This window comes from Myxine glutinosa, chromosome 1, assembly GCF_964187855.1.
Source record: "Myxine glutinosa chromosome 1, kmMyxGlut1.1, whole genome shotgun sequence".
NCBI classification, from domain to species: Eukaryota; Metazoa; Chordata; class Myxini; order Myxiniformes; family Myxinidae; genus Myxine; species Myxine glutinosa.
In genome coordinates, this window is record NC_136261.1 from 429,856,650 (window position 1) to 430,000,828 (window position 144,179).

Genomic DNA, 144,179 nt, shown 5'->3' on the forward strand with positions numbered 1-144,179 from the left:
GACCAGATAGGATTTTCCCGCATGGGAAAACAAATCGGCAGATACCTCCTCGAACACACGCCGTGGTAGTGTATCGCTCATTAATGGTTCCTTCTGAAGGCCATTTGCTCCTGGCACACAGGACATGAGGGGGTCACGTTGGCAATATCGTTGTTGATATTTGGCCAAAACACAGTCTGTGGAGCTCGGCGTTTTGTACGTTCCATGCCCTGATATGAGTCGTGTAGTCCATTCAATACCTCCGTACCTGCTGCACGAGGTATGATAATGCGTTAACCGTAGAGTATGATGTCATCGTCACTTCATGGCTGATCACGGATCCCAAAGTAAGCCTTGAGGCGATGGTCTCACTCGCTACGGTTTGCTGAAAAGCTGGTATTTACTGCCTGAGCTAGTAAGCAGTATTCCTTATGGCGTCGTGCTTCCGCACGGAGTTTATCGAGTATCGGATCACGTAGATGATCTTGATTTCCATCATCGACCGTCGCTGTTGCCGCCAAGATGACTTGGTGTACGTGACGTTGTTGCTGATTAGGTTCATCGCCGAAATCCCATGTGCTGGAGTTCGTTGAAGACACGGATTGTGAGTCATCATCGGATCGACTGACCGTGTTATGTTGTATCGGCTGTGTTTTCCTGTTCGACTTTTCGCATGGTCTGCCACAATTGCACCACGCCAAGTCGTTCAACAAATAAAATGCCAAACAAGGTGTTCAGACCCCATCGCATACGCATACAGTCTCACAAACAGTTTTACCTCCATGACGGATACCAACGTGAAGAGTGCCCATGCACTTCATTGAAGCACCATCAGCGTTCACCACTCGGAGGTCGTCACCATCATCCGAGTTATCTGGATGCATGCCAAGTTGCTGCAGGTGTCCAGGACCGATGATAGTTGCCTCAGCTCCTGTGTCCGGGAGCGCCTCCAGGGCACCAATATAATCACCCTCGAAGTAGTCGACATCGACACGAATTCGTGGTGAATGTTGCTTCCTCTGCAATGTGCTAAACATATCAGCGACCAAGACAATCCGCCGAACAGCTGGGGTTGCTTGTTGTCATTGTGCTGTCTCGCTCTCCATACAGACTTGTCTCCCCCTTCGATTTTCGACATACACGTGCAAAGTGGCCCATGGTGTCGCACTTCTGGCACTTCCTATCACGAGCCGGGCAGCTCTTTGAGTTCTTGTGGGCATCGCCCCCGCAATTTCCACAATTGGTGGTCTCGGGTCGGGACTGACTGCGACGATAAAATGGTCGAAGAGTGTTTTTAGCAATGACAGCCTGGTACTGACGTCCGGCCATCATATCATCAGCCCTCCTGCTGGCTTCCTCGCTACGGCACATGTCCAGAGTACGCTATAGTGTGAGATCTCTCTCAGCCATAAGCTAACGACGCACCTCTGAATCATGTTTGCCAGTGATGATCCGAATAACAAACTGTTGTTCAACAGTCATGGTTGAGAGATCACAATTGGCAGAATCTGCTTTAGTGCACAATAAAATGAGTCGAAGGTCTCTCCGTCCCCTTGGTGCCGCTCATGAAAATCAACCAGATCGTGGATGATGTGCCGCTGTTCTCGTCGATGTGCTTCGATGCTGGCGAGAACATCCCCGACAGCAAGTATGTCCGATGTGAAATCGATATCCATGGCATTCTTGAGGACTGATCTCATGCCCAATGTCAGACAGTTCCGGAGAGTTGCTAACTGACCACGAGCTTGCATGCGATCCAGACGTGTGATGAGGTCGTAATCATCCCATTGTTCTCTCCATGCCTTGAAATCCCACAAGGTCGAAGACTCGGATAACACCGGTGGTTGTTTAACTGAGAATTTCGGAGCAGATAAAGATGATGCCCCAGGGGTGTTTTGACGATCTGGAACACCATCGCCACCGACGTCACCAGAATCAGTGGGCGGGCGGCCTGCTGTGGCCTCACGTAGCAGTTTCATTTCCTGCATGTGTGCCTGCTGTTGATCGGCCGCGGCCTGTTGTTGGTCCAACATAGCATGTTGCTGCATCGCCATCATGTCCTTCATAATAACCACCAACGAGGTCACATCCTGAGAGTGCTCCGTACGTTTCTCTTTGGGAGGCATGTCTGTGTGTTAAACGTACGGTTATGAATTTGGGATAGGGGGAATATCTAGATTTAGGTAGATCTGCAAAGGTAGGTGTCCAGCTGCCATGATAGGGAACCTCACCTGCAATAAATTCTGTGTTTAGCCCGGTTTGCTGGATTAAGTGTAAGTGTGTACCTGTGGTCATATAAGGGTGACCGTGTGATAAATAGATAGTTGTCGGGACTAAGATAATTCCCCTGTGTGTCAGACCTGGTGATCATACCTGTGTCCCTGATGGCAACGCACTCTTGTAGACATTATATAGGCCCATTAGTGCACTACATGAATTAAATTCCTCCCTTACAATGACTGACCATAAGAACTGACCGGAGAAACAGGCAGAAAGCGGCCACATACAATTGCTTGTTTTCTTGTGACGTCATCGGAGCACGCTCGCAGGGCACCCTGGGACACCTCGGCCATTTTGATACCCTCTCGAACAACGTCATTAGCGGATTCACATTAAATATTTTTTGTTCACGACCAGTTATGCCAATTTGCGGCGTATTTCGTTGTTCAAACAGGCCAGGCGTTAGGCCAGGAGTTAAGTTTTACAAAACGCCCAAACTTCTACTGAATCAGGGTGAGGAAACAAGAAATTTAAGTGAAGAGAGGCGGCGTTTGTGGAAGGCTGCCATCAATCGCAGTGACATCCAAACAGAATCACAGTGGGATCGCACACCTGTCTGCTCCGAGCATTTTGTTAACAGTAAGTAAGAACATGTTTACATGGGGGGTAGGCGAGGAATGGGGGGTAGGCGAGGAATGGGGGGTAGGCGAGGAATAGGGGGTAGGCGAGGAATGGGGGGTAGGCGAGGAATGGGGGGCTTACATGATAAATATAGGTGATGACTTATGGCCATACGCACAAAGCACACATGGCGGCACTCACTTCGCACTGTGCGTCACATGTCTACAAAGTATGCACACATGCATGCACAGCTTAAAACTGCAGTGGATTTTGAACAAATGGAGGGCACTTAATCATTCAGGTCCATAACATTAACACAAGCAGCTTTAAAAAATACACGTTTGTTTAATATATTAATACCTTGGATCGAATCAAGTGGACGTCATTCAGTTCTTTGTGTAGGATTTGTCGCACCCATCCATCTTGGTACAACCTGTATGCCTCGAGGGATTTATACTTCTTCAACTCATCTTTGGTATAGGCCGATTTGCTGAACAACAGGTAGTTGATCACGTCGATGTGGGTCACCTGAGGCCACTTGCTCACATTCTTCTCAAATTGATCATTTGATAGACCATAAGGGTCACACCCAATACAGAAATCTTCTCTTTGTAACGAACAAGAACGTCCGGGGGGAGCGTCTCTTGGTAGCTAAGGTTGGCACTCGCACTGCTAGCCATACTCAAGCCTGGATCTACCGTATCCTTACGTACACTCCAAGTCTGTTCTACAGGTATTTGGTTGCAGGTTGACCCACTGCCCAGGTGTTCACCAGTTCACTGGTCCACGGCAAACTTAAACCGAATGTTCTGTGTTTGTTGGGCAACAATACGTAATATAAACTAGATGGCACCACACTCCACATGAACGTGACAAAACAAACAAAATTACTCTATAAAACAGACTTTTTGCGATCCGCATTCACCATAAACCAACGCAACAAATCAATATCAGCGCACACGGACAGATTAGCTTGGGTATCAAAATGGCCGCCGCGCAATGCGAGATGGGTAATTTGTGACGTCAGTGAAAACAAAGGATTACACCATGGCTTTAGAACATCGTACAAGGCAGGCTGGGGCCACGCCCACCGCGCGATGGATGGACACCGAGGGTTTGGTGGGCGGGTCGCACGACTGGTGAGAGATCGGAAGATTTGAGAAGACACCCGGATGACGTCAGAGCACAAGAGACTTGGAATGGCAGACATTTTGTGACTTTGGTCTGGACTTTGCTGGTGAACGTTGGTGTGCCAACATTGTCCCCTCTCGTTCTTGGACTGATCCTGCCCGGATCTCTCTCTTCCTTTGGCTCTCTTGCTCTGGACTGTCTGATTGAGTTCTCCCTCTGCCCTTCTCCTGTTGGCTGCCTTCTTGTTTGGACCTCCCTTCTGCCCTTGCTTTTTGTTCCCGTTTTGAAGTTTCGCTTTGAAAGACGTCGGAGCGCTGACGATTCTCTTCCCCGGCGTTCACAAACGAGCTGCAGCAGCCGGGAGAACATTACATGCTAGCTCGCTTGGTGTGAGAGGCTTGGTGAATGGGGTGCGGGGAGGCCGGCGTCAGATGATGGTGCTCAAGCCCGACAATTCCTGACGGACGCTACACTCGACAAATAAGCCTGCACAAACGCAAACCCGATGCAAATCGAAGATTTTCAAGTATATTGGTCGGTTGCGTTTGTGGTTCTGTCTGTCTGTCTGTTTGTCTGTCTGTTTGTCACCAGCCTAAAAGTCACAATTCAAAACCGATCGTCACGAAACTTCACCAAGTTTTAAAGGTCTTCCCAATTGAGAAGCCTATTGATTTTGAGGTCAAAAGTCAAAGGTCATCTGGAGATCAAATTTCTAAAATTGCCATTTTAAATCCGATTGACTTGAAAATTGAATAGCATTTCTATATTGAGTCACTAAATTGGGAAATGAAGAATTTTTGAGGTCAAAATGTCAAAGGTCAACTCAAGGTCAAATTTTAAAATTCATCAATTTTCATCTGAAAAGCCATCAATTTTCAACCAATTGACTTGAAAATTGAACGGCATCTGCATATCGAGTCAATAAATTGGGAAACATACTATATTTGAGGTCAAACGGTCAAAGGTCAACTGAAGGTCAAACTTCCAAAATCATAAATTTTCACCTGAAAAAACCATCAATTTTCATCTGATCGACTTGGAAATTGAACAGCATTTGCAAATTGTCACTAAATAGGAAAACCAACCAAAATCATTAATTTTCATCTGAAAACCAATCAATTTTCATCCGAATGACTTGAAAATAGAACAGCATTTGTGTATTGCCTCACTGAATTGGGAAACCAACTACTTTTGAGGTCAAGAGGTCAAAGGTCAACTCTAGGTCAAACTTCCAAAATCATTAATTTTCATCTGAAAACCAATCAATTTTCATCCGAATGACTTGAAAATAGAACAGCATTTGTGTATTGCCTCACTGAATTGGGAAACCAACTACTTTTGAGGTCAAGAGGTCAAAGGTCAACTCAAGGTCAAACTTCTAAAATCATCAATTTTCATCTGAAAAATCGTCACTTTTCATCCTGTTGACCCGAGTTTTGATCAAGATCGTAAATTTTAATCTTCATGAAATGGACAATTTTCTGTATTAATGGAAACTTTTTTTAAGGTGGGGGGGGGGGGGGAAGTGGGATTTTGCAAGTATCGTGCTCCGCATGACGTCTTCTTGTTTACTTATTTCCCTTGTCTTGTATGTGAAGTGAGGTGTGCGGGATCCCGATTTGGGATATTTATTTACCGGCGAGTTCTTTTCCTGTTCCGATATTTATTAAATAAGCCCTTGCATTATTTTCCCAACCAACTTTAATTCCGTTTCGTGTGAGTTTAATCATTTGCAGGGAGAAGACATCGTCGGGGCCGAAAAGGTAAGCCGCGGCAATTCCTCCGGCCCGTGTATCGAACCGCCATCAATTGAATTGCATAAACGCCTCCAAGTGAGCTCGAGTCCATCCGCGATCCCCTAGTGTTATCCGAGGGGCAATCGCGCGACAGTACTCACTGAGAAGTGAAACAGACACGATCGTGAAAAATTCCCCTTCCCGCGAACGATGACGATGGACGGAAATCGAAAGTCAATCCGCTGCCATCCACCGTTATCAGCTTGGATTGGAACCGATGATCACACCCAGAGCTGCGCAGAATGTTCCTTTTGCCAACTATGCCATGTTATAAGTTCAAGGAGGCAGAGATGAACATCTGAGTTTATTCAAACAACACAGTGACCGAACACGCAAGCCTTCGGCTGCAGGGCATCATCGAGCAACTGACTCCCCCTACCCGGAAACGGAAACAGGTTTACATAATACGTCATGTGTAATACCAAAGGGTTTTGCAGCATCCAACACATCCCACGGGTAAATATGTCCCCCTCTTCAACACCCCTCCCCCCCCCCCCCCAAACCTCAGCCCACCACCCCCATGCCTTCCTATTAACGAGTGTTAATCGTGAAGATGAGAGTGGGTTTGGATCGGATCACAGGTAGAATGTGGAACCATGGATGGAATTAACAGAGTGTCATCGGGTATCTCCAACCCCACTGTTGGAAACATGGCCAGGTGACCTTTTGGGTGTTTCTAGCTGTTTTTCTCCAATGAAGGGCTCACACCCGAAACGTCAGGTTCTCATTGTTTCCCACGGCGGTTTTAATCTCTTAACCTTCGTGGCAATCTCTTCTATCCATTCCAAACACAGCGATCCATGTGGAACCAATCACTTTAAAGAGTCTTGTGACGAGGAACAAGCGAGCGATAAAATGACCATTTAACAACTGGCGTGATGACGTCACCATAAGTTGATGTTGAGTTGGAACCTTATACTCCGATAATGATGTTTATGAAGTTCGTGTAACATTCACTATTTAAATAAACAAGAAGAAAAAGACATAAAATGTCAAAGCACCTGCCGTGGTTTCAGTACTTTTGCTGTATTTTTTCAAGGCTGTCAGTGTCAGTCGGCCATCTTTGGTCAGATGACAAAACGAATATTTTTCCATATGTAAAACTCATGTATTGTCTTTGTGCCAAGTTTGAACAAAATCGGTCCATGCATGCCCGATAAATGGACGGAGACACGTTTAAGTAACAAAATTGCTACCAGTCGGCCATCTTGGATCTGATCTCTTTAAAAAATGATTTGCATAATATGTAAGTCATCATTCATTATCTTTGTGCTAAGTTTGAACAAGATCAGTAAATGCATGTCCGAGAAATGTTTGAGGACGTGTTCATCATCGGGTTTTTAACAACTAAAATGGTCGCCAGTCAGCCATCTTTGATCGCATCGCGAAACAACATGGTGTGCACATGTATACTGTCATTTGTTGTTTTGTGCCAAGTATGAACAAAATCGGTCCATACATCTCCGAGATATGGTTATGGACGGACGGACAGAAAAAGAGACCCCAATCCAAAACCCCCTCCCTCCCCCCGCCCCCCCGTTTCGGACTAGGTCCAACGGGGATTGGGGGGCATGGAGGTAAAGGGGGTGGACTAATGATCACATGTAGTGAATCTGTCCCGGTGAAGCAAGACGGGACTCAAATTGAGAAAAGGGATCCTGTGGGATGAACAAATCATACTGACTTGGTGGGTGACACAGAGTTATCAATTTGAGAGCGGTCTGTACCTGGTTAGGTTAGGTGAGGTGAGGTCGGGGATCATCTATGGTGAATGGTCCAGTTGTATGACCAGGTGTTCTGACCCTTTGAGGTTCGCATTTGTCTGTTTGATTAACCTTGTGATTTCAGCCTTCAGGTCGACGGGCATGTTTGTCCATGGGACAGTCTTGTTGGGTTGTGTACAAGTTACATCTCACCTGTACACTTGGCATTTCACCTGCACACGTGGCATTTCACCTGTACACGTGGCATTTCACCTGTACGCATGGCATTTCACCTGTACACGTGGCATCTCACCTGTACACGTGGCATTTCACCGACACGCGTCGCATTTCACCTGCACGCGTCGCATTTCACCTGTACCAATAACCTGTAAAAAGGGAACAATTAATGGTAATTACTTTATTTTCATTCTGAGTGCTTCGTCACACTAATTGGATCATTATTAACAGGAATTGATGGAATGTTGAAGCAAAACTGTCAAAAATCTAATTGAAGAATTGCAAACCCGTCCTCGATTTATTACATACACGCAGGAGATGTTTGGATGGGTGTGGGACGTTGGTGTATTGTAATGTGGAAATGATAGTTAATAGGCTATGAGCCAGACCCTCAAATTTTCGACATTATGCTCAATCAGAGGGAGGATGGCTAACAGTTATTTTTGGCAAGGCCAGGGACCCTAGTGCTGAAAAAAATGTGATAGCAGTGTGAAACTCTTAGCCGTATCTGTGTTATCATCACATTTGTCAGATCACCCCAATAACGCTTTCGGTAATTTTTCCGCCTAAGATTTAGGGGGTAGGGTTCGTTTTGGGGCTTTCAAATAATATCTCCTATATGTATCAGTTAGTGTTGTATACCAGGTGAAAGGTAATTGAACTATCTTTCACATGATGTATAGAAAGTGCCTGTGTGATATATAGTAACCTCTTTATGATCATTAAAACATAATTATTTCCGCCAACCCTCAAAAATTTATCACAAAATCCCCAATGAAAACAAAATTAGGCAAAAATTCAGTTTGGCGGATATTAAATGAATTTTTGAATTTGAGAAACACACAGTATGATTAAAGTCAAATTTGGGCCTTAAATCTCATACACCTTGATAAAGATGAGAAAATCCAATATACAGTAGTTGCTGTAACCATGACCTAAAATCCATAAATGTATATCTTTCCGCTCTTATGATATATTGATTTACATTTTACGATTTTTGACCGACAGCATGTATATAGTTTGTATACCATTATTGGTCTAAAAATAGTATATATAATATTGGGATGTCAGCCATATATAGGCCAAAAAGTACTGAAATTGGTGTCAGAAATGTCTAATTCTAAAAATATGAAGGCATTATGACCAAACTGTATGTGGTGTTCTTGAATATACCACAGACGTATGATGCATGTGATGATTAACCTACTCCATGTATATGTATGTATCCTGATGTACCCTAACTTGGCGAGATAATTTACATCATATTCATGCAAACGTTTTTAGTCTTGTAGTGTTGTATGGTTCTCTTATATTACCAGCTATACATAAAGTAAACCAAAGGAAAACAATGTACTTTCTATTTAAGCAACATATATTTATAGACATCATACCATAAAGTACACGAGTTATCAATTCAGCGTACACCATATTTGTTACACATATGTACATGATCTTTCTCCATACAGTTCTACAATTCAGAAGTTATCCTCGTCATCGTCGTCGTCTTCTTCATCGTCTTCTGCCGAACTGTCATCACTCTCACCATACACTCTCTGGTTGTCACATGTGGTGAGTTTGCACATGTCTGTGCACTTCAAACCACTGGCCATGCAGACACACATGGGTAGTGTGCATCTTTTCGAACAGGTGCATGCCAGTAAATCCAGAACCGCCTGTGGTGCGGGCTGTCCTTGCATCCAGTCGACTGCCAGCTGCACGCGACCATCCTGGGTATCCCAGTGCCATCCTTTCCCGATTGGACTCGGTACTGCTGGATCCATCTTGAGACTCCTCTTCCAAATAGCGGCTTGATAGTTGGCTCGCTGTGCATGTTTGATTAAGCAGTCTTTGCACGGATGTAGCTGGTGACTGTCGATCTCTCCCCTCTTGGCACAGAACAGGTGATATCTCAAGTCATTCACCTTCACTGTCCCCGACTTCGGTGCGTACATGAGACAAGTGAAGTTCTCCAATTTATCCATCAGTTCCTCACTGACGTCCCAGTCCTCTCCCAGCTGTGTACATGCATCCTGCACATCTTTGTTGGTTCTGATGAGTTTTAGTGCAGTCAGTTTTCCTCGTCCAGCGAACGTGCTGACTGTGTCGCATCCGGTATAGGCATGCATTCCAATTAGGGCCTGACATACATTTGTGCCGACTGACTTTCCTATTTTCCCTATGTCTAGGATTTTAGCCCTTGCTTTGGTGCCACATTTCTGAAACAACTTGGCATGAATCTTGGTATGAAATGCCAAGCCAATGACAAGTACGTCGGTGTCATCTGAGCTAATAAGCACAGACTGGTATCCATGTGCGGCAGCATGGGCAGCATGCAAGAACAGACGACCATCTGCTTCCTCGTGTGTGCTTTCCAGGGCCACTACTTATTGGCTAGCATCAGATGTGATCTGATAACACTTGTCATCGCATGTTACAAAGAGAACCTTTCCCTGTAGGCGTCTGATGTACTCTGGTTTCTTCCACTCTTCGACCAGGAACATGATAAGACTTGACTTGTTCCCAACATAGCTGAGAAACTTGCGCCATTGCCTTACAATTTGAGATGCCGTGATGTTTTTCAGCTCAAGTCAAAGTTCTTCCCCCCTGGTTAACCGTTCGCTGTTTTTGATGGAAGTCTCCTTGTAGGTGTCAAAGACGACATCGATCCTCTGGCTACTGCATCCATCCTTCAGGGCCATGGATAGGACAATCATGGCCACTTCGGCAAATGTAGTTTGATCACCTGCCACCTTCTGTATAAGGAGCATCCCGTCAATAATTGTTGCCGAATTGTCGGGTATCCTTTCAGCCGGGGTCACAGTCCCATCCCATGCCAAGTTTGTGAATACATACGGCTGCATGCTGCTTGGTAGGACTGTTTGCTCATTTAAGTTTGCTGCAAGTTTTTGAAGACATAGTGCAGTGTCATTTTCCTCCAGTTGAGTGTAGGATATTGCATGTCCAAGATGGTTCAATGTGCGAATTAGTTCTACGTTCCCTGTGAGAGTCTTAACTGCATATGGGAGCAACATGTGTTTCGAAGGCTTTTGTTGTCCACAGCTCACTGCATAGATAATGTCCTGGCTGAAAGATTGCATCAGCATGATGACCCTGTTTGATGTAAGCTCGTTTTCCGGATCTCCAGTCAAGAGGCCAAGCATAAAGCGCTGGAGATAGACGGGAACGACGAAAGAGTCATTGTCGACGTCGGCTGGATGATAGGGCCATGGAGTTGGTTTGTTATCCTTCCTTATCATCGATCTGATGTGTGTCGATGTCTGATCAATGACTTCGGACATGTTTGATGATTTCCCTTTCCAAATGCTCAGTTGTTGTTTAAGTGTTTGTATTTCTTTGACAGCATCTTGTAGTGTTACATTATCAGGTACGACAATCAGTTTTCCACTGTTGTCTTGAAAGATGTGAACGCTATTTCCAAGATCAGTTTCCAGTTTCCGTGCGAGGTTTTTTCTTGTAGCAGTTCTTATCCCATGCAACCCTCTTGATGTCATTATCGATTGTAGGTGCTCTACCAGCGTTGTCATCCTAACAATTTCCTTATTCGGGATTATATGGTTCCGGATGTATACTAGCAACTCATTGTATGCTTCTTCTTCAGTGTAGTCAGATTCGTTTGTGGCGGCCGTGTTTCTGTCATGTGCATCTTTAGTGCTTGGTCTCGTGTAACTTCTGTAGCAAGAGAAATGGTATCGTGCTTCAGCTGCCACAATGTCTCTACTTGTGGCAGCCATGATTTTCGTGTCACATTTACGCGTAGAATACTCGGGGAATCTCCTTCTCTGGCAGCGACTGAGCAAGGTCGAGAATGGGTGCATGGTTCCGTATTTTGGCCGCATCCAGCAATGTAGTCCACAAATCGAATGTTTGAGGGCTTATGAGCGGATCTTCTGGTTTGACATCTAACGATAGCTTATGAATGATACAAACGTCCTTGGGAACTTTCTGAGTGATCGCAATCTCCATTGCAAGTATTTGTTCAATTGTCTATCTGCGGTACACTCTGTTTCACCACCACCAATATCACCACCACCGTCTCACCTGGAAAGACACATAATATCGAATGAGACCACCACCACCACCACTACTACAAATTAGCATCAGTTGCTATAGTTGCTTAAAAATGTATTCTGCACCAACAAATCTACAAAGAGAAATACATTAGATGTCGTGCACCGCTGTCATGGTTGCAAATCACCTAAAATATAATGAAAATATTGACATTGATGACAACATTCGTATTAGCATGTCTACACATATTGCATTGAATTTCATAGCACATCATGATCATATGTGTGAGGATATTGACTCTAATTATACTGTATGTGTGTCTCAAATCGAAACATACCTTTTACATACCTTTTGATTTTTGCCTATTTTTGTTCCTAAAATTGGGGATTTTGTGATGAAGTTTTGAGAGTTGGTGGAAATAATTATGTTTTAATAATCATTATAAAGAGGTTACTATAGATCACACAGGCACTTTCTATACATCATTTGAAAGGTAATTCAATAACCTTTTACTTGATATACCACACTAGCTGATATATACACGTGATATTATTTGAGAGCCAAAAAACTAACCCCACCCCCTAAATCTTAAGCGGGAAAAATGACCCTAAAAGCGATAAATGGGTGATCTGACAAATGTGATGATAACACAGATACGGCTAAGAGTTTCACACTGCTATCACATTTTTTTCAGCACTAGGGACCTTGGCCTTGCCAAAAATAACTGTTAGCCATCCTCCCTCTGATTGAGCATGGTCGACCCCTCGGCTCATAACCTATAATATTTCCTAAAAATATGTGGGAGGGAATAGGGAAGGTTAACGAAGGTGGGGAGGTTAGGAGGAGAATGTAGATTGGGAAGAGACAAGAGATGGTAGGAGAGGAATGGAAATCGACGGACGTCGCGGGATGGGCGTGGTCAATAAATGGAGTGGGCGTGGTCAATGAATGGAGTGGCTCTCTCGAATTTATTGGAATCTTTGTGATGATGTCTGCAGCTCTCACACCGCAGGCCGGTCGGTGGTCATTCGGTTTTCTCCCTCTATTCTCCAACATGGCTCCCTCTGCTCTCCTAATCCTCCGCTCCTCCACATCAACTCCAGGATGCACGCGTTCTTCCAGCAAGCCCCTCTGGTTAATCTCCCAAAATCCAGGCTGGCTGCACACCTCACCTTTTTTTCCTCACTTCTCCCATCTCTGGAAACTCCTTCCAGAGGCTGTTCTGTCTCTCTCACTCTCTTCCCCTCCAGGTGTTCAAGCTCGCAGTGCACCTCCATCTATTACCATCACAAATTCTCACCTATGATATTTATTACTCCCATTAACCTTTCCTGTGTTATTCAGATGGTAACATAATGATCTCCCATTGATGAACACAATCTTCCTGTAAATGGTGTAAACAAACCCACCCTGTGTGCGTGACAGTCCTGGTCACACCCAAACTGGAAATATCACAACGCACCACAGGTTCTGTGTTCATCTCTTCTTTATCCACCTCTTGTCTTTCTTCCACCTCAAAATTCACACCTGCACTTTCAGATTGATCAGCAAAGGGATCACAAGGGTACTTTGTAAATGTTATTGTATATTTTTTTTTTTATTGTAAAAGAGCAAATGTATATGGTTATGTCATTATGTATGTCCATATGTTTATATGCCAGGTTAACGTCTTCTTCTTCTTCAAATAAAATTAACACACTCTTAATTAACCCTCTTAATTACGTTGAGACTGCTGAGACCCCTCACACCTTTGACGACCCTTTAAATCCCCCAAGACCCTTCAGACCACCAAGACCACTGAAGACCCAAAATACCCTGGAGACCCAAAAACACCCCAAAGACCCAAAATACCCTTCATGGCCCCGAGGCTCAAAAATACCCTGAATACCCAAAAACCCAAAACACCCTGAAGACCCAAAACACCCCAAAGACCCAAAACACCCCGAAGACCCAAAACACCCCGGAGACCCAAAACACCCTGAAGACCCAAAATACCCCAAAGACCCAAAACACCCCCAGATACCCAAAATACTCCTAAAGGCCCAGGGGATATAAAAGACCCTGAAGACACAAATGGCGTTGAAGACCTAGAAGACCCCAAATACCCCAAAGAACGAATAGACCTCGAAGACCCACAAGACCCTGAAGACCCAAAAATACCCAAAGACCCTTAAAGACCCAGAGGAAGCAAAATACCCTTAAGACCCAAAATCCCCTGAAGACACCGAAGACCCCAAATACACCAAAGACCGAAAACACCCAGAAGACCCAAAATACCCCGAAGACCCAAAATACCCTGAAGACCCAAAAAGACCCCAAAGCCCCAAAAATACGACGAAGATCCAAAACACCCCAAAAACCCAAAATACCCAAAAGTTCTAAAAGACCCCGTAGACCCACGAGACCCAGAACACCCAAAACACCCCAAAGACCCAAATGCCCTTGAAGGCCCAGAGGATCCAAAATACCCTGAAGACCCAAATGGCCCTGAAGACCCAAAACACCATGAAGACACAAAAGACCCAAAAGACACCGAAATGGTCAAAGATGCCGATCCCTCTAAAACGACGTGTGCTGAGGTGTGTGGAACACGCCGAGTCACGCTAGTTTTAACAATAACAAAGTTGAAGTCCTGTGGTCTGAATGACTTTTCAGAGTGAGCTGAAAGTTAGATTTATAAAAGATCAAGAATGTTCACGTGATATTTTTGTAATGATAATAATTTATACATTATTGTTGCAATGTGAAGTGAAGAAGATATAAAAGTGTTGCGGACTTTCCAGAAATGAGATGGAACCTAAAAGATGGTGAGATTGTCATTAGATGTGAAAACAGTAACAACAAGGTCGAATTGGCACAACAAGTCGATGACGTCATTACATTCCTGTGTGATGTCATGAAAGTGACACACCTGTGTTATGCTTCCTTGGAGGATCTAATAATCGTTCAGTTTGAAAACAGCTTCATCAGGAGAGGTAATGTAAATATCATTCAGTTGCTGTGTTATGGAATAACAGATTATTATATGGTTTTATTACAAGGATTGATAAACCTCTTTGGAATCACAAAGGTAAATATGAAATTCATCTGATTGTTATATATGGTTCCCACTTGTTTTTGGTCCCGATGTGTTTGTGTACCTGTGTTTGATTTGTACCTTATTTTGCAATAAGTTTTACACTTACCTGTTTTATACCTGTTTTCCCAACTTCCTGACCTGCACATACATATGAGGGCGAGTCAAAAAATTTTCTTTTTACAACAAGTTTTAGAGCCACACCCGTGACTTCTATTCAAGGATTCAAGAGAATCATCCAGTTCTGGGAATAACGTGACATGTTTAGAAACTGCAGAAAATGATGAACATCCGTGTCGAGTTTCTTGGTGTTGGCTCGTTATTTATGGTTAAGGGGTTGGGGGTGAGGGGGGTAAATGTATTGACTACGTTCGACGTACAATGTCGAATATCCCATGATGGCCATTCCAACTTTTCCCACCATTGGGCCAACATTAGTTAGTGTGCTGCCTGGAGAGTATTTTTATTGTTAAAGAAACAAACTACAAGGAAGCACCTCAATTGTAACAAATACCATAAGTTTCTTATTTTCATCCATCTGTTCATGTTGTCCTCCCTTTGAACCAACGATGTGCGCGTAAGAGAGTAAAGTGAAACACCTGCTTTGTCTGGTTTTCCTTGTTCTTGTTTATTTCAATCACATATTTGATTCTGATTCATGCTGAATGCAAATTCATTCCTTTCTACTTCACAGGTCATGGAAATATTTTTTCTATGAAAGAAAATGTTCAGGAAAATGTTTTTTCAAAACAGAGTTTTTTTACAGCGTAATTTGCACAGATATGTAATACTGATCCAAGATTGACCTCACTTGGCCCCAAAAACATGTTTCACTCAATTATGAAATACTGATCCAAGATTGACCTCACTTGGCCCCAAAAACATATTTCACTCTATTATGAAATACAAAACCAAGATTGACCTCACTTGGCCCCAAAAACACATTTCACACAATTATGAAATACTGATCCAAGATTTACCCCACTTGGCCCCAAAAACATATTTCACTCAAATATGTAATACTGATCCAAGATTGACCCCACTTGGCCCCAAAAACATATTTCACTCAATTATGTAATACAGATCCAAGATTGACCCCACTTGGCTCCAAAAACATATTTCACTCAATTATGTGATACAGATCCAAGATTGACCCCACTTGGCTCCAAAAACATATTTCACTCAATTATGAAATACAGATCCAAGATTGAACCCACTTGGCCCCAAAAACATCTTTCACTCAATTATGTAATACAGATCCAAGATTGACCCCACTTGGCTCCAAAAACATATTTCACTCAATTATGAAATACAGATCCAAGATTGAACCCACTTGGCCCCAAAAACATCTTTCACTCAATTATGAAATACTGATCCAAGATTGACCTCACTTGGCCCCAAAAACATATTTCACTCTATTATGAAATACAAAACCAAGATTGACCTCACTTGGCCCCAAAAACACATTTCACACAATTATGAAATACTGATCCAAGATTTACCCCACTTGGCCCCAAAAACATATTTCACTCAAATATGTAATACTGATCCAAGATTGACCCCACTTGGCCCCAAAAACATATTTCACACAATTATGAAATACTGATCCAAGATTGACCCCACTTGGCCCCAAAAACATATTTCACTCAATTATGTAATACTGATCCAACATTGACCCCACTTGGCCCCAAAAACATATTTCACTCAATTATGTAATACTGATCCAAGATTGACCCCACTTGGCCCCAAAAACACATTTCACACAATTATGAAATACTGATCCAAGATTTACCCCACTTGGCCGCAAAAACATATTTCACTCAAATATGTAATACTGATCCAAGATTGACCCCACTTGGCCCCAAAAACACATTTCACACAATTATGAAATACTGATCCAAGATTGACCCCACTTGGCCCCAAAAACATATTTCACTCAATTATGTAATACTGATCCAAGATTGACCCCACTTGGCCCCAAAAACATATTTCACACAATTATGAAATACTGATCCAAGATTTACCCCACTTGCCCCAAAAACATATTTCACTCAATTATGTAATACTGATCCAACATTGACCCCACTTGGCCCCAAAAACATATTTCACTCAATTATGAAATGCATATCCAAGATTGACCCCACTTGGCCCCAAAAACATATTTCACTCAATTATGTAATACAGATCCAAGATTGACCCCAAGTAGCCCAAAAAACATATTTCACTCAATTATGTAATACAGATCCAAGATTGACCCCACTTAGCCCCAAAAACATATTTCACTCAATCATGTAATACAGATCCAAGATTGACCCCACTTGGTCCCAAAAACATATTTCACTCAATTATGTAATACAGATCCAAGATTGACCCCACTTTGCCCCAAAAACATATTTCACTGAATTATGTAATGCAGATCCAAAATTGACCCCACTTGGCCCCAAAAACATATTTCGCTCAATTATGTAATACAGATGCAAGATTGACCCCACTTAGCTCCAAAAACATATTTCACTCAATCACGTAATACAGATCCAAGATTGACCCCACTTGGCCCCAAAAACATATTTCACTCAATTATGTAATACAGATCCAAGATTGACCCCACTTGGCTCCAAAAACATATTTCACTCAATTATGAAATACAGATCCAAGATTGAACCCACTTGGCCCCAAAAACATCTTTCACTCAATTATGAAATACAGATCCAAGATTGACCCCACTTGGCTTCAAAAACATCTTTCACTCAATTATGAAATACAGATCCAAGATTGACCCCACTTGGTCCCAAAAACATATTTCACTCAATTATGAAATACAGATCCAAGATTGACCCCACTTGGTCCCAAAAACATATTTCACTCAATTATGAAATACAGAACCAAGATTGACCCCACTTGGTCCCAAAAACATATTTCACTCAATTATGAAATACAGATCCAAGATTGACCCCACGTGGCCCCAAAAACATATTTCACTCAATTATGAAATACAGATCCAAGATTGACCCCACTTGGCCCCAAAAACATATTTCACTCAATTATGAAATACAGATCCAAGATTGACCCCACTTGGTCCCAAAAACATATTTCACTCAATTATGAAATACAGATCCAAGATTGACCCCACTTGGTCCCAAAAACATATTTCACTCAATTATGAAATACAGATCCAAGATTGACCCCACTTGGTCCCAAAAACATATTTCACTCAATTATGAAATACAGATCCAAGATTGACCCCACTTGGCTTCAAAAACATCTTTCACTCAATTATGTAATGCAGATCCAAGATTGACCCCACTTGGTCCCAAAAACATATTTCACTCAATTATGAAATACAGATCCAAGATTGACCCCACTTGGTCCCAAAAACATATTTCACTCAATTATGAAATACAGATCCAAGATTGACCCCACTTGGTCCCAAAAACATATTTCACTCAATTATGAAATACTGATCCAAGATTGACCACACTTGGTCCCAAAAACATATTTCACTCAATTATGAAATACAGATCCAAGATTGACCCCACTTGGTCCCAAAAACATATTTCACTCAATTATGAAATACAGATCCAAGATTGACCCCACATGGTCCCAAAAACATATTTCACTCAATTATGAAATACAGATCCAAGATTGACCCCACTTGGCCCCAAAAACATATTTCACTCAATTATGAAATACAGATCCAAGATTGACCCCACATGGTCCCAAAAACATATTTCACTCAATTATGAAATACAGATCCAAGATTGACCCCACTTGGTCCCAAAAACATATTTCACTCAATTATGAAATACAGAACCAAGATTGACCCCACTAGGCCCCAACAACATCTTTCACTCAATTATGAAATACAGATCCAAGATTGACCCCACTTGGCCCCAAAAACATATTTCACTCAATTATGAAATACAGATCCAAGATTGACCCCACTTGGTCCCAAAAACATATTTCACTCAATTATGAAATACAGATCCAAGATTGACCCCACTTGGCTTCAAAATCATCTTTCACTCAATTATGAAATACAGATCCAAGATTGACCCCACTTGGTCCCAAAAACATATTTCACTCAATTATGAAATACAGATCCAAGATTGACCCCACTTGGTCCCAAAAACATATTTCACTCAATTATGAAATACAGATCCAAGATTGACCCCACTTGGTCCCAAAAACATATTTCACGCAATTATGAAATACAGATCCAAGATTGACCCCACTTGGCTTCAAAAACATCTTTCACTCAATCATGTAATACAGATCCAAGATTGACCCCACTTGGTCCCAAAAACATATTTCACTCAATTATGAAATACAGATCCAAGATTGACCCCACTTGGTCCCAAAAACATATTTCACTCAATTATGAAATACAGATCCAAGATTGACCCCACTTGGTCCCAAAAACATATTTCACTCAATTATGAAATACTGATCCAAGATTGACCACACTTGGTCCCAAAAACATATTTCACTCAATTATGAAATACAGATCCAAGATTGACCCCACTTGGTCCCAAAAACATATTTCACTCAATTATGAAATACAGATCCAAGATTGACCCCACATGGTCCCAAAAACATATTTCACTCAATTATGAAATACAGATCCAAGATTGACCCCACTTGGCCCCAAAAACATCTTTCACTCAATTATGAAATACAGATCCAAGATTGACCCCACTTGGTCCCAAAAACATCTTTTGCTCAATTATGAAATACAGATCCAAGATTGACCCCACTTGGCCCCAAAAACATCTTTCACTCAATTATGAAATACAGATCCAAGATTGACCCCTCTTGGCCCCAAAAACATCTTTCACTCAATTATGTAATGCAGATCCAAGATTGACCCCACTTGGCCCCAAAAACATCTTTCACTCAATTATGAAATACAGATCCAAGATTGACCCCACTTGGCCCCAAAAACATCTTTCACTCAATTATGAAATACAGATCCAAGATTGACCCCACTTGGCCCCAAAAACATATTTCACTCAATCATGTAATACAGATCCAAGATTGACCCCACTTGGCCCCAAAAACATCTTTCACTCAATTATGAAATACAGATCCAAGATTGACCCCACTTGGTCCCAAAAACATCTTTTGCTCAATTATGAAATACAAATCCAAGATTGACCCCACTTGGCCCCAAAAACATCTTTCACTCAATTATGAAATACAGATCCAAGATTGACCCCACTTGGCCCCAAAAACATCTTTCACTCAATTATGTAATGCAGATCCAAGATTGACCCCACTTGGCCCCAAAAACATCTTTCACTCAATTATGAAATACAGATCCAAGATTGACCCCACTTGGCCCCAAAAACATATTTCACTCAATCATGTAATACAGATCCAAGATTGACCCCACTTGGCCCCAAAAACATATTTCACTCAATTATGTAATACAGATCCAAGATTGACCCCACTTGGCTCCAAAAACATATTTCACTCAATTATGAAATACAGATCCAAGATTGAACCCACTTGGCCCCAAAAACATATTTCACTCAATTATGAAATACAGATCCAAGATTGAACCCACTTGGCCCCAAAAACATATTTCACTCAATTATGTAATACAGATCCAAGATTGACCCCACTTGGCTTCAAAAACATCTTTCACACAATTATGAAATACAGATCCAAGATTGAACCCACTTGGCCCCAAAATCATATTTCACTCAATTATGTAATACAGATCCAAGATTGACCCTACTTGGCCCCAAAAACATATTTCACTCAATCATGTAATACAGATCCAAGATTGACCCCACTTGGCCCCAAAAACATCTTTCACTCAATTATGAAATACAGATCCAAGATTGACCCCACTTGGCCCCAAAAACATCTTTCACTCAATTATGTAATACAGATCCAAGATTGACCCCACTTGGTCCCAAAAACATATTTCACTCAATTATGTAATACAGATCCAAGATTGACCCCACTTGGTCCCAAAAACATCTTTCACTCAATTATGAAATACAGATCCAAGATTGACCCCACTTGGTCCCAAAAACATATTTTGCCCAATTATGAAATACAGATCCAAGATTGACCCCACTTGGCCCCAAAAACATCTTTCACTCAATTATGAAATACAGATCCAAGATTGACCCCACTTGGCCCCAAAAACATCTTTCACTCAATTATGTAATGCAGATCCAAGATTGACCCCACTTGGCCCCAAAAACATCTTTCACTCAATTATGAAATACAGATCCAAGATTGACCCCACTTGGCCCCAAAAACATATTTCACTCAATCATGTAATACAGATCCAAGATTGACCCCACTTGGCCCCAAAAACATCTTTCACTCAATTATGAAATACAGATCCAAGATTGACCCCACTTGGCCCCAAAAACATCTTTCACTCAATTATGTAATACAGATCCAAGATTGACCCCACTTGGCCCCAAAAACATCTTTCACTCAATTATGAAATACAGATCCAAGATTGACCCCACTTAGCCCCAAAAACATATTTCACTCAATTATGTAATACAGATCCAAGATTGACCCCACTTAGCCCCAAAAACATATTTCACTCAATCATGTAATACAGATCCAAGATTGACCCCACTTGGCCCCAAAAACATCTTTCACTCAATTATGTAATACAGATCCAAGATTGACCCCACTTGGCTTCAAAAACATCTTTCACTCAATTATGAAATACAGATCCAAGATTGACCCCACTTGGTCCCAAAAACATATTTCACTCAATTATGTAATACAGATCCAAGATTGACCCCACTTGGCCCCAAAAACATCTTTCACTCAATTATGAAATACAGATCCAAGATTGACCCCACTTAGCCCCAAAAACATATTTCACTCAATTATGTAATACAGATCCAAGATTGACCCCACTTAGCCCCAAAAACATATTTCACTCAATCATGTAATACAGATCCAAGATTGACCCCACTTGGTCCCAAAAACATATTTCACTCAATTATGAAATACAGATCCAAGATTGACCCCACTTGGTCCCAAAAACATATTTTGCCCAATTATGAAATACAGATCCAAGATTGACCCCACTTGGCCCCAAAAACATCTTTCACTCAATTATGAAATACAGATCCAAGATTGACCCCACTTGGCCCCAAAAACATCTTTCACTCAATTATGTAATGCAGATCCAAGATTGACCCCACTTGGCCCCAAAAACATCTTTCACTCAATTATGAAATACAGATCCAAGATTGACCCCACTTGGCCCCAAAAACATATTTCACTCAATCATGTAATACAGATCCAAGATTGACCCCACTTGGCCCCAAAAACATCTTTCACTCAATTATGAAATACAGATCCAAGATTGACCCCACTTGGCCCCAAAAACATCTTTCACTCAATTATGTAATACAGATCCAAGATTGACCCCACTTGGTCCCAAAAACATATTTCACTCAATTATGTAATACAGATCCAAGATTGACCCCACTTGGTCCCAAAAACATATTTCACTCAATTATGAAATACAGATCCAAGATTGACCCCACTTGGTCCCAAAAACATATTTCACGCAATTATGAAATACAGATCCAAGATTGACCCCACTTGGCTTCAAAAACATCTTTCACTCAATCATGTAATACAGATCCAAGATTGACCCCACTTGGTCCCAAAAACATATTTCACTCAATTATGAAATACAGATCCAAGATTGACCCCACTTGGTCCCAAAAACATATTTCACTCAATTATGAAATACAGATCCAAGATTGACCCCACTTGGTCCCAAAAACATATTTCACTCAATTATGAAATACTGATCCAAGATTGACCACACTTGGTCCCAAAAACATATTTCACTCAATTATGAAATACAGATCCAAGATTGACCCCACTTGGTCCCAAAAACATATTTCACTCAATTATGAAATACAGATCCAAGATTGACCCCACATGGTCCCAAAAACATATTTCACTCAATTATGAAATACAGATCCAAGATTGACCCCACTTGGCCCCAAAAACATCTTTCACTCAATTATGAAATACAGATCCAAGATTGACCCCACTTGGTCCCAAAAACATCTTTTGCTCAATTATGAAATACAGATCCAAGATTGACCCCACTTGGCCCCAAAAACATCTTTCACTCAATTATGAAATACAGATCCAAGATTGACCCCTCTTGGCCCCAAAAACATCTTTCACTCAATTATGTAATGCAGATCCAAGATTGACCCCACTTGGCCCCAAAAACATCTTTCACTCAATTATGAAATACAGATCCAAGATTGACCCCACTTGGCCCCAAAAACATCTTTCACTCAATTATGAAATACAGATCCAAGATTGACCCCACTTGGCCCCAAAAACATATTTCACTCAATCATGTAATACAGATCCAAGATTGACCCCACTTGGCCCCAAAAACATCTTTCACTCAATTATGAAATACAGATCCAAGATTGACCCCACTTGGTCCCAAAAACATCTTTTGCTCAATTATGAAATACAAATCCAAGATTGACCCCACTTGGCCCCAAAAACATCTTTCACTCAATTATGAAATACAGATCCAAGATTGACCCCACTTGGCCCCAAAAACATCTTTCACTCAATTATGTAATGCAGATCCAAGATTGACCCCACTTGGCCCCAAAAACATCTTTCACTCAATTATGAAATACAGATCCAAGATTGACCCCACTTGGCCCCAAAAACATATTTCACTCAATCATGTAATACAGATCCAAGATTGACCCCACTTGGCCCCAAAAACATATTTCACTCAATTATGTAATACAGATCCAAGATTGACCCCACTTGGCTCCAAAAACATATTTCACTCAATTATGAAATACAGATCCAAGATTGAACCCACTTGGCCCCAAAAACATATTTCACTCAATTATGAAATACAGATCCAAGATTGAACCCACTTGGCCCCAAAAACATATTTCACTCAATTATGTAATACAGATCCAAGATTGACCCCACTTGGCTTCAAAAACATCTTTCACACAATTATGAAATACAGATCCAAGATTGAACCCACTTGGCCCCAAAATCATATTTCACTCAATTATGTAATACAGATCCAAGATTGACCCTACTTGGCCCCAAAAACATATTTCACTCAATCATGTAATACAGATCCAAGATTGACCCCACTTGGCCCCAAAAACATCTTTCACTCAATTATGAAATACAGATCCAAGATTGACCCCACTTGGCCCCAAAAACATCTTTCACTCAATTATGTAATACAGATCCAAGATTGACCCCACTTGGTCCCAAAAACATATTTCACTCAATTATGTAATACAGATCCAAGATTGACCCCACTTGGTCCCAAAAACATCTTTCACTCAATTATGAAATACAGATCCAAGATTGACCCCACTTGGTCCCAAAAACATATTTTGCCCAATTATGAAATACAGATCCAAGATTGACCCCACTTGGCCCCAAAAACATCTTTCACTCAATTATGAAATACAGATCCAAGATTGACCCCACTTGGCCCCAAAAACATCTTTCACTCAATTATGTAATGCAGATCCAAGATTGACCCCACTTGGCCCCAAAAACATCTTTCACTCAATTATGAAATACAGATCCAAGATTGACCCCACTTGGCCCCAAAAACATATTTCACTCAATCATGTAATACAGATCCAAGATTGACCCCACTTGGCCCCAAAAACATCTTTCACTCAATTATGAAATACAGATCCAAGATTGACCCCACTTGGCCCCAAAAACATCTTTCACTCAATTATGTAATACAGATCCAAGATTGACCCCACTTGGCCCCAAAAACATCTTTCACTCAATTATGAAATACAGATCCAAGATTGACCCCACTTAGCCCCAAAAACATATTTCACTCAATTATGTAATACAGATCCAAGATTGACCCCACTTAGCCCCAAAAACATATTTCACTCAATCATGTAATACAGATCCAAGATTGACCCCACTTGGCCCCAAAAACATCTTTCACTCAATTATGTAATACAGATCCAAGATTGACCCCACTTGGCTTCAAAAACATCTTTCACTCAATTATGAAATACAGATCCAAGATTGACCCCACTTGGTCCCAAAAACATATTTCACTCAATTATGTAATACAGATCCAAGATTGACCCCACTTGGCCCCAAAAACATCTTTCACTCAATTATGAAATACAGATCCAAGATTGACCCCACTTAGCCCCAAAAACATATTTCACTCAATTATGTAATACAGATCCAAGATTGACCCCACTTAGCCCCAAAAACATATTTCACTCAATCATGTAATACAGATCCAAGATTGACCCCACTTGGTCCCAAAAACATATTTCACTCAATTATGAAATACAGATCCAAGATTGACCCCACTTGGTCCCAAAAACATATTTTGCCCAATTATGAAATACAGATCCAAGATTGACCCCACTTGGCCCCAAAAACATCTTTCACTCAATTATGAAATACAGATCCAAGATTGACCCCACTTGGCCCCAAAAACATCTTTCACTCAATTATGTAATGCAGATCCAAGATTGACCCCACTTGGCCCCAAAAACATCTTTCACTCAATTATGAAATACAGATCCAAGATTGACCCCACTTGGCCCCAAAAACATATTTCACTCAATCATGTAATACAGATCCAAGATTGACCCCACTTGGCCCCAAAAACATCTTTCACTCAATTATGAAATACAGATCCAAGATTGACCCCACTTGGCCCCAAAAACATCTTTCACTCAATTATGTAATACAGATCCAAGATTGACCCCACTTGGTCCCAAAAACATATTTCACTCAATTATGTAATACAGATCCAAGATTGACCCCACTTGGCCCCAAAAACATCTTTCACTCAATTATGTAATACAGATCCAAGATTGACCCCACTTGGTCCCAAAAACATCTTTCACTCAATTATGAAATACAGATCCAAGATTGACCCCACTTGGTCCCAAAAACATATTTTGCCCAATTATGAAATACAGATCCAAGATTGACCCCACTTGGCCCCAAAAACATCTTTCACTCAATTATGAAATACAGATCCAAGATTGAACCCACTTGGCCCCAAAAACATCTTTCACTCAATTATGAAATACAGATCCAAGATTGACCCCACTTGGCTTCAAAAACATCTTTCACTCAATTATGAAATACAGATCCAAGATTGACCCCACTTGGTCCCAAAAACATATTTCACTCAATTATGAAATACAGATCCAAGATTGACCCCACTTGGTCCCAAAAACATATTTCACTCAATTATGAAATACAGAACCAAGATTGACCCCACTTGGTCCCAAAAACATATTTCACTCAATTATGAAATACAGATCCAAGATTGACCCCACGTGGCCCCAAAAACATATTTCACTCAATTATGAAATACAGATCCAAGATTGACCCCACTTGGCCCCAAAAACATATTTCACTCAATTATGAAATACAGATCCAAGATTGACCCCACTTGGTCCCAAAAACATATTTCACTCAATTATGAAATACAGATCCAAGATTGACCCCACTTGGCTTCAAAATCATCTTTCACTCAATTATGAAATACAGATCCAAGATTGACCCCACTTGGTCCCAAAAACATATTTCACTCAATTATGAAATACAGATCCAAGATTGACCCCACTTGGTCCCAAAAACATATTTCACTCAATTATGAAATACAGATCCAAGATTGACCCCACTTGGTCCCAAAAACATATTTCACTCAATTATGAAATACAGATCCAAGATTGACCCCACTTGGCTTCAAAAACATCTTTCACTCAATTATGTAATGCAGATCCAAGATTGACCCCACTTGGTCCCAAAAACATATTTCACTCAATTATGAAATACAGATCCAAGATTGACCCCACTTGGTCCCAAAAACATATTTCACTCAATTATGAAATACAGATCCAAGATTGACCACACTTGGTCCCAAAAACATATTTCACTCAATTATGAAATACAGATCCAAGATTGACCCCACTTGGTCCCAAAAACATATTTCACTCAATTATGAAATACAGATCCAAGATTGACCCCACATGGTCCCAAAAACATATTTCACTCAATTATGAAATACAGATCCAAGATTGACCCCACTTGGCCCCAAAAACATATTTCACTCAATTATGAAATACAGATCCAAGATTGACCCCACATGGTCCCAAAAACATATTTCACTCAATTATGAAATACAGATCCAAGATTGACCCCACTTGGTCCCAAAAACATATTTCACTCAATTATGAAATACAGAACCAAGATTGACCCCACTAGGCCCCAACAACATCTTTCACTCAATTATGAAATACAGATCCAAGATTGACCCCACTTGGCCCCAAAAACATATTTCACTCAATTATGAAATACAGATCCAAGATTGACCCCACTTGGTCCCAAAAACATATTTCACTCAATTATGAAATACAGATCCAAGATTGACCCCACTTGGCTTCAAAATCATCTTTCACTCAATTATGAAATACAGATCCAAGATTGACCCCACTTGGTCCCAAAAACATATTTCACTCAATTATGAAATACAGATCCAAGATTGACCCCACTTGGTCCCAAAAACATATTTCACTCAATTATGAAATACAGATCCAAGATTGACCCCACTTGGTCCCAAAAACATATTTCACGCAATTATGAAATACAGATCCAAGATTGACCCCACTTGGCTTCAAAAACATCTTTCACTCAATCATGTAATACAGATCCAAGATTGACCCCACTTGGTCCCAAAAACATATTTCACTCAATTATGAAATACAGATCCAAGATTGACCCCACTTGGTCCCAAAAACATATTTCACTCAATTATGAAATACAGATCCAAGATTGACCCCACTTGGTCCCAAAAACATATTTCACTCAATTATGAAATACTGATCCAAGATTGACCACACTTGGTCCCAAAAACATATTTCACTCAATTATGAAATACAGATCCAAGATTGACCCCACATGGTCCCAAAAACATATTTCACTCAATTATGAAATACAGATCCAAGATTGACCCCACTTGGCCCCAAAAACATCTTTCACTCAATTATGAAATACAGATCCAAGATTGACCCCACTTGGTCCCAAAAACATCTTTTGCTCAATTATGAAATACAGATCCAAGATTGACCCCACTTGGCCCCAAAAACATCTTTCACTCAATTATGAAATACAGATCCAAGATTGACCCCTCTTGGCCCCAAAAACATCTTTCACTCAATTATGTAATGCAGATCCAAGATTGACCCCACTTGGCCCCAAAAACATCTTTCACTCAATTATGAAATACAGATCCAAGATTGACCCCACTTGGCCCCAAAAACATCTTTCACTCAATTATGAAATACAGATCCAAGATTGACCCCACTTGGCCCCAAAAACATATTTCACTCAATCATGTAATACAGATCCAAGATTGACCCCACTTGGCCCCAAAAACATCTTTCACTCAATTATGAAATACAGATCCAAGATTGACCCCACTTGGTCCCAAAAACATCTTTTGCTCAATTATGAAATACAGATCCAAGATTGACCCCACTTGGCCCCAAAAACATCTTTCACTCAATTATGAAATACAGATCCAAGATTGACCCCACTTGGCCCCAAAAACATCTTTCACTCAATTATGTAATGCAGATCCAAGATTGACCCCACTTGGCCCCAAAAACATCTTTCACTCAATTATGAAATACAGATCCAAGATTGACCCCACTTGGCCCCAAAAACATATTTCACTCAATCATGTAATACAGATCCAAGATTGACCCCACTTGGCCCCAAAAACATATTTCACTCAATTATGTAATACAGATCCAAGATTGACCCCACTTGGCTCCAAAAACATCTTTCACTCAATTATGAAATACAGATCCAAGATTGAACCCACTTGGCCCCAAAAACATATTTCACTCAATTATGAAATACAGATCCAAGATTGAACCCACTTGGCCCCAAAAACATATTTCACTCAATTATGTAATACAGATCCAAGATTGACCCCACTTGGCTTCAAAAACATCTTTCACTCAATTATGAAATACAGATCCAAGATTGAACCCACTTGGCCCCAAAATCATATTTCACTCAATTATGTAATACAGATCCAAGATTGACCCTACTTGGCCCCAAAAACATATTTCACTCAATCATGTAATACAGATCCAAGATTGACCCCACTTGGCCCCAAAAACATCTTTCACTCAATTATGAAATACAGATCCAAGATTGACCCCACTTGGCCCCAAAAACATCTTTCACTCAATTATGTAATACAGATCCAAGATTGACCCCACTTGGTCCCAAAAACATATTTCACTCAATTATGTAATACAGATCCAAGATTGACCCCACTTGGTCCCAAAAACATCTTTCACTCAATTATGAAATACAGATCCAAGATTGACCCCACTTGGTCCCAAAAACATATTTTGCCCAATTATGAAATACAGATCCAAGATTGACCCCACTTGGCCCCAAAAACATCTTTCACTCAATTATGAAATACAGATCCAAGATTGACCCCACTTGGCCCCAAAAACATCTTTCACTCAATTATGTAATGCAGATCCAAGATTGACCCCACTTGGCCCCAAAAACATCTTTCACTCAATTATGAAATACAGATCCAAGATTGACCCCACTTGGCCCCAAAAACATATTTCACTCAATCATGTAATACAGATCCAAGATTGACCCCACTTGGCCCCAAAAACATCTTTCACTCAATTATGAAATACAGATCCAAGATTGACCCCACTTGGCCCCAAAAACATCTTTCACTCAATTATGTAATACAGATCCAAGATTGACCCCACTTGGCCCCAAAAACATCTTTCACTCAATTATGTAATACAGATCCAAGATTGACCCCACTTGGCCCCAAAAACATCTTTCACTCAATTATGAAATACAGATCCAAGATTGACCCCACTTAGCCCCAAAAACATATTTCACTCAATTATGTAATACAGATCCAAGATTGACCCCACTTAGCCCCAAAAACATATTTCACTCAATCATGTAATACAGATCCAAGATTGACCCCACTTGGCCCCAAAAACATCTTTCACTCAATTATGTAATACAGATCCAAGATTGACCCCACTTGGCTTCAAAAACATCTTTCACTCAATTATGAAATACAGATCCAAGATTGACCCCACTTGGTCCCAAAAACATATTTCACTCAATTATGTAATACAGATCCAAGATTGACCCCACTTGGCCCCAAAAACATCTTTCACTCAATTATGAAATACAGATCCAAGATTGACCCCACTTAGCCCCAAAAACATATTTCACTCAATTATGTAATACAGATCCAAGATTGACCCCACTTAGCCCCAAAAACATATTTCACTCAATCATGTAATACAGATCCAAGATTGACCCCACTTGGTCCCAAAAACATATTTCACTCAATTATGAAATACAGATCCAAGATTGACCCCACTTGGTCCCAAAAACATATTTTGCCCAATTATGAAATACAGATCCAAGATTGACCCCACTTGGCCCCAAAAACATCTTTCACTCAATTATGAAATACAGATCCAAGATTGACCCCACTTGGCCCCAAAAACATCTTTCACTCAATTATGTAATGCAGATCCAAGATTGACCCCACTTGGCCCCAAAAACATCTTTCACTCAATTATGAAATACAGATCCAAGATTGACCCCACTTGGCCCCAAAAACATATTTCACTCAATCATGTAATACAGATCCAAGATTGACCCCACTTGGCCCCAAAAACATCTTTCACTCAATTATGAAATACAGATCCAAGATTGACCCCACTTGGCCCCAAAAACATCTTTCACTCAATTATGTAATACAGATCCAAGATTGACCCCACTTGGTCCCAAAAACATATTTCACTCAATTATGTAATACAGATCCAAGATTGACCCCACTTGGTCCCAAAAACATCTTTCACTCAATTATGAAATACAGATCCAAGATTGACCCCACTTGGTCCCAAAAACATATTTTGCCCAATTATGAAATACAGATCCAAGATTGACCCCACTTGGCCCCAAAAACATCTTTCACTCAATTATGAAATACAGATCCAAGATTGATCCCACTTGGCCCCAAAAACATCTTTCACTCAATTATGTAATGCAGATCCAAGATTGACCCCACTTGGCCCCAAAAACATCTTTCACTCAATTATGAAATACAGATCCAAGATTGACCCCACTTGGCCCCAAAAACATATTTCACTCAATCATGTAATACAGATCCAAGATTGACCCCACTTGGCCCCAAAAACATCTTTCACTCAATTATGAAATACAGATCCAAGATTGACCCCACTTGGCCCCAAAAACATCTTTCACTCAATTATGTAATACAGATCCAAGATTGACCCCACTTGGCCCCAAAAACATCTTTCACTCAATTATGTAATACAGATCCAAGATTGACCCCACTTGGCCCCAAAAACATCTTTCACTCAATTATGAAATACAGATCCAAGATTGACCCCACTTAGCCCCAAAAACATATTTCACTCAATTATGTAATACAGATCCAAGATTGACCCCACTTAGCCCCAAAAACATATTTCACTCAATCATGTAATACAGATCCAAGATTGACCCCACTTGGCCCCAAAAACATCTTTCACTCAATTATGTAATACAGATCCAAGATTGACCCCACTTAGCCCCAAAAACATCTTTCACTCAATTATGAAATACAGATCCAAGATTGACCCCACTTGGCCCCAAAAACATCTTTCACTCAATCATGTAATACAGATCCAAGATTGACCCCTCTTGGCCCCAAAAACATATTTCACTCAATTATGTAATACAGATCCAAGATTGACCCCACTTGGCTCCAAAAACATATTTCACTCAATTATGAAATACAGATCCAAGATTGAACCCACTTGGCCCCAAAAACATCTTTCACTCAATTATGAAATACAGATCCAAGATTGACCCCACTTGGCCCCAAAAACATCTTTCACTCAATTATGAAATACAGATCCAAGATTGACCCCACTTGGCCCCAAAAACATCTTTCACTCAATCATGTAATACAGATCCAAGATTGACCCCTCTTGGCCCCAAAAACATATTTCACTCAATTATGAAATACAGAACCAAGATTGACCCCACTTGGTCCCAAAAACATATTTCACACAATTATGAAATACAGATCCAAGATTGACCCCACTTGGTCCCAAAAACATATTTCACTCAATTATGAAATACAGAACCAAGATTGACCCCACTTGGTCCCAAAAACATATTTCACTCAATTATGAAATACAGATCCAAGATTGACCTCACTTGGTCCCAAAAACATATTTCACTCAATTATGAAATACAGAACCAAGATTGACCCCACTAGGCCCCAACAACATCTTTCACTCAATTATGAAATACAGATCCAAGATTGACCCCACTTGGCCCCAAAAACATATTTCACTCAATTATGAAATACAGATCCAAGATTGACCCCACTTGGTCCCAAAAACATATTTCACTCAATTATGAAATACAGATCCAAGATTGACCCCACTTGGCTTCAAAAACATCTTTCACTCAATTATGTAATACTGATCCAAGATTGACCACACTTGGTCCCAAAAACATATTTCACTCAATTATGAAATACAGATCCAAGATTGACCCCACTTGGTCCCAAAAACATATTTCACTCAATTATGAAATACAGATCCAAGATTGACCCCACATGGTCCCAAAAACATATTTCACTCAATTATGAAATACAGATCCAAGATTGACCCCACTTGGCCCCAAAAACATCTTTCACTCAATTATGAAATACAGATCCAAGATTGACCCCACTTGGTCCCAAAAACATCTTTTGCTCAATTATGAAATACAGATCCAAGATTGACCCCACTTGGCCCCAAAAACATCTTTCACTCAATTATGAAATACAGATCCAAGATTGACCCCACTTGGCCCCAAAAACATCTTTCACTCAATTATGTAATGCAGATCCAAGATTGACCCCACTTGGCCCCAAAAACATCTTTCACTCAATTATGAAATACAGATCCAAGATTGACCCCACTTGGCCCCAAAAACATATTTCACTCAATCATGTAATACAGATCCAAGATTGACCCCACTTGGTCCCAAACACATATTTCACTCAATTATGAAATACAGATCCAAGATTGACCCCACTTGGTCCCAAAAACATATTTCACTCAATTATGAAATACAGATCCAAGATTGACCCCACTTGGCCCCAAAAACATCTTTCACTCAATTATGAAATACAGATCCAAGATTGACCCCACTTGGCCCCAAAAACATCTTTCACTCAATTATGTAATACAGATCCAAGATTGACCCCACTTGGCCCCAAAAACATCTTTCACTCAATTATGAAATACAGATCCAAGATTGACCCCACTTGGCCCCAAAAACATATTTCACTCAATTCTGTAATACAGATCCAAGATTGACCCCACTTGGCTTCAAAAACATCTTTCACTCAATTATGAAATACAGATCCAAGATTGACCCCACTTGGTCCCAAAAACATATTTCACTCAATTATGAAATACAGATCCAAGATTGACCCCACTTGGCTTCAAAAACATCTTTCACTCAATTATGAAATACAGATCCAAGATTGACCCCACTTGGTCCCAAACACATATTTCACTCAATTATGAAATACAGATCCAAGATTGACCCCACTTGGTCCCAAAAACATATTTCACTCAATTATGAAATACAGATCCAAGATTGACCCCACTTGGCCCCAAAAACATCTTTCACTCAATTATGAAATACAGATCCAAGATTGACCCCACTTGGTCCCAAAAACATCTTTTGCTCAATTATGAAATACAGATCCAAGATTGACCCCACTTGGTCCCAAAAACATATTTCACTCAATTATGAAATACAGATCCAAGATTGACCCCACTTGGCTTCAAAAACATCTTTCACTCAATTATGAAATACAGATCCAAGATTGACCCCACTTGGTCCCAAAAACATATTTTGCCCAATTATGAAATACAGATCCAAGATTGACCCCACTTGGCCCCAAAAACATCTTTCACTCAATTATGAAATACAGATCCAAGATTGACCCCACTTGGCCCCAAAAACATCTTTCACTCAATTATGTAATGCAGATCCAAGATTGACCCCACTTGGCCCCAAAAACATCTTTCACTCAATTATGAAATACAGATCCAAGATTGACCCCACTTGGCCCCAAAAACATATTTCACTCAATCATGTAATACAGATCCAAGATTGACCCCACTTGGCCCCAAAAACATCTTTCACTCAATTATGAAATACAGATCCAAGATTGACCCCACTTGGCCCCAAAAACATCTTTCACTCAATTATGTAATACAGATCCAAGATTGACCCCACTTGGTCCCAAAAACATATTTCACTCAATTATGTAATACAGATCCAAGATTGACCCCACTTGGTCCCAAAAACATATTTCACTCAATTATGTAATACAGATCCAAGATTGACCCCACTTGGTCCCAAAAACATCTTTCACTCAATTATGAAATACAGATCCAAGATTGACCCCACTTGGTCCCAAAAACATATTTTGCCCAATTATGAAATACAGATCCAAGATTGACCCCACTTGGCCCCAAAAACATCTTTCACTCAATTATGAAATACAGATCCAAGATTGACCCCACTTGGCCCCAAAAACATCTTTCACTCAATTATGTAATGCAGATCCAAGATTGACCCCACTTGGCCCCAAAAACATCTTTCACTCAATTATGAAATACAGATCCAAGATTGACCCCACTTGGCCCCAAAAACATCTTTCACTCAATTATGAAATACAGATCCAAGATTGACCCCACTTGGCCCCAAAAACATATTTCACTCAATCATGTAATACAGATCCAAGATTGACCCCACTTGGCCCCAAAAACATCTTTCACTCAATTATGAAATACAGATCCAAGATTGACCCCACTTGGCCCCAAAAACATCTTTCACTCAATTATGTAATACAGATCCAAGATTGACCCCACTTGGCCCCAAAAACATCTTTCACTCAATTATGAAATACAGATCCAAGATTGACCCCACTTAGCCCCAAAAACATATTTCACTCAATTATGTAATACAGATCCAAGATTGACCCCACTTAGCCCCAAAAACATATTTCACTCAATCATGTAATACAGATCCAAGATTGACCCCACTTGGCCCCAAAAACATCTTTCACTCAATTATGAAATACAGATCCAAGATTGACCCCACTTGGCCCCAAAAACATCTTTCACTCATTCATGTAATACAGATCCAAGATTGCCCCCATTTGCATGATAGGGGCTTGAAACTCAGGACCTTGCAATCTTAAGCCAGCCATCTTAACCGTTTTGCCAACATCTGGTTTTACTCTTCCATGAACCTCCATCTTATATAGAAAAACAATTCGCTAACCCAGAGCCATAGAATACTCGAGTTCGGGGAATTTAACAATAGCTGCCATGTTGTTACTCAAGTGTTGACGTGTGGTGTGGCGTTAATTACCTACCTTTAAGACATACCTTTTAATTAAGGAATTAATTTAAGAAAGGAACATACCTTTAAGACATTTTCACCTTTTAAATCCCGTACACCTTACAGACCATTACAGACCTTTTAATTTCGACCCTTTAACCCCTTAGACCCCTTCAGCCCTTTAGACCCTTCAGACCCTTCAAACCCTAAACCTCTGAGAGCTTTAACTTTTGTTCCTGAAGTCTATTTGGACAAATTAACCCCCCAAGACCCTTAAGACACTCAAGACCCCATTAGACCCTCTAGATCCTTTGGCCTTCAACTACTTTGGTTCTGCTGTTCGTGTTTCCCCCCTCTCTCTGCTGTTCGTGTTTCCCCCCTCTCTCTGCTGTTCCTTTTGTCCTGTCACTTTCTGATCCGTTCATTGCACTAGTACGAGCTCCCGATCTCCCACGAGCCTCGACGATGTATACAAAAAACTGCATTTCTCACTGAACCCTGATCTTCATTACTCCATTTGACAATAATCTTCATCGAAATTTATTTGCTGCCAGCATTTCAAGTGTTACCCACAATCCCTCTTTTGTGATTATCTCTTCCCATCAAAAGTAAGTGTTTCATGTTGAAAATCCAACATGGCAACCAACACATTCTATCCATATCAGTGATCCTCACACATTTTCAATCACATACTCCTTCCTTTTAACTGTTTAACTTACATCGACAAACACACACACACTTTAATACCCTGAATCTGAATGATAATTATTCCTCACATAATTGTTACCTCCACCACTGAATGTAGACAGAGCATCGACATGTTTTCACCCCTGTCTGTCGGTCTGTCTGTGAGCAGGATATCTCAAACCGTTATGGACGGATCCAAACGACATTTGGTGGACTGGTTGGTTGTCTGACCAGGACAAGTTGATTCTATTTTGGTGAAGATCTGGATCCGGACATAAAAATTCTTCAAAGTAATTCTTCACCATTTAGATAGAGGGCCAAAAACTATATATCGCACGATATTTCAAAAAGTTTCAGACGAAACTTGGTGGATGAGTTCGGTCTGTGACAAGGGAATAGTGATTAGATTTTGGTGAAGATCTGAATCCGGATCCGCATCCGGCTTCGAGAATATGGTTACCTTTTTTTTAGGGACTCTTCACCATTGAGAGAGGGGTCCAAAAACTATATATATGATGATATCTCAAAATGTTGTGGACGAGATATGACAAAACTTGGTGGATGAGTTTGGTAGGTGACAACAATAAGCCGATTAGATTTTGTTTGAGGTCCGGAGACAGATCGAGCCTATCAGTGGGATACAAAACTTATAAACTGTTCAGCCTGGTGGAGGTATGCGTTCTGACGAGGTATGCGGAGGTATGTGTTCTAATGAAGCCACGCTTCTAGTTATTTATTTCAATATAATTATAGTTTAAAAAGCTTAACTTTTTCTTCTTTTCAATCTCCATTTGCAGGTTTTAATTCAATTCTGCTACACACTCTTCTCTGACGCCAAGGAGATGGCTTCTTCTTCATCTAATATGGGAGATAATTTGGATGCACTCACCTGCTCAGTGTGCCTTGCGTTCTATGACGAGCCTGTTGGTTTGCCATGCGGCCACTTGTTTTGTCGTGTGTGTATAGAGACATACTGGGCGAGCAAGGAAGAAGACACAGCCTGTGTTTGTCCAATTTGCCGTGAGGTTTTTCCACAAAAACCAAAACTCAAGAAGAATGTGACCATTGCCTACTTAATGGAAAATATTGTGAATGTGAAGAAGGGAGGCCCTGGGGGCACCGATAGTCATTGTGAGGTTTGTAAGAGAGAGGCAGCGAAGAGGTGTGTACCTTGTGAGATCCTCTGCTGTGAGAAACACCTGAAGCCTCATCAACAGAAAGGGCACAAATTGGTGGATCTGGGAGTGAAGATTGAGGAACTAAGATGCACAAAACATGGAAAGCCAATCCAACTCTATTGTAAGGATGATGAGAGCTTGATGTGCGTCACGTGCATGGGTGGACAACATAGGGACCACGACGTTGTTGATGTGGAGATTGCTCATTCTGAACTAAAGGTGAGTAAATCAATGAAAACGGTTATTGTTTGTATTTCATCCAAAATGTTTTTTTAATGTATTGGGCTTGAGGTTGCACCTGAATTTTTTTTTACTTTCCGATTATCAATTATAATCGATTTCTGATCATCTTGTTACATAATGGAAGTGGAATTTCCTCACAAATGTGACATTTCTGAGAATGAGTGTCTCATCAGAATTGTTTGTCATGTTCTGCTGTTGATCATTCACCTGTACAAGCCGTAACGAGGAATGAATAAGGTTTTCATGTGACCATCTGATAAAAAGGTTAAATTGTTGATTTTACATCAACATGATGAAGGTTCAGAATCCACCACAAGAAACTCAGTTTGTTTTGGAATAAGGAAGAATATTCATGGCCGAGAGCAACTTTCAATCTTCCAACTTAAACATTAAAAAGGCAGTGACGTCATATAATCTCAGTTCAGCTACCTGCCACATAATTAAATAATTAATTTAATGTAGAGTGATGTAATCATGAAAGCTTCAGTGCTTCACCAAACATCGACCTTGAATACATTGGAGAAACAGTTTTTGTGGTTAATGTTGTTCTGCGACTTTTTCTCGTGCATCTATAGATTTAAACAAAAGAGATTGTTATGAAGTTTGAACAAACGGCCATCGTCTTCACTGTGATTTTTCTCACAAATGTGTATGTTAATGTGCAGTATTTATCTATTTATGTGCAGGATGTTACTTTTTAATCCACCACAGGTTCACGATTCTTTACTTCTGTTGTTTCTTTATTCTGTTCAGGGTGTTTTGGCTGCAAAGTATCCTCACGTGTCACAGTCAATGGAGAGAGTTACATCCCAACTACAGCAGGTTCAGGAAGAGAAAGAGCGAACAGAGGTGGGAATCACCAAGGAATGGGTGTTCTTGGAAACTTAGCAAAGGTCATGTCCCCCACCCCGTTCCCCCATTTAAAAACTGAATGCACTCGAGGGAGGTGTTCGGTCATTTTCTTTCTCTTGTAATAAGTCATGGTTGTTTTGTGATGGGATGTACGATAACAAAAGATTCAGAAGAGAAATGACGATGCAAACAGAATGAAGCAAACAACAATTAATCCAACAATTGTACGGATGTCTGCATGTTTGTATGTGTATGTGTGAGCTAACAACTTAGCCAATGTGTTACTGGCACATGTTTTTCAAACGTTCTCAGAGTACTCATGAGAGGTCATGTGCGAGAGAATAATTCCCCCATTCTCCCAATCCATGCCCAACCTTACTGGAGCAAATTACCGTTTAAAACCCATGAGAATTGTCCTTGAGAATTAACGTTTAAAACCCATGAGAATTACCCTTTAGAAGTACTGGTTAAAAGCCATGATAATTACACTTTAGAATTACCGTTAAACACCCTTTATAATTACCGTTTAAAACCCATGAGAATTGTCCTTGAGAATTAACGTTTAAAACCCATGAGAATTACCCTTTGAAATTACCGTTTAAAACCCATGAGAATTACACCTTAGAATTACCGTTTAAAACCCATTAGAATCCCTTTATAATTACCGTTTAAAACCCATTAGAATCCCTTTATAATTACCGTTTAAAACCCATGAGAATTACACTTTAGAATTACCGTTTAAAACCCAAGATAATTGCCCTTTATAATTACCATTTAAAACCCATGATAATTGCCCTTTAGAATTACCGTTTAAAACTCGTGACAATTACCCTTTTGAATTATCGTTTCAAACCCTTTAGAATTACCCTTTATAATTACCCTTTCGAACACATTAGCATTGAACACGGTGGATTAGAAAGGTTCATCTTCTTCATTTTTTGATTGACGGACAAAAGCAAATGTGGAAACGGCTTCACCGCTTAAAAAGTCTAATAATTAAATGTTAATTTAGACTTATTAAAGGTTGAAATCTCCGATTGGTTCCTGGACTCAATCATCTTTGTAGATAAGAGTGCCCACTTCATTTTACCTTCAAAACCCACACCTGGTACCAGTGATCTAATCCTATCAGCCATAATCCATTGTTCCTTTTATTAGTTTCTACATTTTCTCTAAGAGTTTCGTCCTGATTTTTCAATAATTCAAACAATGATTCCTCCCAGAACTCCAGCAGAGATGCTGAGGACAGTTTGGAGGAGAAGCGGAGGTTGGTGTGCCAATTTGTGAATGAATCTGTGGATCTGATGAAGAGTGAAATCAATAAGAGGAAAATGGAGAAACTTTCTCTTCTTGGGAAGCAGAGGGAGAAACTGGAGCAGCAGATGGAGGATCTACGTCAAGGAAAATCCACAATGGACAAAGCACTCCAGAAACTGGAGGCTGTTTCTTTTCTACAGGTGAGGTTTATCGTAAACTAGCAGGCGTTTACCCCAGCGTTGCCTGGTGATGTTCTAATCCTGATGGCATTTTGAAGAAATCAATTTGGTTTTTTCTCTATTTTTGTGAGTGTCTAAAACACTTCCCTGCACGCACTAAGGAAAATTGATATTTAATATTTATTTAACTAGTACACCTGCTCACCATGGGAGCAGCAGAGAGACATGTTATTATCCCTATTATTGTAAGGTTTTTTTTTTTTTTTTTTTTTTTTTTTTTGTATACAAGATCGAGGCTCGTGAAAGAGCGAACATTAATCACACAGAAAGACAAACAGACACACAAAACAAATAACATCGGGAGCGGTAGACAAGATGGGGAGAGAGGGGGGAGGACACAAACACAACATTTGAGAGCAGGGACCGAGAGACATGGAGACATCGAGAGAACTGTGGGAGGGAGAGGGCTTTGGGGGGGAGGCATGGGAAGGGGGGTGGGGGGGGGGTGGGAGAGGTATAAAACATATGGACACTGCCAAGACTTCCAGGAAAGAAGTTGGAATTTCAAACAAGGTGGCTCTGGGGTGAATTAGTGGGGGTAGAAAAGATCAAGGTTTTGGATGGGGGAAGATAAGAGATGGTGGTGAACAGCTGTTTTGAAGATCTGGACGGAGGAGTGTGATTGAAGTGAGTGTGGGAGTTTGTTCCAGAGGCGGGAGAAAAGAGGAATGAAAGAGTGAAGGTGAGCAGAGAGCCGAGATTTCGGCAGTTTAACCATCAGAGGGTGGCTGGCAGATCTTGTGCGACCTGTAGGAATATTTGGGGGACAGAGCACAGAGAGAGCTGGGGGAGAAAGGCCGGAGAGGAGTCGGTAGAAGACAGAAAGACCACCTACCTGCCTGCGGTGAGTGAGTGAAAGGCCCTCAGAGATAGCTTCATCGCAGGAGATTCCAATGATTCTGAAAGCTTTGGATTCAACAGCGTGAAGCCGAGCCAGGTGTGAGGCAGGAGCACCAGCCCATAGGGGAGAACAGTATTCCATTGAGCTGCGGATGAAAGCCTTGTATGTGGTGAGGAGCTCAGGTGTGCCTAGGAAGGACTTCGCACGACGGAGGATGCCCAGTCGGGAACTGGCTTTGGAGGCCAGCTTGGAAATGTGGTTTTCCCAAGAAAGATCATGGCAGATGGTGAGACCCAAAAGCTTGAGCGACAGAACTTCTTGGAGAGGATTGTTGAGAAAGTAGATGGGAGGGTTGGCCAGTCGATCTTTTCGGAGAGACATAGTAAGAGTGTGAGATTTGTCAGGATTGAAAGACATGTTCCACATGTTTGACCAGTCTGTGATTTTGTCCAGGTCTTCAGAGAGTGAGGAGGCTGCAGACTGCCGATCTGAGGGAAGAGGAATGGAGCGGAAGAGAGTGGAGTCATCAGCAAAGAGATACAGAGGATTTTCCAGAGAGTCGGAGAGATCATTGATAAAGACCAGAAAAAGCACAGGGCCCAGCACACTGCCTTGGGGAAGTCCAGCCTGAACGGGAAGGGGAGATGAGAGAAATCCATTCAGGGCCACACGTTGACTACGACCAGAGAGGAAGTCCGCAAGCCATGCATGGAGATTTCCATGGATACCATAGGAGGAGAGTTTGGTGAGTAGAGCTGGGTGCCAGACCGTATCGAAGGCACGTGATATGTCAAGGGAGACAGCTCTGATTTCCTGTTTGGCATTGAGGACCTCCATCCATTGTTGAGACAGCAGAAGCAGCATGTCCAGAGTAGAGTGACCTGGTCTGAAACCAAATTGATGATCAGAGATCAAGCCATTGGAGAAGAGGAAAGATTTCATATCCGAAGCAATGATGGATTCCATGACTTTGCTGATAATTGGGAGCAGGCTGATTGGTCTGTAGTTGCAAGGATCTGTTTTTGCACCTTTTTTGTGTAAAGCGGTAATGTTTGCTGATTTCCAGGATGCTGGCAGATGACCTTGAGCAAAGGATAGGGTGAAAAGAACAGAGAGAGGGTGAGATAGAGCGGCAGAGCAGGATTTTAGGACCCGTGGGCTGATGCCATCTGGTCCAGTTGCAGAATCAGAGTCGAGGTTTGACAAAAACTCCTCCACCTTGTCAGGAGAGAAGGTCACAGAGTCCAGGAGCAGTTGGGTTCGACTGGGAAAGGTGGGAACAGAGAGAGATGGGTTTGGGACTAAGGATTTTGAGGCAAACACAGAGTTGAGGCATTCGGCTTTGTCACGTGCGATGTCAACTGTGTGGCCATTTGAGGTAAGGGAGGGGATGGAGGGGGAACAAACACCAGAAACGGATTTGACCAGACGCCACCAGGATTTGGAGGAAGGAGACAGGTTTGAGATTTCATTCTTGAGTGAGGAGAGATAGTGCTTCCTGGCACTCCTGAGGGTAGACACACACTTGTTCCGAGCTTGGTGGAAGGAACTGAGATTTCCTTCAGTTGGATTAGCCTTCCAAGAGGCAAAGGCAAGTTGTTTCAGGGCAACTGCCTCACCACAAGATTCAGTGTACCATGGATGGGAGGAAGGGTAAGACAACTGAAGGTGAGATGGGATAAATCTGTGCATGGGAGAGATCAGTTTGCTTTGGAAGAATTCCCAGGAAGAATTGATGTCGGAGGCAGTGGAGATGGGAGACCAATCCAGACGATTGATGGCTGCTTGAAGACCGTCCCAGTCGGCCTGAGTGAAATGCCAGACTCGTCGACGCTGAGGAGGCTCTCTGAGAATGGCCAGAGAGATGTCCACTTTGACAAGCACATGATCAGAAGAACCGATTGGAGCAGAAGAAGAGCAGCAGACATTAGCAGGGAAGTTAGTCATAACCAAGTCTCGAAGAGAAGATACTCCATTGGCTGAGATCCGGGTCGGGAAATTGACAGATTGTGTCAATCCCAGTGAGCCACAGAAGTCCTTTGCTGAGGTGCCATGACTGGTGAGAGAGGAACCCACACCCAACCAGGTGGCATGATGACAACTGAAGTCACCACATATGAGGAAGAGAGAGTTGGGATGAGTGGATAGAAGTTGGTCCATGTTGTCAGACAGTGAAATGTAGATGGAGTCATCACTGTTTGGGGGACGGCACAGAACACATATGAACAAAAGGTGGGAGCGGAGAGGAAGCCGTAGCCAGAGGTACTCCTGGGGGTGAGGAGGAGAGAGGGCAGTGCAAGGAGAGTGAGGAAGAGAGTTTTTGATAAAGATAGCCAACCCACCACCAGGCCGAGGCTCAGGTCTATCATACCGGAGGAGGGAGTAACCAGGAAGAGATATTAAGGAATCAGAGACATCTTGAAGGAGGAAAGTCTCTGTTAAGCAGATCAAGTCTGGATTGTCAGAAGCAACCTGTATGGAGAGATCAGTCAGGTTTGAGCGAAGGCCCCGGATGTTTGAGGTCCATACCGTTAATGAAGGGAGAGGGGGAGCATCGGGTACAGGACAGGGGAGGGGAGGAGTAGGGTAAGATGAAGGATGAGAGGGGGAGGTAGGGAGAGCAGTTGTTAGTGTGTCAGCGATTGCAGAAGAGTTCCAAGAAAGGGAAGGATGAGGAGGATGAAAGGTTTGAAGGTGAAGGGATGAGGCACAGAGAGGGGTTGTTTGAGGGGTGGCAGAGGAAAGAAGAAGGTTGGGGGGGGGGGGGTGGAGGTATGAGATAGAAGGGAGACGAAGTGGGGAGGAGGCAGCTTTGAGGAGGAGGGGGGAGGAGGGAGAATTGGAGAGGAATGGTATGGGGGGAGATTTGAATGGGAGGGGTTGGGGGGGAGTTTTGAAGGGGAGGAGTGAGGGGGGAGTTTAGGAGGGGAAGGGCAAGGGGGGAGTTCAGGAGTGGAAGGGCAAGGGGGGAGTTCAGGAGTGGTGGGGTAGGGGGGGAGTTTAAGAGTGGCGGGGCAAGGGGGGAGTTTAGGAGTGTAGGTGCAAGGGGAGGGATTTGGATGGGAGGGGCAAGAGGGGAGTTTAGAAAGTGGATGATTAATGAAAGACGAACATTGAAAACAAATTGGGTTTGTTGTGATTTTCAAGTTAGCAATCCGGTTCAGAATGATGGAGGAGGGATGGAATGAATGTGAATTTAGACCATGTAGTGAGGGAGACGTATAAGATATTGAATTTCTTTTTTTTGAGGTGGAATGAGTTGGAGAGGAAATTGAGAAAAGCCTTTTAAATAGGAAGAAAAACAGCGTGTTGTAAAATACCACTGAGTAAAACACTGAAGGGGAAAGGTTATACATATTTAAATAATATTTAAACAGAACCGTGAACAATCTTATGTTCACAAAAAATACCAACGGGGGGAGAGCCGAGAGGGACCACCACGAGTCACGTGAAGGGCAAACGGTGGATGACGGTTTGTGGGGGTAGATGGAGGAATCCCATCATAAAGGTAGCACTGTATGGTTGTAGCATGGGCCATGGATGGGTAGGAGACATCTCAATGTGTTTAAGTTGAGAAAACTGTGAGCTTAAGATTGTGTACGTGTCACCACACGGTGGGTGGTTTTGTGTTAACTAGGTAGGGTCTAAGGCTAGTTTCTCCCAGGATGTGATTACCCCCAGTGGCTTTTCCCCTACGTTTGTACATTTCCAAGGCCAGCCATGCAACCACCCCCATTAAACAACGATGGCTGTCCACTGCATGCGGACAGAACCCGTACATTCCTGAGCGAATTAAACTCCACCTCCAAGGAATCGTAACCGGCGGGCCACGCCCCCGAAGTTCTTCATTGGTGGACGACATGGGGTGTTTTGATGGAGCTCGACCATTGGTCGGGGTAACGTCATGCAGAAGGTGCGGGTAGAAATGACGGTTGGGAAAAGAGTCAGGCTCGAGGTCAGATAGTTTTGGCATGGAGGAAGAAGAGCGTGTCTCTCTTTTGGCACTTGTGCTTGTTGAAGGAGCTGGTTTTTTCTCTGTGCACGCTTTGAAGAGGAAACTGAGAAAGAGTGGCTTGGACAACTTTTATCGTGAGGAGGAGGGATTGGTGATGATGGTGCTCTTTGTGGGAGCTGGGAGCCGCTTTGTGCTTGCTGGCCTGGAATTGAGAGGAGGACGTTTGGCTGCCTGCTTCACAGCTCAGTGCGCTCACGTGGCTGACAGCGCAATTTTGGGGCACTTCGACATGCAGTCCTTTCGTCGACCAACCTTACCAGTTGACGACCATCAAACGTCTAAAAGTCCTTGTTGAGACAAGAGCTGAGTGCCGGCCGACTAAAAGCAAACATTTATTTTATTTTCTATTTTCCTTGTGTGTTTTTGTGACTGAATGAAGACATCTCAAATTCGGATTTAGTTTTACCTAACCTTTCATTTGCACCTCTTTTGTTTATTCTTATTAAATTAATCATGTGGCATTTTTCATTTATTTTGTTCGTTTATTCGTCGTGGGTTCCAGAATAAACCCGTGTGTTTCGCGTCGATAAACGTCTCGCAGCGTTTCATCTCACACCTTCCAGAACCACCAATAATTTGGGAGTTTGCCTCGGGAGTAAACACGATCGGCCATTCGTCACCCAGTGGCCTTAACCACTGTCTTAAACATGACATTATTATTGCTAATTATTATTAATATTACTTATGTTAGATCAGGTCATTGAAAATATCAGACTGTGCCTCATCACTCTAAATTCTCTATAATAAAATTTACTTCCGTTAGGGTGTCGGGTGGGAAGGTTGGGGGGCAATATCGCAAGTCAAAAAACCCCATTGTGGAGTGGGGTTGTAATATCATTAATATGATGTCATTGCCATAATTGTTATTACGTTTGAATGAGAAGCGGCCTTGGAAAAATGCCACGAAAACCTCCTTGGCAGAACTCCATATTAGTGGCAAGAAGGGTCGCGTTATTAACCCTTGCGGGGTATATAAACTATAGTAGATCTACGATCAGATGTGTTTGGCTACTTTTCGAATTATCATGTCATAATGGAGGCACCTATGACATCATCATTCACTTACTTTATTCTACATGGAGAGTTTTTTTTACAATGAGCCATGTCTCAATCTTTTCTGCACAGCACTTTTGAAGATATTGAGGTGCAAAATTTTTCGTTTTTTCCAAGATGCCGCCCGAACCACATGACCTATGACGTCATAATTTACATTTAAATATTTTACAGGCCGAGGTATTCCTATGGTAAAAATGTCCTGTCAATCGGTCCAACGACTGCAGAGAAAATGATTTTTAAAGGAAGTAAATCTGAAAAATGGCAGTGGCACAATCATTGACATGGCATAAGATGAGAAATTCTGGAGTTTCTTCTTCTTCCAATAATAACTTCTGGCTTCCAGACCATACAAGCAATCATGTTGAAGTTTTCAACACTTATTCCTCTTGATGTCAGCTACATTACATTAATGTTTCAGGTCAATCAATGGAGCAGTTCAAGAGATAGAAGGTTTTAAAGATTTTCATTCAATTAAATATTGCTGTCAAACCATGTGACTTGACACAAATTTCAAAAGACCATTTGAGCTTCCCGACATGGGGAACATATGTGTAAAGTTTCCTCTCGATATCTTCAAAAATTAGGGAGGAGATGGGTTTTAATGTTTATGCTTCAAAACGTCATAACTCCAAAACCTGCGTTCCGCAACCTTTTTAGCCCAGGACCCAATAAAAAACCCAGGCATCCAGTCGCGACCCATGGAACCCCCCCTCCCTCCTCCCAACACAAACCGTCACGGAAATATCGAGGGTTCGGTCCATCATCTTAGTACAGTAGTACAATTCGTAATTGAACAATAAAGCAAAGTGACGACAATCATACCAAACACTGTCCTTATTTTGTTGTTATTTTGTACGGATCTCCACGACCATGAGGAGAGAGAGGCGAGAGACCACGCCCCCCTTGAGAATGAGCAGCGACTTCGATCACAGACACCGCCCACTTGATGATATTGTCAGCCAATCAGGCGTAAACTCCCTGCCTTGTTATCAGCTTCGGAAGAGATGAATCCGCCCCTACGATGAATCCGGATGAAGATTTAATGAAGAAGATGAAGATGAATCTCACAACATTCATGGGCGGTGTATCTTTTGTGAAATAGGATAAAACTTTAATTATTAAAGTGACACGCCAAGATAAGGTGTTTGAACTTTATTTGAATCTTCATCGTGAATAGATGATGAACTTAAAATGTAACATGAACTGATAAACAAAACAAGAATAACATTTACTGAAAAAACCCGATATGCATCTGAACTTATATCCAGGATCAATGTTCCGTTATCATGAACAACATGAAATAAACAACTTTCACTGATTAAACCCAAAAGTGAAACTTACAAGCCTAATTCAAATGTTCCGTTAGCATCATTGTAGATGTGGATTCTCCACATCAGTGCGATGGTTGACTTTGCTTATTGGCTTCAAGATAATCGATTCGGCTTTGAAGCGGCGACAACGCGATTCTCAGGTCGGCGCACAGGGCCACTGTCTCCAGTTTGTTTCGATATTTGGACTTCAGATATGTCACCGTTGAGAAACCTGCCTCACATATCCACGTCGTCGTGAATGGCATCAGGAACTTTACCGCGAGATGTGCAATCTCTGGGTACTCATGCGACACTGTCAGCCAAAACTTTACTAAAGTGTCCTTCCTGAACAGTGTCTCAAGTGTACCGTCGGACACGACGTCGATCAAGTCCTCTTTCAATCTGTTGGACAAGTTGCAGCACTGCTGAACGTCGACTGAATAAGGGTCTCGGATCCACTTCTTCTCCACACGTGGATCAACAGGAAAGTATTCGTCAAATCGTGTGCGCAGGTTCACCAGATGTTCGACGATGACATCCTTCATGTCCACACGTTCCTCAACACTCTTGCTGAGTAGATCATCCAGGTTTTCGAACATGTCAAATTCATCATTGGTCTGTACTCTTCTCTTCCATAGATCCAGCTTTGACTTGAACGCCACTATCTTGTCATACATTACGAACACGGATTTCGCCTGCTTATTCGTTTTGCCCTGGAACGATATGTTTAGATTGTTCAACAAGTTGAAGATGTCGGCCATGTTTGCCAATGTTGCGATGAATTTGTTGTTTTTGTGGTTGACTGCCAGGTCTGACCTAGACACCTCCAAGAATGCGAGGACCTGGTCGTGAAGATCATACAATCTTGCCAAAGCATCTCCTCTGGAGAGCCAGCGAACAGCTGCAAAATACAGCACCGTGGTGTGTTCTGAATCTTGCTCCTTACACAGCTCTGCATAACAACCTCGAATTTAGGGCGCTCTTCCTGAGATGGTTGATTGTTTTCACTGCAACGTCCATTACTTCGGCAAGTCCAGGTGACATCCCTTTCGCCGCTAATGCCTCGCGGTGGAGGAAGCAGTGGGTCCAGCTTGCCTCTGGCTGCGCCGATCTGTCATCGATGCCGCACCATCGGTACAAACGCCAACACAGTCTTCCCGTGTTTTCACAGGGGCTTCCGGGGTTCATGAAGTAACATATCAATTTGTTGAGCCCATTTTGTACCGCAATAGTGTACGGTTTCTTTTCTTTGGCTACCTTCTCCGCCACGAGGTAGCTGGCTTTGGTCAGTCCCTTCGATGGAAAAACAGCCAAACTCATTACTGACTTGCTGTTGTTCATCTCGCGTTCTTTCCGGAGAAAAAAACTCCCGCGACTTGTTGACATGATCTCCATGTTTCTTCTCTAGGTGCCGTTTCAGCTTTTGGGGCCTGAGGGTCTCGTTAGCCAACACGTCAAGGCATATCACACACTGTGGTCGATGAACATTGTGCTTATCGATATTCAAGGTGAACCCATAGTTCAGGAACACAGGCTGATACTTTCTAGCCATGGCGAGTACGTTACGCTCACAGCTCAATCTTTCTAATGAAAATCAATGGACATTTGCGCGTCGGAAACTAAACGTATGATCTGACTGACGATGCACGCGCCGTACATCGCGGTACATCGGTACAACGCGGCAGAAGAGTCCATACTATAAAGTTTGTGTTGGCATTCATTTGATCTCTGTTCTGTTCAGTCGGGAGAAGTAAATCATCGATAAAGTTTTTTCCCCGCGATTTCTGAAACGATCGTGAAACCCATTGAAAATCCTTCGCGACCCAAACATTGGGTTTTTGGGATCCAAACATTGGGATCGTGTGACCCATAGGTTGCGGAACGTCATCCTAAACCATGTGACCTATGATGTCACGGTCGCTGAAATTTGTGTTGTCATGGGTATGCGATCATGCATGCAAAAGTTGGGCTCGATCTGTTCAGCCGTTTTGGAGGAAAAGGGTTTTTCGTATTTTTTCATGAGAAACAATATGGTGGTCAAACCATGTGACCTATGACGGTAAAAAAAATTGGATTCTGAATTTTTTTTCACTTACGTCATGCAAAAAAATATCATATTCATGGCATCAAGAGTTAAATTTGTCGAATTCTAACTTCATAATGTTAGCACTTATAATAACCTAAATAAACATATTTTTGTCCCAATGCAGAGTTCTTTCGAAAAAGCCATGGCTCCATTTTTTTCCATTGAGCCATTTCTGAGATATAGAGGGGCAAAGTTGAAGGTGCTTTTCCAATATGCCGCCCATACCATGTGACCTATAACGTCATAATTGGCAGAAAAACTTTTACAGGTCTAGCCAATCACTTGTTGAAAATTTTGTGCCAATCGGACCAACAGTTGCAGAGCAAAATACAGCAAAATACAACAAATACAGCAGAGTAAAATACAGCAAAATACAGCAAAATACAGTGCTGTATTATTCTTCTCTACATTGATTTTATTGTTTTTTTAAAAAGAATATTTATTTTACTTTATAATTCCCCTGTGTGTTTGTATTTGTGTCTGACTGGAGGATCCACAATGTAGGAATTGCAATTAGTTTTCTTCAACATTTATTTAGTCTTGCATTTATTTTTATTAAACCATTATTGTGGCATTTTTCATTTGTTGTGTTCGTTTATTCGTTGTGGGTTCGGGAATAAACCCGTGTGCTTCCATTCTGGTAAGCGCCTTCGCTGCCTTCCATCCCGCATGTGCGATAAAAATAACCGCCAAGATTTTGGGAGTTCACCTCGGGAGTAAAAACGATCGGACATTTGTCACCCAGTGGTCATTTGCCAGTATGATGCTGATGATTCTGTGTTCTCTGGTGATAAATAAAGCCTCCATCTACTAAACTGTGACAAAACGCCGTCTTATATGCAGTGTAAAAGTGTGATGTACAAGATTGCTTCAGTAACACTAACCCCCTGGATATTTTTAATGACGATCTTTAAAATCATTATTCTTTTAAAATTGAAGCACCTCATTGAACACTGCGTGGGGTATCGTGTTCTGTGAACTCTCCAATATTTCATAAATAAAAAGAAACATTCATTTATTCAAATATCTTGAGCTCATCCTTTGTTTTCTTCCTTTTCAGTGTTCCAAGGACCTGCTAAAAAGGTGAGACTGCATTGGTGTCCGACGCATTATCAGCACAGCCTGATGTTTTTGACCCAATAGTGTTTTAAACATTTGAAGATATTTAATAAATAATAAAACCAAGACAAAAACTAGGGAGACTTTGAGAAATGAGGATGAGTGAAAGAATGAGGATGAGGGAAAGGATGAGGTTTAGGGAAAGAATGAGGGTTAGGGAAAGAATGAGGGGTAGGGAAAGGATGAGGGGTAGGGAAAGGATGAGGGGTAGGGAAAGAATGAGGGGTAGGGAAAGAATGAGGGGTAGGGAAAGAATGAGGGGTAGGGAAAGAATGAGGGGTAGGGAAAGGATGAGGGGTAGGGAAAGAATGAGGGTTAGGGAAAGAATGAGGGGTAGGGAAAGAATGAGGGGTAGGGAAAGGATGAGGGGTAGGGAAAGGATGAGGGGTAGGGAAAGAATGAGGGTTAGGGAAAGAATAGGTGTGAGGGAAGGACACACGGGGTGAACAAGAAGTTTCTTATTCGGGTTACTCAGTATTTTCTCATGAACTTGATTATTTTCCTCCCTTGATTTCCTTCCCTATTTCTGGTCTATAAATGAACAGTTTTGGGCTGACTAAGGGGGGAGGTCATTCTGAAGTTCATTTGTGTTATTAATTGGACAAAAACTTGAATAAGCTTCTTTAATCCTCATTGATTCTCATTTGAGTTTAGCTTGTTTAGTTCAATCCTTTCTCACCATATCTTCGTTCTCTCCCATCCTCGTCACTGTAGACTATTCATTTCTAAATTGTCGAGATCTACAATGTTCATTGATGCACTCGAAGTCTCGAACATCCATTAATATTCTGTTCTGATAATTTATCCTGTTCCACCTGATCGTATTGCTTCTTCTCTCCATGTCCATCTGTGATTTCTGCTCACCTTCTTCTCTCCATATCCATCCATGATCTCTGCTCACCTTTTTCTCCAACTCCTCTTTCTGATTATTCCTCATTCCCTTCCAAATTATTGCAAAAGAGAATTAATGGAACAGCTCACCTCACACTGTCTTGAGAAAAAGGACATGGAAGGGTCTTTTCAACTCTTGGTTTGCGTTTCTGAGCACAATCCATATTTGTCTGAATGTCGATATTTTCCAAAAAATTTTTTTTTTTTTTTTTTTTTTGTATACTGAATCGAGGCTCGTGAAAGAGCTAACATTAACTTCACAAACAAATCGACCAGACAAACAGAATACACAAAAAGAGGGAGTGGAAGACAAGATGGGGAGAAAAGGGGAAGCACACACACACAACATCCGAGAGCAGGGAGATGTGTGGAAGGGAGAGGGCCTGGGGGGAGGAGGCATGGGAAGGGTTGGGGGGGGGGGGAGGGAGAAGTATAAAGCACAAGGACACCAAGGACTTCCAGGACAGAAGTTGGTATTTCAAAAAGTGGAATTGGCGTGAAATTAGCGGGGGTAGAAAAGATCAAGGTTTTGGATGGGGGAAGATAAGAGATGGTGGTGAACAGCTGTTTTAAAGACTTGGAGGGTGGAGTGGGATTGAAGAGAGTGAGGGAGTTTGTTCCAGAGGCGGGAGAAAAGAGGAATGAAGGAGTGAAGGTGAGCAGAGAGTCTTGATTTTGGCAGTTTAACCAAAAGAGGGTTGCAGGCAGATCTTGTGCGACCTGTAGGAATATTTGCGGGACAGAGCCCAGAGAGAGCTGGGGGGGGGGGGGGCAAGGCCAGAGAGGAGTCGGTAGAAGATGGAAAGACCACCAACCTGCCTGCGGTGAGTGAGTGAGAGGCCCTTGGAGTTAGCTTCATCGCGGGAGATTCCAATGATTCTGAATGCTTTGGTTTCAACAGCGTGAAGGCGAGCTAGGTGTGAGGCAGGAGCACCAGCCCAGAGGGGAGAGCAGTATTCCATTGAGCTGCGGATGAAAGCCTTGTATGTGGTGAGGAGCTCAGGTGTGCCAAGGAAGGACTTCGCACGACGGAGGATGCCCAGTCGGCGACTGGCTTTGGAAGCCAGAATTGAAATGTGGTTTTTCCAGGAAAGATCATGGCAGATAGTGAGACCCAAAAGCTTGAGTGACAGAACTTCTTGGCGAGGATTATTCAGAAAGTGGATGGGAGGGTTGTCCAGTCAGTCTTTTCGGAGAGACATCATAAGAGTGTGAGATTTGTCAGAATTGAAAGACATGTTCCACTTGTTTGCCCAGTCTGTGATTTTGTCAAGGTCTGCAGAGAGTGAGAAGGCTGCAGACTGCCGATCTGAGGGATGAAGAATGGAGCGAAAGAGAGTAGAGTCGTCAGCAAAGAGATAGAGAGGATTTTCAAGAGAGTCAGAGAGATCATTGATGAAGACCAGAAAAAGCACAGGGCCCAGACACTGCCTTGGGGAACTCCAGCCTGAACAGGAAGAGGAGATGAGAGAAACCCATTCAGGGCCACACGTTGACTACGACTAGAGAGGACGTCCGCCAGCCATGCATGGAGATTTCCATGGATACCAAAAGAGGAGAGTTTGGTGAGCAGAGCGGGGTGCCAGACCATATCGAAGGCACGTGATATGTCAAGGGAGACTGCTCTAATTTCCTGTTTGGCATTGAGGACCTCCATCCATTGTTGAGAAAGCAGAAGCAGCATGTCCAGAGTGGAGTGTCCAGGTCTGAAACCAAATTGATGATCAGAGATCAAGCCATTGGAGAAGAGGAAAGATTTCATATCTGAAGCAATGATGGATTCCATGACTTTGCTGATAATTGGGAGAAGGCTGATTGGTCTGTAGTTGCTGGGATCTGTTTTTGCACCTTTTTTGTGCAAAGCAGTGATGTTGGCAGATTTCCAAGCAGATGGAAGATGACCTTGAGCAAAAGAGAGGGTGAAGAGAACAGAGAGAGGGTGTGAAAGAGCGGAAGAACATGATTTTAGGACCCGTGGACTGATGCCGTCAGGTCCAGTTGCAGAATCAGAGTCGAGGGTTGACAGAAACTTTTCCACCTTGTCAGGAGGAAAGGACATAGAGTCCAGGAGCAGCTGAGTACGACTGGGTACGGTGGGTACAGAGAGGGATGGGTTTGGGACACAAGATTTAGAGGCAAACACAGAGTTGAGGCATTCAGCTTTTTCACATGCGGAGACAGCCGTGTGGCCATTTAAGGTGAGGGAGGGGATGGAGGGGGAACAAACACCAGAAACAGATTTCACCAGACGCCACCAGGATTTGGAAGAGGGAGACAGATAAGAGAGTTCGGTCCTGAGGACGGAGAGATATTGTTTCCTGTCTCTCCTGAGGGTGGACACACACTTGTTTCGGGCTTTGTGAAAGGAAATGAGATTTCCTTCCATTGGATTTGCTTTCCAGGAGACGAAAGCAAGTTGTTTCTGGGCAATAGCCTCACCACAAGATTCCGTGTACCATGGATGGGAGGAAGGGTATGACAACTGAAGACGAGAAGGGATAAATCTGTGCATGAGAGAGAGCAATTTACTTTGGAAGAATTCCCAGGATGAGTTGATGTCAGAGGCAGTAGAGATGGGAGACCAGTCCAGATGATTGATGGCTGCTTGAAGACCATGGCAGTTGGCCTGAGTGAAATGCCAGACTCGTCGACGCTGAGGAGGCTCTCTGAAAATGGTCAGAGAGATGTCCACTTTAACAAGCACATGATGAGAAGAGCCGATTGGAGCAGAAGAAGAGCAGCAGACATTTTCAGGGAAGTTAGTCATAACCAAGTCCAGAAGAGAAGATTCTCCGTTGACTGAGATCCGGGTTGGGAAATTGACAGATTGTGTCAGTCCCTGTGAGTCACAGAAGTCCTTTGCTGAAGAGCCATGGCTGGTGAGAGAGGTACCCACCCCCAGCCAACTGGCATGGTGACAGTTGAAATCACCACATATGAGGAAGAGAGAGTTGGGATGGGTAGATAGAAGTTGGTTCATATTATCAGACAGCGAGATGTAGATGGAGTCATCACTGTTTGGTGGACGGTACAACACGCATATGAACAAAAGGTGGGAGCGAAGGGGAAGCCGTAGCCAAAGGTATTCCTGGGGGTGAGGTGGAGAGAGGGCAGTGCAGGGCGAGTGAGGAAGAGAGTTTTTTTTATAAAGATAGCAACCCCACCTCCAGGACGAGGCTCAGGTCTATCATACCGGAGGAGGGAGTAACCTGGGAGAGATACCAAGGAATCAGAGACATCATGAAGGAGGAAGGTTTCTGTTAAGCAGATCACGTCTGGTTTGTCAGAAGCAACCTGTATGGATAGATCAGTTAAGTTTGAGCTAAGGCCCCGGATGTTTGAGGTCCATACTGTTAAGGAAGAGGAAGGGGGAGCATCGGATACAGAACAGGGGGGGGGGAGCGGTAGGGCAGGATGTGGAAGAGGAGGAAGAGGTAGGGAGAGCTGTTGCAGGTGTGTCAGAGATTACAGAATAGCTTGGAGAAAGGGAAGAATGGGGCGGACAAAAGGTTTGATGGTGTTTGGGTGAGGTGCAGTGAGGTGTTATTTGAGGAGGGGGAAGAGTGAGGTAGAAGGGTGAGGAAGATGAAGGTGAAAGTTGGAAGGGGGAAGAAGCGGGGGGACGCTTTGAGGAGGAGGGGTGAGAGGGGAGTCTAGGAGGGGAGGAGTGAGCGAGAGTCTTGGAGGGGAGGGGTGTGGGGGGAGTTTAGGAGGGAAGGGGCAGGGGGGGAGATTTGAAAGGGATGGGTGTTTGGGAAGATTTGGGGGGGCGGGGCAAGGGGGAAGATTTGACAGAGATGCGTGATGGGGAAGATTTGGAGGGGAGGGGTGTGATTGGATTTTGAAAAGTGTACAATTAATGGGAAACGAACATTTATTGCAAAATGAGTTTCTTGAGACATTCGAGTCAAAAATACGTTTGAGGACGCTGAAGGGTGGGTGGAGTTCTGGAGAGTTTAGGGAATGAATGAAAGATGCACTGTAAGAGATGGAATTTTTTTTTTGAATGAATAGAATTGGTGAGCAAGTCGAAAGCATCCTTTTATAGAAGAAGTAGAAAAAAGTGTTATAGAATATGACATAATAATAAAGTTCTTCAGGGGACAGATGAAACATGTATTAACAACTTGATCACGTGATCTCGAACAATGTAGTCGAAGAATGAAAGAACAAATAACGAAGAACGAAAGAGCAAAAGAACGAAGAACGAAAGAACAAATAAGAACGCACAAGCGGATAAGAACAGGGAAGGAAAAAAAAAAAAATTTTTTTTTTTGAGATTTTAAAACAAGGGAGTATGGGTGAAAAGACCGTGAAAAACAGAGACCGAAAGTAGATGCAGCGTGATCGAAGAACCGCTGAGACAAAAAAACAAAAGCCTCAAGCCAAGGTCTGAGGACACGGTAGCCGACTAGTACTACACTGGGCCTCAGAATACACGATACGAAAAAACCGACGATTCTGTACACAGGTATGAAAAACCAACACCGAGAAACCTATTAAAGTCACCCCAATAGGTACATGCACCGAAAGAAAGATAAAGATACGACAAAAACACAAATGTGAAAAATCACTTAGCTTCGAAAGCGTGAGCGCATGGAACAGCTTCGAAAAGACGTGACCTCGCCGTGATCGCGTGACCTCGCCGTGATCAATGCTGAAAGTGTGAGCGGCAAATTTGATCGGTCAATATACAGGAAATTTGCGTTTCTCCAAATACTGCCAAACTGGAAGTTTTTGGAAGTGCCAACAAGGGGATTTGTGTTCTTGTGTTCAAAATATAAAACACAAGCTGAAGTACCTGGCGTTGCTTGGGGGAAATTCAAAGTAATGTGAATATTGATATATAATAATATGTATCTTGACATATAATGCAGCGCCAATTTGATTCATACAGCTGCATGAAGAAGTAAATGTATTTTATTCGCCAGACGTAGGGCGCCCCTTTATATGAACTTTTCTAGATCATTACTTGGTTCCTCCTAAGGACACAAGGGTAGTCCAGCATGCACACGAGATTTTTTTTTTAATGTCCCTTCTTTTCTATAGTTTGCCACATGGCACATACCATATAGAGGGGTCTTTTCTTTACCCCTGACATTTTCCCCCAAGAATGCTTGTTATCTTTCCACTCTCATCAACTTTCACAATTAACACCTTACCCAACAAACGTGACAGATTCAGAGAAAATAAACTTTCTTCCATATGGAATCATAGGTATGCAAGTGTTATCCATGCACAGAACACGATACACTGTCTAACAGTACAGGACAAATGGGCAAATGCTTTAGTAGATTGTGTACATCAACATAAATTACAAAGAAATTGATGGACAATGGACAAAGACATGGTGTATAACATTTGATCCTGGATTTATGAATTACTAGGGAATGCCCGTACTATATATATATCTAAAAGTATATCCCCCCCCCTCTATTTACATGCAATGGTTTGGTCCAAAGCTAATGGCTTGCGAGTACGGTGACAATCCCCCCCCTCTATTTACATGAAATGGTTTGGTCCAAAGCTAACGGCTTGCGAGTACGGTGACAATCCCCCCCCCCTCTATTTACATGAAATGGTTTGGTCCAAAGCGAACGGCTTGCGAGTATGGTGACAATCCCCCCCCCCCCTCTATTTACATGAAATGGTTTGGTCCAAAGCTAACGGCTTGCGGAGTTTGGTAAAGAAATCGCCATCGCGTGCACAAATGCGCAGGAAAGCGAATGAATCGCAAATTAGTTTTAATTAGTTTTAAAACATAGTTTAACGCCCGAGCGAGTTTAACGCAATCGCATCGCAAAGCGAAAGAATCGCAAATTAGTTTTAATTAGTTTTAAAACATAGTTTAACGCCAACATAGCGGCAACATAGTTTGCCAACGTGAAATAAATGAATACGCTCTCAAATGTGCCGTCCGAGGCAGAGTGTGTTCGCCACGTTCGGCACACGCGATAGCTCGCTGCTCTCTGATTGGTTGAATCGTTTTTTGGACATAGCTCGGTAAGTAATTGTCCGATTAATATGAAACCTTGAAAAGGCACATCCTCGGGTCCCCAGCAATATACCTGGCAAGTTTCAAGTATATCGGACCGGTAGTTGTCGAGAAACAGCGGTCGCATACACACACACACACACACACACACACACAGACAGAGATTAGTGGAATTATAGATAGATAAGGAGATTGATGGACAAAGACATCGTTTATAACATGTGAACCTGGATTTTGTGCAGCTTGTCCGAGGAGCTCAGATGGAAACACTAACAGGTCAACATTAACAAACATGACTTCTGAGAATGGTGTTGTCCCACGTCCCACCACAAACACATCATTGGATTATTCTCACCCAGGTCTTGTCTCTGCAGACAGACGGTTTTCTATCCCATCACTTCTGAACTTTTCCTTTCTTCTGTCCATCTCCTGTCATGAAGCTGAGTCCAGGACCAATTGTCTCACCATGTCTGATGCATTGCTTGCCTTGTGGTCTTCGTCTCATCTTTCAATCATGTCATTTGTCATTGATTTATTCTTTCCCCAAAGCACACCTCAATCTCTCCAACCCTCACCGACACACTCTTTCTATACTGTTCATCGTTTGTTTTCTACCTGTTAACTTTATACTCGATTAGGCTCCTCCAGAATCTGCACTTCTGAATAAAAATACAAATCAATATAAAAATTCACTCTATCTATTTTTATTTTTAATTATTTTCCATTATTTTACAGATAACTTGTTTTGATATGTAAAAATGTATTATTTTAACAATATTCTTTCCTCCAATAAATTTCTAAAACTGATGTTTTTCCTTTTGATTACAAGGCTCGAGACCATGTCAGACTTAAAATCCGTGAAGAGGAAACCGCTCCCAGTTCTGGACTTCTCGAAGGAGGAGAAGAATTTGGACGGGCTCATCACACTCAATAAGAACTTCCTGGAGAAGATACAGAGTGAGTGACACAAACTGGACATTTTATAAAGAAAATAATAAGGGAACACAAAACGTGGCATAAATATGGAAGATAAACAGGAAGAGACTAGAACGGCACTCATCAGAGGGCATATCTCCACCAGATGAACAGTTTACGTTTTGCATCCCAGTGGAACAGAAAATCACAATACAGAATCGCATTTAATCAAAATCATCCATCCACAAATTTTTGAGATATCCTGCTAGATATCGTTTTGGCCATATTTCCCAATGATGACGAATCACTTAAAAAATTATACTAGCTGGATCCGGATCCGGATCTTCACCAGAATTGAATCGATTCTTCCTTCTCACACACAAAACCTGTCCAACAAGTTTCGTCCAAATCCGTCCATAAAGTTTAGAGATATCCTGCTATATGTTGGATTTAGCCATATCACTCAATGGTGAAGAATCACTGAAAAATTAAATAATTCTCATATCCGAATTCAGATTCAGATCTTCACCAACATCGAATATGTTTGTCCTTGTCAGACACACAACCAGTCCACCAGGTTTCGTCCAAATCCGTCCACAACTTTTTGAGATATCCTGCTCTGTATCGTTTTTGGTCCTATCTCCCAATGGTGAAGAATCACTTAATAAATTATACGAGCCGGATCCGAATCCGGATCTTCCCCAAAATGTAATCATTTCGTCGCTGTCACATACGATACATCTCTGCCAAATTTCGTCCGAATCCGTCCACAACTTTATTGAGATATTTTGTTTAAAAACGGACAGACAGACAGACAGACAGCGGTGAAAACATAACCTCCATCCACCTTTAAAAATTATAGAAAAGGAACAAATGATAATATTTTTCTCAAGATGAGTGAGGTTACAGAGGACAAAAAGTAAACATGGTTTCAGTGGGGTAAACAGGTGAACACAACAGGTAGATTCAACAAGCAAGTTAACCAACGAACAGGAGAAAACTAAAGATGGGAGGGGAGGAAATATCTGAAACCACGGGGCTTGAGAGAGGTAGGGTTCACAAGGGCAGAAAAATTTACAGGTAGTGATGGTTAATTTACAGTTCCTGGAAGGAAAATTTGGATTGAATCGTCTCCAGAAAGCAGTTCCACAAATCGGATAAAATATCAGATATTTGTGTTAAGTCGAGATTTTGGGAGTTTGATTAGAAGGAGTTACTGGAAGAAGGGATTCATGCTCGATATATTAGACATGGTCGGAGATCGAAGAGAGCAGAGGGATCAATAATGGAGGAAATGGGTTACAAATCACATAAACAACAGGCATGAAGAACTAATGTAACGTGTTAGATGGGGTGATGTAATAGACACTGGGGAAAACGGCGGTAAAACCCTGAATCAATTTATATATCAACCTTTAACCCTTTATTCAAGTTGAATTAAAGACTTGGCATTTAATATTGAATTTTTTTTTGTGGGGGTGAACTTACTTTTCAAGATGACTTGGAACTAAAAGTTAATTGGAATTATGTTGAAATTATTCTAGATTTTGTTAATGTGACCTTTAAAAGAAATGAAAACCACATTTGACATTTCGAAACAAATAAATTGATCCTTGGAAGTGATGTAAACTGATATCGAACTCAATTCACGGACAGTACTGTGTTAAACTTCTGTACCTTTTCCAGAAATATCTCTATTTTGCACATTAGCCAACAAAAACAAAAGTTAAATTACGACTGGAATTACGGACAGTAAAACTACATTTCAGTACTTCGTGTAACCCCCACGAGCATTCAGGAGAGCATGTAAACGTTGAGGCATGCTGTTCTCGAGATTTGCCAAGGTTTGGACAGGAATCGCTTGCCATGCAGTGTCAATAGCCTGCTGCAATTCACGCACAGAGGCAGGCTGCTGGTCCAAGTTGTCGATTTGACGCGTTAATTCTGCCCACAAGATCTCTATCGGATTCATATCCGGGGACATGCCCTTCCACTCCATATGCCTACACCACGGTCAGCAAGAAAGTGTTGGATCATGCGAGCACGATGAGGCCGTGCATTGTCATCTTGGAAGACAAAGTTTCCTCAAAAGGCTGCACGAGCAAATGGAAGCAATGTTTCTTCCAGAATGACCATGTACTTGAACTTGTTCAGGTTTCCATTCAGAACAACAAGGTCAGTTTTGCCCCCTGCATGAAAAGCAGCCCAAACGGTCACCCCACCACCTCCAGTTTGGACTCTTGGCACTATACAATCTTCGTTGTAGGCTTCATGCACTTGGCTGCACACTCAGACATGGCTATCTTGACGATAGACCAGAAATCTAGACTCGTCACTGAAGATCACGTGATTCCAGTGTCCTGGCTGCCATTGACGGTGCTCTCTGGCCCACTGCAATCAGCGCAGGCGGTGTTGTCTGGTCAGGCGTGGCTTTCTCAGGGGACACCTGGCACGATAGCCTGCTTGAACCAGTCGTTGGTTGACTCGCCTTCTGGATACAGGCATATTTGTCAGTTGCTGCCACTCATCCCTAAGCCGATTAGCTGACTTGGTACGGCCATTGCGGACTAACCGGAGCAGCTGGCGATCATCCCTCATTGTGGTTCTTCGGGGACGTCCTGGCCTCGGTGTTGGAGTAGGGACACCCCTCTGAGCATTTCGTTTCAGGATCTTTGACACCTGACCTTGAGTGATGCCATACTGCTGAACAATAGCACGCTGTTTCATGCTGGAATTTCGTAAAGCCACCACTCCATGACAAACAGCATTTTCGAGTTGACGGACCATCTCCAGAGGAAGCGGCAATAACTTTTGTAGATGTGCAGCAGTTGTTTTCCACTAATACAGAACGCAACAACCCTTATATACCCGATTGTGAAGCCAATCGTCAAATGTACTTGTCCGTACATTTTGTCACGCCACCTGTGATATAATCCTGTTATTGACTTCTAGTCAGGGCCCTTAGGGATATTTTGGGGCCGTTTGGTTCAAATTCTTCCAAAAGCACCAAATTTGGCCCAGATGGTGCCCATGCCATACTCTTTCGATTTTTTACGGGCGCCAAAACGGGCGCCCCCCCCCCCCCCCGGGGGCCCCATATTGGCAAAATACTAAATGGCCACCACCTGGATTAGAGGAAAATCAGTTAAATAACCAAAAGGGATGGAATCATGTATGTGATACCACTTTTCAGGGGTTTTCGAGGTCGAGGATTCCAATTATGATGTTATTTTGATGATTCGAGGTCAAGGTCAACCCTCAAGGTCATCTTAAAGGTCATTTTTGGGTCAAACATGTCGGTTTTTGAGTTTTTTGTCAAGATTTACGTGAGGTTCACCATTTTATGTTTCTGGGTTGGGTAATCGAACTCTGACCTTATTTTTGACAATTAGAGGAAATATTTACATGTCTATTTCTTAATTTTCAGGCATATGCAGTTCATCAGTCTAATTACAAAAGTACGGATTTTGATGTTTTATGAACTGTATGCCATATCCTTGTGTGTAATTTTTGTGCGATCATGATCCGGGTTCATGTAGACATGATTGTATACATGTTATAAATATGACGTCATAGGTCATGTGACCTGGCGGCCATATTGGATTTTATGAAAACCTTAAAAATGGTTCCCTGCCTTCATTTTTCGAACAATTCATTTTGAACTTTGACCACTTATAGTACGCCATGTGATTGGATGCATATCCTAATTATGACATCATAGGTCAGGTGACATGGCGGGATGGACCGGTATGGTCCACGGATCATACCGCCCTTGGCGCCCGTCAAAAATCGAAAGAGTATGGCATGGGCAACATCTGTGCCAAATTTGATGCTTTTGGAAGAATTTGAACCAAAATATCCCTAAGGGCCCTGACTATTCTTGCTGCGACACAATCAGTGACATGGTTCTTTTCACAAAGAAATCACCGAAGTGTAAAAGAAACTCACCAGATTGATATACTGAGTTCAGAAAGTAAACCCAAGTCAAGAAAAAAAAAATTCCATATTAAATGCCAAGTCTGTAATTATAAACTTGAACACTATAACAAATCACCTTCATAATACCTCCAAGAACCACGTTATATGTCGACATCTATCAAGAGATTTATTTTGGTCGTGACCCCGAAGCCGTTCTATAAAGAGGGAAATAAAATGGAAGAAAAAGGAAAGAATGAAAAGGAAGAAATATGGAATTTTAAATAATTTGTAAATGGAGTGAAGAACAAAAACGTTGTCGCAGTTTTCCTTCACTTACAAAGATTTATCAAGTTGTTCTGATCCAGCTCCACCTTCTCTCGATGCTCCACCGGCACTTCTGTGGATGTGATTAAAGATGAACAAAAACTACAAGATGTGAAAATTTCTTTTTTTATATTTATGAAGATGTTTATATCTTTTAACCAAATAGTTAAACAAGAACAGATACATTCAATGTACACATTTTTTTTCTTTTTTTCTTTTTTGTATACTGAATCGAGGCTCGTGAAAGAGCTGACAACCGCGAGGGAAAGACAGCACAGGGGGACCACGAGGGAAAGACAGCACAGGGGGACCATGAGGGAGAGAGAGCACAGGGGGACCACGAGGGAAAGACAGCACAGGGGGACCACGAGGGAAAGACAGCACAAGGGGACCACAAGGGAAAGACAGCACAGGGGGACCATGAGGGAAAGACAGCACAGGGGGCCACGAGGGAAAGACAGCACAGGGGGACCACGAGGAAAAGACAGCACAGGGGGACCACGAGGGAAAGACAGCACAGGGGGACCACGAGGGAAAGACAGCACAGGGGGACCACAAGGGAAAGACAGCACAGGGGGACTGTTACGGATTTATGTGAATTTATGTGAATTACTATTCAGGTCAATGCTTATTAATGTTTAGTCGATTAAAGGTTGTTGTGATTAAAGGGTCAGGAGCCCTTCAGGGGAAAAGGAGACCCGAAACGGAAGAAGAAAAGACACGAGGTCCGGGAGAAGCGGCGATCTTCCTCTTCCTCGCCCAGCTCCGACGTGAGCGGTGTCGATATTGAGCAGCGTGGGGAAAGCTGCGTTTGAAAGCCCGTCCGGTGAGAGGAGTTACCTGTGCGGGTAATTACCGGTTACAAGTCACGTTGCCATGGGTTCGTGCACGGAACCAAGCGTCTGGCACATTTCACCTCAATGTCTACAAAGACATGTACGGGTCGCACCTTGGGCCTCGCGCGCTTTGTGAGCCGCGCTTGGTTTTGCCCCCTTTGCTTTTGCAAGGAGGTGTGCGCTGCAGCCGCTGTCCCCGGTACGCGACATGCACGTTTGGAGCACGTCAGCCCGGGGTTCGTTCAACCGCCCGTGTGCGGAGAAGCCGACCTTCACCTTGGTCTGGAGGGGCCAGAGACATTGTGAGGGACAGTGACCATTGAGGGGTCATGAGTGGGGAAAGGGGGGACATATATAAGATGGCCATCTTAATAATATTGGTGATTGATTGTTGATGGTTGTTGATGGATTGGGGAATATATTATTGATTACTCCGGATCCTTGGTGTGGGGTTTCTTATTGCCTGGAATTCATATTGATTGCGTTACGAAAGCGTATAAATCATAGATCTTTCTGGCGGAGTTCCTCTCACGGTCCGGGGGTCACCGAGACCAGGTAGTCACCGGGAGGACCAGGTAACAGAAATTGGGGGCTAGTCCAAATGACAATTTGCGGATTCGCAATTGGGTCTACATCCGGGATCTTTAAAATTTTCTAAATTTTAGTCCGGGAAAGAATTCGCAAGAGTGGGAACTTTTCCAACGTTCCCAAAATTGTTTTTCTCTGTCGACAAAACAACAACAACAACAACAAAAAAACAATAGCAATAATAGTAATACTGTTGCTTTTCTTTATTGGAAATTTCTGGGTGAAGGTTAACAGGTGTTACCAGTAGTCACCATGGCGTTTGTGGCACAGAACTTTGCGGTAACCCCTAGTGAGGCACAGTTCCGAGCACTACTAAAATCGGACCTCTTGAAATTGGCCAAACATTTTAACTTGGAGGTCCGAACTAATTTGAGGAAGGCAGAGTTGCAGACCACGGTGATACAGTCTATTGTGGGATTAGGAACATGGGACGAGTTAGCCTGGGAGTGGCTACCCGAAGACCCAGAAGATGTTGAGCTCCGGAAACTGGAGTTGCAATTACGGAGCCAGGAACGGATCAAAGAAGAAGAAAGGAAAGCAGAAAAGGAAAGAGCAGAAGAAGAAAGGAAAGCAGAAAAGGAAAGGGCAGAAGAAGAAAGGAAAGCAGAAAAGGAAAGAGCAGAAGAAGAAAGGAAAGCAGAAGAGAGGAGAGAAGAGAAACAAGCAGAGGAAAGGAGAGTGGAACGAGAACTCCAGGAAAGGTTAAAAGAAGAAGAAAGGAAAGCAGAAAAGGAAAGAGCAGAAGAAGAAAGGAAAGCAAAAGAGAGAAAAGAAGAGAAACAAGCAGAGGAAAGGAGAGTGGAACGAGAACTCCAGGAAAGGTTAGAAGGGAGAAAAGCAGAGGAGAGGAGAGCTGCCAGGGAACTCGAAGCAGAGGAGAGAAAAGCCGAAAGGGAGTTGAAGGAACGGGATCTGGCGCTTCAGCAAGAAATTAAATTCAAGGAGCTGGATTTAATGAGAGAACGGGGAGAGGTACCACCCTTGCTGACGGGGTCGACACCTAGCCAGAACACCTGGGAGGTGGGCAGACATATGAGGCTGGTTCCACCCTTCAGTGAAAAGGAAGTCACTCAATTTTTTCCACACTTTGAGAAAGTGGCTCGACAGTTAAACTGGCCGGAGGAGGCCTGGACCATACTTGTGCAAAGTGTGCTGGTGGGTAAAGCTCAAGAGATTTATTCGGCACTACCAATGGACCAATGTGCAGATTATGAGGTATTGAAGAAGCACATCCTCAAAGCCTATGAGTTGGTTCCTGAAGCTTACCGGCAAAAATTCAGGAATGCCAGGAAGAGGGTGAGTGAGACCCATGTGGAGTTTGCCAGAGTGAAAGAAAACATGTTTGATCGGGGGTGTGAGTCAAAAGGAGTCGGGAATGACTTCGAAGCATTGCGTGACTTGATCCTGGTGGAGGAATTTCAACAGTGTGTCCACGAGGACATCAAAGTGTACCTTCAGGAAAAGAAAGTACCGAAGTTGTGGGACGCAGCCACCATGGCAGATGATTATGCCTTAACACACCGGATAGGGGTCCACGAACCTAACTCCTCACCTAGATCTCCGCAGGTGTGTTCTGGAACAGCAGGTGCGGAGAACGACAATACATGGCGGCGGCATCGAGATGATTATGGTTACAACGCTGATAGCCGAACTGTTCGAAATCAGGGGGCTACGGGCCCAAGACAAACTTATTTTTCGGGGGGCCCAAGGCAGGCCACGAGTTTTTCCTCCGGGCCTACTTGCGCTTTTTGCAAGAAACCTGGACACTTGATGTCCAGTTGTTACCTCATGAAAAGGGAAAACCCAGAGCGGAGTCCGACTATTACCACTCCGAATGCGATGGCAAGCGTAAGAAATCGCCCACAGAAGAGTTACCAACCATTTATTTATGAGGGTTTGGTCTCACTCAAGGGAGACTTGACTAACCCAAGACCGGTTAGGGTTTTGAGGGACACAGGACCCCATAAATCCTTAATTCTTAAAGGCATTTTGCCATTGTCAAAGAGTACCGCAACTGGTGATAGTGTTCGGTTACAAGGGATCGGTGGCTGTGTTAGTGGCCCACTTCATGTCATCCAGTTGGAATCTGATTTGGTGTCAGGACCGGTCACCATCGGTTTACAAGCCACGCTTCCTGTAGAGGGAGTATCTGTGATTATCGGGAATGATTTGCCCGGGGGGGCAAATTTATGGTAACCCGAGGGTGGGTAAAGAGCCCCGCAGGGGAAATAACACCACCCCAGCTCGGGATGGCGACAAAAGTTCCAAGTTATTTGTCGGGGGACTGAACTTCAACACAGAGGAAGAAGTTCTGACCTCTGTCTTCAACAGATATGGGCCGCTGGTGGAAGTGTGGGTGGTAAAAGACAGGGAAACGCAATGGTCAAGAGGGTTCGGCTTTGTCACGTTTGCAAGCACAAAAGACGCCAGAGAGGCAGAGAAGAATTGGAATGGTAAGAATTTGGAGGGTCAGACCATAACAGTAGGGAAGGCATTTCGTAGGCGTTGAGAGGTCTACAGAAGAGGACAACTTGGCGGTAGTTTTGGGGTTGGCAGCAGCCAATATTACTATGGAGGCTCCCAGAGTTACGGCACCTCCCGAAAGAATGAATGTCAGAGCACTGGCCGAGAAGGAGACCGCCAGTCAGGTAACGGCTGGGACAAGGGGTCCCACCGTAACTGTTAGGAGTCTGGAGAAGTTGAGGCACTATATACGGTGGAGCCACCGAGTCGGGGCTCCCACACGGACTAACCGTGAACGCCACGTTCTTAAAGGCATCCAGGTAGTGAACTTTCCTGCACGGACTAACTGTGAACTCTACGTTCTTAAAGGCGTCCATGTAATGAACTTTCCTCCCCGGACTAACCGTGAACTCCACATTCCTTAAGGCGTCCATGTAGGGAATACTCAGCTGGGCCTCCTGAAAAAGTGATATCGAGAGGTTTAACTTTGGGGCTTTGGTGACCACCTCTTAACCGTCATTCAAGAGAAACTAGAAGTGGTTGACGCTTGGTCCAGAGTGAATTAATCTAGGGGTTTTGTGAAATTTTGTTGCTTTATTTTTAAGTGATAATTGTGCCCAGGGGGAACGGATGATTTTGGGGGGGGGGGGTGAGTTATCTGGTTTGTTTGCCAAAGTTGGCCGGCAAAGAAAGTTTTCGCTAGGTTCAAACTTTCTTTCTTGAAGGGGGGAAGTGTTACGGATTTATTTGAATTTATGTGAATTACTATTCAGGTCATTGCTTATTAATGTTTAGTCGATTAAAGATTGTTGTGATTAAAGGGTCAGGAGCTCTTCTGGGGAAAAGGAGACCGGAAACGGAAGAAGAAAAGACACGAGGTCCGGGAGAAGCGGCGATCTTCCTCTTCCTCACCCAGCTCCGACGTGAGCGGTGTCGATATTGAGCAGCGTGGGGAACGCTGCGTTTGAAAGCCCGTCTGGCGAGAGGAGTTACCTGTGCGGGGTAATTACCGGTTACACGTCACGTTGCCGTGGATTCGTGCACGGAACCAAGCGTCCGGCACAGTTCGCCTCAACGTCTACAAGGACATGTACGGGACGCACCTTGGGCCTCGCGCACTTTGCGAGCCGCGCTTGGTTTTGCCCCCTTTGCTTTTGCAAGGAGGTGTGCACTGCAGCCGCTGTCCCCGGTACGCGACATGCACATTTGGAGCACGTCAGCCCGGGGTTCGTTCAACCGCCCGTGTGCGGAGAAGCCGACCTTCACCTTGGTCTGGAGGGGCCCAGAGACATTGTGAGGGACAGTGACCATTGAGGGGTCGTGAGTGGGGAAAGGGGGGACATATATAAGATGGCCATCTTAATAATATTGGTGATTGATTCTTGATGGTTGTTGATGGATTGGGGAATATATTATTAATTACACCGGATCCTTGGTGTGGGGTTTCTTATTGACTGGAATTCATATTGATTGCGTTACGAAAGCGTATAAATCATAGATCTTTCTGGCGGAGTTCCTCTCACGGTCCGGGGGTCACCGAGACCAGGTATTCACTGGGAGGACCACGTAACAGGACCACGAGGGAAAGACAGCACAGGGGGACCACGAGGGAAAGACAGCACAGGGCGACCACAAGGGAAAGACAGTACAGGGGGACCACGAGGGAAAGACAGTACAGGGGGACCGTGAGGGAAAGACAGTACAGGGGGACCGCGAGGGAAAGACAGCACAGGGGGACCGCGAGGGAAAGACAGCACAGGGGGACTCAAGTGTAGTTTGTGAAACCCATCCATGGAAATGATCATCATGGGTTCATCAGCCGTACAAAAATCAATATCGCTGATGATTATCATGATTATTATGAGAAGGAGTGTCATGTCAGAGGGTGAAGAAGAGGCCACCGATATGCTTCTGTTAGATGCCAATTGACGCTGTGTTCTATGGTGATCAATAAAGCCAACATCTCCTCAACTGTGATTCATCATCGTCATATTACAGTGTAGTCATGTTAGTACAGTGTAGTGTTGTTAGTACAGTGTAGTCATGCTAAACTTCCAGATTTTAAAAATGATCTTAAATTGTTATACTATTAAAATTGAAGTAAAGACTTGAACACTGCATGGAGTGTCATGTTCTATGAACTCTGAAGTTTTTCAAGTTATGACTTTTAGTGATGGAGGATATACCGCCTGTAGCTTGATTTGGAGGCCATTTTGATTTGCTTTTGCTCTTTGGCCCACCTATAATCTCCTTTTAATTAAATCCTTTTCTTTCGGTTGGAATTCCAGCATGGATTCAGGAAATCAAAGTATTATGATTGGAACAAGCATTACGCCTCGGCCTCCCGTCGTTGAAGTGACGTGAGTTGACAAAGTGGAAGACGCAAGGCGGCCATCTTGGATTTTGACGTGGCGACCCAATTTTCAATAGCGTTCTCCCGTAGGCGTCGATATACCCACACACCAGATTAGAAGTTGGAACTTCGCTTATTTTTCAAGATATTCCACTCACAAGGTTCAGACATACATGGAGGCGGCCATCTAGGATTTTGACGTGGCGACGAAATTTTCAATAGCCTTCTTCCGTATCCCGAGGTACACCGAAACACCAGATTAGAAGTTAGTAGTTCGTTTATTTTTCAAGATATTTCGCTCACAATGTTGACATATATATGGTGGCGGCCATCTTGGATTTTGACGTGGCGACCCAATTTGCAATAGCGTTCTTCTTTATGCCTAGATACACCCACACACCAGATTAGAAGCTGGTACTTCGCTTATTTTTCAAGATATTCCGCTCACAAGGTTCAGACATACATGGCGTCAGACATACATGGCGGCGGCCATCTTGGATTTTGACGTGGGTTGCACCCACACACCAAATTAGAATTCGGTCCTTCGCTTACGCATGCACGCACGCATGCACGTTCGCACGCCAGCCCGCACGCACGCACGGACGGAGGGGAAAACCATAGTCCCCATTTCGCTTCGCGTTGCAACGGGGGACAAAAATCGGTGATGACGTGAATGAGGAAGTAAAATATTGTTGTGTGACTCCCTCTTGGTTAATACCGGGGAAATCACGGATAGCCAAAGCCAGCTTTAACTCTAAAGACGATGCCCAAATGCGGATTTCACTGTTTTTGCGTCAGTGGGGTGGGGGAAGAAAGAAGAACAAGAGGACGAAGCCTTTTACCTGACGTGATCTCGCCGGGCAGTCTTGTTCAAAGCCTGCAGGAAATGAACTCACACGAAAACGGATTTAGAATATACAGTGAAAATCATATAAGGATTTATTTACTACGGAATGCCAGGAATACAAAATAAAACGCGCGATAATCGATAATGTCCTAAATTGGGACGTCCCCACACCAGACTTAAACACAGACACAGGACAGATAAATAAAAATAACAGGGTGTGTGTGTGTGTGTGTGTGTGTGTGTGTGTGTGTGTGTGTGTGTGTGTGTGTGTGTGTGCTGGCTTAGCTCAACCAGTCGGGGTTCGTCGGCTCTTCCGGTGCGTTGGCGAGAAGTAGGCCTCAGTCCGCCTTGTTCGCGCACTGCCAGGCCTCACTGGACGTCTCGAAAACGATTTACTGCGTAACACGATATTTCAAAAACTTGGTGAATGAGTTGGTTGGGTGACAATAACAAGCTGATTCGACTTTGGTTCAGGTCTGGATCCAGATCCGGTCTTTCAGTGGATACAAAACATAAACTGTGCAGCCTGGTGGAGGTATGTGCTCTACCAGGTGCCGTTCTAGTTAATTTTGTTATGATAAAGAAACATTGTGGACCAGAAATACAAGACTAACAGAATTTAAATCATTTTTCATAAGTTATAAAATTCATAACATGAAAGCCACAAAGTTCTAATCCGGGATTGTAGGGGGATCGGCCCGTGAGGGAGGGAAATCTTATTTTGTGCAGAAAACAAACATTTTACAGGTGAATGAGGTCATTCGTTGAGATTGTGAAGAATCAGGACATGAACTTGGTGTTTGTGCAAAACTTAACATCCAAGTCGATGTTACTGATCATTCATTCACCGTTTTATTCTTCTCATGAACTGTAATTGTAAAAGTTTGTAAAAGTGGAGAATCTTTGTGTAAAAGTTGTTAAAATGAATTCTGCACAGTGAAGTGTAAGAACAATGTAGTCATGTTCACTATGTTTTTTCGTTGAAAATTTTGGTAGATTGGCAAAACTATACATTTTTGGAATACTCAGAGCATGAGGAATCCAAAAATTAATGTTTACATTTGCGTAGACACCTTTACGAAAATGACACTCAGGACAGTGATGAAGATCTGTAAAAGCATATTCCTGAACGGTATAGACCTCGTAGATCCTGTGTATAGGACTTATAGTTCAATCTGATAATACCTATAACTTCCTATAACAACCTATAACTTCAAAGGACTTGCAATATCATGTATTATGTAATACAGTTATATCACAAATATAAAGACAATGGTTTTCAATTACCTTTGTTTGTTGCTTTTCTATAATCCTGAGCACTATTTTGAGGCATTTATTGGATTCCTTGACCCAGAAAACATAGGATTAGCATATTTAATTAAGTCTCTAGGTTGACGAGAAGCCGAGATCGCGCAAAATATGTATTTTATGGCGGCCATTTTCAAAATCCAAAATGGCGGCCATGCAGGTGTCTGTGCAAATACCAACATTGATTTTCGGATTCCTTATGCTATAACCTTTCCAAAAATGTACAGGTTTGCTAATCTACCATGATTTTGAACGAAATATAATTTATTGACATGGTGAACCTGACTAATGTTGTGAATTTTCCTTCATGAATCGATGAAAATTATATTTTATTTAATACAAAATGGAAGTTCCATGTCTTCCGCCATGTTTGTTATATTTAGATTTTTGGTTGAAAGATTTAAAAAATCTTCATGAACATAAAAACAATATAATTTCACATCTATATAATAATACCGTAAGGACTCGACTTTGTTATCCCTTTTACGCCACACCCAGTGACCCGATGCCCATGGCACTAATGGATTTACTATCTACGAACCGTGCCCTTTGTTTATCACTTACAGTCATACTCGAAAAATCTGAATTAGTCGACTTTGGGGCCCAAAAAGCATCCGATTAACGGCCGATACGACGCCATCTTACGACGCCATCGTATTGGCGTCTGCTGAGCGAAGGCGATGCGAGCCGTCCGCTGATTGGACAGTCGAGTGGTGTGAACCAAATGGTCTTTTTATTCCCTTGAACATTTTAAATTAGGATATATAAGGAAACGTCTTTATCGTCATTTTAATAAAGTTAAATGGAGTGACGTTTTAGAAACGTTTTTTGAAGTTTGAAGTTTTTTCGAATCGAAGTGAAGAAGTTTTTGAAGTTTTGATTTTGGAAACGTTAAATGGAGAAACAGTTTCACAGGAAGAGAATGCGATGCGATGAAGAAGAATCCATCTTTATTTTATTTTTTTTAACCACAAAAGATTGAAGCTCCACGAAGTCAAGAATGTGAAACTACGTGAATGTAATAAAATAAAAATATACATAAACGACACAGTTCTATGAAACAGTTTCACAGGAAGAGAATGCGATGCGATGTGATGAAGAAGAATCCATCTTTATTTTATTTTTTTAAACCACAAAAGATTGAAGCTCCACGAAGTCAAGAATGTGAAACTACGTGAATGTAATAAAATAAAAATATACATAAACGACACAGTTCTATGAAACAGTTTCACAGGAAGAGAATGCGATGCGATGTGATGAAGAAGAATCCATCTTTATTTTATTTTTTTAAACCACAAAAGATTGAAGCTCCATGAAGTCGAGAATGTGAAACTACGTGAATGTAATAAAATAAAAATATACATAAACGACAGAGTTCTATGGAATTTTAAATCGATTCATTTTCACATGAAGAAAATGAGGCGCAGAGGAAGAAGATGACTGCATCACCGGAATTCACCTCAGGTTTTTGGCGTATCTTTCAGGTTGTCGTGATTTTGTGAAAATCCTGAATATTCCTTTGGTTTTGTCGACACGTTTTGTTGAGAAGACGATCAACAAAACGTTTTCCTTTTTGATTGACAGGTTACAAATGTGTTCTTGAATAGCCGAAATGTCGCGTTTTTTAATTCAAGTTGAATAGGTCTTGAGGCCTTTATTAATAATCTATCTATATAAATATAATAATAGCGTAAGGACTCGAATTTGTTATCCCTTTTACGCCGCACCCAGTGACCCGATGCCCACGGCACTAATGGATTTACGATCTACGAACCGTGCTCTTTGTTTATCACGTACCGCCATACTCGAAAAATCGGAATTAGCCGACGTTAGGGCCCAAAAGCATCCGATTAACTGCCGATACGACGCCATCTTATGATGCCATCGTATTGGCGTCTGCTGGGCGAAGGCGAAGCAAGCCGTCCACTGATTGGACAGGCGAAGGCGACAGCAAGCCGTCCACCGAGTGGACAATCCAGAGCATGCATTTGTGCCGGTGTCGGTGATCGTTGTTCATTTTCGCACTCTTCATCCTCATCTTTCTTCCCAACTCTTACTCGGACAAGCAAATCCCCTATGCCATCCATAATGGTACACTCTATCCATACACCACATCCTCCCTTCCGTGGATTTCCACGGGTTTCGGCTAGTCTTGTAATATTTGTTAATCTTTAATCATTTCCACAGAAGGACCGGTGGAGCATCCGGAGAAGGTTGAGCTGGATCAGAACAACTTGAGAAGACTTTGTAAGTGAAAGGAAACGGGGAGGGGGTTCTTCTTCTTCGTTCCATTTAGATAATTTAAAATTCCATATTTTCTTCTTTTCATTCTTTCCTTTTTCTTCTGTTTTATTTCCCTCTTCATATTTTCCTTCACTCTATTCCACTTAGTTATTTTCCAACTCGATTTTCCCTCTTGCCAAGTGTCACAAAACCCAAGGTTTGTTTAATTGAACGATGTCCAACCAGGAGGAGGGGATATTCCAAACTTGTTTGCTGATTAATGGCCTTTCTTAATCCCCATCCTGTCCTCCCTCCTCTCTCATCCCCCTCCCTCACTCTCCCCCTCCCTCTCTCTCCCCCTCCCTCTCTCTCCCCCTCCCTCTCTCTTCCCCACTACCCCATACTCCTCTCTGTCTCCCACTACCCCATCCTCCTCTCTCTTTCACTACCCCATCCACCTCTCTCTCTTCCCCACTACCCCATCCTCCTCTCTTTCTTCCCCACTACCCCATCCCCTCTCTCCCTTCCCCACTATCCCATCCCCTCTCTCTCTCCCACATTACCCCACCCCCCTCTTTCTCTTTCCCACTACCCCATCCCCCACTCTCTCTTTCCCACTTCCCCATCCCCCCTCTCTCTTCCCCACTACCCCATCCCCCTCTCTCTCTTTCCCACGACCCCAACCCCTCTCTCTCTTTCCCACTACCACATCCTGCTTTCTCTCTTCCCCTCTACTGCATCCCCCTCTCTCTCCCCCTCTCTCCACCTCTCTCCTCCCCACTACCCTATCCCCCTCTCTCTCTTTCCCACTACCCCACCCCCTCTCTCTCTTTCCCACTACCACATCCTCCTTTCTCTCTTCCCTTCTACTGCATCCCCCTCTCTCTCCCCCTCTCTCCACCTCTCTCTTCCCCACTACCCCATCCCCCTCTCTCTCTTTCCCACGACCCCAACCCCTCTCTCTCTTTTCCACTACCCCATCCTCCTTTCTCACTTCCCCTCTACCGCATCCCCCTCTCTCTCCCCCTCTCTCCACCTCTCTCCTACCCACTACCCTATCCCCCTCTCTCTCTTTCCCACTACCCCACCCCCCCTCTCTCTCTTCCCCACTACCCCATCCCCCCTCTCTCTCTTCCCCACTACCCCATCCCCCCTCTCTCTTTTCCCCACTATCCCATCCCCCCTCTCTCTCTCTCTTCCCCACTATCCCATCCTCTCTCTCTCTCTTCCCCACTATCCCATCCCCCCTCTCTCTCTTCCCCACTACCCCATCCCCCCTCTCTCTCTCTTCCCCACTACCCCATCCCCCCTCTCTCTCTCTTCCCCACTACCCCATCCCCCCTCTCTCTCTTCCCCACTACCCCATCCCCCCTCTCTCTCTTCCCCACTACCCCATCCCCCCTCTCTCTTTTCCCCACTACCCCATCCCCCCTCTCTCTTTTCCCCACTACCCCTTTCCCCTCTTTCTCTCGTCCTCCCCTCTCACCAACGATGTAATTAGAACAAGATCTTTCTTGACAAATCCTGGTTCGTTCTGTAACATAATCCGGTATAAATTGCTCGTTCGTCCCAGATAAAATTTACAATCCTGAAGGAACTTGTAACATATTTCCAAATCTCTCACATAAACATCTTACATCAACAAACATTGTGGATCATATATCTATAATAATAAAAAGGTGTGTGTGTGTGTGTGTGTGTGTGTGTGTGTGTGTGTGTGTGTGTGTGTGTGTGTGGTGTGTGTGTGGTGTGTGTGTGTGTGTGTGTGTGTGTGTGTGTGGACGGCCGTCTCCTGCATAACTCCAAAACCATGAAACGTACCACCCCCAAACTTTGCATACATACTTCTCCACCTCCTCTGGATTACATGAATGAAAACTGGGTGTTTGTGTGTTTAAGATAATTTACACTAACAGGATTATCTTTGGTCAGCCTGCGTTCAGATCACTTAGCTTGGGGTCTTAATTCCCCCCATTTTGTCCACTCAACTCAAGTATTCATTGCGTCAGAACATGTCGGTTTGTGTACAATAAAGCTTGCTTGAGTGCTTGAGCTGCTTGGCGAGCGCTCTCCAAGCAGCTTGGTAATGGATGGAACACCCCTGCTTCGTCCTCAGATTGAGTCTATTTTATTTAGTTCCTTCCTTTAAAGAGTAAAAATATGGGCAACACACCAGGCGCTCACCTGGTAGAATAACCAGTATACTGCACTGACTAAAGGTATTTTAAACACATTTTAATGGTCGCTGGAAGACAGGGCAGCAGGGAGAATCAAACCAACATAATCATGAGACTTTAAATAAACAAAAACATACATATTTTAGGGTCCACTCCCACCCACCCAGTTTACCTCCTTTTGTAATTCCTTGAACAAACATTTGTACATCACGGGTGGTGAAGGTTGTGGGGAAGTTTCATCGAAATAGTGTTTGTATTTTCAGAGGAAAAAGCAAATTGCTATTTTGGGGTCAAACGTGGCTCCACTTTGACCCCCTGAGGCCCCGACTTTTTTTATTGCCCTGAACAAACTTTAGACAGAACACAACAAATACAATTTGTGCCAAATTTGGTCAAAATCTCATCAGCGGTTTCACAGAATAAGTTGCAAGTGTTTCCGGGCGGACGACGCGCCATCGCAAAACCTCACCTGAACTTTGTTCCAGGTGAGATAAAAAGTACGTATATCAACGAACGAAGCAGCCCCTCTCCCTCCCCACCGCACCCCTCACCCCCCGCCCTGCCTCGCCTTTGTTGTGCAATTTTATTTTCCCCCTTTTTGTCCGATCTGCTTTCACTATACGACGCGTCACTTCCACATAAACAGATACATCGATACATATAAACACCGTTGTCTGTCCTCCATTGTTCCTTATCCACGGCGACATCTTATAAGTTACAAACTCCAGACTCAGGGTGCAAACACACCTTCATGAAGGGGAGAGGGTAACATCGGCAATGTGTCCACGGCATCACGTGGGGGCATGGGGGAGGGGGGGGAGGGGGTAACATCGTTAATGTGTCCACAGCATCACGTGGGGGCATGGGGGAGGGAGAGGGGGAGAGGGTAACATCGTTAATGTGTCCACAGCATCACGTGGGGGCATGGGGGAGGGGGGGGAGAGGGTAACATCGTTAATGTGTCCACAGCATCACGTGGGGGCATGGGGGAGGGGGGGAGAGGGTAACATCGTTAATATGCCCACAGCATCACATGGGGGAGGGGGCGGGAGAGGGTAACATCGTTAATGTGTCCACAGCATCACATGGGGGCATGGGGGAGGGGGGAGGAGAGGGTAACATCGTTAATGTGTCCACAGCATCACGTGGGGGCATGGGGGAGGGGGGAGGAGAGGGTAACATCGTTAATGTGCCCACAGCATCACGTGGCGGGAGGGTAACATCGTTAATGTGCCCACAGCATCACGTGGGGGCATGGGGGAGGGGGGGGGGGGAGAGGGTAACATCGTTAATGTGTCCACAGCATCACGCGGGGGCATGGGGGAGGGGGGGGGGGAGAGGGTAACATTGTCTGTCCGCCATTGGTCGTTATCCACGGCGACATCTTATAAGTTACAAACTCCAGACTCGGTGTACAAACACACCTTTATGAAGGGGGAGAGGGTAACATCGGCAATGTGCATAAATAAATAAAAACAATTGTTGTAATAAAAGTTTTTTTGTGATAAAGAGATTAATGTGTTTGTTTTTCTCCGTTTGTCTAACAATGTCCGCGACCCCGTGTCGTGTCCGCAGATGGACGGACCCCGAGTCTGGACCCAAACTCTGCACATCGACAGATCAAGATCTCCCAGGATCTCAGGAAGGCGACTCGAGCCAGGACCGAGGATCAGTACCCGGAACATCCTGATCGGTTTGATGTTTGTGCACAAGTTGTTTCCCGTGATTGTTTCTCCTCAGGTCGTCATTACTGGGAGGTCGATGTGAGGTCGAGTCGTTTGTGCAGAATCGGGATCTGTTTAAACTCCATGGGGAGAAAAGGGGAAGAGAGCGGGTTGGGAATGAATCCCGAGTCTTGGTGTTTATTTAAATCTAATAACGAATACTCCGCACATCACAACAATCAAGGTACCTCCCTGTCCATCCCGGGGGATCATGAACGGATTGGGTTCTTCTTGGATTGCGAGGCGGGAGAGTTGACGTGTTTCGGGGACTCGCGGGTCCTGCACGTGTTCAGGGGGAACTTCATGGTCCCCGTTAAACCCGCTATTTGGGTTTGGGGTTTTCATGGTGGTTCCGTTCATTTTGTGCATTTAGTGAAATAAACTTTCATCACAAACTGATCCGGTTATTTTGGGTCAAATCAATCAAATCATTTACCTGTTCATGACGATGTGATTACTGATTAATGTTTATATTATAATAAAGTTTATATAATTTATTAAGTTCATTGTTTATCTTATTTGATGTGAAATGAACTTTAACCCGAACTCTTCATTCTCCTCACGATACATTTCAGATTATTCTTCTTCAAATGTGTGTTTGAATGGGATGTTTGAGTGAAGAAAGTCCGTCCAGGCAGATGAAACCCTTTGTGTTTACCTGGAATGGACCACCGCCGTTAATAGTGAAGGTAAGAGTGGGTTTGGATCAGATCACAGGTAGAATATGTAACCCTGGATGGAATTAACAGAACGTTCAGCAGGTATACTTTAATCACACCGTGGAAACATGACCAGGTGACCTTTTGGGTGTTACTATATATTTTGGTCCGATGAAGGGTTCACACCTGAAACGTCAGGTTCTCATTGTTTCCCACGGAGATTTTAATCTTAATCTTCATGGAAATCTCTTCCATCCAATCAAAACACAGAGATAAAATCATTTAATAACCGGTATAGTGACGTCACTAAGTTAATTTAGCATCATCAGGTGAATGCAAATTACAGAGAAGGCGTCACATCATGTACTGTGATTAACAATTAATATTCACCTCGCGGGAGGTAAATCGTGATCATCCAGGTGCTGTCCTCAGGGCGACATTGCACTCCGGGTGAGGCAGGTTGGGGTTCACCCTCGAATTTCCCCAATTGGGGGAAACTCGACCCGACAACTCTTGGTCGTGGGGACTGAGATCTCGCTATACCTGGATATTGAAACAAAGAACAGGTAAACACCTTCATGTTACACATTCACTAATTCACTTCTCTTTTTTATTTTACACGTCGACGCCACTGAATGTTGATATTACAACCTGTATGACGAATCTTCCCAGGTATTACGTTTGAATCGTGAGTGAAAAACCTGCGATAAAACATGTACGAAACGTGCTTTGTGACGTCACAATATCAAAACAATGTGCAGTGGAATTGAAAACAAGGGTGTTTCACACGTAGGATTATCCATCAATCCACGTTAGGGGCTCATCATGGTGTTTCACAGGTAGAATGATCCATCAATGCGCGGTATGGGGCTCATCATGGTGTTTCACAGGTAGAATGATCCATCAATGCGTGGTAGGGGCTCATCATGGTGTTTCACAGGTAGGATGATCAATCAATGCACGGTAGGGGCTCATCCTGGTGTTTCACAGGTGGGATGATACATCAATGTGCGGTATGGGGCTCATCATGGTGTTTCACAGGTAGAATGATCCATCAATGCATGGTATGGGGCTCATCATGGCGTTTCACAGGTAGATTGATCCATCAATGCGCGGTATGGGGCTCATCATGGTGTTTCACAGGTAGGATGATCCATCAATGTGCGGTATGGGGCTCATCATGGTGTTTCACAGGTAAGATGATCCATCGATGTGCGCTATGGGGCTCATGGTGTTTCACAGGTAGGATGATCCATCAATGCGCGGTTTGGGGCTCATCATGGTGTTTCACAGGTAGAATGATCCATCAATGCACGGTATGGGGCTCATCCCGGACTCCCGGTGTTTCACAGGTAGAATGATCCATCAATGCTCGGTATGGGGCTCATCATGGTGTTTCACAGGTAGAATGATCCATCAATGCACGGTATGGGGCTCATCCCGGTGTTTCACAGGTAGAATGATCCATCAATGCGCGGTATGGGGCTCATCATGGTGTTTCACAGGTAGGATGATCCATCAATGCGCCGTATGGGGCTCATGGTGTTTCACAGGAAGGATGATCCATCAATGCGCGGTATGGGGCTCATCACGGTGTTTCACAGGTAGGATGATCCATCAATGCGCGGTATGGGGCTCATCACGGTGTTTCACAGGTAGGATGATCCATCAACGCGCGGTATTGGGCTCATCACGGTGTTTCGCAGGTAGGATGATCCATCAATGCGAGTACCGTCCCTCGGATGAACGTTAAACGGTAATCCCGTCTACCGACATTAGTTGTCCGTTAAAGATCGCAAGGTGTACTTCGTGAAGTGTAGGTGAGCTATCGCCGGCATCCTGAACAAATTATAGAACAAATCCACTGCAACCTGCACAGGTCATTGATCATCAACGTCACAGGTCACTGCACTCAGTCAATGACGCGACCTCGACACCTTGTGCCGTATTCAAAAGAAGAAAAAGAAGAACCCATGATTAATCACCATACCTGGTTCTGTTCTGAAGCCTCGTCAGTCCAAACACCATTGAACTTACCGCTCGTTTCACTCACAGTGAAATGTACCTGTAGAATTCTGTACCTGTATCTGGTGGTGGATGCTTCTTCATCACCATCAGGTATTGTGGGATACCTGCCACGTGTTTACTGTGTCCAGCAGATATCAGGTATGGCAGCATGTTTATACCTCAAGGTGCTGTTCCCACCTGCCAGCTCCTTCACCTTCCACACACCTTTTTAGTACGAGGACCATGTTGATGTACACGAGACACCTTGGTATCTCTTTGTTCTTGTACAAGTTTCCGGCCGCACAAGGAACGACTTTGCTGTCGATCTCTCCAGGTAGACCACTCACCTTAGTCTGGAAGTGCTGAATTCCTGCCCATGGAGCTCTTCCAGGTGTTTTGGTTCATGGTCCTGAAGTGACAGCTTTCAACACCTCATCATCGTTCCCTGAATGTTGGTCGATGTTGTGGGCGGTGCCACGCGTTGTTGTACCTTCCAGTGTGTTCATGGAAGTCCAGGTTATCAATGGCACTTTGAGTGAATTTTCCACCTTTAAGGTTTATGGGAATCAAGAGCTCACCTTGATCCTGGTCCTCCTCACTAGTCCGTGACGTACGGAAGCGATACATCTCTGGCTATTTGATAACTGATGATATTGTTAAAACGGTTCAATATTTTAACTCCTTCTTTACTCCTGGTTTGTTTTAAGGTGTGAAATGCTCGAGGGGATACCTGCTACAGGTGCACAAATACCTTGATCCATATTCAGCACTTTTTCCCGATTTCTCTCACTCAGTTCCAATTTAAGTCTGACTCATTCATCTCTGACTCATTCATCTCTGGAGTTGCATCAGTCACCATCCAGGTCACGTGATTGTCGAGGGACACAGGTACACATTCAGGTGCAGAATCATAGCGATGAAGAAACAGCGATGGATCACCTTCTGGATTCTTCTTCTTCTCGTTTCTCGCAGGTGTCCTTCACATCATTCCGGAATGGTTTAGCAGAATGGTGGAAGATAACGTTCTATTCAGGATGAGCACCTGTGGTTGTGGATTCGTCACCACGTGCCTCTGCACGTTTCTTCAGGCAGGTAACCTTTGATAGAAGATAACCTGTTGACATACCTGATGAACAAATTATAGAAGATTTACCTTTTTGTGGGACTATCATGACCTTTGATCCACGGTGTGCGTCGTATTCTTCATTCCTTTTTGAGAATGGAGCACCTGTATAAAGTGGTATTCACTATACCAGGTACGGATAACCAGCACCTGTATTTGTGGTGAAGTGAACTCAGACATATGATTCTGTTCGGATTTTCAGATAAGTTACCATCTTTGTAAGAGGTGAACCACTGCAGAGCATCATCATGTACTGTATCACAGGTGTGTTTCATCTGCAGGTGAGACTTTGTCATATTTGTACACAAACAGGACTTATGCTACCTGAAGTCATTATCAATCATGTCACCACAATTGTCACCATATACCTGGATACGGTGTGTCATATCATCATCACCGAGTACCTTTTCTTGCTCCCATATCACATTTTGTCGATGATCCTTCGTACTCACAGGTAGTAGTTGATGTTCACCTGTGCGATCTCGTTCCTTCACACAAACGAAGCACTGATTTCTATGGTCTATGGATTTAGTAGCGGATGACCCAAGGTGGATCTACACATGATGACCCAAGGTGGATCTACACGTGATGTTCCCAGAGTTCGTTTCTGCATTTTTGTCACATGTGTTGGACACGTGATGATTTCACTTTTTCACAATTTCCACATGTGACATGACACATGTTTCGGATTCGTCACTTCCGCCCTTGTTGTTATTGTATACTGTTAGGATTTTTAGTTTCAGGTAATATTGTTGTTAAGATTTCTGTGTGAAATGGAGATGACTTTTGTAAAAGGTAAAAATGAATGTTTGTGAAAGAAAAAGAAAAAAACGCGGCAAAGAAACTGGAAGATGAGAGAGGAGGTGATCGGCAGGGAGAGGAGGAGACAGGTGACGTGGGAAATTTTGTGAAGTCCCCTAACGAGGCACAGTTCCAGGCGTTAAAAAGATCGGAACTTAGGACGTTGATCAAATACTGTAACTTGGAGGTCCGAGTTAATATGAAGAAGGCAGAGATTCAGACGTTGGTGGTGGAATATTTCGTGGGAATGAGAAAATGGGAAGAGGTAGCATTGGATTGGGTACCAGAGGGAAAAGGAAATATGGAGCTGCGGAAAATGGAGATGCAACTGCAGAGCCAGGAATGGTTAAAAGAGTTGGAATGGAAAGCAGAAAAGGAACAAGAGGAAAGGAAACCTGAAATAGACTTAAGGAACGGGACATGGAGTATCAAAGGGACTTAAAGGAACGGGACATGGAGTATCAAAGGGACTTAAAGGAACGGGACATGGAGTATCAAAGGGACTTAAAGGAACGGGACATGGAGTATCAAAAGGACTTAAAGGAACGGGACATGGAGTATCAGAGGGACTTAAAGGAACGGGACATGGAGTATCAAAAGGACTTAAAGGAACGGGACATGGAGTATCAAAGGGACTTAAAGGAACGGGACATGGAGTATCAAAGGGACTTAAAGGAACGGGACATGGAGTTTCAAAGGGAGTTAAAGGAACGGGGCATGGAGTATCAAAGGGACTTAAAGGAAAGGGACATGGAGTATCAAAGGGACTTAAAGGAACGGGACATAGAGTATCAAAGGGACTTAAAGGAACGGGACATGGAGTATCAAAGGGACTTAAAGGAACGGGACATGGAGTATCAAAGGGACTTAAAGGAACTGGACATGGAGTATCAGAAGGAAATTGTACTCAAGGAGGTTGAAATACGTGGAGGATGGAGAGAAATCTTATCTGTGCCGGATAGTTCGACAACAAGTCAGAACTCTTGGGATGTTGGTAGACATGTAAGACTGGTTCCACCCTTTATAGTCTTGGCCCTGGCATAGAAACCTGTATACATCTCAGAAGGCATAGACTTTGACAGTTGTTTTGAGAATGGGATACCCCTACCTTCAATAATCCACTGAGTGGAATTCCTGAATTTGTAGCATAAGCTGGAAAATGGCCATTTTCCAAAATGGCCGCCACGGGGCCCGTGCCAAAAAAGAAATGCCTATACGTTTTGAAAGGAACATAGTAGATTGATGATTTTGGTGTATATTATGGGGTTTTCAGGTATGCCGGACACAGTGGTGCTGTTAAAAAATATTTCAGACATTGCCTAGTTACCGAAATCCAAGATGGCCAACACCAGAAGTCTGTCAATCAAGAAAACGTGTATAAATGTTAATACAAATGTAGTAGAGTGATGATTTTGGTGTCTATTTTGGGGGTTTCAGATATGCCTGACATAGTGGTGCCATCAATAAACATTTTAGATGTTGACTAGTCATTAAAATCCAAGATGGCCGCTGCATGAAGTCCATCAATCATGAAAATATTTGTAACTTTTGATAGAAACGATGATGGATTACGATTTTAGTGTCTATTGTGTAGGTTTATAGTATTTCATACCTATTAATATTGGCTATAGGGAAACTAGACCCTGTCATTTTCTGTTTTAAGAAAGGGCATTTTCTATTTCATCAATTCTCAAACTGTTAATTTCACTTCAGCCTTGCAATTCAAAATGTATTAACATGTAAGATATGGAACATAAAGTACAAATTTCATTTCAGAATAGCACCAAATTCTGGTATTTTAACCGTTTTTCTGCTTTGAAATGGAAAATGACATTCCCTAGGTAACAGTAATGTTGGAACCCATCTGTGGATCGGTCCCATCGGCCGATGGGTCTGACCCATCTGTGGATGCACGAGAAATTACAATGCAGACCCATCGGCCGATGGGACCGATCCACAGATGGGTTACAACAGTGACATTTAGATCTTAGCTAGTTTTGGACAAAAAATTTTAATAACAAGAATGAGAGAAAAAAAAACATTGCAGAATAATATTACACAGCACAGATGGAATGATCGCCAGTCATGGTATGAATATGATTTCAATCACAGAGAGTGGTAAGATATGATAATCCAATTAATTATCATGTCCCATCCCGCCACTGTTTAAACAGCCATGATTTAATGTACTGTCTTATCTGCATTACTCAAGAAGTCACTGGCTGAATACTTATTTTGACACACTGATTCTTGTTGCTTGTGACATAAGATCACACAATTTTGCCCTGCCTTTTTGCTTGGGCACCGCTTTGTGTCGCACTTTCCCATGCATTTACATATGACAAGCTTCTCGTGGGGTCGTGGTTTGAGACATTTTGCAGGCAAGAGAATATCATTATCAATCACCCAGCCATAGTTTGTTGGATCTGGAGTTGAGTGGGAGTCTTCGAGAAGGCACAGGGCATTACGCACAACAAAAAAAGCTCTCTGTATATGGCCGCGAATGACACTTGATGTAGTTGTAGGGGGTAGGGATTGTCGGGGCTTTGGCGTCGTAGCTCGGAAATGGCACTCCACTCGAAGCTGGTCGAAGGTCAGAGATTCTGACTTGGACTTTGCACCAGCCCACACATGAACGAGGTACTCCTCAGCTTTCTTCACATCCTCTTCCGTTAACTGATTTGACTCAGCAAAATCGGCTAGAAACTCCTGTGGCTCACATGAGAGAGATTCGTGTTTTGTGCCAATCTTGCTGAGCGTATCAGCGCCAGTGAGGACATGAGCCTTCACTATGACTCTGCACAGTCCCACTGCCAACCTATCTGCAAGAACATGAAGTGGTAGATGACGCCTGCGCTCACCAGAGCCAAACTCTTCCCACAACTCTTGAAGACCACTCTCTCTCGCAATTGACGGATAAAGCGAAGTAAACGCACTATTGTGTCTGTGTCATTAAGCAGCCGACTACTCCCACGATTCACCTCCCATGCACAGTGAAGAACTAGGCGATCATCAGCTTCCTCCAAATGACATGTCAACGCTTCGATAGATTCTGAGGTTTCGCCAGATGGTGGTGTTGACGACCTCCCTGCATGCAGCAACTGTGCTGCCGCAACTTCCTCACCCGTGGTGCATCCACTGAGTATAACGGTCAGCTTGATGAGCTCAGGCATTGATGCCAGCTGGCGAGCTAGCTGCTGCAGCTTGGTTTGAATTATATTTGTCATAATAATCTGTGAGAAATCTCTCAACATCTCGATTATAAACCTCCACACTGTCATTGAGGTTCATCATCATCTCTCTTATTTCTGTCATTGTAAATCCATACCCAGCCTGAATGAGTGGATCTCGACGTGATATGACCTTAATGAATACATCAGTCTTAAGGCTAGTTTTGGGTTCACATGTACGTTCTATCTGCTTTGACTTTGACACATATTAGTAGGGAGATAATGGGGCTTCCAGGACACCCATGTATTTAGATGGGACTTTTCCCCAAACTGCCCATTTTTCCCCCGATTACCGCGACACCCCCTTCTCCTTTTACATGTAAGTGAATGGGGGAGTCCTTACTTACCCTCCAAGGACCACGCGACATTCAAAATTCCTCATTGATCCTATGAATATTTGCTCATTTTCTAATTTTTTAAACAACTCCATTCTCTTATGGAACTCATCCCCATCTAGGATATTGATAAACTTTACATCAAGTACCTTTCTCTGTGCGTTTATAAAATGATATGTTTCACGGAGGGACCTGGTCTGTCCTCCTCCCGATCCACATACCATTTTAAAATTATAATATTTATTATCCGGTTGATAACCATCAAAGTTCTCACTCCACTCTAATATATTTTTCTTCCCGCCCTCCATTACCCCACTTAACAAATGAATACGTTTATCAGTCTTGAGGATCTTCTGACCAGTGATCCTCTCAACCTCTCGGATCTGGTATTTCTCACACTCATTATGTTTTCCATTTATATACCAAGGTTGATTACACCTCCACCCTTTAGTCTGGTTAATACTTGGTTCTATCATTTATTTATTTATAAAAAAGGCGGCGGTAGCCCTTAAAATCCCCAACCCCCCTTTTTAACTTATCACTAATATATGGATGGTTGTTGTTTAATGGCTTATCAGTTTTGTTTTTTGTAATTCTTGTGAGTAAAATGAACCCAAGATTTCTTCCCCATTCATATCATATAATTTGTAAGTCCAAGGGACTGTATCCATTACATCAATGATTTTAAATAATTCACGAGTCCATTTTTGTGTATAACCTTTTTCAAAATGGCTTTTCCATTTGTATATTCTTACCATATCACCAACTTTGAACTTGGGTTTTTTCAAATTAATCCCCATTTCATATTTTAATTTTGTAAATGTTTCTGATGGTTTTGATTTTGTTGATGAATGAACTGTATTATTGTAATTATCAACAATATTCTGGATTAAATACACCCATTGTTGAGAACCGAGTTGTGTGAATTTTTTATATAATTTTTCTTTTAAAGTACGATTAAAACGCTCAATAACAACTGCCTTTCCTTCATTAAAGGTGCTGTATAATTTAATATCCTCCCCCTTAATAAATTTCATAAATATTTTGTTATAGAACTCTGTTCCCTCATCAGTCCATAACTTCTTTGGTTTCCTTTTATCCCTATCAAATATTAGCTTAAAGGCTAACATTAAAGTATTACCTCTCTTGTTTTTCAACGGAACAACCCAGGCAAATCTACTCCTCAAATCAATAACGGTTAACGCATACCTGTATCCCCTGTCATTATTCAATTCAATTAAATCAGCGGACCATATGTGGTCAGTGTATTTAGAATAAACCTTCCTTCTTTTAAACTTTGTGATTATAGGTTTGTGTAATTCTTCAGCGAAAAGCTCCTCAGTCTTGATGACATCATTAGAGCCTAATAGTTTTTTGAGGAATAACCAAGACCAAGTTTCAATTTAGCATTTATCAAATTTCTCACAATAAACCTATCAACTTTCTCTCTCAACGTTGGATTTTGTATCAAAGACAAATTATACAACATTTCGCTGTCGGCTTTATGTTTTTCAGTCAACGTAGTGGTTTTCCCATAAGCAATATCATGCTTCATACACACTTCGTCAACCCTATTTGTAGGTTTAGACCAAGGTTTAGGATTGTCAGCCTCATCTAATCTTTTATCCAGGTTTGTTCCTGGACCACAGAAAGAATACCCTGGAAGGTGTAATTCCCCTGGAATTCCAGTTGTTGTAAATTTACTTCCTGACAGAAACTTTTGTATATCTCCTCCTCTTTTAGGTGAGATGAATTGGCACTTTTTAGAGCCACACACTTGACATATTCCTTTTTGATAAACTCTATTATTTTTAGCTTTAACATAAGAGATATTTTTAGATTTAGTTTTCTTTTTACATTTGAGACAATAACTCATATTTATTTATCAGAAAAATTCCGACAGAGTATCAAAACCTTTTTGGTTTTTAACATATACATTTCAATCTTGATTTTTAAAACATAAAGAATCCTAAGGAATGCCTTCACTCTCTCCTCCATTTATTTACAAATAAAAACTAACTAAAGTCAATGACACCAACATCATCAATCACATAATCTTTTCCTTCTTCTTCTTCTTCTTCTTCACCACTTTCTCGTTTAAATCTCCTCCCTGAAATTGAAGACATTGACGTTGTTATTTTTGAAACCATTATCTTCATAAGAGTTGTTAATTCTTTAATTTCCTCTTCGGTGCGTTGAGATTGATTTATTTGCTGTAATACACTCAATCTTTTACGAATATCACTGATTTCCATCTTTTTATATTTTTCCTCCCTCTCTCTTTGCTCCCTTTCCTCTCTCTCCTCCTACTCCTTTTTCTCCCTCTCCTCCTTCTTCTTTTTCTCCCTCTCCTCCTCCTTTTTCTCCCTCTTCTCCTTCTCCTCACTCTCCCTTTCCTCCTTCTCCTTTTTCTCTCTTTCCTCCTTCTCTTCTTCAACTCCTTCCTCATCCCTTGCTACCCTTGAGCTTGAGCCCCAAAGAATATTATACATATACTCATCTGGATTTTGAGATATTCTTGTATCTATAATTATTTTTCTCATAATAGGATACCAAAAAGATTTGTTGACGATTTCTAAAAGAGTTTTATATTTCATAACTTTGAGAAGTTCATTTTGTAAAATATTTTAAACAAGTCTCTATTTGTGGGTTTAACAATATCAGTATAAGGCCAGTTTTTAATGACAAAATTCCCATGTATATGCTCCAAATCATAAGGTATGTAATACCGAGCACCCTTTTCTTGTAGGTATCCTTGAATACAAAAATTATAATTCTCTTGTAGTCTTCTTCCTGCCATTTATGTATCAGAAATATATGTGAGATTAATATTATGACAGGTAATACCACCCCATCTTCCCACTACCAAATTGGTTTGTATTCCTTGGCTTTCTATCCTTATCTCATGACCTTCCTTCTTTGTCATGCTAACCATCGCTATACTATCATATATTTTTCTTTTCTTAAAACCATGTATTTGTTGTTTATTAATTGTACTTCCACATAAATCCTTATCCTCACCAAGTGGATAATATTCTTCTTTACGAGACTGATTAAAATCATGTAGGTCTTCTATGTTTATTGAAAAAGACCAATTATACCCTAAATCAGGCATATCATACCCCCATTTATTAATTCGCATATTAACTATATGTCCTTCTTTATAAAATTCAATTGTAAGCAGGTAGTTAAATTCAATGAGGAAAGGTGTATGGTCAGTATAACCAGGTGTTGTGGTTGTAAATTTTACTTGTTTAACAAAACGTGCTGTTTTCTTTAAAAATATATATTGTGATAAATCACTAAATCTAATTAAGTCATTCGCATCTGTAGGGTTTGGATAATTGATTAATTTATAAGTATTCTTCATATTAATATTTTTACTTACACTATATTTTTGTCGTTCAGCCTGTGCCTTTGTATAATAATTTGATAAATCAATATCCTGAGAGGATTTTCCAAAGATAGAACCATCTTTTCCAACATAAGTCATTTATATTAGATTAAAAATAATATCATAAAAATTTTCATTATTGTTGAGTTGAAATAATATATATAAACATAATTGACCACAACATTTAGAATTAATTTCTTGAACTTGAAATGTTTGATAAACACCATTCTGTAAGAATTGTATTACTTCAACAGGTGGTGGCATACCATAACTATCAAAATAATATTTATCCTGACTATTATGAATACAAACCCAATGAGAACCATTCTGTGTGTCTAAATTCATAATAATATTCTTTGTATTCTTATTTATATGTATTAATTCATCTCTCATACAAATAACCACATTATCAATTTTTAGTGTTTTACAATACTTAGCTAGTTCTATATTTGACATTGTATTCTTTCCAAATTGTTTAAACCATTTATCCATTTATTTATGAGAAAGATACAATCCATTACCCCGTTTAGTTAGTTTAACACCCGCTTGAGCGATAGAGGAAAGCATATCTCCAACCAACAATCTAGCTTTATCAGGTAGACTTTCAAGTTTTTGAGCAAAATCTACAATTACACCACTTCCACTAATTTGTTTCTCCAACTCCTTGTTATGTCTTTCCAATTCTTTTTGAGTTTTTAGTTGTGCCTTCCTTTCGTTAGCAGTTTTTACAGCTGCTGAAATACCACCAGTCAATGCTCCCGCCGCACTTAAACCAGCAAATAAAGGAATTAGAAATGGGAGAAATCCTCCTCTTGACTCGTCTATTGAATATTTCTTTAACATCGGTTTTGTCATTTTAATTTTAAGTGATCCAACATCATTTAGTGTTTTTACTTGTGTGTGTGTGTGAGTAAAACATCAATTCTTACAGCTCCTTTTCTTTGAATTGTATTAACATTAATAATACAAGGCTTTTGATTTTGAATACAAGATGTTAATTTATTAAGATTGATTTGATTAACATATACCCCAACCATTTATTTATGAGAAAAAACCTATGTGATATTAATCATAACACCATTATCTGTATTAATCTGTTATTCTGTTTCCTCCAAAAGCAAACAATATGCATTAACCTCTTCACTCTCCCCTCTTTCAATGTATAGAGAAGTATCCACTCGATTAGACTTTATAGTTTCCTTTTGAGAACTCAGGTCAATTGCATAGATTGTATAAAGTTTTTGAAATGCAACCATATCCAAAATAGGATCATTATTACCGTTGCTTTCACACACCTTTTGGTAAGACTTGTAGGCTTCCGCATAATCATTTTTTTCTCAATCAATTTCCAATCTATCTCGCGGATAAAATGTGCCATCAAGAGAAACCCGAAGTTGTTTCACCTTAGCATTATCACTCAGCGCATTATTCTTATTAGTACCGTCCTCTCCATCTGGTTTTTAAAAAATGAGCCAGAGGTATCGTGGCTTTCCTTGAAGAACACCCAAATTCCAAGTGTAGGTAGTGTGTTCCAGTTTAATGTGTTGACATCTTCTTTTAAGGTATGATACATTTAGCGGTTTCTTTGAGTTAAGTCTTCTATTTAACATCTCTTCCGTTTTAAGATTAGGAGTATATTCACTGATATACCAACACAAATCATTAATAACAAATTTATTATTTTCTCCAAAAGCATTTTCAACCCCAAAAAGCAATCTATTTACATTATCATTCCTTTGTAGTTGAAATCTAATTTTAAGCCCATACAAAACTTTATCATAATCACAAAATCCAAATATACCTTTCAGAGGTACTGCTACGGTAAAACTATTCTCAGCTTTTGCGTCATCATTATACATTGACTTCCTTTGACTATAACCAGGGTCTGCGTTTGTACCCATTGACATATCAGGAATAAAACCTTCAACAGCTCCCTTACCCATTCTATCACTAAACGAATATAGTGTAAATTTCATCATTTCAGATGTAGCAGAGACATAATCAACCGCTTCAACCTCTTGTGTTCCAATATACAGGCGGAAACTATCAAACATTTTCCAGAAGAAATCATTTACGAGTGTAGCATTAGTATTATTCGCAGCCTTAGTGAATTTAAATTTACACAGCAAGAAACTATCAGCTATATTCAAGTAAGTTTGTTGATTATTTATTTCAAAACTTTTTGTTCCGTTTGAATTCCAGTCTGTTCCTTGTATAGCATTTACCTTAAAATAGTCTTCCTTTTTCGTGGAGTTTGAAATGATAATTGTATCATCCAAATCATAGATACTATCAATCGCTTCCATACTTGTATTTATATAGTATTAAAATCGTTGAAACCCTGACCCAAGTATTTTAATGATTTTTTGTCGTTCTTGTGAAGATAGTTGAGTTTTACCTTTTTTTATTTCTTTGATTGCTTGTAATTTATGAGACTCCTTTTGAGCATCTTTTATACTCTTTATAGCACCCGCAACGGAGCCCACGGCAGACGCAGTTGAACCAATTAGGTCTTTATGTTTAAGGATGGTTGAACCAATACCCATTAGAGTATCAATTATCCCATCTCCTTTATTTCGAAATTGATGACCCACACCTCGTTGTCTCTTAGGTTTATAGTATCCTTTACCCACATACCTTGTATAGTATGGTGAAAGGTACATGCCCTCCCCTGTAATTATTTTATATTTTCCCAACTCGTGTTTTCTCACAATAACCATTATTTATTTATTGAAAAACTTCACGTAGGTGAATTCTGATGGATATAATTTCATCATTAAAGGATATCATACGATTATCTTGGTCGGTTATCCTAAAATTTACTCTGTATATGGTTTTTCCTGACACAGGTAAATAGACAAGATTTTTTGGTTCCATATTAAATTTATAACCAATCGGGGTTGAGTATGCACTGAATGAAAATATTGTATTTGTTCTTATTCCATCGTTATAAGCACCATCAATCAAATCACAATGAATTAATACTGAATTTATACCGGAGGATATTTGGATAACATTATCACTGTAAAACGTCCGTTATTTTCAATCTTTTTTGAAGAGAAACCCAATAGCTCTCTAAACGAATTTTCAGTCGTGAAATCAACTTTATAATTATTTTTAAGTTTAATAGTTGATTTTGAAGTGTGTTTTTGAATATCTATTACAATATTTTTTGGTTCATCACCTTTTTCTTTCATAAGGCGAGAGACTTCTGAAGATATTTGAGAAATCTCGTAAGCTCCAGGTGAAACGGTTATAGTTTTATATCCACTTCCTGGATTATAACTAAACTTGTTGTTTTTCTCTGTGATATTAAACAAGGTATTATAAGTTTCCATCGACAATAAAGATGCCTCATATGAGGTAAGGGGGTCAAGTTGTAGTGGGTAAGGGAATGAAGCTGTGTAATCGCTCGTTGTGAAATTAAAACTAAGAATTGTGCTTCTCATCTTATTTAATATCTAATAAAATATCTTTGTATTGACATTTATTAATTATTTTCATATTCATCAACTGATCTAAAATGGCTGAGGATTCATTAAAACAATTGTTGTTTCCAGCCTTCTTACTACCTAACAACAATAATAGCCTATTAACTAATTGTGATGGGTCATTTGGAAGAAAACTAACACCTGAACCAAGCTTACTTAAAGCATCAATAATATGTTTCTCCTTCTCATTCTTCTTACTTTTACCAGCAACAGAAACTCCATAATCAAGTGCATTTAGCAACTCAATATATACCCTATCTTCCTCTCTTTCCATATCAAGTGGTTCCTCAAAATATTTTGAACCGCTGAATCCGGGGTTTGTTAGAAGAAACATTAATCTTGGAGTTAATTTAACATTTGGTTGAGTAGAACTCAAGAACATCAATTCATCATTAAATATCAATACCTTTTCTTCCACAAGATGGAACACTGCTGGTTCTTCTGTTGGAATGAGACCTGCTCTGGTTTTTGAATCTGCCAAATATTCATTGTTTTGAAGAGCTTCCACTACATAATTAGGGGGTTGATTTACCTCCTCAAGTTTCTGAAATAATTCTTCATCATTATATTCTAATTTTCCAAGTTCTTGTTTTGTTATCTGACTAAAATCTTTGAGCATTTGAAGTTTTTTTGGAGTAAATTCTACCGTGGGAACTGTAGGGTGTTGAGTTTTTAAAAGCGGTTTAAAAAATTTCTCTTGTTTTCTTTCAAAGGCTTCTTCACCAGTTAGTTTCTGTCTCCGTTTCTTCTTTATCTCTTCCTGTTGCTTTACAACTTTTGAAACCAACTCTTGATGTTCTTTAAACTTTCTTGCTCTTTCTTCGGTATTCATTTTCTGTATTTATTTTTTGAAAAATATCATTTAATGAATTGTAAAGGTCAATGGGAAAATTTTCCTTTTCTTTGTCATTATAGTAAATGTGTTGAAATAAATACTTTTCTTTAAATATTTCATCAAATTCTTTATTGGTATTAATACGAGTTGTTATTTCTTCTTCACTAATACTTGTATCTCTGCTTTTCATACGTTTGCGTTGAGTCTCCTCATCGATATCAAAACCGAATGATAAAATCTTAACTCCATCACCACACAATTGTTTAATAATTTGTCTCATTCCTTCAGGATTAGTTTCTAAAATCCCAAGACCATTAGATTTTACTTTATTTAACTCACTCTTACAATGTGAATATTTTGTAGAACCAAGAGAGACCTCCTCAAATATTTGACCTTCGTTCCTCAATCGCATATGTTCCTCCATTGAAATGTAGTAATAATCTTTCCCTTCTACTTCTCCTGGTCGCTTTGCTCTGGTTGTAGTACTCACAAAACGAATCATAGGGTGTTTTTAAAAAAAACTTACAATCTTTTCATTTTTACTATTCAAGAGTTTAGATTTATGAAAGTTCTTTCCTGAAGCAGATTTACCCAAAAGATTAATAATAATAGTTATCATTTATATATGTAATTATGTTTAAAATAAAAATACATCCTTTAATATCTCATCTTGTTTCACAACAATATATTTATATTTTCCAATCGTGTGTTTCATATAATTTTCCAATTCTTTTTTACTACATAACGTAGAGCAATTATCTCTCCAAAAATTATTTACATCTATTGAATTTAACTTAAATAAAATAAAAGTATTAGCATTGTTTCTTATTGAGCGTCGAGGGAGTTGAAAATATGACTGACTAAGATAAATACAATTACAATAAGAATGTCTCCCTCTTGTATAGTAGCTATCCATTACTGTTTGGTTTCTCTCATTAACACAATCATCAAAGATGACGAGGTTCTTTTTTGATTTATCTAAATCTTGAGGTGAAGGTATATCATCCGTATTATCACTGAGAATACAAGTTATGGGTTTTGGTTTAGGTTTCTGTGCATCACAAAATAATTGTATTATATCTTCAATATTATAATCATTTAGTTTGTTTTGAAGTTTAAATAAACCGATAATGTCTTCCTTTTTAAGACCTGCATTAAAACCCTGTGAGAGTAGTTGATACTCGGGTTGAAAACTAGACTTTGTAAAAATTATTAAATTATCATAATCTAAAAAATTAGGACCAAGGATCATCTTTAAAAGTAAACAGGTTTTTCCACATCCGCTTGAACCAACTATTAGACATCTCAATGAATTTGGAATGTTTTTATGGTTATTAAATTTTATCTTATTTTCCCAAACGGGTAAAAAATCATTCATTTATATATTTGGAAAACAAGTCATCTAACTTTTTTTGAGCTATTTTAGAAACTCTATATTTTATCCTGAGTTCGGGTTTAATTTCAAAATAATTCATTATTTTATTTATATAGTATCTTGTATTAACATTTCCATTAAAATTATTTTGAATAATAAATATCATTAAACCCTTATACATTTCCTCAATACAAATAGTCTCTTCCCTTGAAAGAAATGGTGTATTATCATCACAATACTTAACATTCATCTCTCTTATTAATCTTGTAAAGTAATTCATTTTTGGTTCTAATTTAAAAGAGTTATATATTTTTTTATATTTTTTATTATCATTAATTAAAATTAAATCACAGAAAATACATTGTTTATATGAACCCTCATTATTAAGCCCTATTCTATCACAAGCCGGACAATTCTCTAATTTATCATATGGAGAGTCTGGAAATTCTAAATATCCTTCAGAACTTATCATATTTATATCGTAAATTTTTACTTTAACTAAATGCAAGTTTATTCATTAATAAATACAATGTTTCAAAGCACAAAAGACAAATTTCAATCAATCTCTACTTCGGTGAAAGATATAGAAAAATATGTCAAAGATGTTAAATTGAACAAAGATAAATATGGAAATTTTTGGGTAAAACCAGTTATGGAAAATAACATGAGCCCCTCTATTTCATTTAAAGGAAGAGCTCTAACTATACCTGGAAAGACATCCATTAAAGTAAATCTAACAAAAGTTTCTCCTCTACTCCTGGCAATTTATTCAAAGCTTGAAAAAGTGATTGACCACGATACTTTGAAAAAGAATGATAAGACCATCAACAATACTCGTGGAGAAATTTGTATTTACTTTAATAATCCAAAGGGTGTAGATCTAAGTAAAATGAATGATGTTAATATTTCTGGTGAAATGTCATTTCGTTCTATGATAGTTAGAGATTATTTAAAGATAACTTTTGATATTAAAAATGTAGAGATTGAATCCGTTAATGAAAGAAAGTATATTGGTATCGATGGAAAGGTTTTTTCTGCTAATTAAATATGAGTCATTACAGCAGTGAAGATTTTACTATTTCATTGAACTCGGACGATAGTGATGATAGTATTTCATTGAACTCAGTTGATAGTTATGATGCTAATAGTTTGTGCTCAAATGATAGTTATGAGAGTAGTTTTATTGATGATTCCGATTACTATATAGAGTTTAGTGATGAAGAAATATGAAGTTTCTCACTATATAAATAACATGAAATCTGGTTATTGTTCCGCCTGTGATAAACAGTACAATCGACATGATATTCATATCAGGACCATTAAACATGCTATCAATACATCTGATAAGAGTAAAAATATGATAAGATGTGAACCTTGTAATAAGCTAATTAGAGTACTTGATAAAAGGAAACATAAACAAACAAAGCACCATTTAGATAATGTTCTTAACGGTTATAAAGAAGAAGAGATAAAACATTGTGATCTTTGTGATAAGGATATGAAGAAGACTAGTTATAGATATCACATCCTAACCAAGAATCATATGAATAAGTTGCCCCAAATTTAATTGAGTTTCCTGACTCTTGTTTTCAATTTTTTCATGTTTTATTTTAAGTAAAAGATAACTAGTAAATAGTGAAGTTTTTTACTATATAAATATGACGAATTCTACTTACTGTGAGAGTTGTGAGCAGAACTACAAACATATCAAAAAACATTATAGAACACAAAAACATTTAAAGAGTAAATATAATAAGTATTGTAAGATTTGTAAGACATGGGTTCTGAGAAGTGGGTATGATCAACACTTAGATACTCAAAAACATTTGAAGAATCTCAAACCAAAGGTTCTTCCAAAGGTCTATTGTGAGCGCTGTCAACACTACATCCTCAAGAAGGATTGGAAGCGTCATGAGAAGACAAAGAAACACCAAGTTCCATATTATGAGATTGAAAATTTAGATGGTGCTTTCAAAGGAAATATTAAAATTAGATTGTTCCGTTTCAAAGATCCAGTCCCCTGTTCTCTGGGAGCTGCTGTTGATCTTACAAAGGAAGGAATAGATTATCAGATTGATAAGACTATATCTGAAATGGGAAGTTGTAAATATTATTTGGGGACTAAATTGGTTCTTCGTAAAAAGGAAGATCCACCATTTAACTTTTACCTACATACAACAACTTACATGGTACTTAATAAAAATGATTATAATAGAAATAAAGAACAGGTCTTTAATGAGCTTAAATATAGTGAATATAATATTGATGATCTTATTGTCGGAAGCGGTCTCACTGTTGAAAAGGTTCTGTTTGTTGATGTTCACATTTTTAAATCTGATCCACTACAAGCAAGATCATATATTCAACTTCCTAAAATCATCAAAGATAAAAATGCTATAGTAAATATTCAGAATACTGATAACAAGTGTTTCTTGTGGTCTGTACTGGCATATCTACATCCAGCAAAAGAACTTGCTGAAAGAGTAAGCAATTATATGAAATATGAAAATGAATTGAATATGAAAAATTTGAAATTTCCGATGACTCTTAATAATATTCCAAAGTTTGAAAAGTTAAATAATATTTCTATAAATGTCTATGGGTTGACTGAAAAGAATAAAGTGCAGATTTTACAAATCTCAGATGATGAGAAAGAAAAACATGTTGATCTCTTGTATTTCCGATCTGGTGAAATTGAACATTATGCTTATATCAATAACTTTTCAAGATTAATTAAATCACAAGTCTATTCTAGAAAATGTAAAGTTTATCCATGTCGTCGGTGTTTGAATACATTTCATTCACAGGAGAGATTGGATACTCATAAACAATATTGTTCAAATGAGAAAGCAACAGTCATTACACTTCCAAAGCCTGGTTCTAAAATGTCATTCAAAGATCAAAATAAAACAATTAAACATCCTTTTGTGATATATGCTGATTTTGAGAGTATCTTGGAAAAAATAGCAACAGCAGCTCCAGATCCAAAAGAATCATACACAAATAAGTATCAAAAACATACTCCTTGCGGATTTTGTTATTATATCAAATCATCCGTTGGTGATGAATATAACAAGGTAGAGGAGTATAGAGGCTCAAATGCCCCAGAGGAGTTTGTGAAACGACTAGAAAAAGACTGTGTTCGATTAACCACGATAATGAGAGAAACCAATAAACCAATGTCCTTAACAAGTAAAGAAAAAAGAGAATTTAGACAGCCAAAGGCTACCTGTCATATTTGTGGGGAGAAAATTGGTGAAAGCCTAAAGGTTAGAGATCATTGTCATCTCACTGGTAAATATAGAGGTCCGGCTCATCAAAGTTGTAATATTAATTATAAACTCCCCTCGTTCATTCCTGTCTTTCTTCATAACAACGCTCATTATGATACACACTTGTTTATTAAAGAGTTGTCAAAGACTCCTGGGAGTATCAGTGCTATTCCAAGTACAGATCAAAAATACATCTCCTTTACAAAAATCATTCCAACAAGACCAACTACAAGATTTCGATTCTTGGATACATATAAATTCATGGCTAGTCCTCTTGCTAACCTAGTTAAAAATTTGAAAAAATTTCCATGTTTGGAGAGTAATTATGATATGGAACTCCTAACACAAAAGGGAATTTACCCGTACGACTATATGGATTCATTTAAAAGATTTGGTGAAAAGAAACTTCCTTCAAAAGAAGATTTTTATAATCTCTATATAATTCCACCAATCTCTGTGTGTGTGTGTGTGTGTGTGTGTGTGTGTGTGTGTGTGTGTGTGTGTGTGTGTGTGTGTGTGTGTGTGTGTGTGTCTGTGTGTGTGTCTGTGTGTGTGTCTGTCTGTATGCGACCGCTGTTTCTCGACAACTACCAGTCCGATATACTTGAAACTTGCCAGGTATATTGCTGGGGACCCGAGGATGTGCCTTTTCATGGTTTGAAATTAATCGGACAAGTGGTTCCCAAGGTATGGTCACCGTACTCGCAAGCCGTTCGCTTTGGCTTTGCGAATGGACCAAACCATTTCATGTAAATAGAGGGGGGGGGGGGGGATTGGCCTATACACAGCCTCTCTGGATGTTAACTTTGCCAAAAACAAGAAAATAAAAACAACCGTTAGTTTAATTGGTCTATTATAGTTCTATTAAAGATGATAGGTTAATAATTTAATATTGAGAATTTGTGCTTCCCAAGTTATGGTCTCTCACATTCTCCTATATTTCCTTGCTCCGTATTCTGTGGTCGTTTCTGCCATGTGGTGTCAAAGTTTTTTTTTGTTGTTGTTGTTGTTGTTGTTGTTCTCTTCTCTTTTCTTTGTTTTCCCTTGCGAAAAGATAAAATACGTTTGCGATAATTGAATAATTGGCCATTAAAACTAAATTGCAAATAATCGTAACTGCGATAAGCAAACTTCCGGATGAGTTCTTAACTTCCGGACTTACGGAAAGTGACGAATTTCTGTGTTCCTATCATTTATCTTGCGCATTTTTGCGCTGGAATTATATAGAGATTATAGATAAACACAATGCCCCAATCCAGTCGTCGTTTACGAGAGCGAAGGAACGAAGCTGCGCGTCTTGCACGCGCAATGGAATCTGACGTATCACGATCTGCTCGCTTGACACGCAACGCTACGCGCATGACAAGACGTCGTGCTGCTGAGTCAGATGAAGAACGATCTGCTCGCTTGACACGCGACGCTACGCGTGTGACAATACGTCGTGCTGCTGAGTCGGATGAAGATCGAGCTGCACGCTTGGCACGCGACGCTACGCGTGTGACAAGACGTCGTGCAGCTGAAACGGATGAAGATCGAGCTGCACGCTTGGCAGACACCACTGAACGCGAGGCAAGGCGTCGTGCAGCTGAAACAGATGAAGATCGAGCTGCACGCTTGGTAGACACCACTGAACGCGAGGCAAGGCGTCGTGCAGCTGAAACGGATGAAGTTCGAACTGCACGCTTGGCACGCGACGCTACGCGTGTGACAAGACGTCGTGCAGCTGAAACGGATGAAGATCGAGCTGCACGCTTGGCAGACACCACTGAACGCGAGGCAAGGCGTCGTGCAGCTGAAACAGATGAAGATCGAGCTGCACGCTTGGCAGACAACACTGAACGCGAGGCAAGGCGTCGTGCAGCTGAAACAGATGAAGATCGAGCTGCACGCTTGGCAGACACCACTGAACGCGAGGCAAGGCGTCGTGCAGCTGAAACAGATGAAGATCGAGCTGCACGCTTGGCAGACAACACTGAACGCGAGGCAAGGCGTCGTGCAGCTGAAACGGATGAAGATCGAGCTGCACGCTTGGCAGACAACACTGAACGCGAGGCAAGGCGTCGTGCAGCTGAAACGGATGAAGATCGAGCTGCACGCTTGGCAGACACCACTGAACGCGAGGCAAGGCATCGTGCAGCTGAAACAGATGAAGATCGAGCTGCACGCTTGGCAGACAACACTGAACGTGAGGCAAGGCATCGTGCAGAAGAAATCCCTCACCAGCGAGAAGACCGGCAAGTGAGGGATGCCCTGCGCCATCAGGACGTGCACCGTGCGAGACTAGAGCAGGCTCACCGTGAGAATCGCAACCTTGCTCGATACGATAACAACGATTTTTTTCGAGAGGAACTTCACGTTGAGTATAGGCACGCGTTGAGCAGGACCTCATTATTTCAATGCCCTAAATGCTCACATTGTGATGCTTTTGTGTGGAACGAGGAGAGGAGAGGATTTTGCTGCAACTATGGTAAGGTCGACCTTAAGCATGATCCTACGAATCCAAAACCCGGCTCAATTCCATCACAGCCTCCAGATGCTATTAAAAACCTTTTCCTTAACCTGGACTTTGTGAAGCATGCGAAACAGTACAACAACGCGCTGGCAATGGCAAGTATCAGTGTCCGAGAGATAGGTATGCCTGGCTTTAATCCTGGAGTGCGCATACAAGGCAAGGTTTACCATTACATTGGTGCTCCTCTTGCCGATCTGGGTTGTACCCCATGCTTTGCCCAGATCTACTTTCACGATCCAGTCCATGAGCTGGATTATCGTCGTGCCCACACCTCGAACAGTAGCCTGAATGAGCAGTTTTTGCTAAGAGCACAACAGGCCATTCATGAGTGCAACCCATACGTCCAGCAATTCAAATCAGCCATTGAGTATGTGGTTCATAATGATAGCGCCAATGAACTGAAAATTGTGTTAACAGGTCGCACGCGGCGCCGAGACCTTCATCATGGTACCGTCAAGCTTCCCTCACCAGACAGCGATGTGGCTGTCATTGCTCCAGGGGCAACGACAACAGAGCAGTTTGGAAGGCTGGCAGTCGGTGTTCACCTCAGAGGAGGAGGTTTACAGACAATAGACGCCATGCATCCAGCGTATGACCCACTATCATACATACTTCTGCTACCCTGCGGCTCCCAGGGGTACCACACTGAGTTGGCAGGGATAACGCCAACATCTTTCTACCGCTACCATCTCCAAGTACGTGATCCTACTCATCACTTCAATCTACTGCTTCATGGTGGAAAGTTGACACAGCAGTACGTATGCGACATGATGGCAAAAATTGAGTCACACCGTCTCAATTGGATTCGCTGCAATCAGAAGTCAATTAAGGCAGAAAAGTATAAGATCATCGTTGATGCGTTGAACAATGATGCTGAGGTGCTACCTGGACGCCTCACCATTCTGCCGCCATCAATTTATGGGTCGCCACGTTGGTATGCCATAGAGTTTCAGGATGCAATGGCTTTGGTCCGAGTCAAGGGAAAACCTGACTTTTTTCTAACATTCACCTGCAACCCAAAGTGGCCAGAAATTAAAGAATCGCTTTTTGAGGGTCAGTCAGCCAACGAAAGACCTGATATCATCGCCCGGGTGTTTCATATGAAGGTGGAAGCACTCCTCGCAGACCTCCTCAAGCATGACATCTTGGGGCATGTGGACGCTTATGTGATGGTGAAGGAAACGCAAAAGCGTCACCTTCCCCATATACACATGCTCCTGACCATGGTACCTCGCGACAAGCCCAGAACACCAGCAGATGTCGATCGTGTGGTCTCTGCTGAGATTCCTGACAAACGCACAAATCCGGAACTACACCGTATCGTGACATCACACATGATTCATGGCCCATGTGGGGAATGGAACATCGCGAGCCCTTGCATGGCACACCGGAAGTGCACAAAGGACTATCCCAAAGTCCTACGAGAAACGACAAGCTTCTCTGATGACTCCTATCCCCTGTACAGAAGACGTGCAGAAGCAGCACCTGGTGATCCCATCATGAAGACTATACGAGGTGGTGCTAACGTATTAGTTAACAATGCATGGGTTGTGCCTTACAATCCATATATTGTCCTCAGGTACGAAGCTCACATCAACCTTGAGATCGTATGTGCTGTCACCAGTGTGAAGTACCTGTACAAATACCTTGAAAAGGGGCCGGACCAGTGCCTGGTCAGACTAGAGCCACATGAGAGGATGCGAGAGGCATTACGACATGATGAAGTGACACGATACGAACTAGGGCGATACATCACCGCATCTGAGGGATACTGGCGCATATACGATTTCCCCATTCAAAGCAAGTACCCGCCAGTCGAGATGCTGGCACTCCATCTACAGGATGAGCAGGTGATCACGTTCAATGACGAAGGTGCCGTACAGAACGTGGCGGAGTCAGGACCCCCTGCGACAACGCTCACCGCCTTTTTCGAAGCCATGAATCTCCATCCACACATGCGTCATGTTCTATATCCAGATGTGTTCCAACACTTCACCTACTTTAGGAAAAGGTTTCAATTGCGGAAGAGAAGCCTGAGTTTCCAGGATAACCGTAAGGCTGATACGGTTGGGCGGCTCCCCATCATTTCCGTCAACTCACATAATGCCGAGTTGTACTATCTCCGCATGCTACTGTACCGCGTGCCTGGCCCCACATGCTTTCAGGATCTCCGTCGTGTTGTTGATAGGGTCATGGAGACCTATCTGGCAGCCTGCATTGTGTATGGCATCGTTGACAATGACCAGGAGGTGGATTCTGTTATGGAAGAGGCTGCAAATATCGCATTTGGCCCTGCAGTCCGCGAAGTATTTGCCAACATGCTCATATTCGTCCTCAGAGGCAACCACTTGCAGTTCTGGGAAAGGCACAAGTATGTGCTGTGCGAGGACTTCATGCGTGCAGCAGGTGTGAACGAGCCAAATGGACGCATTGTGAGTGAAGTGCTACTGGAGCTGAGGGACCAAATTGAGAGGCACGGCTTTTCGCTTAGTAAGAGCTTTGGCCTTCCTGAGCCTGAACCAGTTCATATCCAGTCTCGCATTCCCCGCATCATCGAGCACGAAACAGGGCACAATATAGGAGAACTTGAGGCTCACATCGCTCAAACAGAGTGCCTTCTTAATGACGAGCAGCGCGTTGTTGTCGATACAGTGATGAGGAGTGTGGAACACGGTCATGGCTGGATGATCGCAGTTGATGCAAGTGGTGGGACTGGGAAAACATTCACATTGTCTCATATACTCAACAAAGTGCGAGCAAAGGGCAAAATGGCTCTTGCGACTGCTGCAAGTGGTATTGCAGCTACTCTGCTGCCTAAAGGGGCCACCTTCCATAGTAGGACCAAGTGTCCTCTCATTCTCACTGATGAGTCCACTTGCAACATCAGTGAAAATGACACCACTGCAGCACTCATACGAATGACGGATATAATGGTGGTGGATGAGGTTTCAATGATGGATCGTCGCGCATTGGAGGCAGCAGATCGAACATTCCAGTGGCTTCGGGCCTCAGAGGAACCATTTGGCGGCATCACAATGGTTTTCAGTGGTGACTGGAGGCAGATCCTTACCGTTGTGCCACACGGTAGCCGTATTGACATAGTTGGAAGGTGCTTCAAGAGCTCATACCTGTGGAGAAAAGTGCAGGTACTTCGTCTCACAGTAAACATGAGGATCTTGCAGGGTGCTGGAGAACAACAGGGCGAATCTGATTTTGCAAAATTCCTGTTGGATCTGGGTGAAGGGAAGATTCCTGTCAATCCAGAAGTGGGTGAATTTGCTATTGAGCTCAGGGAACCGCTCATTCTTCCAGGTGAAAAACTCCAGGATATTGTCACTTGGGTGTACGAAGACTTGCACACCAACATTACCAACCCCAAGTGGCTATGTGAGCGTGTTATACTATGTCCGACCAATTCCGAAGTCGATCAGGTAAATGACTACATGACAACCATATTTCCAGGGGAGTAACATGTTTGCTGTAGCGTAGATACAGCCGAATCTGAGGGTGATCATTTGTATCCGCCTGAGTTCCTGAACACCCTCTGTCCATCTGGTATGCCTCCACATCGGATCACTCTCAAGGTGGGTATGGTAATCATGCTGCTACGAAATTTTGACCAGCAAAGCGGGCACTGCAATGGCTCAAGGTACGTCATCCATCAGATCCTTCCAAATCTGTTGGTTGCAAAATCTGTGATGGGTGTCAATTCTGGACGCACATTGCTCATTCCACGCATAACCTTGAGTCCATCTGACAACATGTTCCCGTTCACTCTGCGGCGTCGACAGTTTCCGGTACGACCCTGCTTTGCCATGACTGTGAATAAATCCCAAGGGCAGTCGCTACACCGTGTTGGGGTCTTCTGCACAAGAGACTTCTTCAGCCATGGTCAGTTCTACGTGGCGGCCAGTAGGGTTGGCAGATCCAGCAGCCTCCGCATTCTTTCCTTGGACGAGGAAACAAAGAAGAAGCGCCGTTTCCTCAGCAATGTTGTTTATGAAGAGGTGCTAACGAGATAAAGGTGTGTACATGTAAACAATTTTTATTTTTATTTAGTTATTGAAGAAAAATTGTGCAGAAAATAATTTATCAAACAAAGTGCACAACTTTTTTTTGTTTTCAGGTGTCAAAACGGTGTGGCCTTTGGAAGTGTTGAGGAATTCAGCTCTACTCAACATGTTTGCCAACAAAATACATCTCAATTTGGTGGTATGCTTCGCAAACTTTTTTTTTTTTTTTAAACTATTTTCAAACTAAAACAATTCAAACATGGAATACGTAATGACACTGCACTTTCAGGTCTCCTACAAATCCTACCCTGTCGCCTCACAGTGGCGTAGGAGTGGCAATGGTCAATGGCAGCGAATGTCATGGCTAGCAAAGACAGGGAGGTAAACTTGATTTTAATTAACTCTTTGTGTGTAAGTATCACAGCAGTGGCTACTTCAATGCAAGCGATAATTCGTGGAATGCATGTGAACATTCCGTACGGGCACGCACTATCTCTCTATAATTCCAGCGCGTCTGCTTTGGGGCAGAACCAAACCATTTCACGTAAATGGAGGGGGTGGGGATTGGCCAATACACAGCCTCTCTGGATCTTTACTTTTTGCCAAAAACAAGAAAAGAAAAAGAACCATTAGTTTAATTGGTCTATTATAGTTCTATTAAAGATGATAGGTTAATAATTTAATATTGAGAATTTGTGCTTCCAAAGTTATGGTCTCTCACATTCTCCTATATTTCTTTGCTCCGCGTTCTGTGGTCGTTACTGCCACGTGGTTTCAAAGTTTTTTTTTTTTTTTTACATTTTTGTTTTTTTTTTGCACGCACGTATGGGGGAAGCACGTACGGGCACGCACGTACGGGCACGCCCTAGTATTCTAAATAATAGCAATGTTTCAGATGATGATTATGTACATGCTCAAAATGTTTGGAAAAATATAATATCAATAATATGGGTGATTATCATGATCTCTATCTCAAGACTGATGTCCTTCTTCTAGCAGATGTATTCGAAGCATTTAGATCTGTGTGTCTTTCTGGATATGGCTTGGACCCTGCTCATTATTTCACAGCACCGGGTCTTGCTTGGAGTGCTATGCTAAAAATGACTAAACAAGATTTGGATTTGATAACCGATGTTGATATGCTCCTGATGATAGAGAGAGCAAAGAGAGGGGGAATTTCACAAGTCTGCTCATCAAGATATTCAAAAGCAAATAACAAATATCTTCCAGATTATGATCCAAAGAAAGATAGTTCCTATCTCATGTATTATGACGCCAACAACCTCTATGGGTGTGCAATGTCCCAAGCACAACCTTATGGAGGATTGAAATGGGAGAGTGATCATGAGGGTGTTCTAGAAAAGATTTTGAGTTCAACACAAAAAGAGTTGGATGAAAGGAAAGAAGGGTATTTCCTGGAGGTTGATCTAAAGTATCCAAAAGAACTCTTTGAGAAACATAAAGATCTTCCTTTCGGGTGTGAGAAAGAATTAACAAACGAGAGAGTGGTTGAGTGAATATCAGAAATCATTTGATAAGGAATCAAGAACAGAAAAACTTTTAACAACATTCTTTGATAAGAAGAACTATGTACTACATCAGAGAAATCTTTTACAATTTGTGAAACATGGTCTAATTGTTGAGAAAGTTCATCGGGTCCTGAAATTCAAACAGAGTTATTGGTTAATGAAATATATTGATTTTAACACTCGAAAGAGAACGCTTGGAAAGACTGACTTTGAGAAAGATTTTTATAAGTTGATGAATAACGCAGTGTTTGGGAAGACTATGGAAAATGTTAGAAAGAGACAAAATATCAAGTTGACAACTTCCTGGGAACAAATTTCCAAACTAATCAACAGACCGAGCTTTGAGCGTGTTGAAATCTTTACAGAAAACTTTTGTGCTGTTCATATGATGAAAGAAGAAATTGAGATGGATAAACCGATTTATATTGGTACTACTGTTCTCGATCTATCAAAACTACTGATGTATGAATATTATTATGAGAATTTGAAAACAAAGTATGATGATAACGTCATGTTGATGTATATGGATACGGACAGCTTCATCCTGAGCATCAAGACAGATGACGTCTATGATGATATGAAAACAGATTCTTTAATCTATGATACAAGCAACTATGATGCTACTAGTCAGCTGTTCTCGAATCAAAATAAAAAGGTGATTGGAAAGTTCAAGGATGAGCTTGGTGGAAATATTCTGAGTGAGTTCATAGCATTGAGAGCAAAGGCCTATGCGTATAAATATAGAGTTGGGAATGTGGAGAAGTGTGATCAGAAGCTCAAGGGGATTAAGAAAAATGTAATTAAAGAAAGTATAAATTTTGGTCATTATTATCAATGTTTGATGAGTGGGGGGGAACAATATCGAAAGGTAAAAGGGATTAGAAGTTATAAGCATGAATTATATTCAGAAGAGATAAATAAACTAGCACTAGGAGCATATGATGATAAACGATATATTTTAGAAAATGGAATTGATAGTCTCCCTTATGGTTATATAAGTATATAAGTGATAAGATATATAAGTGATAAGATATATAAGTGATAAGATATAAGTGATAAGATATATAAGTGATAAGATATATATAAGTGATAAGATATATATATATATATATATATATAAGTGATAAGATAATGGGGTTAGGGATTTTAAGGGCTACCGCCACCTTTTTTATAAATAAATAAATGATAGAACCAAGTATTAACCAGACTAAAGGGTGGAGGTGTAATCAACCTTGGTATATAAATGGAAAACATAATGAGTGTGAGAAATACCAGATCCGAGAGGTTGAGAGGATCACTGGTCAGAAGATCCTCAAGACTGATAAACGTATTCATTTGTTAAGTGGGGTAATGGAGGGCGGGAAGAAAAATATATTAGAGTGGAGTGAGAACTTTGATGGTTATCAACCGGATAATAAATATTATAATTTTAAAATGGTATGTGGATCGGGAGGAGGACAGACCAGGTCCCTCCGTGAAACATATCATTTTATAAACGCACAGAGAAAGGTACTTGATGTAAAGTTTATCAATATCCTAGATGGGGATGAGTTCCATAAGAGAATGGAGTTGTTTAAAAAATTAGAAAATGAGCAAATATTCATAGGATCAATGAGGAATTTTGAATGTCGCGTGGTCCTTGGAGGGTAAGTAAGGACTCCCCCATTCACTTACATGTAAAAGGAGAAGGGGGTGTCGTGGTAATCGGGGGGAAAATGGGCAGTTTGGGGAAAAGTCCCATCTAAATACATGGGTGTCCTGGAAGCCCCATTATCTCCCTACTCATATTGTTTGAAACAAGACACATGACAATATAAATCTGCGGCATGTACATCTTCAGGACTGCCTAAGTCTGCACATCTGACATACACATCATCTTTATGATAGTGTATTGCTTCCAAAAACTTCTGCCAACTTTTGACCTTACAGAGTCTGAACTTTTCCCGCACCTGTTTCCCCTTTTGTTTGGCCCAGACCCTATCACATGCACATATGACACACTCTATATAATTTGAGTCAACAGCAGTGCTGGGTCCAGGACGAGGTATGGTAGAGCTCTGTGTGGATGGCTTGTGAGCAGTCAAGTCAGATAGTACTTCAGGTACCTCATCTGCAGCAGGTTCTTCAGAAATGGTTGGAAGATTTCGTACATCAGTGTATTTCTTATAGCAAGAACATGTATTGTGGTATTTGAATTCAAAATCAGGTCCAATAATTTTCAACCGTTTGCTAAGATCATCATCTTTCACTTCCGCTACATCACGGACACGTTTTCTACCTGCCTCCCCACCCCCCCCCCCCCCCCCCCCCACCATGGAGCGATTCTGTTTTATTGCCTTTCTTCTGGCAAACAATACATCTTTCAGGGTGAAGAGGAGCGGGAACAAGCGTTGAAATAAGGAGGTTAAGTCCTTCTGGTGTGGTGCTGTCTGCCATGTTTCAAACCTTTCAGAATTGAATCACCTGAAAAAGAATGAGAGAAAATTAGGAGAGGATATCAATGAGAAACAAATTTGGTATTTATTATGGGGTTTTCATCTAAAATGTTTATTGGGAGCACCATTGTGTCAGGCCCACCTGAAAACCTCATAATAGACACCAAAATCATTCATATACTGGGTTTCTGTCGGAAGTTAGATGAGTTTTCATGATTGATGGACTTCGAGTGGCAGCCATTTGGGATTTCGGGAACTTGGTAATGTCTAAAATGTTTTTAGATGGCACCACTGTGTCGAGCATACCTGATAACAACAAAATAGACACTAAAATCATCAATCTACTACATTTGAATGAAAATTTATTCACGTTTTCTTGATTGGCGGAATTCGGGTGGCGACCATCTTGGATTTCGGTAACTGGGCAACGTCTAAAATATTTTTTGACACCACCACTGTGTTGGGCATACCTGAAAACCCCATAATATACACCAAAATCATCCATATACTACGTTCCTATCAAAACTTATAGGCATTTCTTGTTTGGCACTGGCGCCGTGGTGGCCATTTTGGAAAATGGCCATTTTTCAGCTTATGCTACAAATTCAGGAATTCCACCTAGTAGATTTATTGAAGCTAGGGGCATCCCATACTCAAATCAACGGTCAAAGTCTATGCCTTCTAAGATGTATACGGGTTTCTATGCCAGGGCCTGGACTATTAATGAAAAGGAGGTAGGCAAGTTCTTTTTATACTTTGGAAAGGTGGCTCAGATGTTAAAATGGCCTAAGGAGTCATGGACTATGTTAGTACAAAGTGTTCTGGTGGGTAAAGCTCCAGATATCTATTCGGCTTTACCGATTGACCAATGTGCAGATTATTTGACAGTTAAGAAATCCATTCTCAAAGCCTATGAATTGGTCCCTGAAGCTTCCCGATAAAAATTTAGGAATGCCAGGAAGAGGGAGAGTGAGACCCATGTGGAGTTTGCCAGAGAGAAGGAAACTATGTTTGATGGGTGGTGTGACTCGAAAGAGATTGGGGAAGACTTAACCGTTTACGACAATTGATTTTGGTGAAATAATTTAAACAGTGTGTCCACGCGGACATTAAAGTTCATTTGCATGAAAAAAAGCACCTGAGTTGTATGAGGCAGCAACAGTGGCAGATGACTATGCCTTGACCCAGAGGATGGGGTTTCACTAACCTAACTTCCCGCCTCGAGGTAGCCGTGGGAGTTGCATTAAATCAGATAACAAATCTTTCTGCCGCGTTCCCTCTCGAGACTCTGAGGGGCACCGTAACCGGGGTTTGGGGAGGTAATACCGTACGTTATAACTACTATCAGCCATCGGAGCCAGTTTACCTCCAATGTGATGCCAGTCTTCGAGACCTTGGTGCAGCATTGCTTCAGGTCAATGGAAACTGGTTAAAGCCAGTGGCATACGCAAGCAAACCCTAACAGATGCTGAACAACGATACACTTGCATTGAACCATTGAACGTGAGCCATTGGCCATTGTGTTCAAATTGAACGGTTCCATGCCTACCTGTATGGTCAGTTTCATTGTGCTCACGATCATAAACCATTGTTGATGATCATTAACAAGCCATTGATCGTTGCCCCACCGAGATTGCAACGAATGTTTGTCAGACTCAAAGGGTATAACTTTGCAACGAAGTACCGCCCTGGGGCAGACAATCAGCTTGCCGATGGCCCATTGGGCCATCCCGCCTTCCTAGTCCACTCAACACAACGACAATTGACTTGGATTTGCGTGTTGACTTTGTTCATTTCTCCTCTGAGAAGTTTTCTCAGCCACAACAGGAAACACTTCGTGATTCTGACCTGAATCAACTTCGAGACTTTATTATCAGTGGATGGCCAGACCGTCTGAGGACCTCCCAGAGGCTTTGAGGACACACTGGAGTTTTCGGGACGAGTTGACAATTGAAAATGGTGCAATTCTTAAAGGTCAGAGAGTCATTATCCCGAAAAGTATGAGAAACCTGAGCCTCGTCCTGGTGGTGGGGTGGCTGTCTTTATCAAAAACTCTCTTCCTCACTCTCCCTGCACTGCCCTCTCTCCAGCTCACCCACAGGAGTACCTCTGGCTACGGATTCCTCTCCGCTCCCACCTTTTGTTCATATGTGTTCTGTACCGTCCTCCAAACAGTGATGACTCCATTTACATTTCTCTGTCGGACAACATGGACCAACTTCGATCAACTCATCCAAACTCTCTCTTCCTCATATGTGGCGACATCAACTGTCATCATGCCAGCTGGCTGTGTGTGGGTTCATCTCTCACCAGCCATGGCACCTCAGCAAAGGACTTCTGCGACACATTGGGACTGACACAATCTGTCAATTTCCCGACCCGGATCTCAGTCAATGGAGTATCTTCTCTTCTGGACTTGGTTATGACTAACTTCCCTGCAAATGTCTGCTGCTCTTCTTCTGCTCCAATCGGTTCTTCTGATCATGTGCTTGTTAAAGTGGACATCACACTGGCCATTCTCAGAGAGCCTCTTCAGTGCCGACGAGTCTGGCATTTCACTCAGGCCGACTGGCACGGTCTGCAAGCAGCAATCAATCAACTGGACTGGTCTCCCATCTCTAATGCCTCTGACATCAATTCTTCCTGGGAATTCTTCCAAAGCAAACTGCTCTCTCTCATGCACAGATTTATCCCATCTCGTCTTCAGCTGTCTTACCCTTCCTCCCGTCCATGGTACACTGAATCTTGTGGTGAGGCAGTTGCCCTGAAACAACTTGCCTTTGCATCTTGGAAGGCAAATCCAACTGAAGGCAATCTCAGTTCCTTCCACAAAGCTCGAAGCAAGTGTGTTTCCACCCTCAGGAGTGCCAGGAAGCACTATCTCTCCACACTCAAGATTGAACTCTCAAACCTGTCTCCTTCCTCCAAATCCTGGTGGTGTCTGGTCAAATCCGTTTCTGGTGTTTGTTCCCCCCTCCATCCCCTCCCTTACCTCAAATGGCTACACAGTTGACACTGCACGTGACAAAGCCGAATGCCTCAACTCTGTGTTTGCCTCAAAGTCTTGTGTCCCAAACCCATCTCTCTCTGTTCCCACCTTTCCCAGTCGAACCCAACTGCTCCTGGACTCTGTGTCCTTCTCTCCTGACAAGGTGGAGAAGTTTTTATCAAACCTCGACACTGATTCTGCAACTGGACCAAATGGCATCAGCCCTCGTGTCCTAAAATCCTGCTCTGCCTCTCTATCTCACCCTCTCTCAGTTCTTTTCACCCTCTTTTTTGCTCAAGGTCATCTGCCAGCATCTTGGAAATCAGCAAACATTACCGCTTTACACAAAAAAGGTGCAAAAACAGATCCTTGCAACTACAGACCAATCAGCCTGCTCCCAATTATCAGCAAAGTCATGGAATTCCATCATTGCTTCGGATATCAAATCCTTCCTCTTCTCCAATGGCTTGATCTCTGATCATCAATTTGGATTCAGACCAGGTCATTCTAGTCTGGACATGTTGCTTCTGCTGTCTCAACAATGGATGGAGGTCCTCAATGCCAAACAGGAAATCAGAGCTGTCTCACTTGATATATCACGTGCCTTCGATACGGTCTGGCAGCCAGCTCTGCTCACCAAACTCACCTCCTATGGTATTCATGGAAATCTCCACTCATGCCTTGCGGACTTCCTCTCTGGTCGTAGGCAACGTGTGGCCCTGAATGGATTTCTCTCATCTCCCCTTCGTGTTCTTGCTGGAGTTCCCCAAGGTAGTGTTCTGGGCCCTGTGCTATTTCTGGTCTTCATCAATGATCTCTCCGACTCTCTGGAAAATCCTCTCTATCTCTTTGCTGATGACTCCACTATCTGCCGCTCCATTCCTCATCCCTCAGATCGACAGTCTGCAGCCTCCTCACTCTCTGCAGACCTGGACAAAATCACAGACTGGTCAAACAAGTGGAACATGTCTTTCAATCCTGACAAATCTCACACTCTTACAATGTCTCTCCAAAAGGACTGACTGGAAAACCCTCCCATCTACTTTCTCAACAATCCTCTCCAAGAAGTTCTGTCGCTCAAGCTTTTGGGTCTCACTATCTGCCATGATCTTTCTTGGGAAAACCACATTTCCAAGCTGGCCTCCAAAGCCAGTCGCCGACTGGGCATCCTCCGTCGTGCGAAGTCCTTCCTTGGCACACCTGAGCTCCTCACCACATACAAGGCTTTCATCCGCAGCTCAATGGAATACTGTTCCCCCCTCTGGGCTGGTGCTCCTGCCTCACACCTTGCTCGGCTTCACGCTGTTGAGGCCAAAGCTTTCACAATCATTGGAATCTCCTGCAATGAAGTCAACTCCGAGGGCCTTTCACTCACTCACCGCAGGCAGGTTGGTGGTCTTTCTGTCTTCCACCGACTCCTCTCCGGCCTTGCTCCCGCAGCTCTCTCTGTGCTCTGTCCCCCCAATATTCCTTCAGGTCGCACAAGATCTGCCTGCAACCCTCTTATGGTTAAACTGCCAAAGTCTAGGCTCTCTGCTCACCTTCACTCTTTCATTCCCCTTTTCTCCCGCCTCTGGAACAAACTCCCCCACTCCCTTCAATCCCACTCCACCCTCTAGGTCTTTAAAACAGCTGTTCACCACCATCTCTTATCTTCCCCCATCGAAAACCTTGATCTTTTCTACCCCCGGTAATTCACCCCAGACTCCTTGCAGTGTTCATATGTTTTATTCCTCTCCCACCTCCCCCCAAGTCCTCCCGATGTCCCTGCTCTCAAATGTTGTGTTCGTGTCCTTTCCCCTCTCTCCCCATCTTGTCTGCCGCTCCCCTTGTTTTTTTGTGTGATTAATGTTAGCTCTTTCACGAGCCTCGATCTTGTATACAAAAAACAAAAAAAAAACCAAAAAAAAAAACGACATTCTACAGAAAATCCACTCAGGCCATTTTGAGCACGAGAAAACTAAACTTCTGGCGAAGGAAACTATGTATTGGTATAACATGAGCAATAGGGTGGTGCTCAAAATAATTCTTTTAAAATATTTACTGGGACAAGGCTTTATGTTGTTCCTTTTGTTCCAAAATGAAAAGACACCAAATATGAAAGCAATCTGATTTTATTTAGGGGTGCCACATCAGCCTTCAAACTAAAGGTGTCTACAAAACTTTTCTATATATGGATCGAAAGCAAAACTAGAAATTTGTTTTATGAAAATCCACCCTCCACTCACTTTCTTTGTATTCTAGCAAACACAAGTTACAATAGCTGCACAAATAGCACTATATTGCTATGAAAACTCAAATTCAATGATAACAATCCAAATGTTCAGTTCATAAAATGAAGAGACACCATATCACATAATATTTAAAAACCCAAATATAATGAGAAATGTAACTCCTATTTCTGGGCCTGTTTCACCACTGTTGCCTTCCTGGCATCGGGGTACATCTTCCTGTGAGCAGCAACAACTTGGAGCAGAGCTTGCTTTTGCTCTTCATCCTTTGTAAGGAGCTTATTGTAGTCTTGTATCAATGCGACACCCCTTTCTGCCCTGTCGTTCACCACGACTAAGCCACTGGCGGCTTTCTTTGCTTCCTGAAAGCTGGTTTCTTGCTCCCATGAACCAGGATCCTTATCCATCCAATCAGTTGGGGTCCCTAGGATGCTGAAGAAATGCTTGGTGTGTTTTGTTATGAGGCCAGCGATTGACAGGGCGGTTACTCGTTTGATAGCTGGTCTCTTTGGAGAGGGGTTTTCACCGTCATTTTTCAATGCTTCAATCATATTGATCTTGCTTTCTTTGTCAATTCTGGTGTCAAAGAATGCAAATGCCACTAGTACTGGGCTCATGTACCACGTGTGGCGGCCAAGTGCCTTCAAGGCTGCCTGAGCCATCTTCTGATTGATTTGTTCAAACTGCGACTTCAGGAGTGACAATGTTGATAGGCCTTCTTTTCTTGGGACGAGATATCCCACCATCAGATGATGAAGAACCAGCCTGTGCCGTGGTCTCAGAGTCAGAGTCTGAGTCTGTGACTTCCATAGCAGTAGCACCCTTCATGACCATTTCCTGTCTCTTATTTTCCTTCTCTGCCTTAGTCTTCTCCTTTTCTTCCCTTTCTTTCTTTCGCTTCGTTTTTGCTTCCAACACAGTGTCTGCAGATCCCATTGAAGCCTTCCTCTCTGAGAATTGATCGTGAAGAAACTTCCTGTCCTCGGGGTTGGTGATTATGGCCTCCGAATCTGCATGCCTAAGATCAAACGTCTTCTCCAAGGAGGCCTTGAAGGATGCTTCCTTTTTCTCTTGGGTCGCACCACCCCGCTTTGCACCTTTTTGGAGGCTCCTCCATTCTTCATATAGCCTCTCCAAACGATGGATGCAGTGCTGCTTCGTCGTTGTAGGTAGGTGAGCTTTTTCCCAGAACTTCACAACCTCTTCAATAGTGAGGGTTGCACTCTCCCGGGCAGTGCGATTCTCCTTCTTCAGGTGATGGAAAAACAGGACAAGAGATTGATGCACAGTCGGGAGCTTGGCACCTTTGATGGCATCTCCAGAAGTGGACCCAATGAGATACACATTATCCTGAGCCCGAGTTTTCAATGAAACACTGGTACTAGCACATGCCATATCTGCAAAATACGCAAGAATGTGGGTAAAATCCTGTTAATTCTTACTCCACAGGGTCACTCTCTACAAAAGAGCCACAGTCAATAAGTTAGGCCTCCATATTACACACTAAAAAAGCGTACCCCTGACCCCGGGAATCTGTACAAAACATGCATGAAAATTGCCCAGTGATCATAGGAAGTCTCAAAACTGTATGTATAATATATTGTATATAACTTTATATATAATGTATAATGTGTATTTATGTATATTTATTATTTAATGTATATTTTATGTATAAATTTAATGTATATTTAATTATAATGTATTTTTATTGTATAACTATATATTTATTTATTATATTTAAATTTTAATATATTATATTTATTTTTAATTTATTATTTAATGTATTATATTTGTCTGTATTTGTATAATTGTCTATCGTATAATTGTATATATAATGTATAATATAATATATATTATTATTATTTAATGTATATTTACTATATATTTATTTTTAATATTATATTTAATGTATATATATAATTATGTATTTATTTTGTGTATATACAGCCCAAAAAATGGGAATTCCTATTTTTGCATGGGGGAAAATTCATCACTGATGTGGCACCCCTAAATATTGTTATTGATCGCGGTTAGATGGTATTGACCGAGCGGTTGGTATGACCGCGACCTAACAAACTCACCCGATTCCACCCGAACTTTGGCCGTATCGCACCGCAGCTGCCCAATCTGGAAAACTCTAAAACGACCGAATGCAAAGAGGAAAAGAAATAAGACGAGAAGACGGACAGAAGAGTAAGTGGATTTATTATTATCACAAGCAAAAAGAAAACAGTCACGTTTATTTACAACACATAAGACGCAGGTGACACAGTGAAAATTATTGGCTTATACAGACTTAACTTATTCCCAGGACAGAACAAACAAAGACACTGACTCACGCGGGGAATTGCAGAGTGGATTGCTGGAAGGAGGTGTGTGGCTGGAGGGGGAGGACGGCACGGAGCTGGCTGGAGCTTGATCCCGCACGGGACGTCGGGCTGGACCTCGCCGGCCGCTGATGCCACCGGGCCTGTCGTGTGCGCGGAATCACGGGTCGGAGCTGCTTGGTGGAGCCGACGCGCTGGTGTGGGGGTCTGGCGTGACGGGTTCTCTCCTCTTTACGTGCCCTTGCTCTGACGACCCAGCTCTTTTTCCTCCTTCCTTGTCTCAACTCAAAGTGCATCTCTCTCCTTGTCTCAACTCAAAGTGCATCTCCCTCCTTGTCTCAACTCAAAGTGCATCTCTCCCGGACACACCCCTGCCTTGGGTTATATAGGCCCCCGCCCCTCAACCTTTGCGAACCTCCCCGATCGCTCTTCCTCCGCCCTCTCTAGCCAAACCCCTGGCTCATGGTTGGTCGAGTGGGGCTGGCTCACTCCTCCCCTCTATGACGAGGTGGAGACACGCCTTTCTTCCCCAACCCTGCCTCGTGGTCAATGGCGGCAATTGGATCGGAGGTAATTGGTAATGGGAATGGAGGGAATCTATCTCTTTCACTGGTGCAATGGAGTATTTCTATTAATGGAAGACACAGCCTTATCCTAAAACACAGAATAAGATATAACTATCGAACAGGGATATTCTATGATTGGCTGACGTGTATGCTTGTGGACGAATTATGGAACGCCCTTTGATCTTTACACAGCTCCGGAGGCAGGAGGCACAGAATAACCAACAATAATAATAACAAAGCACACAATCAAAAAAATATCCAGTCCTCATATCCACAACAATATTATTGGCTTCCATTCAAATTTGGTATGGTTTCCTTTGACACTAAAAGGAACAAACATAGACCATGTCCCGGAGAAAATCTGCATTTTGATTTTTTGAAGCCCACCCTAATGAGCAAGGACATTGTTCGGCTAGTGGAATGCTGTCCTACCTGACAGCAACACTGGAAATCTCAGCTGCCTGAACCACGACAGCAACATGACATTCCGCTCAGACCATGGAGCAAAGTCGGATGTGACCTGTTCTATTTCGATGCAGCTGAGTGGCTGTCATCGCAGATTATTATTCCAAATTTCTTATTGTTCGCAAACTGCTCAAGACCGCCCCCACCGCACGATTATTACAACCTTGGGACAGATTTTTTTCTGAGTTAGGAATTCCTGATACGTTTATGAATGATAATGGTCCTCATTTCTCTAGCGCAGAATTTCATTCATTTGCTGGGAAATGGAATTTTGACCACATCACGTCATCCCCAACATGCCCAAAATCTAATGGATTGATTGAGCACCAAGTCCAGACCGTGAAATCTATCCTCCGCAAATCAAAAAGTGCGGGGAACGATTTTCATCTGGCACTGCTAGCTGGGCGTTCTAACCTGGTGAGCTACAACTTGGCAAGTCCTGCTCAACTGCTAATGGACAGAAAAATCAAATCACTAGTACCAACCAGAATTGCCAACATGCATGACGATGACAACCTCATCTCCGAGAAACAGGAGGGGCACCGCTACCCACAAAAACTCTACCACGATAGGTATGCTCAGGTACACGAAATGTCGTGCCAATACCCTGGACCACTTTATGTCGGCGCCCCGCAAACACTCAGGATTATCGATCTTCGCTTCTCCACACTCGTGATGTCGTTACCTGCAAAATAATGCTGCATCCGCTCCACATAAAGGGAGCACTCCTCCGCTTCGGCTTGAAACTCTCCAACTGTGCCAAACGTGGCCATGACGTCACGAAGAGAAGAAAAAGTCCGTCAGTTCAAAACTCATGTCGCCGTTTATCCTCGTCACCACAATGTTCAGTTCTCCTCGAACCGAACGAGGCGAGGAGATACACGAACGACACGAACGTCGCCATTCTTCAAACTGTTTATTCACACATGCGCAGATGCAACACAGCAATACATCACAAAGCTCGTTTTTCGCTCACCGAGACTTTAATCCGGTTGGTAAACGTATCGATCGAGCAGTGTCCACAGGTAAGTAAGTGAGGGAGTGACAGTGTGTGCATGTATGTGTGTGAGTCAGTCAGTGAGTTGTGTGAGTCAGTCATTGAGTTATGTGAGTCAGTCAGTGAGGGAGTGAGTGAGTGAGTCATTGAGTTGAGTGTGTTTCAGTGAATCAATCAGTAAGTCGGTTAGTGATTGAGTGAGTGAGTCAGTCAGTCAGTGAGTCAGTCAGTCAGGGAGTAATGTGATGATGGAATTCCATGACCTTGCTGATGATTGGGGGCAGTCAAGGAATGATGTGATGATGGATTCCATGACCTGGCTGATGATTGGGAGCAGGCTGATTGGTCTGTAGTTGCAATGATCTGTTTTTATATTTTATATATATATATTTTTTTCGGAATAGTTCTTACTTCTTGGTCTGGCCAGTGGCCACATCGGCTTAAATCTCAACCGTTTTGGGAGGGGGCGGGGGGCGAGAGGCAGAGGAAAAGGGGGGTTAGTTCCCCTCTTTGTTCTGAGGTATTCACTCCATTGACAATGCATTTATCATTGATCCTGAGAAATATGTGGCAGCAACAAGCTGTGTGGCCTTCCACATTGGGACCTGTGCAACTGAGCTGCTTGGCAGCAATCAGTGATGGCTTGAAGGGTAGTCAGGTCATTATGGTAAATGTTATGAAAGGCTTTTAACTGGTTTGGTGAACAACTCGCGGTTATTCTTTTTTTTTGAATACAGGATCGAGGTTCGTGAAAGAGCTAACATTTATAACAAAAAAAAATCGAACAGACACACAAAGTATATAATAAGGGGAGCGGTAGACAAGATGGGGAGAGAAGGGGAAGCACACAAACACAACATTTGAGAGCAGGGACATTGGGAGATCTGTGGGAGGGAGTGGGCTTGGGGGGAGGTGGGAGAGGTATAAAACACAAGGACACTGCAAGGACTTCCAGGAAGGAAGTTGGTATTTCAAAAATGTGAATCTGGGGTGAAAGTAGTGGGGGTAGAAAAGATCAAGGTTTTGGATGGGGGAAGATAAGAGATGGTGGTGAACAGCTGTTTTAAAGACGTGGAGGGAGGAGTGGGATTGAAGAGCGTGAGGGAGTTTGTTGCAGAGGCGGGAGAAAAGAGGAATGAAGGAGTGAAGTTGAGCAGAGTCTTGATTTTGGCAGTTTAACCACAAGAGGGTTGCAGGCAGATCTTGTGCGACCTGTAGGAATATTACGGGGACAGAGCCCAGAGAGAGCTGGGGGAGCAAGGCCGGAGAGGAGTCGGTAGAAGACAGAAAGATCACCAACCTGTGTGCGGTGAGTAAGTGAAAGGCCCTCGGAGTTGGCTTCATCACGGGAGATTCCAACGATTCTGAAAGCTTTGGTTTCTGCAGCGTGAAGCCAAGCTAGGTGAGAGGCAGGAGAACCGGCCCAGAGGGGAGAACAGTATCACATTGAGCTGCGGATGAAAGCGTTGTATGTGGTGAGGAGCTCAGGTGTGCCAAGGAAGGACTTCGCACGACGGAGGATGCCCAGTCAGCGACTGGCTTTTGAGGCCAGATTTGAAATGTCGTTTTCCCAGAAAAGATCATGGCAGAGAGTGAGACCCAAAAGCTCGAGTGTCAGAACTTTTTGGAGAGGATTATTCAGAAAGTGGATGGGAGGGTTTTCCAGTCGGTCTTTTCGGAGAGACATCGTAAGAGTGTGAGATTTATCAGGATTGAAAGACATGTTCCATTTGTTTGCCCAGTCTGTGATTTTGTCCAGGTCTGCAGAGAGTGAGGAGGCTGCAGACTGCCGATCTGAGGGATGAGGAATGGAGCGGCAGAGAGTGGAGTCATCAGTAAAGAGATAGAGAGGATTTTTAAGAGAGTTAGAGAGATCATTGATGAAGACCAGAAAAAGCACAGGGCCCAGAACACTGCCTTGGGGAACTCCAGCATGAACAGGAAGGGGAGATGAGAGAAACCCATTCAGGGCCACACGTTGACTACGACGAGAGAGGAAGTCCGCAAGCCATGCGTGGAGATTTCCATGGATACCATAGGAGGAGAGTTTGGTGAGCAGAGAGGGGTGCCAGACCATATCGAAGGCACGTGATATGTTGAGGGAGACAGCTCTAATTTCTTGTTTGGCATTGAGGACCTCCATCCATTGTTGAGACAGCAGAAGCAGCATGTCCAGAGTAGAGTGACCTGGTCTGAAACCAAATTGATGATCAGAGATCAAGCCTTGTGATAAGTGGAACGATTTGATATCCGAAGCAATGATGGATTCCATGACTTTGCTGATAATTGGGAGAACGCTGATTGGTCTGTAGTTGCAAGGATCTGTTTTGCACCTTTTTGTGTAAAGCGGTGATGTTGGCTGATTTCCAAGCTGATGGCAGATGACCTTGAGCAAAAGAGTGGGTGAAGAGAACAGAGAGAGGGAGTGAAAGAGAGGCAGAGCAGGATTTTAGGACCCGTGCGCTGATGCTGTCAGGTCCAGTTGCAGAATCAGAGTCGAGGGTTGACAGAAACGTTTTCACCTTGTCAGGAGGAAAGGGCACCGAGTTCAGGTGCAGCTGGTGGGTACAGGTGGGTACAGACTGGGATGGGTTTGGGACACAGGATTTAGAGGCAAACACAGAGTTGAGGCATTCAGCTTTTTCACATTCGGAGTCAGCTGTGTGGCTGTTTGAGGTAAGGGAAGGGGATGCAGGGGGAACAAACACCAGAAACGGATTTGATCAGGATTACTTATGAGGATATGGACAACTCTAAACTCTCCCCTCACTGATAATTGATCATAATGTGCCATTACATATTCACAATAACACAGACAGTGAGTGCTTTTGTGCTTTGAGGACCTCTCTTTATTGTGAAACTCTTCATAAATTCAATTTTCATGAAAAACATAGGCAGCAGTCTTATTCTGTTAAATAATGTTACAACAAGGGTGCTCTCTCCATATCACACATGACAATAAAACATGGACTTTAGCAAATATTGAGGAAAAATTGATGTTCAAACTGCCATGGAAAGATGCCATCTGAGCATAACCAAAAAGGGACAAGAAAAACAACTAAATTAGATGGAAAACAAAATTCCGAAACACCGGTCACAATCAAAATCTTAAATGGAACTTGGCTGGGTACATGGCAAGGGCAGAGACAAGAATTATTACAAACTGGCAAACGAAGGCAGACCCTGAAAGGAGCACGATGAGATCCAAGATCAGATTGAGAGATTACGTTCTGTTACCATTTGAGTTTTTGGCATCAATTTTTCAACAGTTCTCTATTATGAGAATATGGAAAACCAAATTAATAAAGTTTACATTTTTAAACAGATGTTATTTTCTTTAAACTTCGTTTGAGGACGCATATGGGGTTGGAATTTTGAGAATCTTGTTGTCTTCTGACACCAGTTTGCAGACATTGTTGTGGACATTCTGGTGACAGCCAGCCATATGGCTTTCATCAAGGGTTCAGGGTGCTGGCTGGTTGTCAGGAGTTACAGATGGTACTCTGAGAAGTTGTGCTAACAAGGTGTATGCTCAAAGGGATGTATGCTTTCATGATGGCTTTCTCCTTACTGGTTCACTGAATACCTTAGCTACTGCGGAGGATCGCTTACAAGGGGGGCACGTACAACCCTATATGGGTAAAGCTATGTGCATTTAACAAACCTTTATCAGCAATACTTTTCCCACAGTCAGAGCACCTTTTATGCAAGCACTCCAGCGTGGGTTGCACAATGGAAGTTCAATCTCCGTTTCGAAATAAAATCCTTGTGACAAATATAATATTTGTAAGGACGCTCTCGTTGGTTATCTCTATAGGTGAGTATTACGAGTGGGAGGAAGTGTTCCCAGAACTCAAAATGTCCACCTCCTTTTTCAGTAAAGGATCATTATTCATGAACCAGTTTGTGAAACGTCATTCTCATAGCTTTGGTCTGAGGGCTCGTTTTAGAATCCTCACTGAACCTCTGACAGCCTCCACCTGTAGCTTGTTTGTCATACTAATTCATGGAATGCTTTTTAAGTTTACCTCTGCACGGTATCAAAGCTAAAGTATTTTCCCATTCATGTCTTTGCCAAATTTCCACTCGTTATTTTATTGTGTATGTATTACTGTGTGTTTCTAGTTAGTGTTGGTTTGCAATTCGTGCAAACTTGTGAATAATCAATGATTTTATGTTCGGCACGGCCTGTTACTTGAGGCTTCCTTCCCCACATCGGTGTTTTGTGAATTCAAGTTCTTTCCTTCGCTGTACTGCTTATTTCTTAGATTTTCTCTTCTCCCCCTAACTTCCCCGAACATCTACCCTTTGTCTAACGTTTTAATTAAACACACCCAAAAATTTTCTTCTATCCTTGAGGGCACATGTGCTTGTTGTCTAGCCCCACCCCTTTATCTCCTTTTCTTCCACCTCTTCCTTCCATCTCCAGCTGAAACCCCTCTTTCAAATTCTAGTTTCCTCCATCTAATTTAACCCTTTCTCCTTTCTCTGATCCACGCCCTCACTTCAGGGACTTTTCCCAGATCGTTTTTCACGGTTTTGTTTAAATATTGTTGTGCGATTCCCCTTGGTTGATACCGGGGGAATCACGGATATCCAATAGCGAGCCGAAGGCAATGCCCAAATGCGGATTTTATACATGCGGGGAAAGAAAGGGGAAGAGGAGGCTGAGGCTTTTACCTGAGCGATCCCACCAGGCAGTCTTCAACCTGCGGAAAATAACTCACACGAAAACGGATTTAAAATGTAGTGAAAATAACGAAAAGATTTATTAAATAAAATGCAGGTAACAAAAAAACGTAACGGTAAAACTAAATTCCTACAGGATCCTTCACACCAGACTGATAACACGGACAAATGGGGAATAAAATAACTGGAAAAAAAATAGGTTGTGTGTCTATCGTGCACTTAGCTCTGATCAGCTCGGGGGGGGGGGGGGCGGCGTGCCTCGTCAGGAATCCAAGGCTCCGGGGGTACCGACGGCTGGTGCATGCAATACGCGCACGTTGGCAGGAAACAGGCCTCGCTGCACCCATTCACATTGCAGCACTCGCATGGGGTCTTGACATGCTGTATGCTGTCCAGCCACGCGTCGTCACCGACGACAAAACTCTCCACGTCTCCCGGGGGCGGCTGTACACGGCCGGTCCAAAAACAAATATGCGAGGGAGAAGAACAAGGGAACTAGAGGAGAGCAAGAACAGCACAAAATCGGAGGGTCAGAGAGCAAGAGTCCAGGGTAAGAGCGGAGGGCAAGAAGACAGAAATGTCCATCCTCGAGTTCCTTTAGCGTCGTGGTCGTGACGCAATCAGTGCTTCTCCACCAATCTTCTTCTTGCTCGCCTCTGACGTCCTCGGTGGCCTTTGCCAATTGGCGCATGGCTTCATCCTCGGCCTTCCTTCCCCCAATCAGCGGGTAGCTTCTTGCCCCGCCATGGCCAATCACAAGTCCCCGGGGCATGTATTCAGCCTGTCCGAGCTATGTGAGGCGATGTAGATAGTGGTGTCCATCGGCAGTGTTCAGAACTGGCTTCTGGTTGGTTTTATTGTTGTTACTTAGTGCAATTTATGGGCCTTTCTCACTAGTGTTTATGGTGCAGTGCTAAAAGAGCCAAAGGATAGATCACATAAGGGGTGTTGCAAAACATTTTACCTTTTTTTCCCCCGAGAACCAGTTACGGTTGTGCATCAAATGCAGAGGTGGGCGGTCCGCTTCGAAAGTCCGCTTATCCGCTTATCCGCTGCAGCGGACTAACGTTTTCGAAGCGGATAAGCGAATCGGAACAACCCCCGGAAACCGAAGCGGATAAGCATAAGCGGACTACCGAAAAAATTAAAGCGCATCGCGATTCGCCAAATCAGCTGTTAGCCTGAGCCGTTACTCTAGAATTGTGAATATTTATTTAAGTGAATAATCTATCTATAATTCCAGTAATCTCTGTGTGTATGTGTGTGTGTCTGTGTGTGTGTGTGTGTGTGTGTTTGTCTGTGACCGCTGTTTCTCGACAACCACGGGTCCGATCTAATTGAAACTTGCCAGGTATATTGCTGGGGACCCGAGGATGTGCCTTTTCAAGGTTTGAAATTCAACGGACAAGTGGTTCCCAAGGTATGGTCACCGTACTCGCAAGCCGTTCGCTTTGGCTTTGCGAATGGACCAAACCATTTCATGTAAATAGAGGGGGGGGGGGTTCTACCGTACTCGCAAGCCATTCGCTTTGGCTTTGCGAATGGACCAAACCATTTCATGTAAATAGAGGGGGGGGGGGGTTCTGTGGTCGTTACTGCCACGTGGTTTCAAAGTTTTTTTTTGTTGTTGTTGTTTGCACGCATGTTTTTTTGCACGCACGTACGGGCAAGCACGTACGGGCACGCCCTAGTAAGTGAAAACTGAATATTTTATTGGACGCTAGAGCGGCAATACGTCAAGATGGAGAGATTTCTGACTCTCCAGCCCAGCGGCAGTGCCAGGGACAGGCACACGAGCGACGCAAACCAGCAGTCCCAGCACAGCGACATCCACAACCCGGCGGTCAACATGATGGGGGACGTGGAGGACAGTCAGGAGATCTGCGCCCTGACCCCTCAGCTCACGCGCAGCGAGAGCAGGATGTCGCTGGACTCAATCGAGTCGGCTGAGATCAACGTGACAATGGACACAGACAATTCCAGCCTCAGCCAGAAGTGGAGGCACATCGCCCCCTTCTTCAAGGTCGTGGACAGCAAGGCCACGTGCACCAAGTGCTCAAAGACACTGAAAGCCCAGCCCGGATCAAGTTCAAACTTGAAGGTGCACTACCAGAGGTACCACGATGCCCAGCACAACGACCTCAAGGCGGCCCTCGACGGCGGCAGCAGACGCGGCCGCCACAAGTCCTTCCAGGACATGGCCGGCGCCAGGAGGCAGGCCAGCATCGAGGAGACCTTCAAGGAGAAGTTCAGCCAGAAGAAGTGTCTCGACCTTTACTATAGGTAGGTAATTTTATATTTTAATTAAACTCATTTTCATTTGTCAACTTAAAGTAAGAATATATTAATAACTTCGGAATAAATCGGTCCGTTCTATTCCGATTTAATCGGAATTTATCGGATTCAATCGGAGGCACGTTAATAATTATAAATTCAATGTTAAAGTTTTTTTGACTGTTCAAAAATATCTTTCAACAATTTATATGTCTCATATAAATAATTTATATGAGACATATAAATTGTTAAGAGTTTTCATTCATTATATCAATTTATAATAAATTGATATAATGTATAATTCAGGTCCTTCATTGGCTGCATGAAGCCCGCCTCGGAGACAGACAACGAGCACAACAGGGCCCTGTGGGCGTACGCCTGCCCACAGTTCCAGGTCCCCTCCCGGCGGAAGCTCACTCGGGACATCAGGGCGATGGGGGACCAGGCCAAGGCTGACCTGACGGACCTCCTCGCCAAACAGGAGTTCGTCGCCACCACGGCCGACAGCTGGTCGGCAAGCAACAGGGCCTTCCTGGGGATGACGGTGACCTGGCTGGAGAGGGTCACCTTCGAGAGGCAGTCCGCCGTCCTCGGGATCAAGGAGATCACCGTCAGCCAGACGGGCCAGTACCTGGTAGAGGCGATCTCCGAGCTGCACGATGACTTCGGCATCAAAAGAAAGGTGTGTAAACTCTGTAGTTTTAGAATTTAAAATTGTTTACAAAATTTATTTTCAATAGATTACAATTAACAATAAAAGTATGCGTTTTTTATGACAGTGTTTAAATATAATAGTCAAGATTAATTAGATTATTCAGGCAACTTAAAATGAATTGTTTTAGCAAAATATAATGTGTATTAAGTGACGTATTACAGTAATACGTCACCTAATACACATTATATTTTGCTAAAACAATTCATTTTAAGTTTGAAAACTTTTAATATTAACTGTAAGTGAAAAATGAAAAAAAACTGTTTTAAAACAGTATTTTGCTTTTCAGGTTGTCAGCACCACCACTGACAACGGCGCCAACTACATCAGCGCCTTGAATCACTACGGGGCCCTCGGGCACGATGACGAGCAGCTAGACGTGGTGGAGGTGGACCCAGAGGTGGTGCAGACCAACACCATCCTCGTGGTGGACGCCCTGGAGGAGGTGGACCAGCAGGAAGAGGTGGTGCACGTCCCCAAGCATCGCCGCTGTGCGGCACACACAGTGAACCTGCTGGCCTCCAGGGACGTCGAGAAGGTGCCCGGCTGGAGCGCCCAGCCCAGGCCGGCCTTCACCAAGCCGGCCGCCAAGGCCCAGGGCCTGTGGAACGCCCAGAACAGGAAGACAGTGACCGCCAATGACATTAAGACGGCCCTGGGCAAGAAGCTTGTGACCCCCGGCGTCACCAGGTGGAACTCTAGCCACGACGCCTACAAGTGCCTGCTGACCGAGGTGCTTGACATGGACAAGAGGAACAACCTGAACCAGATCTGTCAGCGGCAGCACCCCCACCCCCTGCCGCACATCACGGAGTACGACGTGCAGATCTGGTCGGAGTACGTCAAGGTGACCGCCCCCCTCGCCGCCTGCCTAGACGTACTCCAGGACGAGGAGAAGGCCTACATGGGGTGCCTTCTCCCCCACCTCCAGGTGCTCAAGGACTCCCTGGAGGCGCTGTCCATCGACGGCAGCATCGTCCACGCCCAGAACCTGGTGGCCAGCCTCCTCCAGCAGCCGTCCTGCGCCAGGAAGGGAACAAAGGGCTTTGACGGCAGGTTAGTTCTTATATTATTATTATATTTTATCGCAACGAGTTGAAAATTAATAAGTGCTTCTTTCTTCTTATATTATTATATTATTATTAAATGATTAAAAAATCCTTGCCGGTCTAATGATTCATTTGAAATGAATTAAAATCAGTTGAATGACATTTAATTTTTCAATTTACAAATCTGAAATTATTTGACATTTGTTTTATAACTTTTCTTTTACTTCAGGTTCAGCCACCTCTTCGTGGACATGGACCTTTTGATGGCCACGGCGCTGCACCCCCAGCACAAGCTCGCCACGGTCAGGGCCATCTGCAGGAGGCAGAACAACGACGCCATCTGCGACCTGGTGAGGGACAAGCTCATCAGGGACCTGCTCGCCCTCGTCCTGCCTGACGAGCACCTGGACCCTGCCCCCCAGCAGGGACCCCAGCCCGGCTCGAGCAGTACGGACTACCTGTTCGCCATGGAGGAGGGGCAGCAGGAGGAGAACCTCGAGGAGAAGATCAGGGAAGAGGTCAACAACTGGTCGAGGAAGCCGCTGAGGGGGAACCCGGGGCTCTCGCCCAATCTCTTCCTGCTCGAGTTCCGTGATGCTTGGGTAACTCTATTTCTCAGGCATAACACGCCGCTCCCGAGCTCTGCCTCGGTCGATCGCGTGTTCAGCTACGGGTCGGACATCCTCAGGCCTAAGAGGTCGGCCCTGGCTGCACCGAACTTCGAGGCCCTCGTCTTCATGAAGGGCAACCTCCAAATCCTCAAGAAGGCCCACGAGGTGGAGGTGGAGGAGGAAGACGAGGACTAGTCAACAGACTGCTAGTCTGTTGACTAGTAGACTCTCTTGTCAAAGAAAGGATGGGCAAATTGATTTTTCTTTAATGTAACTTGCATATATTAAAATTATATTTAAATTAACTGTAGAGTAGAGTAGAGTCGAGTGGAAAACTTTATTTCAATAAATTTTGAATAAATTTTATTTAAATAAAAATGTATATTTTTGATCTTAAAAGCTTTGTTTGTCTTTGTAGTAGTTAGAAATGGCTATTTAGGCTTAAAAAGCATTAAATTCCCTTTAGAAACGTCAAAAATCGCTTTAAAAACGTCGAAGCGCTTTAAAAAAATCGAATCGAAGCGGATAAGCAGATAAGCGGTAAGCGGACTAAGATTTTCGGCCGCTGAAGCGGATAAGCGAATCGGACTACACGGGCTGGCGGAGCGGATAAGCGGTAAGCGGACTTAAAATTTTCCGAATCGCGCCCACCTCTGATCAAATGTGCATCAAAGGAAGCATGCCTCGGGGGAAAGAAAGGTAAAATGTTTTGCAACACCCCTTAGGGTAAGATTTACGGGGATAATTTATTCTTACGCCCTAAGCTAGTTAACATGCCCTGCCCCCTCATGACAGGGACGAAAATACACGTTACTCCGACATTTGGCCAAACAGAACTTATTACAGGTGATGGTTCTTACCCGACATCCGGAGCACCGACCTATACGAATCTACCTGACTCAGCATATCACTACCTCCACAAACATAACAACATGTTTAAATGTTAGCCTGCAGTGTTTTATTCAGTGGTTTATTACAACATGCTGTTTTTCTTCCTATTTAAAAGGCTTTTTTCAATTTCCTCATCAAAGCATTCCATTTCCCAAAAAAATTCAATCTCTTACAGTTATTCCTTTCTGCATTCTCTAAACTCACCTTCATTCCACTACTCCTCTGTCGTTTTCAAACAGATATCTGACTTGAAAATCACAATAAACCCTGTTTGTTACAAATGTTCGTTTTTAATGAATCATCTATTTTCTAAACTCCCTCCTCAGCCCTCATGTCCAAAACTCCCCCTCACCGCTCCCTTTCAATTTTCCCCCCTCACCCTTCCCCTCCTAAACTCCCCCCCCCCCTCAAATCTAAATCTCCCCCCTCACCCATTCCCTTCAAATTACCTCCATCACCTCCCCTTCGAATTCCCCCCCCCCCTACGATTTTTCTCCAATTCTCTCCCCTCCCACCTCCTCCTCCTCAAAGCTGCTGCCTCCCCACTTCCTCTCCCTTCCATCACATACCCCCTCCTCCTCCAACCATTGAATTTGCTCTGCCCCCTCAAACAACACCTCACTGTGCCTCTTCCCATCACCATCAAACCATTTGTCCTCCTCATCCTTCCCTTTCTCCTAACCATTCTGCAATCTCTGACACACTATCAACAGCTCTCCCTACCTCCCGCTCTCACCCCACATCTTACCCTACACCTCCCCTCCCCTTTCCTGTACCCTATGCTCCCCATCCTTCTTCCTTAACGGTATGGACCTCAAACATCTAGGGCCTTCGCTCAAACCTGATTGATCTCTCCATTCAGGTTGCTTCTGACAATCCAGACTTGATTTGCTTAACAGAAACTTTCCTCCTTCAAGATGTCTCTGATTCTTTAATATCTCTTCCTAGTTACTCCCTCCTCCTGTATGATAGACCTGAGCCTAGTCCTGGTGGTGGGGTGGCTATCTTTATCAAAAACTCTCTTCCTCACTCTCCTTGCAGTGCCCTCTCTCCACCCCACCCCCAGGAGTACCTCTGGCTATGGCTTCCTCTCCGCTCCCAGCTTTTGTTCATATGTGTTCTGTACCGTCCTCCAAACAGTGATGACTCCATTTACATTTCGCTGTTGGACAACATGGACCGACTTCTATCAACTCATCCAAACTCTCTTCCTCATATGTGGTGATTTCAATTGTCACCATGCCAGCTGGCTGGGTGTGGGTTCCTCTCACATCAGCCAAAGCACCTCAGCAAAGGACTTCTGCGACTCACTGGGACTGACACATTCTGTCAATTTCCCGACTGGTATCTCAGTCAATGGAGTATCTTCTCTTCTCGACTTCATTATGACTAACTTCCCTGCAAATGTCTGCTGCTCTTCTTCTGTTCCAATCGGTTCTTCTGATCATTTCCTTGTTGAAGTTAAAGCCCACGGGTCCTAAAATCTTGTTCTTCAGCTCTTTCACTCCCTCTCTCTGTTCTCTTCACCCTCTCTTTTGCTCAAGGTCATCTTCCATCTGCTTGGAAATCTGCCAACATCACCGCTTTGCACAAAAAAGGTGTAAAAACAGATCCCAGCAACTACAGACCAATCAGCCCTCTCCCAATTATCAGCAAAGTCATGGAATCCATCATTGCTTCAGATATGAAATCTTTCCTCTTCTCCAATGGCTTGATCTCTGATCATCAATTTGGTTTCAGACCTGGACACTCTACTCTGGACATGCTGCTTCTGCTTTCTCAACAATGGATGGAGGTCCTCAATGCCAAACAGGAAATTAGAGCAGTCTCCCTTGACATATCACGTGCCTTCGATACGGTCTGGCACCCCGCTCTGCTCACCAAACTCTCCTCTTTTGGTATCCATGGAAATCTCCACGCATGGCTGGCGGACTTCCTCTCTAGTCATAGTCAACGTGTGGCCCTGAATGGGTTTCTCTCATCTCCTCTTCCTATTCAGGCTGGAGTTCCACAAGGCAACGTTCTGGGCCCTGTGCTTTTTCTGGTCTTCATCAATGATCTCTCTGACTGTCTTGAAAATCCTCTGTATCTCTTTGCTGATGACTCTACTCTCTGTCGCTCCATTCTTCATCCCTCAGATCGGCAATCTGCAGCCTCCTCACTCTCTGCAGACCTGGACAAAAGCACAGACTGGGCATACAAGTGGAACATGTCTTTCAATCCTGACAAATCTCACACTCTTACGATGTCTCTCCGAAAAGACCGACTGGACAACCCTCCCATCCACTTTCTGAATAATCCTCTCCAAGAAGTTCTGTCACTCAAGCTTTTGGGTCTCACTATCTGCCATGATCTTTCCTGGGAAAACCACATATCAAATCTGGCCTCCAAAGCCAGTCGCCGACTGGGCATCCTCCGTCGTGTGAAGTCCTTCCTTGGCACACCTGAGCTCCTCACCACATACGAGGGTTTCATCTGCAGCTCAATGGAATACTGCTCTCCCCTCTGGGCTGGTGCTCCTGCCTCACACATAGCTCGTCTTCACGCTGTTGAAACCAAAGCATTCAGAATCATTGGAATCTCCCACAATGAAGCTAACTCGGAGGGCCTTTGACTTACTCACCGCAGGCATGTTGGTGGTGCTTCTGTCTTGCACCGACTCCTCTCCAGCCTTGCTCCCCCTCAGCTCTCTCTGGGCTCTGTCCTCCAAATATTCCTACAGGTCGCACAAGATCAGCCTGCAACCCTCTTCTGGTGAAACTGCGAAAACCAAGACTCTCTGCTCACCTTCACTCCTTCATTCCTCTTTTCTCACGCCTCTGGAACAAACTCCCTCACTCTCTTCAATCCCACCCCTCCCTCCAGGTCTTTAAAACAGCTGTTCACCACCATCTTTTATCTTCCCCCATCCAAAACCTTGATCTTTTCTACCCCCGCTAAATTCACCCCAGATCCACTTTTTTGAAATACCAATTTCTTTTCTGGAAGTCCTTGCAGTGTCCATGTGTTTTTTTTTTAACCTCTCCCCCCAACCCTTGCCATGCCTGCCCCCCCCCCCAAGCCCTCTTCCTCCCACAGATCTCCCAATGTCACTGCTCTCTGTCTTCTCTCCCGCTCACTTTATCATGTTTTATGTGTCAGTTTGTCTTTTTGTGATCAATGTTAGTTCTTTCACGAGCCTCGATCTTGTATACAAAAAAAGAAATAATTACCTACTCAGTTCGGGTTTTCTTGATCATTCGTATTCGCTGTTGCCCCAACTATCACTGGTACAATTTCATGTTTCTTCAATTTCGAAATCCTGTTAACCTCATTTGTCATATCCTGGTATTTAAGATTTCAATTCTCATGTGTGGATCTTCATATGCGTTTTCAATCTGACTTTTCGAGAGAAACCATTATCACATATCGAGCATTTGTGAGGACGCTCTCCTGTATGGATCCTCATATGTGATTTCAAATTGTCTTTTCGAGAGAAACCTTTATCACATATCGAGCATTTGTGAGGACGCTCTCCTGTGTGGATCCTCATATGTGATTTCAAATTGCCTTTGTGAGAGAAACCTTTATCACATATCGAGCATTTGTGAGGACGCTCTCCTGTATGGATCCTCATATGTGATTTCAAATTGCCTTTGTGAGAGAAACCTTTATCACATATCGAGCATTTGTGAGGACACTCTCCTGAATGGATCCTCATATGTTTTTTCAAATTGCCTTTGTGAGAGAAACCTTTATCACATATCGAGCATTTGTGAGGTTGCTCTCCTGTATGGATCCTCATATGTGATTTCAAATTGCCTTTATAAGAGAAACCTTTATCACATATCGAGCATTTGTGAGGTTGCTCTCCTGTATGGATCCTCATATGTGATTTAAAATTGCCTTTATAAGAGAAACCTTTATCACATATCGAGCATTTGTGCGGTCGCTCTCCTGTATGGATCTTCATATGTCTTTTCAAAAGGCTGTTACTAGAGAAACCTTTATCACAGACAGAGCACTTGTGGGGTTGTTTTCCAGTGTGGATCCTCATTTGTATTTTGATGTTACTTGTTGAAGCAAAATCCATTCTGCACACATTACACTTGTAACGTATTCGTCTTTCTGCAACCTTTTTGTTTTTGTTTAATTTAATATTGATCTTGGTGTTGCGAGGCCCAGACATACACTTGTATTTTATCGGAAGTGAGCCTTGATGTTGTGAATCTTTCTTCAAAAAATGCTTCATCTTCACTGTCATGCTGCGACTGGACCTTATTTGTCCCATATTACTTCTGGATTGTTCTACAGAAACAAACAAACAAAAAAATCTTTTTTTAAAATCAAAATCAAAATGCAAAATATTTAACACTTCTCCGAAAATTACATATTTTTTTACATTTTTTACATTTCCACTCACCAGTTGCAAAACAGGAAGCACTTCCGTTTGTCATGTGAATATCATCTGAACCTTCCTTTGCAGAAGCACATTTTGAATTTTTTGTGACAGATGAATCATTCTTGTGTTGTCTGCCTTCCACCTTTAAAGGATAGACATCACCTGTGTACAAATTAGCATCAGTCGTTTGCAGGGAAATGGGATTGATAACCATCTTGAGAGTTCATAGAACATGTTACGTCATGAATGTATTCTTAAATTTAAATATAAACATTGGGGCAATACCCCTGTGTGCTCACCTGGTAGAACAAAGCCATATACTACACTGACTAAAGGTATTTTAAACCGTATCATGGCGTTTTTAACCAATTTCAATGGATGCTAGAAGATGCGGCAGCATGTACAATCATACTAACGTAATCACAGAATTTGAACAAACAAACAAAAAAAAACTATTTTGGGGGCAACCTATCCCCTTGCCCCCCCCCCCCACCCCCTCCACCGTTGATTACCATTTTGTAAATGCCGTGAACAAACGTTGGTACATCATGGGTCATGAACAAAATGTTGTGGTTTCATTGGAATTGTATTGTTGCGGATATGAGGACTGTATTTTTTTGATTGTGTGTATTATTATTATTGTTTATTCTGCGCCTCCTGCCTCCGGAGCTGTGTAAAGGTCAAAGGGCGTCCCATAATTAGTCCATAAAGCATCCACACCACAGCCAATCATAGAATACCCCTGTTCGATAGCTTATATCTTATTATGTGTTTTAGGGTAAGGCTGTGTCTCCCATTAATTGAAATACTCCATTGCACCAGTGAAAGAGATAGATTCCCTTCATTCCCACTCCCAAAACTTTCATTTCCCCTTTCGTCTTTGCCAGGCCTCGAGTGCCATTGCCAATTACCTCCCTTCCAATTGCCGCCATTGACCACGAGGCAGGGTCGGAGAATAAAGGTGGGTCCCCACCTCGTCATAGAGGGGAGGAGTGAGTCAGCCCCACTCAACCAACCACGAACAAGGGGTTGGACCTGGAGAGGGTGTGGAGAGAAACATCGAGGAGGTTCGCGAAGGTTGAGGGGCGGGGCCTATATAACCCACGGCAGGGCATTTCCCAAAGAGATGAGCTTTTACAGAGAGATGAGAGGGAGTCCAAGGAGTTGAGTCCGAGAGAAGTCCAGAGTTGAGCTGCAGATCGAGCCACCGAAACTGCACTTACTGCAGCTCGAGCCACCGCAACTGCATTTACTGCAGCTGCAGCCACCGAAACTGCAGCCACAGCAGCGTGAGGCCTGGACGGCAGTTTGGAGCAGGGCCGCAAAGGAGCGGCGGCTGCCCACGAGTCGATCGGCTGCAGGACCAGTTGGACCTCCCTATCCCGCCAGCCATCCATCTCCCGCCAGTCCTATCATCATTCCCCGTGTGAGTCTGTCCTTGTTTGTTCTGTCCCTGGGTTAATTAAGACTGTAGGTAAGCTAGCGTTGCACTGTGTATCTAATCTCGTCTGTAAATAAACGTGACTGCTTTCTTCTTGATTATATGTGTAAATAATAAACCCAGTTACTCTTCTTCTTCTTCTTCCTCTTGCATTCGGTCACTTTAGAGTTTTCCCGATTGAATAGCGGTGGCGCGATCCAGCCAAAGTTTGGGGCAAATCGGGTATTAGTCGGGGAATAACTGTCCGGTCGCGGTAATACCACCGCTCGGTCAAAATAACATCTTAACCGCATCCGTAACAATTGGTGTCTGGGAGTGAGATACGGACCCGAAGCACGCTTATTGCGCTCAAAATTACAAGCTGCTGGAAATTTGTGTTGAAAAGCAAAAACCCGAATTTTGAAATCGCGCCATGGCTGGTCAAGGCGATCGGATGCCGGTGGGTGAGCTAGAGATAGACGGGGTGGAATCGACCCAGGACCTAGGGGAAATGTATGTGGATGAAAGAGAGGAGGAGAACATTGGCAATGTGGTTGAGGGGGTATCAGACGCGCAAAATGGCGCTCTCGCACACGAGGTTTCAGGCGCGCAAAATGGCGCCTTTGCGCACGCAGTTACAGCGGCACCAAACCTAGCCACGCCCATGACCGTAGCAGCGCCGCCGGTGAATTGGGACCTCTTTATGATACAAATAAAGGCGCTCATGGTCCAGACAAGTGAAGACCTGAGGAATGAATTGGGGAACCGGATGGATGCTCAGAGTGAGCAAATGAGGGCTCAGAGTGAGCAATTGGGGGTAATGGGGGGCGAAATGGGGGGCAAAATGGGAGAAATGGGGGAACGGCTAGAAGCTAAATTTGAGGGGTTAGACAACGGGATAAAAGAGGTAAAGAATGGGTTAACGGGGGTGGAAAATAGAATGGCTGCCCAGGAGAATCAGTTAGAGGGGGTGAAAAATGGGTTAATGGGGTTAGAAAATAGGATGGAAGACAAATTGCGGGAAATAGGGGAGCAATCCGCCCGGGAAATCGAACAGATGGGGAACCAGATGGAGGAGATGAAAGAGGAGATACGACGAGGTGTAATTGAGGAGGTCTCGGGGGTACGCGAGGAGGTAAAGCGAGGCGAAAAGCGTATAGAGAAAGAGGTGAGGAATAATACGGCGAGGTTACAAGGGGGAATAGAGGGTCTGACGAAGGGAGTAGAACAGCTGACAGTGGGACAAAAGGAACTAGTGGACCAAGTGGAAAAGAACACGGCAATAATCGGGGGGTTAAAAGCGACACAAAAAGACATTAAAAACGAATTAATAGCGACACAGAAGGAATGTCAGATGGTACATGAGGGGTTGACGAAGAAGTTGGAGGAGGTGACAGAAGTAATGGAGACGAAGGACCGAGAGGTGAGGACGCACATAGAAACGGTTAAAGTGGCGTTAGAGGAAGAGATAGAGGGGGCACACAGGGAGATGAAGGAAGTAAAGGAAAAATTAGAGGAAGTGGAAGAAGAGGTGAGTGAAATTAAGAAGGGACGGACAGAAACTAAAAGAGAAATCCAGGAGGAGGTGATGGAATATGTGCAAGGTCGGTGCTCAACTCATAATGATGTGCTCGCTAACCAAATAAAGAGTTTGCAGGTGGCGAAGGAGGTGAGGAGACGAGGTGCCAAGGTGAGTGGCGATATAATCGGAAATGTCCATGATGTGAGGGGAGCTTCAGTCGGCTTGGGGGTTGTTGTGGACCCGAGTGTTCGTGAGAGGCCGTTGGTGAAGTGTGTGACAGGTCTGGTGTGTGAAGGAAGAGGTGTGCGAGAATGTCCGACCATGGGGTGTGTGAGGAAAAAGTGCGCGCCGAGGAGTGAGTGTGCTGTCAAGAGTGAGTCGGTCATAGTGCGTGTGCGAGGGAGCACATGGAAGCGCATAGTGAGGAGTGTTACAGAGGATGTAACGGGAGAGTGTGCCGTCAAGAGTGAGTTGGTCGAAGCGCGTGTGCGAGGGGGTACATGGAAGCGCGGTGTGGTGAGTGTTACAGAGGATGTAACGAGAGAGTGTACACCTGTGGTGAGTGTTACGGAGGAAGTAACGAGAGAGTGTGCGCAAGAGTGTGCGCGAGAAAGGTGTGTAACGGACAGGTGCATGGGGAAAGAGTGCGCTGTCAAGAGTGAGGGAGAATGCACGCTTGTGGTGAGTCTTACAGAGGATGTAACGGGAGAGTGTCCGCAAGAGTGTGTGCGAGAAAGGTGTGTAATGGACAGGTGCATGAGGAAAGAGTGCGCTGTCGAGAGTAAGGGTGAGTGCGTTGTCAAGCGTGGTGGTGAAAGTAGTGAGAGTGACACGGCGCGTGAGTTGGTTGTGACAGGTGAGCGAGGATGTACACCTGGAATGAAAGGATGCACACCTGGAATGGTAGAGCGTGTGTGGGAATGCACGCGGGAATTGGTCGTGAGGCACGTGGTTGGGTGTGCGAGTGAGAGCACACCTGTGATTGTCACAGAGGAGGTGACCGAGGAGGGGGCGCGAAGAGGTGTGTTGGTGAGGTGTGCGAGCAACGAGTGCGTGCAAAGGTGTTCGGTGGTCAGGTGTGTGACCAAGTCTGTGAGCGGAATGAGTGTACCAAGGTGTGTAAGAGAAGGTACGACGAGGAGCATGGGAACAGCTAGATGTATGAGCAAGAAAGGGGTAGCGTATGCGTGTAAGCATGCAGGTGAGGCATCGACGGTAACCGGGTTAGCGGTTAGAACGACATTTAGCCGAATCGGGCCCTCGGTGCGTGCCGGGCTTCGCGTGCCGCGAGGACCAGCGGGGATCCGAACCGCGGCGGGTCCGAAAGGACCGCCGTACGCGATCCACGCTGGGCCTCGCTTTGAACGGCCGCGTCCGTGCTCCACTAGGTGGAGCGGGCAGCCCGATAGGAAGGGTCGTCATGGCGACCACTTTTTATTGAGACGTTCCGGCAGGTCGAGATCGGGCAATTGGATGGCTCGGTGCCGAGATGGTGCGTGGGATCTCGGCCCGGGTAAGCCTCCTTCCCTGCACCGAATGTCGGACGCATCCAACCGCCGGTACCAAAGAACCCGCATTCATTGCTCGGCTGTACGAAGCCGGGCTGTAGACGTGAATTGGCGCACCGAGAGGATCTAATAAGTGGACGGTGATGATGGTGATACTGATAGTGTTTTTGGATTCGAAATTTTGGGATAGAAAATTTTTGATTTGTTGGAATTCGGACGAGCAAAATTGATAGTGGGACCTCCCCATGTGATGGGATGGCCAATCCACCATCCCTCACAGGGGGGGGCAAAGGAGCACTAGATTATGGGGTTGATGGCAGTGAAAACTAGCCCGGGTGTGTTAGGATATTGTGTGTAGGGACCTAGAAGATTGACATTAGGTAACGTTAAGGTTAGGTAGTGACAACGACACCTGTAGTGGGGACGCAGGTAGATTAGAGTGGATGATAATGACGTGGTATGTGCTTAGTTTAAAGGGAAGATGGGGAGCACTAAGTTAGCAGGGCAACAGGTAGTTCAGATGATGCCGTGTGAGTGTTGGAGGTGTATTCAAGTGTATTGAGCAGTGTGTGAGGATTGAACAAGTGCAACTGAACAGGTGTGTGGAGCAGTGTATGAGGGAGAGAAGGTGATGTGTATTGTGTTGACCAAATGGTCCAGGAAGGAAGGTGGGTGCAGGTGGCACCAGGTGTGAGTGCACAGGTGTGCACCAACAGGTGTGTGGAATACATGGAGTGTGGAATATATGGAGTATTGGAATGGATGGTCGTGGAGTGAGTATGGTGGAAACTGTGGAGTGGAGTGGATGGTGCGAAGGTGTGAATGGGGGAAGAATGGACCCCCATCACGAATACCCGGGGAGGGTAGTTTAAGTGTTAGGTAGAGGGTACAGGTAAATTGTGGTTGGATATTGGCATCTGTGGTGCGAGGTGAAAGAATGGTACTTGGTTGGGTGCATTAGTGTTGTGGAAATGGCTGGGCGTGTAGCCTGTTAGTGTGTGTGTAGTTAAATGGGCACTCCACCACTGTGAGGATGTCGGCCAGGTGAGGCCGCAGGTGGGCTCTGGGAGCCGGTAGAGTTGTTGTGGATGGGGCCCGAGGATCCAGAGGATGGACCCGGGTAGCCCAGTGCCAGAGGGCACCAAGGGGTGACAGAGCCAGGAGGGGCCTTCTCCAGTTAGATAGGTTAGGGTGAGGAGCTAGGTAAGCTCGGGTGGCAACTGCAGTGGTGGAGGTGTGCAGGTGGGTAGACCTGCTGGGAGAGCTACACGTCCAGAAATTGTGCAAGGGCACCGGGAGATGAATCGGGGGAGTGAGACCCCAAATTGAGAAGCACCACAGTTTGGTCAATGGGAATTGGTTTTTAGAACCCATAGTGTAAGTTGGCCAATGGATTGGCAGGGAGAGACCCCGGGTAGTGTAACGTGTGTTAATGTCATTTAGAAAGTAGTTAGGATGAAGTCTCCTCGCACCATCTGCATCCACTCACCTGAGGTGACAGGTACTCCACACCATGCCATGTTTAATTATTTTTGATGGAAATGTTTGGATTGTGAGACGCATCATGACATGGGTGTGACATTGTGCTTTGTGTTCCATCTCTTCCTCCTTATGAGGATTGATGACGAATTGGGTGATGGCAAATTTTGGTTAGAGGGATTATGGTGACGAATTTGGTATTGGAGAAATATGGGGCAGACGAGACATTAGCGACGAATTTGTAAATGTGTAGATTTTGTACATATGGGGTAAGGGCAAGGGTAGTGTAGGTGACAGGGGGGTGACATACGGTAGGGACGAGCTTTCTCACTTCGCCCTCCGTACGCATTTGGCCTTGCATTGCCTTATTGATGTGTACCCTTGTGACCTTACCCCTCGCTCATTTGTCTCTTTTGTCTCCCACATGACCTGTGCGCCATTGGGCGCCGAGGGGAGCGTGCGTGAGTCCTCCATTGTGCGCCCGGAATTCCCAGAACCAGCTGTCTGCATCGATGCACCACATGATGGACCACATGCCTGTGGCCGAGCACCACGTATGGACCCCATGGGTTGGGGCATGGCCCCTCTGCTGAAACCGGCCATGAGGGCCCGAAATCTTGCTGGCGGACCTTGGCCACAGGGCACCGATGCCCCACAGGTGAACCACACTAGTCGGCCCTGTGGGCCATAAATAAAATAAAATAAAAAGGACACATTGGGTGCATTTTTCAGTCACATAGGCCACCAGTAAGAAAATGAAAGAAAGACAACAACTGGAAGACAATAATAATAACCAGCAGAGGGAGCCGAAGAGCAAGAGACCACCTGCAGGGTTAGGGGTTGTTGAGTTTATTTTTATGCATTGAACACTGATGAACAATGGTGACTGCACCGATTGGTGCTTGAGGGTGTGTTGGTGCGTTATATGTGCTTTCATGGTGCATTGATGCAGAGCAGACTGTCTCCCCCCAGAAAGAACAATTACAGGTCCTGGGTTAGTTTTGTAAATAAAAGCAGAGTCATTGTAAATAATGCTCCCCACCGTCCGTGTGTAGTTTGAAGACCATTCCGCAATTCGGTTAACTGTGGGCATAAGTCTGTCAGGCAGGGTGCAATGGAGCAGCGGGACACATTTATTTATGTTTTAAAAACTGTCGCACTCAGGGTCAGGTTAAAAGTAGAGGGAAATACACCTACGTGTCACACTAAATAAAAGTTGTAGGCCCGGGACGGGCCTAAGAGGAGGAGGGTGCAGTGTTGCGGATATGAGGACTGTATTTTTTTGATTGTGTGTATTATTATTATTGTTTATTCTGCGCCTCCTGCCTCCGGAGCTGTGTAAAGGTCAAAGGGCGTCCCATAATTAGTCCATAAAGCATCCACACCACAGCCAATCATAGAATACCCCTGTTCGATAGCTTATATCTTATTATGTGTTTTAGGGTAAGGCTGTGTCTCCCATTAATTGAAATACTCCATTGCACCAGTGAAAGAGATAGATTCCCTTCATTCCCACTCCCAAAACTTTCATTTCCCCTTTCGTCTTTGCCAGGCCTCGAGTGCCATTACCAATTACCTCCCTTCCAATTGCCGCCATTGACCACGAGGCAGGGTCGGAGAATAAAGGCGGGTCCCCACCTCGTCATAGAGGGGAGGAGTGAGTCAGCCCCACTCAACCAACCACGAACAAGGGGTTGGACTTGGAGAGGGTGTGGAGAGAAACATCGAGGAGGTTCGCGAAGGTTGAGGGGCGGGGCCTATATAACCCACGGTGGGGCGTTTCCCAAAGAGATGAGCTTTTACAGAGACACGAGAGGGAGTCCAAGGAGTTGAGTCTGAGAGAAGTCCAGAGTTGAGCTGCAGATCGAGCCACCGAAACTGCACTTACAGCAGCTTGAGCCACCGCAACTGCATTTACTGCAGCTGGAGCCACTGAAACTGCAGCCACAGCAGCGTGAGGCCTGGACGGCAGTTTGGAGCAGGGCCGCGAAGGAGCGGTGGCTGCCCACGAGTCGATCAGCTGCAGGACCAGTTGGACCTCCCTATCCCGCCAGCCATCCATCTCCCGCCAGTCCTATCATCATTCCCCGTGTGAGTCTGTCCTTGTTTGTTCTGTCCCTGGGTTAATTAAGACTGTAGGTAAGCTAGCGTTGCACTGTGTATCTAATCTCATCTGTAAATAAACGTGACTGCTTTCTTCTTGATTATATGTGTAAATAATAAACCCAGTTACTCTTCTTCTTCTTCTTCCTCTTGCATTCGGTCGCTTTAGAGTTTTCCCGATTGAATAGCAGTGGCGCGATCCGGCCAAAGTTTGGGGCAAATCGGGTATTAGTCGGGGAATAACTGTTCGGTCGCGGTAATACCACCGCTCGGTCAAAATAACATCTTAACCGCGTCCGTAACAGTATGTTTAGTTTCTGAGAAGAAAGCAAATACCTATTTTGGAGGGCATCCCCTAACCCCCCCTCCCCCCCGCCCCTGTTAAACCCCAAAGGGGCAGATTTTTTTTCAATGCCGTGAACAAACCTTCGTCACAACATAACAAATATCATTGTGCCAAGTTTAGTCACAATCCCATCAGTGGTTGCGGAGAAGTGTTTCCAGAGTGACAGACGGATGGACGTGCCACCACATGAGGTCCCCAGAACTTCGTTCCAGGTGAGATAATAATTAAGTTAAAGATTGTTAAAAAGAAAACTTCCGGATGTTAAGCACTATTGAAGCAGTCTTTGAAGCAGTCTTCTACCTCACCCTTACACACAACCCTATTTAACATGCTCAAGTCATGCTAAACTGGAGGTTCGTGGAAGTAACAAGAAGGTGATTTGTGTTCAACAGTGTTCAAGTATTTAATTCAATTTACATAAAATAAAGATTGGGAAATTCATTTTTTAAAATATCTGGAATTTTCTGGCATTGCACAGTGTATATTACATCACTCTATCGAAGACGTCACTTTAGTTGTTTGTGATTGTTGTTTGTGTCCTTTATGATGTCATTATAAACAGTACTTTTTCCGGTTTGGAATGATTTTCTATTTTGTTTGACTCCCAAGCAGCAGACAGAGTGAAAATATTGTTGCAGACGCGGGGTTTGGGGTTTTGAGTTTGGGGTTTAAGGTTTGGGGTGCATCACGAGTGGGACTTCTCGGGCCCACCCCAACCTCTGAACCTGCAGGTCGCCATGCCGTGGATAGGTTCGCGGCCTCATGGGAAGTTAAGCAACTACTGACACCGATTGAGAGCGCCAAACCTGGCAACACAATTGATCTCGGCAGGTGATCCTTCCATGGCATGAACAGGTCGGCAGCTTCTCCTCACATGATCAGCGCTTTCAAACAGGAGCGATTGCGCTGGCATTCCAGCTTTTAAACCGCTTCCACACAAAATGTTCTATCCAATGTAAGCTCCCCCTGTGGAAGAATTAGGCGGTACAAATGTAACCTGCCCCTTAATTTAAATTTTTGCACTGACATTTTGCACTGGCGGATTTCCTTCGGGAACCCCGACGTGTTCTCCACATCCACTGCTCATACGCACAGCTCCGTAACTTTCACCACGCCCACTCTCGCACCGTGGTACATCTGGTACATCTGGTACATCCGGTACATCCCCAAATCGCCTCACGGACCAGCGCACACAACTTACACACACCGGCCATCTCACGATCTCTCGCACACCATTTAATCACACGATCACACAAATCACACTCCACAGTCAATCTCACTCCATTCACAAACATGGATCACTCCATGATAGTGTTGCGGATATGAGGATTGTGTTTTGTTTATTGTGTTGTATTGTATAGTAAGTTGTTGCGAAATATTGCTTATTCTGGACCCTCCTTACTCCAGTTATGTATAAAGGTCAAAGGGCGTCCCATAATTAGGTCATAAACAATCATGTCAGCCAATCATAGATTTCCCCCTGGTTGATATTTATATCTTTATTATGTGTATTAGGGTAAGGCCTTGTCTTCCATTAAGATGACACTCCATTGCACCAAGTGAAATAAGATAGATTCCCTTCATTCTTCATTCCCATTCCCAAAACCTCCATTTCCCCTTTCGTCATTGCCAAGCCCCAATTGCCAATTACATCCCCTCCAAAACCACCATTGAACATGTGCTCGGGTCAGGGAAGAAGGCCGTGCCCGCCCGTCGTCATCAAGGGCGGAGCCAGAGGGTCACGTGACCAACCAGGGCCGAGGTGAGCACACCGATGAGCGTGTCCTGAAGGCCAGCGGCTTGATCACCGGAGGCGCTATAAAAGCGCGCGCGCAAGGTACTGCCGAAGGAAATCCAGGGAAGCACAAAGCCTGCTATTCGTCGCCTTGCTCGCCAAAGTTGGACCAAAAAAAGGAGTTAACAGCAAGAAGCCTGGAGAAACCACGCGACGTCCACGCAGCAACACAGCAGCTTCAACAACAGCAGCTTCAGTAACCGCAGCTTGGGGCCTGGACGGCAGTTTTGAGCGGGGCCGCGAAGGAACGGCGGCTGCCAAACGCGCCGATCGTGCTGCAGCATCCTTGGACCTTCCTTTCCCTCCAGCCATCCACCTCCTGCCTTTCCATTCTTCTTGTGTACGTGAGTTTGTTTTGTTTGTCTTGTCCCTGGGTTAATTAAGTTTGTAAAAGCTAGCGTTGCACTGTGTCTAACATCTTCTGTAAATTATTTTCTTATCTTTCCTTCTTCCTTGGTTACTTTGAGCCTGTTAATAATAGAAATAAATTTAGTAGTATTGCCAACCTTTTCGTCTTCTTCTTCTTCTTCACATCCGTGTCGCTTTTGTCTTTTCCATATTGAATATCTGTGGCGCGATCCGGCCAACGTTCGGGAATCGGGTTAGTCGGGGTAACTGTTGGGCCGCAGGGCCTCCGCTCGGCAAAACCAACATCTTATCCGCGGTCCGTAACAATAGTTTACACACAACTTTACATATGAGCCATCCGCAGAGATCCCACAGCTGAATTTGCCATTTGTGCCACGCACACTCAGCCGCACACCATTCCTTGGGAAAAAAATTTTCAATCATCTGCACACGGGCGTTTTGCCTGACACTAACTGTAAACACACAGTGACATGACGTGCCTTGAAATGTGACCGCCTTGGTCCTGTACGGATTACACACCTGTTCTTTTTAATTTCCCGTGCACAGGACCAGAACATACTCGCATTTAAAATATTTCCCGCTCGGTAACCTCAGCCCTCCCCTCAGTCAAGGTAACGGTTACCCCCATCTGAGTCGTTGCATGACCGCTACCCCCGCTTGTTCATGCACTCCATTCTGCACGCTTGTGGCACACACTCCGTTACACTCAGGCTCGGCACTCCAAGGAAGCCCGGATCCAAAGGCAGTCGCGATTGGGCATCCTCCATCGTGTGAAGTCCTTTCTGGGCACTTCTGAGCTCCTCGGCACATACAAAGCTTTCATCTGCGGCTCAATGGAATACTGCTCTCCCCTCTGCGCCAGTGCTCCTGCCTCACACCTAGCTCGGCTTCAGGTGGTTGAAACCAAATCATTGGAATCTCCCGTGATTAAGCTGATTCTGAGGGCCTTTCTCTCTCTCTCAATGCAGGCAGGATGGTGGTCTTCCTGTCTTCTATCGACTCCTTTCCGGCCTAGCTCCCCCTGGTCTATCCCCCAAATATTCCTGCAGGACGCACAAGATCTGCCAGCAGCCCTCTTCTGGTGAGACTGCCAAAATCAAGACTCTCTGCTCACCTTCACTCTTTTATTCCTCTTTTTCTCCACTTCTGGAAAAAAACTCCCACACTCTCTTCAATCCCTCTCCTCCCTCCAGGTCTTTAAAACAGGTGTTCGCCACCATCTCTTGTCGTCCCCCATCCAAAACCTTGATTCTTTCAATCCCCGTTAAAACTCCCCAAATCCTCCTCTTTGAATAATTGCCAACGTCTTTCCTGAAATTCCGAGTAGTGAAATGCCGAGTCATGTTCATTTGCTTTATACCGTGTCGTCATCCCTCTTTCCCAGCACTTCCCCTTCCACAGATCTACCGACGTCCTTGTTCTCTACTGTTGTTGTAATTGTGTGCTTCCCTATCCCTTTTGTCTCCCGCTCCCTTCATTGTATGTTTTATGTGTCTGTGCATGTTTTCATGTTCAATCCGTTAGCTCTTTTCTTTTCTTTTTTTTCTTTTCTTTTTTTGTGTACAGAATCGAGGCTCGTGAAAGAGCTAACATTTATCACACAAACAAATCAAACAGACAAACAAACAAAGTATATAACTAGAACGGGCACTCGGTAGAGCGCATA

At 43.0% G+C, this 144,179-nt stretch overlaps 4 protein-coding genes across 4 annotated transcripts in view; 2 read left to right on the forward strand and 2 right to left on the reverse strand.

Moving 5' to 3' along the window:
- Positions 1–14,587: 14,587 nt before the first annotated feature.
- On the forward strand, positions 14,588–77,284 carry LOC137418289 (uncharacterized). The gene is made up of 10 exons (XM_078787139.1): positions 14,588–14,786; positions 36,818–37,417; positions 38,195–38,290; positions 39,517–39,750; positions 50,158–50,180; positions 57,932–58,059; positions 62,928–63,046; positions 63,918–65,855; positions 72,829–72,901; positions 76,630–77,284. The coding sequence occupies exons 1-10, from the start codon at positions 14,613–14,615 to the stop codon at positions 77,157–77,159; spliced, it is 3,915 nt and encodes a 1,304-aa protein (XP_078643265.1). The 5' UTR covers positions 14,588–14,612; the 3' UTR covers positions 77,160–77,284.
- A 35,593-nt stretch (positions 77,285–112,877) lies between these two features.
- The window catches only part of LOC137419067 (uncharacterized), a 246,618-nt gene continuing 215,316 nt past the window's right edge, over positions 112,878–144,179 (reverse strand). The window contains exon 4 of the mRNA XM_078770678.1: positions 112,878–114,406. Coding sequence (XP_078626804.1) covers positions 113,688–114,406 — 719 coding nt within the window. The 3' untranslated portion in view covers positions 112,878–113,687. The remainder of the gene's footprint in view (positions 114,407–144,179) is intronic.
- LOC137412764 (uncharacterized) lies at positions 124,795–127,098 on the forward strand. Its single transcript, XM_068098063.2, has 3 exons — positions 124,795–125,009; positions 125,329–126,095; positions 126,318–127,098. Exons 1-3 carry the CDS (start codon positions 124,866–124,868, stop codon positions 126,892–126,894), a joined length of 1,488 nt encoding a protein of 495 aa, XP_067954164.2. The 5' UTR covers positions 124,795–124,865; the 3' UTR covers positions 126,895–127,098.
- The window catches only part of LOC137418015 (uncharacterized), a 53,123-nt gene continuing 39,844 nt past the window's right edge, over positions 130,901–144,179 (reverse strand). Inside the window, exons 5-7 of the mRNA XM_078771127.1 lie at positions 131,993–132,133; positions 131,140–131,877; positions 130,901–130,914 (exon numbers count right to left, since the gene is read on the reverse strand). Coding sequence (XP_078627253.1) covers positions 130,901–130,914; positions 131,140–131,877; positions 131,993–132,133 — 893 coding nt within the window. The remainder of the gene's footprint in view (positions 130,915–131,139; positions 131,878–131,992; positions 132,134–144,179) is intronic.

Excerpts from the sequence above, each read along its gene's own strand:
- LOC137418289 (XM_078787139.1), top strand. The coding sequence starts at position 14,613 with ATGAAAGTGACACACCTGTGTTATGCTTCCTTGGAGGATCTAATAATC. Across the intron at positions 39,751-50,157 it reads AGGCTGTTTCTTTTCTACAG|TGTTCCAAGGACCTGCTAAA; the intron begins GTGAGGTTTATC and ends CTTCCTTTTCAG. Across the intron at positions 72,902-76,629 it reads GAACAACTTGAGAAGACTTT|ATGGACGGACCCCGAGTCTG; the intron begins GTAAGTGAAAGG and ends TCGTGTCCGCAG.
- LOC137412764 (XM_068098063.2), top strand. The coding sequence starts at position 124,866 with ATGACGGTGACCTGGCTGGAGAGGGTCACCTTCGAGAGGCAGTCCGCC. Across the intron at positions 125,010-125,328 it reads ACTTCGGCATCAAAAGAAAG|GTTGTCAGCACCACCACTGA; the intron begins GTGTGTAAACTC and ends TTTGCTTTTCAG. Across the intron at positions 126,096-126,317 it reads ACAAAGGGCTTTGACGGCAG|GTTCAGCCACCTCTTCGTGG; the intron begins GTTAGTTCTTAT and ends CTTTTACTTCAG.